Below are 144,179 nucleotides of genomic sequence, written 5' to 3' on the forward strand. Positions count from 1 at the left end.
TAAAATACTGTGAATTTCAGTATGTTTAATTTTAGTGCCTATGCTGTATTCTGAATGACATTTTCTCACCATTGTAATAAAATACAATAGAAATACATTTTCCCCATGACAGTTGCCCACTGGAAGTATATCCATGAAATTACTTGACTGACATGTAAATCAAGTTTTTAAAAATAGGCTAAAGTGAATCACAGCATTCAATAATGTTCAGATGGTGTGTATTCAAGTACACTATTTATTAAATGAAATGACAACGCAATCACAACCTCAAAGCACTCAGAGTTATCTGTACAATCTGGCAATCAATCTTCTTACATTCTCATTCTCAAAAGTGTTTAGTTTTTTCTATTTATCAGTGACACTTTCTAAAGGTAGCAAAACAAAACTTATTTTTTAAGGTACCCTCTTAATGGTAAATCATAGGAGTCAAGTGCTGACAAGGAGCTTTCAGTGATTAAGTTGACATTATATCTGTTCGCGTTACAAAACGATCAGCATTAGCAAACCACCGAGCTCTCACATTCAGATCTTGCTAAAACTAATTTAATCATGCATTACCAGCTTTCTTAGCTAGACATCTTATCCATGAACCAATCCAAACACATAGCAAAAGAACAATTGATTTTAAGGACGCAGTATACCTTGTTAATGATGGACCATGAGAAAGTAATCCTGACGAGGCTTTTGATGACAGGGACGTCAGACCAGGGGTGGGGCTGAGGACGGCTTTGAGAAAATACTGTTCAGCACCCTAATGTTCAGCACCCTAAAATGCTTTACCTATGCCCTACATCACCAACATCCCCTCTTTAAACTCTTGTTACTCACAGTATTACTGTATTTAACAAAAAACAGTATCTTACTGTTGGAATTTGACTGTATTTTTACAGTATTTTTTTTACAGTGTAGATAGATAGATAGATAGGTAGATAGATAAATAGATAGATAGATAGATAGATAGATAGATAGATAGATCTATAGACAGACAGACAGACAGACAGATAGATAGATACAAAGTTAGATAGTTAGATAGATAGATATGCACACACATATTTTGTCCTTGTCTGATCCTCCTCTGGAAAAGATCCAAGGGGAAGAAAAAGGCCTATCAGGCCAGACCTTTGGCCACACGCATCTGACTGAAAGGTATCGTGCTGTGCTTCTAATCCCGGTTGATGGATGGACTGAGGTTTGCCTCTGTGCTGGGCTCTGCGGGCGCAGGTGCAGGAGCAGGGGCAGGAAGAGGAGCAGGGGCCAGAGCAGCTGTTGGAAGGCTAGTTACCACACACACCACAGAGCCCAACACTTCCCATGCAAGCCGGAGGGGACCCTGTCTGTACTGTGTGTCTAGACTATATTTAAAACCTCCTTGGTTAATTAATAGGCTGCTATTAATAACAGTGAAAGCCATTCTGAGAGCTCCTCCGTGTCTCTTAATACCCCCCCTCACACCTCCATTCTCCAGATCAGTCCATGCAATAGCCGCCCCCCCCCCCCCATCCCTCCCAGCCACCACCTGTCATTATTACAGTCATTATTAATGAGGCCACTGGATCCTTCTTAAAGAAAACTTCTTTAAAAAGTACTTCTCTTTCAGAGCTACAATATAGACAATGGAACCTAAGGGTGTTGCTAATGAAACATCTGAAAAAGCAGAAGGTGATGTCCACCTGTCACATATCATGAGAAACTGTTTTCTGTAAAGAAAATATGATGGAGGTAACTTAACTTTGGAGAGCGGTGATTCCACAAACCGTAGTTAGATGTTAAACGAAAGTCAAATTCAGATCAAATCATCTTTCTATGTAACTCATACTCTCAGGACGCCTCTTAAAGCCATCAGCTATGTCATTGGAAGAAACCTTAAAAATCATCACCTCTCTCACTGCCAATTTGACAGGAAAAGGGCTAAGAATTAGGTCTTAAATTGATTTCTGACCTCGCAGGGAGAAGCTGGATATTACTTCAAAAGAACTAAAGTACCCTATGCCATTTTTGAGCCATTAACCATCTAGGACAACTGATAAAATTATGAACATCACTGGACAGGAGGCCGCTTCAGCGGCAGCATTTACATAACGCAGAGGGATGCTTTCCTCCTTTTTCCCCCAAACCAATCCATTCTTTCACCTCAACAGCACAGCCTGCACTGCAGCCACAGAGCATACATTCTTGGTATGGTGCCTGTGCCCCACACTGTGAAAATGAATAGCTCTTTAAGTTGCTCTTACATTTGCCTTAAAGTGCTTGACAAATTGTACAAGCAGGCTGTGAACCCCATAGACAAGACAACACCTGCCTCAGTAGCAGAGGAAAAATTTCCTTAAGTGTTCAAGCCCAAGGATTTGAATTCTCCCCCTCTTCTCTGTCAGTATTTGTTTTAGCTCCCAAGGTGATAACTGCCTTCTCGCCTCTTCAAAACACTACGCACCATCAATAAAGGGACTGGTGTTCCTTTAAACCACTGTTTCTCCTAATGCACATGAACACCACCTGTTGTCAAAGACAGGCCTTCAGTCTTTTACTAGGTAAATCCATCATGGGATTACTTTCTTTTTTTTTCTCTTTTTTTTACCTTCTCAGAAGAAGTGAAAATAATAAAAAATCTTGTTTTAACGGTGAAATTGCACAGCAACTTTATGCTAAGCCTCTTCCTTGTTCTGGCCCTGAGATTTTTTTTTTTTTGATGTAAATTTATTTTTGCAGTTATATCGTTCATTGAGACATAAGCCAAGAGGTTAAGGCAAAGGTTAGCAGGAAACGTCAATATGTACAACAGAGTGTTGAATTGTTTGTATTCTGACCCATTTCTCCCAACTGAATTGTCCCAATTAGCTAATTACCCTGTTGCTAACACAGATTCAGCTCCCTGCAGATATGTATAAATTGGGAGGTAGACAAAAAAGAAAAAAAAAACAGCATTGAGGATCATTATGTTGCCTTTGACAGCAAGTTTTTTTACTTGGGTATTTTAAAAACAACAAATGAACCAGTGTGATGTAAATCAGTGCTATCTAGCATAAAATTTCACCAGGAATCTGGAGGCCTGTTTGGATACGTGTATTATTTGAAACCATCGAGTGCCTTTTCCATATTTCCTATTTAAATGCCGTGAAGCATTTTTATTATACAGTTGATTTAGCCATGACTGCTACATTCAATGACAACACGTCTGGTGGGAACGAGGTTCTGGAGAGCTGGTAAATTGTTTTTATTTCGCCCACAATCAACTCGGGAACACCAGGGGGGAAAACTCCCCTGGCAGAAAGTCTCTCTGCCCTTTAATTGAACTATAAAGTGATGTGAACAAAACACCCAAACCCTTTGGGATCTGCAGAGATTGCTAAAAACAAAACAAAACAAAATTCTACAAGCTTCTCCACCTCATTTTGTTTGGCAAGGTCTGTGGCGTGGAAAACAAACAGAAGGATAAGTGTCTTGAGACTGTGTGTTACGTATGGGAAAACCCGTGCAGTTTCGCCATTAATGGCCAGTTTTAATGACACTGTATTACGTGTAGATCGGGAGGTTTCATGTTATCCACCACAGTTCATTAGACAAAGAATACTCTCCTGTGTGATTTAGTTGAAAGTGACAAAGCTTGCCTTGTGTAAATGATGACAAGAAAAAAAAAGCTCTCATTGCAGTAATAATGTGTTAGAACAATAGTAACAACGTAAGTAAATAGATGTTCTTTGGAGCATGATTATTTCTTCATTTTGCATCTGTGTATGCTTCAAAAATATCTCAAGAGATTAGAGTCTTATATGTGGAAATGCAGTTGTGACAGAGAGAGGCCAGAGCACAGAACGAAGTCATAAGATAATTAAATATGGCATTTTAGGGTGCATTTGGACACGTGTGACATATCGATGTAATTATGGTACAATCAACTATATTTGGCGGGTTACTCTTTGATCAACAACCGAGGTGTCAATTGGCAGCGAGTGTGAGAAATGTTAATTGATTTTAACGTAGATCTTGATTCAGGAGGCTGAATATTAAACAGGACTGGAAACTTCATCATAATCACCACCATCATCTCTCTGAGCCATTTCTCTGCACTCATTAGTGATGCCTGATAAAATTTCCAATCAATATGTAGATGAGCAGGGTGGCAAACTGTTTGATTCCTCTGCCATCCTTTTCTTAGCCTGGATGAGATGGGTTTGTTGAGGCAGGGCAAAGGGAGATACGACTATCTGAGACCTCAGCCTTTGGCTTCAGTTCCATTTTTAGGCTTATGTGCAAATTCTGTATTAATCTATATCGACTTGAATAGGGATTTGAGGGCCTAATGGGAGGAAAGAAATAGGTATTTGTTTTTATTATTATAATAGAGTACATGTTATTTTGTGTAAAATGAAATTCAGGTCAGCGGTGCTCATTTTTTGTTTGGTTACTCGTTTGTTTGTTTTCATTATGTATGTCCAGGGTGACATATCAACAAGTTTTTGACTTTGACAGGAGATCCATATTCATTTAAATATTCATTTCATACAGGTGCAAGAAAATGCTCTGGAATGTTCTTCTCAACTCTATCTGTGAACAGTGCTTTTATTTACTCATTTATTCTTTATTATCATTACTATCAAAACCTTGTTTTTAGTAGTAGTAGTGGTAGTAGCAGTAATAGTAGCGGTAGTGTCAAAAATCTAATTTTGTCCAAGGTAGACAGGATAGGAAAGGAACAAAAATATGAGTTTGAGTGAGGGTAAAATCGAAGCTCAACTTTAACTCTCTGTTAAACAGTAAAATGCACATTCTTTTCACCACCACCTTTCTTTACCCTCACAGCACCCCTGGTCTTTTGAGAAGTAACTTTTCTGATGTCTTTCTTTCAGCACTCTTAACTGTAATTCTGGGACTTAGAGCCCTAAAAGCACGCCGTGGGCAGCGGCATGACATAACCAAAACCTAGGGGCAGAATAAGCATCTCCTACAATCTTCAAGTCTACACATTAAACTCTGTGCACTTTGTGGACATTCATAATGCCATCACAGCCTTGGGGGTGAAAATATGCTTTCAAAAGAATTCTGCAATGTGTTTTCATAAGAACTCATGCATGAGTCTCAAATAATCAAAGATTTCTACGTGTGACTGCAGTGATTTTGGGGGTTTGAGTCTTTACAGCAGCTGTCCAGGTGACATCACATCTCGCAACACAATTTACACAGTGCCCGCGGGTTCAGTGAGGAGACAGCGATGCTAATGGAACCCTCAAACGTTTGACGACAAGTGTCCCCCATCAACCCCCATTTGTCCTTTTCTTTATTTTATTACATTGTTTCAAAACTAAACCAAATATGTATAACAGGCCAGACGGCTTCCAGTCACACTGGTTCTGCCTGGGCTAGGCTGTTTCGGATCCGTCCTCCGACGAAGGGTGGGTGGCGGGAAGAATCGTAGCACTGGGCCGTTTTCCAAATCCCAGAACACAGGAGCATTGTGGGAAGTCAGGGATAATATCACATCACGGTTACACATTACGGAGGAGCCACACAGTGGTTGACATAAACAGAGCGTCATTCCCCCTCCATGTCACAGTGTTTTTGGCAGTTTGTCAACTTACGTTTCCCTGTGTCCTTGCCACGTCTTACAAATAAAATGTAACGTTGCAGATTAGAAAAAGTCACCGAGAGACTATAATTAGACCGGAAAATGCCTTTTGGAGTTGCATTTTGGTAACCAAATCATGAGAAAACACAAAGTGCCTGTAGATTTTTAATCACTTGAATCATGCAGGGTTTCTATTTCGCTTGTGACAACCAGATGGTCCTTTTCCAAGATTGCTGGTTCTGTACAAGGTGAGTTATTCACAACAGAAAGAACCGAATCAGCAGAGTCAGAGGCACTTAACAGACTCTTAAATCAGAGAAAATGATTTCCTCTGCGCATAGAGACAAATGTCTCCCCTAAAAATGACACCAGAGCAGTACATCAGAAAGGATGCTGAGGAGCTAACAAGTGCGCCACATGCATAGCAGCCTACGAAAACAAACTTATATCTTGGATTTGTACAGAATAAGAAAACTCTTTTCTTTTTTTTTTTTTTTTTTTTTTTTTTTTTTGCTGAGGCACAAAAAAGAGGTTCCCAATAAGTTATTCAAATAATTTTGGCTGTAACGTCAGAAATACAGAGGGTAGCACAATTTACATTTCCAAAGATTAATAAAACTTTAATAAATAAATAAACAGACTGATGTGGAGGAGGAAGGGATTCATCTGTAGTGTTTTACAAGCTGAGAAACTACATTATTAATCGTAACGCTGATGAAGGAGCAGAAACCGCACCCCCGCAGGTACCCCTCCTAATACCTTTGGCGCAGTCAGAGCAAAAAGGCTGACTCATTGAAACGCAAGTAAGCGGGTGACGTATATGATACACACATACCTCATCCTAGCATTTGCACTTCTGAAAGACCCAAATCCTCAGATGATGCGAGTCTCTGGTGATGGTGTTTGGGAGGGGGGGAGGGGTTGGGCGAGGTAGGGAAGAAGGGGGGGGGGTAACACGAGGTTGTGGAATATATCAAAGGAATTACTTAAGCTTGGTCGGCAAAAAAAGTAAAAGAAAAAATGCAGTCAACTCAACAGGCAGTGGTGTCACGACACGATTCTTGGGAACACAGTGTGTTAGGCACTGGGCGTTCAAGAACACTGTCAGCAAAATAGTGGTGGAGAGCAGAGAAGGACGGGATTACATTGTATGACTCACAAATTTGCACTCTTCATCTAAAACCATATATATATATTTATATTTATATATATATAGCTAACCCATAGAGCAGAGGTGTGTTTTGAATGCATAGAAGCTCAAGGAGAGATTGGAGGTCAGTTCACTGAGTGACAAGTTGTCCTTGATGCTACTTCACACCCTCAGAGTGTTTTTTTGCACTTCGGTCTTTGCGTAGCTCTATAGTGTCTCAGGAGCAGCACATTGTCTCCTTGGAGCACTGAAATCAAGGGCAACTATTAGCCCCTGCCCATGGTTTTCTGGAAGGTTCTGAGGAGGGAAGGGTCTCAGACAGTCATGCTGCCAAAGCATTTTCTACACAGACAAAGAGGCCAGGGAAAGTGCTATTAAGTGGACCTGCAAAATGGACAGACAGTTGTTAGCTTTTCAGCCACATCAGTTTTGTTTTTTGTTTTTTTTTGGGGGGGGGGGGGGTTATTGTGGAAAATGTTGTTTTGCCATTTCATAGGAATGCATAGCACTTATCATTGAAGTGAAAGAATTCTAACAGTGTAAGAGATCTGTTTCCCATAAGCACAATGACAGTCTCTCTGAGTGTAAACCATCGAAAATTGGTTTCTTCTATCTCATGTAACCTGTACATTGATCGCACAGATATTTACCTGCTTCACACTACTCTCAGAGACAGAAGGACAGAAATCAACTCAAACATACATTCGCTGTCTGTCGGAAGAATATTATTGTGAAGATTCCATCGGTGGCAAAAAACACTTTTCAAAAAAGGGTTGACATTCACCTGTCTGAGAGAGTTCAGCCGTGTGTGTGTGTGTGTGTGTGTGGCTTAAATTTTAGTTCTCAGTGAAATCAGGTTTTACGTTTTGAGGCTTTATTTCATTTACTCCACATTGGTGATGCTATAAACTCTATTCATGGCTGTCGGAGCTATTTTCGCTTTGACAGAGGAGCACTGTAATCCCTTCTACCATTAATTTTTGTTGCCCAAAAAAAAAAAAAAAAGTTCCAAGGTTGAGATTCATTAGCATAGCAGATGGTTGTGTGCACTTTTTAACATTCCCAGATTAATTCTTATTGAAATGGGACTTTTGAATAATTAAGCTGCTGGGACAAAGGAAATTTCTTGAAAAATGTTTGATGTATGTGTGTGTGTGTCTGTGTGTGTGTGTTTTGTCAGCAAGTATTAGGTGGTGAGAATCTCACTGTTCCTCAACTCATCAAAACCTGTCTCCCTGTGGATTCCAGCCCCTTGTCACTTCAAGTTTCACCGAGACTCCATTTTCAACATCAGCATGAGATGTGCTGAACAACATGGCTGCTTCATTAGCATAACGAGATTTGAGTTCTTGTTCTTTAACAGTGTTCATTTTGTTTCAGAAAACAACTAGTGCATTGAAACAGAAACAAATAATTAGTGCACATTAACATTTGCTTAAAATACTGTGTTGTAAAAGAGTAATATACCTTTGTTAAGAAGTGGTAATCACCTCAGTATATTTTCGTTAAAAAGTGTACACTAACGATTTCAGCATTATGTAAAAAAAAAAAAAAAAAAAAGCATCTCCTATTCTTTTAAATCACTTTAATAGCCCAGCGTACATTAGCTAGAGTGTAACATAAGCAAATTCAAATTCCTTACACTACATCTTCCTGTCCACATTGCACGGAAAGGCAATTCATTTTTGTCCTAAATTGTCATTTAGTTGTTATCAGAGAGGCTAGCCTGGCAGCCATCAAAGGTTAGAATGCCTGCTTTGAAGAAGCACCAAGACAGTTTTATTGGCTCATCCTTGAGCAGCATACATTTGCATTTTAAATATCTCAGCATTTAAACATCAAAATCTAAAACTGGACTTTGTTCCCCCTGCTTAAGAACTGTATCCCCCCCACCACCACCCCACTCATTACTGAGGCGCTGCATATGGTTGAGAGGAAAGTTTATATTCAGCGGCTTTCCGATCTTCCATACTGAGAGTGACATATTGTTGCCATAGCAGCTCACGAGAGTCCCTATAATCATTAATCACGTCAGGGAATTAAATAAATGTGCTTTACAATCGATGTCAGTCAATCCCATATTCTCCTTGTCACTTTTAGCTCTTATTTCTCTGTTTTCATAAACTGGGAAATAGCGGAACATGGTAATTTCATTACCACCATATTTAACTGTTTTTCATGAGCAATATTGAATTCACAGTGTCTGATATTGGGTTAGTGTATGTGACTCAGGCTTGTTTTGTGTCTGTGTGTTTGATGGGTGACATTACCATTTGAAGTGATGTTTGTAATAATATTCACTTATATTTGTATAACTATGCTATAATTGATTATCGAACTGACTGGGAATTGTGTCACTGACTCATTCAAAGAACCACAGTTAGCTGACACAACAAATCAAACAATGAATAGATCAGTGCTTACATTCTGAACCCCCCCTCCAAAACTGTAATTGACGGGCTTGACTATTATTCTGTTGAATTGAGGGTTAGGATTGCATAGCATGTCATGTGTTAGCATGTGTGTGGGTGTGTGTGTGAGGGGGGAGAGAGAGAGAGAGAGAGACGGGAGGAGGAAGGTGGTATGTCTAGCAAATTTGGAAATGTGCAAAATATTCCTTGTTACAAATCACACCCCCTCGGCTCCAGTAGGTGTAACAGAGTGAGAAGAAAGCCTGAGAAAAATATGGTGGGTCAGAATTAGCTGTTGCCAATCATAGCTAACTTACCAATGCAGTAATATGTTCCAATCATAGCTAACTTACCAACGCAGTAATATGTTCCAGCTACAAGATGTGTCATTAACAAATAGCATTTCTCCTGAAAGGAATGTACTGGCAACATTTACCCAAAACATCCGATGTGGCAAAAAACAGAAACACATGACAGATTCAGACTGAAACAATGACCCTGCATCAAAAACATCTGTTACATGGCTAATTCTGTTGTCTGTGACACCCATTTTGTCAGTAAATATTTCACCATCATTCATACTCATTGCATAGCTTTTGCTCTGTGATGGAAAAAAAATGGAGGGTAAAAAGTAAGACTTCACATCCGTTTACCACTTTATGCAGTCAACTGGAGAAAGAACTGATCTTCATCCTCCACCCCCAACCCCCCGGCCCCGCCCAACATGGACTCAAAGTTTTATCCACCATAATCCCTCTGTTGGAAATGGCAGCTACACACTTGACATTGTACAGGTTTTTTTTCTGTTTTGTACTTCTTCTTCTTCTTCTTCTTTTATCCCCTCAAACTGATATCCAAAAAGAGATTTCAGTTTAATGTCTGGGGTGTATAGTTTCAACCCTACGAATTCTTTTTCTCAGTGAAATATACATTGACATGGTAGTCCCCATTTATTGTTTTTATGTTGTTAATTATGTTATAAGCATCCAGTAATTTATCTGGTCGTATTCCCACTGAGTAGTAATTGCTGAATAAACAACTAACACTGATGTCATTGTGCAACTTGTACACGTGAATTTTCTGCTTGAGGCTGAACTGTAAATCAATCAGCCACACCGAAGGCGATGTCATCTCATTTAATGAGCATTAAGCCATCACAATAAGCTCAGAGAAGAAATCCCAGAAGACGAGAAGGAAACAGAAGGTGCTCCAAGATATTGCAGACAGAAAGAAATGGAGCCCACAGTCTTGCAGACAGAGAGAGCCTGGGATATGCCGTTGAAAGAACGTGTCTAGGAATCTCAATAGCAGAGTCTAATGTGATAAGTGGGGAAAAAAACCCAAATGCCATGAGTGTGAGGATACGAAGTATGCCCCTCAAATAAGATTTCAGCTGCATCCCCCATTTAAGCAATGGTACAAAAGAGAGTTGTAAAAGCGACATATGCCAAAAATGGGGGAAAAAATACGGTACATATATTTACCGATAGAGGCATTTCCCGTCTCTAGGCTGCAGTTACCACTTTCCATCAGCCGAGCAGAATTCAAGCAGTGATTCAAATGTCAGGGAAATATGCAGACGCAAGGCCCTGCGAGAGGGTGACCCTGGATGATGACTGAGTAATAAGAGAGGGTGAATGAAATAATCTAGCTTGAGCTCATAATGGAGATAAACTTTTTTAGAGCAGATCTCTTTAAGCAACCCTTAGACCCCCTCCTCATATTCGTTTGTCTAAAATGATACCCCACTCAAGTACAGTCATACAGATGTCTTGATGCTTTTCTTTTTTCTTTCTTTCTTTCTTTTTTTTTAAATGCCATCTGTGGTATGTCTTTTTCGCCCTTTTTTTTTCTTCTCAAAGTGAACAACATTTTGAGGGTGAAATGAGCTTTCCTCAGCGTAAGCACATTATGGAGACTGGTTCAACACCAACCCATGAAACAACAACAAATATTTTAAATCCTTCTTGGCTACCTGTTGTAGAGAACAACTGTCTTAAAATGACTTTGACTTCGTACTCTACAAAAGATTTCACTTCAGATGAACAATGAAAAAATATGAAAATGAAAGACTGGTTTTTTTTGGTGGACTGAAACATCAGAAAATGCCCTGCACGTTTCTTTTCCTGTACATGCTGGACAAACTGGTAATATCACAGTGAGATATAATGACAGTTGTTCAAACAATTTTCCTCCAGATAGCTGAAGAGTATAATTCTAGTGTTCTGAAGTACACTTCCCTAGAAACAGAATTTTCTGTTTGTCCTACTTCATTTTCATTTTTGAAGAGGTCTGCTCTCCAGTTGGATCAGATACCCACACTTTTACGAATCATGTCCAATCCTGCAGGGAAAGGCAGACTCAAGGTTGTCACAATGAACCTTTTAGAGACAGATAGTGTAGACTGTTACCGAGTTATTCTGATATGCAGTTTACACCCTGTGTTAAAACGAAGGTTGTACTTTAATTGTCTACGAGCTATAAAGAAACAATCCTTTTTGTCCATAATTGTTACTGGCAGTCGCATCTTCAGTGAGTCAGTTTTTAGGGTGCAACATGCCAAAATCATACTACACCACTCACACACACACACACATGCACCACCCAACACACACACCCACACACACACACATACCATATTAATCACTCAAAGCGCATAGCAAGTTAACAGAAAGCAGTTGTGACCCAGCTGTGTCTACCTCGGGCGACATAACAACAAAGTTTACAACAATAGCTAGTGAATAACTTGTCACCAATTACTCAGGCACACTTTTTCACTGACATGCTATTAAGCAGACCATGAGTAGAGACTCATGTGCTGCGGTGCTTTAATAAGGGAATGGAGTCTTTGGCAGCGTTCATGCTTTTTGGAGATTTGCAGAGATAGACTGATGAAAGGAAGGCCCCACTCACCCAGATGGGTAAAGCTAGAGCTAATGTAAAAATCAAAGGGTGAGTGTGTCTTTGTTTACACTAATTTGGTTTCGAGTTAAACTTCACAAGTTCAGGCTACATTCATTCAGTCAGGCAGTGGCTTTGTTATACCTTTGAGAGATTGATTCAAAACATTCAGGTTGAAAGCTTTATTGAAATGTTTTAATGAAAAAAAAAAACCATGCTGGTGAAAGTGCTTACTGCGCAAAAATGTCAATTAGCAATTGATAGAGTAGCCAAGGGCGTTTCTTTGTTGATGCAAAATTGGGTCCCCTCCTTGGAACCGTTTCCACAGAAAATTAAAAGGGTCAAACCATCAACCATGAATCTACAGAAATGATGTTGGTGACTTTGCTTTTGAAACCTAGGTCAAAAGCAATGGCTGCGCAGATGGGTTCACCAACTTATGCTACTCACAGGTTTTTCTTTTAGTTTTTCTTTTTATGCCACATCAATGCAATGAGCTCGACTAATCCTCCCAATAATTGAACCAAAATGCAGTGCATATTGAGGGTTGATCGAAACTGAAGTTGTATTGATTTTTGATTTATATATAACATATATTTACCAAAAAAATTCTTTAACTTCTGCAAACTTTGGAAATAAAGGCTCTTACACACTATACTTATTAAGGAAAATGTAAGATATGCAGTTGCATAGGGCAAACACACACACACACAAAATGACTATTTTTTCTTTTTTTTTACTGCCAGATGGTTAAAACTAAATAAGCTGGCCAAGTTAGCTCTGGTTACCTGTCCACAATACTGACAACTGACATGTAATAAATTACACTTACTAGTCATTTTATAAAGTAGTACTGAATTGATGATGATGAAATGATGATACTTGTCTATCAGATGACATTTAACAAATGACACTTATGACAATTAATACTAGAGCCTGACCGATATAGGATTTTCAAGGCCGATACCGATTTCGATATTTGAGGGTTTAAAAACCCGATAATGATAGATTTCAGAAGCACGTAACATAAATAAAGATTTTCCCTAACATTTGTTATGTGTAGTTATTCAAGAGTTCTCTCCAAGGTAACATGACATAATGCAGTTTAAAAATAAACTTGTTTTATTGTCATAAATAATACTTTGAACAAAAGTACAACAAAATACAGTAAAGTCTTGATAAATTATGCAGTAAAGTGATACAGTGACAAAAAGTAAATGCTGTTGAATGCATCTAATACTACATGACTGTCTGCAATGAGGACTTGCGACTTTGGGATTTCACACTACACATTCAAAAGAAAAGCTAAATAACTTTGTTTGGCTACCCAGCTGTGTTAGATACTTGTTCAGCTCACATCTTTTTATGTGTCCCCTGTGTTTAATAATTTCCAATGCACCAACTGTAACTGCAGACATGCAAGTCACAGATATAGGCTATTTACCACCGAGCAGAATAAGTTAGGCAGAATAAGTTAAACGTTGTTTTTTAACCACTCATTAACGTTAACAGTCCTCAACTGATAAAAATGGCATTAGCTAGCTTTCTGGGCAACCTAATTTAGCAATGTACAGCGTTGTAAACTGCTGTAAGCGGTGTTGCCAGAGAATTTTTAGAAGTGACGAGGGAGAAATGATAGGACCGTTGTTTATTTACTTGCTAGAGCTGCCACACTGTTTCATAAATAAACCTACAATCAAGTTTGTCAACAGCTTAGCCTCAACTACCGTAACGTTAAGTACTTTTGATGTTTTACTGACAGTACCGGCTTTCACGTTATGTCAGCAAAACCAGGCATGGCCAACATGAATGTCGTAACATGGCTGAAGGATCCATCTTCTGTCTCTACGTTTCTTTTTTATTTGTCAGTTATCAGCCGTTATATACACTGATACCGATTTATCTACAATTAGCTCATATCAGCTGATAAAATCAGCACGCCGGTCAGGCTCTAATTAACACAATAGAATACACAGTAGAGAGATAGTGGAATGTTTCAGTGCAGGAAGTCAGCCAAAATACAGGCTCCTGAAATCCACCAAGTCGCAACAAATGGTCGAACCACATCTAGATCCGATTCCACCAACCTTCCCATCGAGAAGGATAAACTGGGCAACTGGTCATGGCTTTGATTCAATGGTTTCTTTTTATAGGGCAGTTCAGATGGTCAGAAAAAAAGAAAGGAAAGACAGCTTGAAGCGATGTTATCCAAAACCATGGTGAGTTCGTCTGTCTGTTAAGGCCATGACCAACTCCAAGTGGACCAAAGCCATGACAGGTGATGGGGGTGTGGGGTGGGGTGTTGGAAGGTCTGTCATGCAGTGTAATGCAAGACTTATCACACCCTCTTGATGAAATGGGCATGGTGTCAAGCCATTAAAATCTGTACAGGTATATTAAAGGCTTGATGATTTGCTGTCTCTGTCTTGTGTTTAGATCACTCCAGGGTGTCATTTCCTGCACTGGGACCCCCCCCCCAAAAGAAGAAAATAAAACCCTGCCTCTCTGTACCTTACTGTTCAGTGCCCTCTGTTGCCTGTCACTCAGGGTGGTGGATGCAGTTGGAGGTTGGGTGGACAGACAGGGCTGGTCATTTGATATGCTGCATTGCAGAGCAGGAAATTGAAAAGAAGTGCGGAAAGAGACTTCCTGCAGGTTTACTCGTGTATTGCTGCAGGTTTGCTGGTGTGTGTGTGTGCGCATATATAAAACAAAACTAAACAAAACAAAAACAACTTCGATTTGTGGACCATACAGTGTGACAGTTGAAGTACACTCATAAAACACACACACACACACACACACACACATACACACAAATGTATATGAATATATATATATATATACAAGGGTATAAACATTTATTGAGTATACTTCAACTGTCACACTGTATACAGTTGAAGTACACTCATAACACACACACACAAACACACTCACACACACACAAATGTATATATATATATATATACATTTGTGTGTGTGTGTGTGTGTTATGAGTGTACTTCAACTGTATACAGTGTGACAGTTGAAGTATACTCAATAAATGTTTATACCCTTGTATATATATATATATATATATTCATATACATTTGTGTGTGTGTGTGTGTGTGTGTGTGTGTGTGTGTGTTTTATGAGTGTACTTCAACTGTCACACTGTATGGTCCACAAATCGAAGTTGTTTTTGTTTTGTTTAGTTTTGTTTTGGGGGGGGGGGTTTGTATTGTTTAAATTTATTTGTTTACATTTTGATTCAGAATGCAGATTGAAATTACAGTCAGTGGAATCACATGGCTCTCACTGAATAGTGACGTTCACATTTTGATACACAGCTTGTGCATATTATGAATATGAAATATGATTACATGTCCATGGCTTGAAAGCATATGAAATCAGAAACAGAGGCCTGGCATGATTCTAGATTTTGAATAATGCAAATTTTACAAGTAACACTTTCATGCTATTCATATATATATATATATATATATATATATATATATAAAACAATTTTGTATATGTTATTTAATCTTTTAAGCTTAAAATCTTACGTTTAATTACAAAAGGAGCAAATAATTTAAATAGAGTCCATTAGGCTAATAATACACTTCATAATTGATACAACACTGGTGATAAAGACATCAGATTCTCTGTGAGTTCATATTACAGCATCATTAGGAGTCATCTCTGCCTGTGAAAAAGCGTATGATAATATAAGATTGCTCCATAAAAGGACATAGTTACAAGCTTATACAGGATGTGTCATCAAAAAAACAGAAAAAAAAAATCAAAGAGGAGTTGGTGGCCTCTCTGGGCAAGGCCTGAATAACACTGCTATAGATCATAACAGTAATGGCTGGGGTGTCTGCTGATGGGTTGAACAGGGAGCCATTCAAAGGCCCATAAAGCACTCATTCAGACACCAGGCAGCGCGTGGCCAGCGCACAGCACTGCACCTGCGTCCGTTCATCGTGCCTGACCGGGAGCGGTGGGATGCTGTAACTAGATGAGACCAGCAGAAAGAAAGTTCAAGGCAGAACTCCCCCCAAACCAATCCCCCACCCAAATGACTCGTTTTCCTTCTGCTGAAGATTTGCAGATGTGAGGGTTTTTTTCCCCTCCTATCAACCTGTCCTATGACCAACTGAAATGGACACGACAAGGGTATAAACAGCCACTTGGGGTATATCTTGAATTAAAGCTGAGCTGCTCAGCTCTGTGATGGGGATAGTTTTAAATGAGGCAGTAAAAGATGTGGTATAAACAGCATCTTCAAGACATTGTGAGAGAATGTGTCTATGGGAACAGATAGCAGCTGATGTGCTTTTAGCCTTTAGCACGTGCCAACTGTTTACCTCCCAGAAAGCTAATAATATGATCAGTCATCACTATTCAATGTGTTTGCACAGATCCATGCTCATTTATTGATTGAATGTTGAAGGGGAACTTAAGGCCTTTTGACATTTGGTCTCATTATAACCCTTACCTCGGCATTTGATGGTACCTTTGACAGTTTTTCGATGGTTTCTTCTTTCTTTCTTTTTTTTTAAACAAAAACCCCTCATTATCTGTAATGACCTAAATCATACTCTAAGCTAAGTTCATTTATTGTGGTTGCTGAGTTGTCAGAGAATTTCAACAAAGGGCTTCAAAAACACCCTCAGACAAACTTTCTGAGGGCATTAAACCAAATAATGAGTTCTTAAAAATTATAATGAAAAGAAAAAAAGACGCCTGTGCCTCAGTGAAGATATTCGGTGCTGAGATAATCTTCTTTTTATATTCTTAGCATCACAGTTGAGTCAAATTGGCACAGACATTTCAGCCAGTGCCTTCATTAGTTTGCAACCATACAATGATGAAGGCTTAGACCAAAACATCTCTGCCCATTTCATCTAAACTGTGAATATCATAACTGAAGTACAGACTGTCTTTTATAGTCTTTTTTTCCCCCAGAATATGCCCAATACAAGATTTTTTAAATGTCACAAAGTTAAAATAAATAAATTAATCAATAAATATATACTTAAAAATACTTAAAAACCCAAAGAACAGTGTCTTGCAATTACAGAGCTTTCTGAGTGGGGTGTAATCTTGTTGAAACTGTATTTATGAATTCCCACCAGAGGCAGGACAAAAAAGATGCTTTTACCATGCTTTTATCTTTAAAGAACTGTTTTCATTCAGTCAGTTCATGATTGTCGCCTGACTCACTAGATCTAAAAATGTAAACAACACAAAACACTTCTGAATATTTGCTCACTTAAATAATGTATCAGAGAGACTGTCAGTATGGGCCCATTATTTCAACAAGAGGACCGCTGAGGATTTACAAGTAATCTTGGTAAATCTGGCCTTAAATCAACCTATAGTTAACAGTAGGCTATAACTGAGTAAAAAACAGAGTGAGGGCCTTAACTGGAGGTGGTAATGATGTATGGTAAAAGGTAGCGTCAAATTGAACTTGTAACCTCACTCACTTTTAAAGCCGCTTATCCTAATTAGGGTCGCGGGGGTCACTGGAGTCTAACACAGCATTCATTGGACGAAAGGCAGGGAGACACCCTGGACAGGTCGCCAGCCCATCACAGGGAAGACACACAGACAAACACTCTCACACACACATTCATACCTAGGGGCAATTTAGTGTCTCCAATTTGCCTAACCTGCTTGTCTTTAGACTGTGGGAGGAAACCCAAGCAGACACAGGAAAAACATACAAACTGCACTCAGAAAGGAGCCTGGCCACCCAGCCGGGAATCGAGCCAGGGACCCTCTTGCTGCGAGGCGACAGCGCTAGCCACTGTGCCGCCCCAGCTTGTAATCGATTATCTGAAAAGGATACTGTGGTACAGTGATGGATTTCAGTAGATGTCATATTTAACCCACAGTTTAGTAATTTTGCCAAACTGAAAAATCTGGGGAGACCACACAAGTTTAATCTAGATATTTACATATCTGTTTAATTTTACATGATATTATAGTATGAAACAAGTTTTTTTTTTTTACCTAAATGATTAGTTCAGCAATAAATATTTACTGTCAAAGTAAATGTTTAATAAAAATTATTTTTGTTTTGTGAAATAAACCATTTGTGAGTTGTTCAATCTAAATGTTAAATCTTAAATGTGGATTACAGATTTACAGTAAGCACAAAACAAACAAGTTTAATTTAACAAAGCAGTATATATTTTGCCACTTTCAAAATGTTTCAGTTAAGTTTAAATTCATATTAAATAAATCTGTTTGCCTCCAAAATGTTTGAAATTACATATAAAATAAATACTTTCAAATCAAAACAAGGTACATGTATTTCATTTTTCATGTAAAAATTCATGTAGAGTTCATAAATGATTTCATAATTAATATTTTGAATGCATATATTTCATAAATATTAAATATATAACTTTTTGCACTCAGAATGAAATATTTTATTTAAATATGACACGCGGGGCTCAGGCTATAAGACAGCTACATTTGATAAGATTTAACTGTCATCTAGTCTCAGCCCTACGTTTTGTGTGTATATTTGGCATTGAATGATGCTGAATCAACTACTGCTTGCAACACTGATGCAACTCTCTCCTAGAAAGGCTGTTACAAACATGTTATTTGCCTTTGATAGCTGACTGGTTTACTTTTCTCTCATCCTGCTATATATAGCATACCCATAACCCATTCATCACAGCTCCCCAATCTGAGGGATTAGATCTGTAAGAGCTGTGGTAATGAAACATCTGGGTTCGGCTGTGTGTGTGTGTGTGTCTGTGTGTGTGTGTCTGTGTGTGTGTGTGTCAGTGTCCACCTTAAGCATTCACATTGCACAAGCACACACACACGTGCACACAAACACACACACACACACACACACACACACACACTCAAACACACTTTAAACAGGCACTATTCTGGGGAGCGAGGTAACAGTCAACATTGCAAAGATCATTAGCCCCCTCCCCTTCCCATTTTCCCTGTGGGGCAGACACAGAAAATAACTTTTTCTTTTTTTCCCTGGCATCTGCAGATACTCGGTTAAATGAAGACATACAGCCCCCAGGTCCACAGGCTTGCTCAAGGTTACCTCTACTGTCACACTGCATTTACTAATGTTAGCTCTGAGGATTTTGAGAAATAATACACTCATTGAGGTAATGGCCATGGATGAACCGAGAAAAAAAAATTAGAATAAATAGGGAAACTTGACAGTAAAATTTACCCAGCAATTTTTGTCTAACATGTTTTGATGTTCCCCCTGTTGAGTGTCTTGAGAACAGAACTCTGATTAGAAGAGGGGTAAGATGGGGTATGTTATATTGTAGACAAATTCAGCAGTACCACTGAGAGATACATTAGTGTATATCATCTATTATATTTTGGCTGCAGTAGAAGAGACTCATAACTAATTGAGCGGAGGAAAATTTAAGAAGCAATCCTCAAGAGCCACTCCAGCCATCCGACCTACAACAGCCTGTCTGAAGTACTACTAACTCTGTCAACAGAACTTACAGCCTGAGAAAAAATGAACACGTTCTGGTGTGTGGTGTGTGTGTGTGTGTGTGTGTGTGTGTGTGTGTGTGAGAGAGAGAGAGAGAGAGAAAGAGCATACTCTGAAGTCCAACATGCTTGGTTAAACATTTTAATGAGAGCCAAAAGACTTTCCAAAACAGTGCACACACAAATAGTGAATGGTGTGCATGCCTTTCCCTCTTTTTCTCTGTCTCTGTCTCCGTCTCTTTCTCGGTCTCTCTCTCTCTCGCTCTCTCTCTCTCTCTCTCTCTCTCTCTCTCGCTCTTTCTCTCTCTCTCTCTCACACACACACACACACACACAGAGTCCTACCCAGCAGTCTGATGAAGGACTGGGATTGCCAGAGAGCTAAACCAGCACAAAAAAACAAAACAAAAACATGCCAACCAATGTCCCTGTTAAAACAGCTCCACTGCCATGTTAAATGTTCAGCGGAAGTTAGATGGAAGAGCATGCCTCTCTCTCTCTCTCTCTCTCTCACTCTCACTCTCTCTCTCTCTCTCTCATCCCTCATTATGAGCTGTAGTGTTGTTTTCATAATGAGTAGTCTCACTAATATGAGAGCAGTAGCTGGAAGCATCGGCTGTGCAGGTAAGTTATCCAAAAAGAGCACGTGCAAGTTTATTCCCATCAGCTTTATAATATTGAACAAATGCATCACAGTTTTGCCTCTAGTACACAGCTTCATTTACTATGCCATATAATAACATCTAACAGCATCAAAACTTGATTAGTTATCGAACCAAATATTAGGTTACATGGCAACAAAGCAAATTAAATATACTCCATAACCTTTGAAACTCATTGAAAGTCAGGCAAATGCAGTTGTGTTGCTCTTCAACTTGCAACAGCTTAGTCATCAGCACCTACAATGCAAGTAATATTTTTTATATCAGTCATGTTAAGGTGCTCTGCAGCTGTTTTAGCACTTTAATGCAGATTAGTACTGCACCCTTGCCCCATCACATAAATAATTTGATTTTAGATGAAAGGCAAAAGACAGTTTGGCTGAAACCAGTGTGCATTTTGACTCCCAATGCAGTGTTTCTATTAGAATCTTAAAAATGTTCTTCTTTTTTTTGTATGTTAATTTATACTTTACTTATTCAACTTTCCAGATAAAGAGAGGCCCTGGTACATAATTAATTACTATATTGGCAAAAAATCGAGGTTAAAAGTGCACGTGGGAGGAAGCTGACATAAAAACATGATTTTGCTTCAAGTTTTTGAGGTTTAAAATCAATATTCATTTGTCTCTCCTCTAAATTTTCCATTACGTGAGTGAAGATGTGCTAATTCTGAAATTCTCCTCTGTTTTAGCTGGGGGTTATGGTCTTATTGAGACACTGAAAGCGGGTTGACCGTCTAACGCTGGAGAGGTAATCAGTGATAAATGAAAAGGAGCCTGCTGATGTGCTGTGATTTGAAAGTGTGGTTTTGTCTATTGATTACATCAATGCTATTGTTCTCTCCTCAAGCTGGAGATACGTGACACATTTCTCATACAAAATACACAACACTTTTGTTCCCAGAACGAATGCTTAAGCCTAGCATTTTCCACTGAATGTCAGATCGACAAATCCTGCGTGACTTGTACGCCAATTCTCTCTCTCTTTTTTTTTTTAACTGCAAGAAACGATTTAAAACGTTTAAATAGAATGCATTCGACCACCTGACTTGACGCAGGCCTTGCTAGAAAAGCCACTCTGGAGTCATCATGCCCTTTTGCATCATAGCGCGGCTGGAAGAACGACCCAGTTAACCTTTCTGACGGACAGTGATTGCTTGAATCCTGCAGATATAAAAATGAAGACAGGAATAAGACAAAGGCAATTAGGGGTGCTGTTGTTCCAACACTGCATCTGAGATGTAGAACAGCAGGTCTGTGCTGTGATGAAAGGCCGACTTTATGCCTGTGCTATGGCGGATTAGCTCGTCTGCCTTCGCTAGTGCAGCGGCCCCCATGCATTTTTAAAGAGCACATTGTGGAAATGTTTGTCTCAGCGAGGGCAGGTTAGCTGTTGTGACAAGCAACATGCAGCACCAAGAATGGAGTAACATGCCTGTCTCTCTCTCTCTCTCTCTGTCTCTCTCTCCCTCTCTCTCTCTCTCTCTGTCCCTTTCTTTCTGTCTCCCTCCCTTTCTTTCTGTCTCCCTCTCTCTCTCTCTCGCTCTCTCTCTCTGCCCCCCCCCCCCCCCCCCCCGCTCTCTTTTTCTCTCTCTCTCTCCCTGACAGCACGCACATTCCTTTGGGAGGTAATTAGGAGAAAGCTCAACAGAGATGCAGCAGAGGCTCAACACAGCTGCTGAAAACAAGCTCCTCAACATGTTTCAGTGTCCACGTTACAATGGAGCGAGGCCGACGCACAAATAAAAACACAAGGCCCGGCTTTACTGAAGTGAAGAGAAACTATCATTTTTAATTCAAACTGTAAACAAACGAAGGTTGTCCCGAGACCCAATCACTGGGTATTCACAGAATAATTAAAATAACTAAATATATAATCACAATCTAACCTCTACACAGGTACACAGTGCCCTGCATGCGCTCCACTATGACATGTAATAACAAAATTATGAGGTATACTAAACTATGAATTAAATACCAAAACACAACATAACCCATTCAATGTAATGTATCTGAACTGTAGTCATGGCCCACTGATAGAGTTAATATGTGAGGATACAGGTAATATTATCTATTGCTTGGCTAGCGTCTCATCAGTATTTAATTACTGTAACTGTATTTAATGTGGTGTTAGCCCTTGCCATGTGGCGGCCACGTCTGAGGTGTAATGACTTCAGGAGAAAAGAATCTGATAAGTATGACATCATAAGTCATGCAACCAGGCGGCTGTGGAATAGTTTTATCCCTTTAGTCAAAGATGTCAGTCACTCATCACTCATGGCCCTATTTCACTCCCATTACATGCTGGATGTCCTTCTGTCCTGTAGTCACAGCTGTACTAATGGAACAGCCAATGGGGAGTGCCATTTGCCTCTGACTGTCACAGGGAACAATTCTGCATGTTGTCATCTGCAACTCTCAGTCAGCATTTTTCTTCCTCTCTGAAAAAAAAAAAAAAAAAAAAAGCCCCGACTGGATTCCCACGGGTCATATGTCAAATCTAAATGTATACGGTCCAGATCCCTGTGAACTCACCCATATGCTTAGGCTGACCTCCCCCTGAGGAAAAAAAACAACAACAAAAAAACAGGGATTACCAGAAAATATTTTTTTTTTTAGTCTTTTACTCCAGGACTCGTATATACTGAAAAACTTGAGACCTGCATTCGCTTATTCGAGCGGTCAAGAAGACTAAGCCATCAAACAGTAGCTGTGCCGTTCCACTGAACGACAACCATTTAAACACAATAATGAGTGAAAAATTAGACTGGTAAACTTAAAAATGAATAATGTAAAATTGAAACTGAGAGGTGAGTCACACCAAAATAACTGACAGGAATAAAATTCCAGGTTAAAATATTTAATTTTACAAAAAAAAACCCACAAAAAACCTGAAGGCTGAAAAAACTAAGCCTGGCAGGCTAAATGCATACCAACACTGTTAAAAGTATGTAGAGGCTGAGCTGCAAGTGTAAATTTGAATTCACATTTTTTTTTATCTATCTTTGATGTCTCATTACATTCTATTACACAGTACCCCCCCCCCCCCAAAAAAAATCCAACAACAACAACAACAATAAAAAACATCTTCATTATGGATTTATTTATTTACTCATTCATGATATTTTTTGTCATTGTCTGCAACACTATATGTGTGTAGCTCAGCTGCTACCACATTTGTGGCTTCCAGGTATTTTTCTTTTCTTTTTAACAAATGTAGTAACATTCCTGCCGTTCCAGTGCATCGCGGCCAGCTCTGTTAAACTATGGACAATCACAGTGGGTTAAGTGGGCGCTAACTATTGTCAAGGAAGTGAAAGTTGTTTGATGACGATATATATGTGTGCGTATGATGTATGCGTGCGTGTGCGTGTGTGTGCGTGGGGGGGGCGGGGGGGTAAGAGCATTTTTGAATGATTTGTGGGGTGACGTTTGCCCTCTGGGTGTCTCTGCGTGCGACTCAGAGAGTGGCAGCTCTGATGGACGACCCTCTCAGCTTATTACACCGTCCATGAGTGGGCTAAAAGACGAGTGAAACGAAGCAAGAGCAAAGGATGAGAGGAATCTTCAGTCACTCCAGGCTGATTTCCTCAGTAAGGATTAAGACTGGTTGTGGACCTAATTGCATATTAATGTGAAAATCTCCATTCAGAACCCAATTTGTTCTTGGACTGGTTTTAATCCCCGTCTGGGAAAATGGCACTGGATGTATGAGCGCTAAAGACTGCCGACAAAACTGGGTTTGTTCAAAAAGAGTTCCAGTAATATACAAATCTAAATGATGGAAGTTACTAGAAGTCAGTATGTGGGATCACTTTATGATTATAGCCCACTGTATGCTCTCAAGTGATCATTATATAAATGTGAAGTTATTTTTCACATCTTCTGTACATTTTGCCTGAGGAAAAATGACAACTGTTCTTTCAGATAAGGTAAGTCACGTTGTATGTAACAGTTTCTGCTTTCTTAAAAGATCCCCTCCCAAAAAAAAAGAAAAGAAAAAAAAAACAGAATGGGGAGTAGTTCTCATGGCAGATAAGAACTGAATTGCTATTCAGAAGAAACAACAAAGAAAAGTGAATGTAGAGCCTCCCTCTACATGTTCAACGTGATGGGAATTTCACTACATCCCTGACATGAAGTAGAAAGCCTTTGTGAGGATATTTGGAAGAAAAGTGTTTCTGTACGTGCAGAGTACAGAATACAAGACTACAGTCATCCTGCAGGCAACTGCAGATCCAAGTTAATTTGACCATCATTACTATTCCGTGTTTCAAGAAATAATATGTGATGTTGACTGTATGAATATTAATGAAAGACTCAAGGAAGTTCAGATTAATGCAACTCCTGAAGTCCATTTAACTTGTCGGACTGAATAATTAGTCTCCATATCATTGACTTTTTGAACCTTTGTGGTCTGAACAGAAAGCCTGTGATGTCATAGAAGGAAAGGAAACTGAATGATGATGCGAGAGCCTATCTGCTTTGATGATGTATGGGGCTAGATATCCAGCAATGGGGTCAGGATGTCCTTGTGCTCCTGTCATACCCAGCAGATTGATGGATTCATCTATGCATCACTGTATAGAATTAAGGCAAAAACACCCCTCTAGCAAATCTAATTGTATAAAATAAGCATTTTGGCTCAAACACTATTGATGATTTAAAGTAAGAGATGCAGTGTGGAACTAACTGACTTCCTTGACTGATTGTGTTAAACCCAGTTTACGCTTCATGATTTGGAAACACACAAAAAATGTCTTATTATGAGACCCGAGATTTGGAGGCAACATATACACTCGCACACTCATACACACGCGCACACACGCACATGCAGCGTTGAATAATTGTGATGGATTAGAACATATATCAAACAAATATCACATGTATCTTTGTAATTCTGCTTGAATTCTGCTTGAGTTTTTAACAGATGTGAGTGAGCAGACAGTGGAGCGGTGGAACCACTAGCAAACGTGGCCTGGCCCAATTTCCACTCTAAATCCATTCATCAAAGGGAAACCAAGAAGTACAGAGTCCAAGAAAGAAAAAAGAATCCTCATATCATCCTCGGTGGGAGCTTCAAGGAACAAAACGGATTCAGTAAAAAACACAAAAAAGAGAGAGGGAAAGAGAGAAAGAAAACCTTTTGAAGAAAAGACAGAAACTAACTCACCAGAAGAACATAAGCTACCTAAATGTTTGGATGTATGTCATATTTTCTCCTCTGCGCATAATCCTAATCCAGGTCTGAGTTGGTGCAGACGGAAAACGGCTGAGAAATATAAAGGGCAAACAATTTCACCAACTTGGCCTTAGGACAAGTCAGTAACACATATTACTTCAATATATATATACTTCATCTTTTCCTTTAAGATCACAAGAATGTTATGTGAACCTTTCATGAGTTTTGAGAGGGGCAAAAAGAGAGAGAGAGAGAGAGAGAGAGAGAGAGAGAGAGAGAAAGAAAGAGAGAGAGAGAGAGAGAGAGAGGGAGGTAGGGGGGGTGGAGAGTTAGAGAGAGAGAGAGAGAGGGAGAGAGAGAGAGAGAGAAAGCAGAGAACATTCTTCCCCTAACAGTTTAAACAGTTTATATCTTCACAGTATTGCTCTTTATTAAGCTGGTTGTTTGATTTCATCTCATGCTGAGGAAAGCTTGTCTCCAGAACACCAGCTCCTGATTGAAACGTGGTCGAAGTGAATCTTCTGTAGCCAAGGTAAACGTTGCTTCATGTCGTAGTTAAAGAACTGTAAAAGAGGAATGTTGTCATGTTCAGCCTCATCTTCCAAACAAATTAATGAGGACTTCTTTTTTTCTCTCACAGCTCCCTTTTTCAGATGAATCATCACAGCGCTCCTCAAATTCATGTCAGGTTTAACCCCAGGTTGAGCACTGCTCAGAACTGCCAGGAGAAACAGAATCAGAATCAGAAACACAGTCAGAAAAGAGCTGTGTTGAAAACCTCGGCAGATTCTAGAAAACATCTTTATGTGTTCAAATCAGCAAAACGTCCCCTAATTATCTCCACTGTTATCTATTCTGTCCCTAAATTGGCCATACCAGCCAAAGTACATAAATGAATGAATGAATGAATGAATGAATGAGTCCATCAATCAATTGTTCAATCAACTGACACATTACTGAATTAATTCATTCACAGTCATTCTGGAACAATATTATCTATTCTGATTAATACAATTAATAAAGAAATGTCATCGAAAGGCTTAAAACTTTAATATTTTACTTGTCCAGCTATGTGATAGTAAAAAAACAAAGTGACGTAACTAACAATTTATCATATAGTAAAGTGATTCTTAACAAATTTCATTAGTAACTTCCTTTTATCTGATACAGAAATATGTAAGAGTTTATTATTTCCCCCCCAAAAAAAGAGTCTGCTCAATTTGTAATGAACAGGAACAGAAAAGGTTTTAGCTCATAAGCCTTTGACCTTGAGGATGGACAAGCAAAATAAATTGTTATACATTTTGTGTTTTGTGAAACCTTATTCATAATATTACAGTCATGATCAGAAATAAGACATTCATCCTGGGATATTTCATACACCCTGACATAAGTTTATGTGACTTCGGCCTAGATGTATGTACCCAAATTTTCATTTCATTCATATAGACACCATTTACATTGGTGTGCACTAGGCATTACCAGAGGCATACCTCAAAATCCTTTTCCTCCTGTCTCCATATTGTATTTTCATGTGTCAGTTGAATCTCTGGGACTGGCAGATGGCAGAAAGGTCAGGGCTGGTCTCAGTTGTCTATTGGATGCCCAACGGGAAAACATGCTGCAAACAGTAGGATTATGGGCTCAGTCCCCCTGGCAGGCAACTGCTGCTGTTTCCTAAAGGAAGACATTTAACCCAAAGCTTCTCAAGGGCCACTAAAGCATGACGAACCAGACATCCATGTACACATCCTTTCTCTCTTCAATAAGGAGGAGTAATTAGAAAAAAAAAGCCATTTGGTTCAAAAGATGTTTTTAGAAAGAGGGGGAAAAAAGACTGCCTTAAATAAGCAGAACGTTAAAAAAAAAATATTGACATCACTACTCACCTTGCAAAAGTGTCTCGACATGAATTCCAAAACATCTTGAGGAAACATTCTTGGCCTGGCTGTGATTTCAAGAGTGGCATTTATGAATGATTATACCCATCTAATCAGCCAATGAAAGAAAGAAGTGTTTTTGATTTGTATGTGTGTTTTGTATTAAGAAAGGGGCAATGGAGGTTTGAGGGCGTCATCTTTTCTCAATAGATGATTCAATTAATCTCCGAGAACAGAGGTGCCTTTTATTTATTTATTTGCAGGGATAATATATGCGTAGAGCGAGTCTGGGTCCCTGAGGATCTTCCAGAGAGCTACCCATGAAACAGTCTCTGGAAAACAGTCAAAAGGTCAACACGACGGAGCTTTGTCTGCGAAATATGAAAATCTCTCCCATTTGTAATTGCAATCACACAGCATTCTTCTGCAGCATCCAGAAAATGGGTAGGGAAAGCTCAGTCAGAGACTGAATTACGATCCAAGAAGGCAATCAAAACAAGCTTGATTACGCATAAAACCAAAAAATCACTCCCTGTTGGGGAAAATACCACACGCAGGCTTTGTTGTAATCATTTTGAATAAAAGGTTTTGAGTTATTATTGATATTGATGTCAATATTCTTTAAAGGTCCTTCTGTATTGTTGTCTGATTAAAAATCAAAACTACGCAATAAAGGTCATTGGTTCTCTGAAGTATCTATCAACTCTCTTACACATTTTACTAAACACAACCTACATACTCCCGAGTTGTTTGACCATTCTGAACTCCTTTTAAGCAGTCACCTGTGGAGGAGACATTTGTTTAGCTTGAGTTTTCAGATGACCAGCATGGATTAAAAAGAGATCTTTGTAGGAATGTGTGTGCCTCTATAAATATTCTACCCACATTATTATGCTAAGGCCTCATGTCTCATGTTTATTCAGTAATAGCTCTAAATAGAGCTATTACACTCTTAATAGTAATAGACAGGTCCAGAACACCGATTATAGTAAATGATCAGCTCAATACATGTAAACCACACCTGCAAGATTCCACCAATGTAAATAATGTTTAAATAAATCAATAAGAGGAAAACATATCAACATGGCTCAAACATTCTTGACATCTTCATTAGACAATATTCTGTGATTGGGAGAAGTGATTGACACCGCCTTTAAATATTTATGTTTTATGATAGCAGTCTCTGTGTTGCTTTGTTTAGTTAGGCTCTTTATTCACACACAGCGTTTAAAAAAAAAAAAAATTCTTTGTGAAGCGCTAGATGTGTAACTTTCCCAGTGTCAGAGCCTATCAAACCCAAACTCTCTTTCAGCGCTCGTCTCCATGCTAATCAGCAGTGACTGCAGCGTGGGGGTTGGTGCTGTCGTTCACTCTGATGGGCAGAGTGGTCATGGACAGTACTTAATTTCTCTGCTCTGAACTGCCACACTGCCAGCTGTTGGCATTTTCTGTCCACCTTCCTGACGGCAGGCGCGTGCACAGCCCTGCATAATGATATCTAATGCATGCGGATGGGAAGGTAGAACGCGACTAGGGGTGGGGGGGGGGGGGGGTACTCTGAGCCTGTCAGGCAGAGTGGAGAGCATTTGGGCCTTGTTCATTTTAATAGTGCCTGGCAAGTCTCCCCAGAGCAAAAGGACGGACCCAGCCTGCCAAAGCACCTGAGCCACAGTAGCCTTAGCCCGAAGACTGCTACTCCAGTCAGGAGATCTCAGAGGGACCTCCTTTTCCAAACAGAACAAGATTCAACAGGGCATTTGTCCCTGACCAAGAATTTGGTGGAAAGACCTATTTTCCAGGTAAGACTGATTTTTCTCTGAGAAAAAATACTTATAGATTCATGGAGCTGTTTTAAAGGACAGTGGGTGTATGTATGTGTGCATGGGCAAGCAAGTGTATCTGTTGTGTATCAGTGTATCAGATCTGGAAGCTTTATTTACTTATTTATTTATCCCCCCCCCCCCCCTCTGATGTGCAATCTGCTTGATTATTTTGGAGGGATTAAAACGCCTCTTTCATCTCTGAAACTCAGAGAACAAAGACATAACGATGCATGACAGCTCTGCTTTCTGCACCTGATCTCTCCGAGGACTACTCAGGTGAGGTTTATGGCACGACAATGCTCCACTCTGTCAAAGCCATTTTAGAGATAAGAGCATCTGATTGAGATGCATGGGCAGCACTTAGATTGACACATGCCATCTGATAACTATTTATTAGAAATTGTGAAAAATGACTTAAGAGGAAGAGTTATCAGAAAAGGAAGTGTTTCAGTAAGTGATAAAGGAAAGTCGTTAGCACAGAATTAAATAAATCAACAACAAAAGGACAGAAACCTGAAGGTACAAAGATTGTAGTTACCTTAAACATTTCTCTCTGTAAAAAGAGAATATCAACAACATAATCTATGCATTCTGTTCAAGCATCCTGCTCAAGAGGATTTCCTGAAAATAGAAAATAATTTGACATTTTAGCGGAAGGTTAATCTCATAACACAAGGGGCATGGCTCAGAGCTACAGCAACAACTAATTATTTCAGATCTTTTTTTTTTTTTTTTTTTTTTTAGCTTTGCCTCACCAAATCCCATGCCCTAACCTTGAGTTGCGTGTTTTATAAGCTGTGATACTGCTTTAAATTCTTAATGCAAAACATGATCATTTTTCACGTGCTTAACATCCCGAACAGCGGAACTGATTCCTGCATTAATGACTCTTAAATTTCATCCTGATCCGAATGAGTAACGATGGGAACAGACAAGAGTGTTTCTTGCTTATGTGGCACGCAACAAATAGGTCGCAATAGGCATGTAGCTGCCTGGAACACTCATTAAAACTTGGTGCTCATGACACACACTCAAGCTTGGCCCCCGTTGCTAGGTAACAACAAGGTAAACAAATCATCTGAGGGGCCAATAGCAAATCAAATATGTCGGGTCTGCTTACACTGTGACCAAAAGACCATCCAGCTGAATTAGTGCTTCAATTCAGTTTTTATGGCAACAGTTGACTTAATTTATGTACATAAAGAAGTTAAGCCAAATACATTAATACATCAGCGTATCATTATCACAACACAGCTTCTGGAAAGCCTAAAACACATATACACAACACTTGGCAAATTTACTGTGGCGCATTGCTCTGGTTTATATCTGTAAGATGCCTACATAACTCTGTCTTCCTGTCATAATGTCTGCCCATGTATTTCAGTTATCAGCTTCAATTGATAAATGCGCAGTTTCATTTCGCTTTAACATATTCATCTCAAACAGAAAGCAGATGAGCTACACTAGGAAGCACAGGGATATGTCAGTCAGTCTGACCAGCTAGACTACGGCAGATACTAACAAAAAAAAGGCCCCGCTTTTTCCTTCTTAACTTTACATTTTCACCTTGGTCCAGAAAAACAAATAATGAATTTCTTATGAATAAAGAACAGCTTTAAGGTTAGACAGTTTGAATAGAAAACAAATACTCAATTTCTCATATTTACATCTATTTTTAAATTCCTTTATTTTTTTTTTTATATCACCTCCCTTCCTTCGAAATGATTTCTCATAAACATTTTTTACAAACATTTGATCTTCTTCTTTTTTTTTTCTTTTTTTTTCTGTTTTTTAGAAAGACAGCTCGATTGTTTAACATTTTATTAATAGCAACATCAGAGTACTAAATGTACAGAGTTTTCTGATGGGGGTGGCATTTACAGTGCTGCAAACACAGAAGGTAGAACAAGAATAATCAAATCAAATGTCACCTGGAAAAATTTTTACTTTACGAATACCTACAAAAAAAGGAGTAGAGAAAAAGAGATGAGTCAGAGAGACAAAATAAAAGTATACAACACTGAGATCAACACAGGACCTGTATATTTCTACAGTATCACTGTGTGTGTCTGTGTGTGTCTGTGTGTGTATGTGTGTGTGTCTGTGTGTATTTTTAAATGTACTTGTTTTGTATATTTTTACTGTGTACTATAGTTATAGATCTTATACAAAAAACAAGAGGTACTCATTGATATATTAAACACAAATATAAAAAGGTTAAGAGTCACAAAGTACAAACTTTTTTTTTTCGTCTTTATGGCAACGACAAGATTAGAGTAAGGTTTTCTTGTGTAGCAACATGGATTGTGATCATAAAATTCTATTGGCACATACCCCCGCAAGGAAATATCAAAAGAATAGCTAACATCCCAGGAATTTGTACATTAAGCCTCGAGAAAACAATTTCATTACCTGATAAACTTCACGTCATTCAAGGATCTCTATCATATTATGTATAATTTGGTATAATCAGGACAGGTAAGGGTGAAAAAGTGTAAGTGTCAAATGTTGCCTTGGTTAAATTTCTATTATGCATCCTTTCAACAGTCATGTTTTCAGTGACCATGTTTTTTGTTTTGTTTTTTTTTTGTGTGTGTGTGAAAATCAGTCTGAATCAATTAAAACACTCCTTTAAAGGCATTGTATGCTTTTTAGTGACCCATTTTGTGTAGTAACACACACAACATGGTGCAATTTTTTTTTTTTGTCATGCAATTCAAATGCAAATGGTCTCAGCCCAGAGAAATGGAACATGTTACAAAACAACAACATTTCTTTTGTAAGCCACGACGCCCTGTGAGTATGAGAAAGCCTGAGTACAACAGCACGTGAACACAAAGTGGTGAACAAACGATCAGAACGCATCTTTTACTAAAGCAGTCTCTCAGAAGATGAGGAAAGCTATTCTAGTGAAACCTCTAGATCTCAGCGTCTTCCACATTCATCAAACCTCCATCTATATGCAGTCTACGGCGTTCACTTGTGATTTCCTTCAAGTGTTTTATTCTTTAGCTGGTGAATGAAACTAATGCACGGACTTGAAATTGCGACTCGCACCTTTTTGATGGCTGTCCTTTTTTGTGTTGCGGATGAATTAAATTGTTTGTTCAGTCGGTTGCGCTAGCATGTATCGAAGAAACACGCTCAATCAAAAAATTCTGACAATTTAATCAAAGCCCAAAGGATAAAAAGAAAAAAGAAAGAAAAGCTAGCACAAGAAAAACACCCGTGTAGTAACATGTTAACATAGAGTGAACCATTTGTCTTTCCCAGGATATTGTTTTATAATTGACGGATTGTTTATTGAGTTGTCGGAGGGGGTAGACATTTTGAGAGCGTTCATTTCAGGCATCGTGAAGAAGCCAGAACAAACGCTGTACATCGAAGGGGGGGGGGGGGGGGTGATATGGGGTTCATTTACTTTTTAATGTTTGTCATATTGCCCAAATTGCAAAGGCGTTTGACTACCGTGCAAAAACAAGACTTAGCGTCAGTGTTAAACGCCTTGGGTAAAAATATCTAATGTGCTCTCTTGTTTTGAATGTTCTTTTTATGATCCTGCAAATGGATCTGTGTGGGTGTCTTAAATCCAAGTCTGTGTTGATGTAACCAAAAAAATAAATAAATAACGGCGAAAATGATATGATGTTCACAACAACTACGTGTTGAACAATTTTGCAGTCCCTGATTCACTGATCAACCTAAAATGAAAATGATGGTCATTGTAACTGAGTTATGAACAGGACTACTGAGATCTGGTCTATAATAACCGAGGTTAAAAGAGTGGTGGGTGTGTATGGGTGTGTGTGTATTTTGTAAATGTATAAATGTATGCACATTTTGCCTCCACATTTTGTGTTGCCTTCATTTAGACCTACTTTCCCATTTGAGAAATCTGAGACAGGTGTATGATATTTCTACAGACATGACTGAAGGCCAAATGTTACCTCAAGCTACAGAGTTTCCACTATGTATTTCGAATAAAAAAGTAAAAAACCGACAAACAAAAAAGGCATAATAAACATACGGAGAAAAAAAAAGAAAACCAAGAAAAAAAGTATTGCTGATAAGAAATGTTTTCATTGTCCACACTCATTTAAAGTTTCTGCTGTCACTGATAATCTCTCTACTGCTTCTCGTGATTTTGAAAGTGCCGATGTAGAAAAAAAACACCAAGCAAAAAGACCTTCCTACTTTTCATTTGGCTAATGTAAACTCGTGGTGTTATTTCACTGTATTTATTCAAGCGTTATTTAAATGTCCCAGGCTGTCCTTGTTGTGGGGATCACTACCATCCCAAGATGTTAGCCTTATGAAGCTTAATCTGTCAATGCAACATCTTAAATGTATTTGTGAAGTAGATGACGTGAAAGCTTCTGTAAAAAAACAGCAGGTAGGAAGCTTAGCATGAAGTGTTTTGCAAGTGTGTGTGTGTGTGTGTGTGTGTGTGTGTGCGTGTGCATGTGCATTCGTGTGCAAAGAAATCATTGTACATACACATGTAAACAAAGTCACAATTCCTTAACCAGAGCCTGCCTTCCCGCCGAAACAAAAAAAAGAAAAAAAAAAACATCACGCCTGTGCACAAAGTGAGGTAAATATATAGAAATTACATTTATACATGTATAATACAGCAATTTAGAAACTTTTCTTTCTTTTCTTTTTTTTTTTTTTTTTTTAGATTGAATTAGTTACCAGTGGGTTCGTTTACGATTAGCTACCACTTAAGTCAATTTGAACCTCAGTTAATGGTAGCCCGAACCACGCTTACAGAGTTGAGATGTTCCATTCATAGAATTGTTCAATGTGAAAAAGAAGAGTTGAGGATGCCTCTATACCTCATACATTCTGTGGAATGGTAAACTAAAAATGTTTGACTCTCTGATCCAATCCATTTTTCCTTATTATACTGCATATTGCTTTCATTTGGCTGTATAACATGGTATTGTGGTTAAAGATGTTTGTGCTTCTGGTAGATATGTAATTTGGTCAAGCATTTCCTACTTAAATGTTTATGGCAAACTTAAGTCAGGGTGGAATTCATGTTCTGGGACACACATGTCATCAGAACCGGTTTGACCAAGAGGATGAAATGTATTCCTAATGAGCAATCTGAACTTTTCTTCGACATATTTATGGTAACCATATGGTTATGGTTAACTAAATGTCGTCTCATCATTTCCATGGCAACACACAACACAGCCTAGTCTATATGGCCAAATTCACACTGCAAACTTTTGAAAAGCACTATGGAAGGAATCTGAGATTTTATGATGATTATCCTAAGCAAAAACTGGTGCACACAAAAATGCATTCTTTTTGAACACATTTTATCTTTTTGAATGAATCTTTTTCTTTTCATTCAATGGATCTTGATAACTGATTAGTTTTGTTTTCAAGCGCTGAATTGATGTTATTGCGTATGTTGGATTATTTATAATCAGTTTCTGTTGATTTTTGTAGAGGATATTCCTTTTTTATGCTAACAAAGACCCCATAAGAAATAAGTTTGAGTACCTCTATTGCATGTTCAGTTTCTAACTTCTGTGCACAAAAAAAAAAAAAAAAAAAAAATCTGATTCTTTGGCACTAGGTTTTCTTGCTCCTGTGATTTTCCCTCAAACTGCAAACACATAATTCAACCATGTATATAGCGTCATTTTTGTATCAGGTCTGTCACTTGACTTAAGACATCTTACTTGATAAGTCCGAGTATGTCTGTGTTGGCTAGCTAGTTCTGTACACATAGCTTAGCATTACTTCTATCTGAACATTCTTTTTTTTTCTCTCTGCTGGTGGGAAGTTTTCCTTTTAATTTTACTGTTAAAAATGATTCAAACAAATAATGATGGAAAACAGAAAATAAAGCTTAAAATGTGTAATATAAAGTATAATTTGGTCTGATGATTATCAATAAATAAAAGATTTTTTGTTTGGTCTCACAGCAACAACTGATGTTCTTTCCTCTGATCATATTCAACTCTGTTCAACCAATATTTTAATAATGGGAAACATTTTTAATGTAAACAAATGAACTGAATCAAATAAATTTGCACAAAAGTAAAGCATGCATGTTGTATTCGATGCTTGAACCTACGGATGACATTGATAGCTAACTGAGAGTGCTGCACTTTGACTTGTTTAGTGAACGTTTGGATAAAAATAAGTGTTGAATTCCACCCTTTCACTGTTATACATTTATCACACTATGAATATCCTGGTTATGTCCAAAAAGTATCTTTTTTTTTTGTACTGTTTTTGAAAACTGTGAATACTGAACCCATAAAACTCTCCGAAATGTTCCTAATGTTTTCTACGACACACTTCCCCGGAGTTTTAAATGGACAGTTTTGTTCTTCAGTGTCTTACACAGCAGTATATTTTCTTCATGAAGAATGCACAGCAGCAGCTGAGATCCGCTGAAAGTCAGCTGAGACATGGCTAGAATAAATCACCAAAATCAGCTTTCCATGGCTGAATGTTGAAACTGAATGTGATTACATGAAGGGGGGGGGGGTATACAATATCTTTTTTCTCTCTTATTCTCCTCATAGAAGTCTCAGATTGGAAATTAACAGTCCAAGAGTTCAGTTAACAGTGGAACTGTGTGAATTGTGATTGACCTCTTGTGTACAAAAATAGACAACTATTTCCATTGAAAACAGGGCTCTAGTAACAGTATGCTGAAATTAACTGTATGGATATTCATCGGTAATTTCACTTCCTTTTACCTAGCGCTCCATATAAACATTTTCTTTTTCTTTGACTTTTGCAACACAACTTCAACTGGTTCAAAACATAGTCAAATACATATTTTGCACTGTCTATACAAAAAAAAAAAAAAAGAATGTTTGTTCGATCTAGGGAAACTGTTACTGAAATGACTGGACATTGCGTCCGCAATATTCCATGGAAAATCGTGGACGAGTTCCTTTTGTACATATTGTGGCACATTGCGGCGATATTGGCACATTACTCATAGTCTGTTCGGCTCCGGCCGAAAGCAGCCCATCAGATTCTGGTCTCCAAAATGTTTTGCGACGTAGTTTCTCTTCAGCACACCCACACACACAAGTAATATATATAGAATATATTAACTAAGTATTTCTCTAAATTACCATTAGGTCTATGGAAAATAATTTTGGAGTTGGCATCTGTAGCACTGCTCTCTTTGCATTCAGTTTAGAAAAATAAATATCTTCATTCCATGTCTAGAGAGATCCCGTTTTTTCTTCTTTTCTATTTTTTTTTTTTTTTTTTACAAAATCAATTGTTTTTTTCTGTTTATGTAATTGCTTGGTTCACTTGATTTAAGGGTTTTCCAATGGGATCCTAGAACAGAAAAATAAAAAATAATTAGGACATAGCAGGAGTTACAAGCATTTACAGTTACACTTCCTCATTAACACTAGTTCGAAGCTTCCTGCAATACGCTTTCCAAGGACATTCAATCTAAAAATGTTTCATTTAAAATTATCTGGGTCTAAAGCAACCAGAAGGTCTAGTAGAACTGTGTAGTAAAAACATTTTTAAGAAAACATACTACAAACCAGCATGGACTCGCAGACTTATATAGGATAGACTTAAGATGCTTTGAAGGGGACATACCAGGGCACAAATTCAAAAAGTCGGCTCAACCCACAGGTGGTGAAAGGAGCTCAGCAGGAGATCTCAAACCATTTATCGGACACAAAGGCCACTGGGATTAGCTGCCTTTCTGTGGGCGATGGTCTGGATTAAACAAAGGACAGTGAGTGGAATTTAACACAGGGGTTCTTGTTGCCAACTTACTGAATTAAGCCAATATGTTATGGGAGCAAAAAGACTGATTCTGCCAAAAACTGATAAAGCAACTGATCTGGCTTAGCTAAGCTACTTTCTGTAATCATTCGTTCATGCAACATTAGTTTTGCAGGTGTTATTGACGGGCACACACACACACACACACTCACTAATAAAATGTTTACTAATAAAATTCAATGTTATGATCCAAATAACAGCTTTTCACAAGAGATTAGAGAACGCTGACTGAAGAGTAAATAATGTTTGTAAATAAAAGACATGTGTTTATTGAAATGATATCATGAAAACTGACATCTGAAAATCGTACCTATTTCCATTGTAAGCGGTCTTATACATTGGAGTGTGCTGGATCATCTCGTCTGTGTAGACAGAGACAGCGGGCCGGACACACTCGTGCGAGCACTGTAAACTGTCGTTGTAGGCGCTGAAGATGTCCATCTTGCTTGGCACGCGTGCCGGTGTGAAATCCGTCAGGTTTTGGCAGCTCTCCTCCTGCTGGTTGATCTTCCGCTGATGGCTACTGTGGCGGCCATTGCCAGACTGCGCACAGCTACAAAAACACGCACCAAAAACAAAAAACCACCATAAAATCATACCTTGCACCCTTTCAACAGGTACTATAGATCATTAGAGAAATGCACAGTATGCATAGATATATAGACAGAGGCAGACAGACACAGACAAGTATTAGATACAGCACTACTTCAATACATCTTACATCTTATTGGATAAATGCACAATACAAACAGACAGATAGATAGATAGATAGATAGATAGATAGATAGATAGATACAGATAGACAAACAGACAAAGACCAGCATTAGTGTGACGCTACACACATGGAGGAACGGAATCTTTCCTACCAGTTTTTAAGGACTAGTGTAGTTATCAAGGCGGCTATGACCATTATCAGGGACACAGTGATGGTGATAATCTGGTGAACAGCTAGCCCTGCAAAGAGATCAGACAGAAGAGCAGCACATCATTAGTCTAGCACTTAAAATGGTCATACTTCTCATCTGTTATGCTCCCCAGCCGGTTTCCTACAGTCAGAAATGCAGCAGGTAAACAAAGGAAGCAGAGCAGTGCAGGGATAGATGGAGACACAGAGACAAGAACACAAGGGAAGGAACACAACCACATGGTCGCCACACATGTAGGTGTAAAACTAATGGAAAGTCATGGAAAGTTCATGTTAGAGATGTATGTCTCTTGGGTATTCACCTTAAAACAAACATAATGGTCAATAACACTTAAATATAGAGAATTATAAGTCAGGGGCACACTCAGGAAAAAAAAAAAAAACAACAACAGCTGTGAGGGGTGGATTCCTGGAATTTAAATATGCACACCAAGTAAAGTCCACAACTTCCTGTGAGGTAGATAAGACTGAGAGAGGTAAAGGAGATAGCAAAAAGCATCCAATGAATATTAAGGGGGCTCTCGGCTATAAACACAACAGTTTGGTGAGAGATGTTGTGTTATCGGGCTCTGCATTAATGTGGACTAATCTTTGTACAGGTGGTTTGGAGGTGATAGGCTGCAACACGGATTATGGAAGTCAGTCTGGGTGGAGAAGAATTTTTTAAAAAATATTTAACCACAGACATCGATGACCAAAAAAAAAATCACCATGTGTTCACTCAAGGCCCTAATATCTATGCAATTCTATGGTAACTTACTCATTACTTATGCAGGTATGCTAAGCTTAAAATACCTACTTGAATTGTGTGTAATTGCATTGTGTTGAGTAGGTAAGCAGTGTACAGAGTAAGTAGTATGAAGGCTTTATTTTATCTGAAGCTGAAATTGAAACTCCCCCATCCCCTCTCTCTATCTCTCTCTCTATCTCTTTTTCCTTTTTTTGTCTACCTGGGTAGACAGGCCTTGAACTGTGTGTTTACTGTGTGATAGAGGTTACTGTCAAAAGGATAAGAAAACAACACAGATTTATAGTGACTTGCGGTGACCGCTGACTGAGTTATCTGTGTTGTATCTTTTCCGCAAAATGAACGAAGGAAAAGGTTACGAGAGTTTCATGTCATCTGATTTTGAATTTCCTTCTCACAGAGATAAAAATAAATAGCTGTGACTGAATGGAACAAGTTTGTGTTTCATATTAGTTACTGATTTATGTTTTAATAAGTTTTGGAGTTTTGGAGTTATTGTTCCAACCCAGCTGTTTAAATTATTCAGTGAAAGAAGCTATCCATCATTTCACAGGCAGGTATAATAAAACTTCATCAGAAAAGCATTTTCGGTGTACATCCAAGATGTTTACATCTGAGATGGTGCCAACTCTAATAAGCACAGCTGTGAGTTTTTGTCAGTTAAAAAAAAATGGCTTATTTTGCAATAAATGTCGAACACCGCTTTATGGTTGCTGGTCTGGTTTGGTGTGGTGCTACAGCATGCAACAGAGACACCAAACTCTATTGTTAACTTCTAAGACCTACTGAGGAAATGAGTTCTCACATTCTGACCAGCAAAGTAATCTCTAAGCACACTCTTTCACACACGTACACACACAGACACACAGTAAAAGGCAAAGTATGTGTCAGCAGTGAGGATTAGTCATATGAAGTGGGGGAGAGATGTTGTAGTTGTGTGTGTGTGTGTGTGTGCCACTGACACACACAGCATCTGGGACCAGTCTGGATGATTAAAAAAAACACGCCTTCCAGGGATAACGCAGTAAAGCTCAGTGACTCTCAGCTCTGCGATCAGGGACCCTGCGAATGTGTGAGTGTATTCATCTCCAGCAATCCCTCAGATTAACATGGCTTAACAGAACAATCTCGGCAAGCATTTCTCCTAACTGTTTGCGCGAGGGTTGCGTCGAGGGGGAAGTGCTCTTTGGATGACATGTAAAGTTGGATGTATCAGACATTTCACAGTTTCTTTCAGTGAATTCTACAATTAATTCATTCTTTCAAAGCATAAACAACCAGCCTTGACTATACAGCACGACAAATTCTCTTAGAAATTCATGAAATTCACTTAGGTTTATATAATCCACAAGACTAAGCCTGTAGTCACCAGAGTAAATCCACCTGTGAAAGGGCGTGAGAGTAGCATGTAGCCATCAGGGACACATACTACAAGGACACGGTCCTGAAAGAGCCTTGTTAATGTTGTTTTCCCAGTGTACCAAGAGGCCAATTTCTCTTTAAGGCGGTCAAAACCATACAAGCATCCATTTGCTTCATACTAATGTAGTTAAGAGCTATCCTGACTGCTTAGCCGGCACATTGATTTCCTTCTATGCATATCTATTCGACCAACTTCACTTCCTTGTCAGAATTCCTAGAGTTGGCCTTGCTTTAAAATAATGGTGACCAAGCCTCCAGTGCTTGCTTTCTCATATCAGTGGTTTATTTGTGTTTCTGAAAAGCTATTTGCATATCTACCCGGGCACTGGCACAATATATATAATGCATCTGTTTATGATTCATCTGTGGGATTTCATGATTTCAGCCATTTCGCCCACAACCATGATCGATATTCAAACTCTCCATGGTTACTGTAACTGTACGTGCTCTTGGCTATTTTTTTTAAAAAAAGGTTCTTTATAAGCAGTTACATCTCTGAAATGAAGAGATGAAAAAACTCTTGGGGATTTATCATAAAAGATATGATTTTTGCAGTCTTTTCTGATATGTGGCACAACATTCTAGAGAAGGATTTTTCACAAGGTTTCTGTCCCAGGGACCCATAAGACAGCATGTCTTTCGGTCTAGCAAAACCCAACTGATTTCAGGTGTCTATCTGTCTTGCCTTGGCTCTTCAATACTTGAATAAGGAATGATTTTACAGAGCTAGATACAAACTGTTTGGGAGGATTGGATTTAAGCACCCACTGTAAAATAGATGTAAAGACTGTTTAGAACATTTTTGACAGAGCGCTGAAACTGCATCACAGTTGCCAGAACCTTGAAGGGTTTCAGGAATCAACTAGCTTGTGACAGGACCTGACGAATCTGTTTGTACTATTGAAGCCTCATTTCTAACCCTGACACATTTGGTCAAATGGGAAACATACTGGCCCATCATTTTTGAACTTGAGAAGAAAGAGTCAAACCAATTTCCATCAAGAAGTGTCGCAAAATGAGGGAAAAAAAAAAAAACGTACACAACCTGGCACAGTAATTCTAAACCAATCCGTCCAGTCACCTTGCTTTGGAAGAACTAGGCTGTGGATTGTTTGGATGGCATTTTTCTAATTTTAGGAGGACAAAAGACCACATATCTCTGTGAAAGAGATAAGAGATGCAAAGAGAAAGAGAGACAGAGATGGCATCCAAGTCTCCCCAAATGCAAAGCACATTGTTCTCACCTTTAAAAACATTTGGCAAGCTCATCACACTAAGAATGAGCTTGTCATCCATGTAATTAACGCTCGACTCCGAAGCATGTTCTGCATGCCAAGGAAAAAAAAAAAAAACCCCGACAACATTCTGTTACTAGCAAACATCAGTATTCAAGGTTAAAATGTTCAAGTGTGCCACAAATCCGTCCCAGTTCTGCTGAAACATTACAGACTGGACCCTTGGCTACGGAGCTTAAGGACATTAGAGTTTGAGCAGGGAATTGGTCACCCAAATGTACCATTAGTGGAAGCTGGGTCAACCACTCTTCTCTATTACATACGTCTCTGCAGGTCTGCAGGGTGACAAAAATAACAGTCACTGTAGCTCTTAAAACAGACTGTGGTGAGACGTAACTATTATTATTGCTGTTATTATTATTATTATTATTATTATTATTATTATTTATTAATTTATTTTTATGATCATTATTGTAGTTGTTGAACATTTTCATTTCTACCCCATTCAACACTGCAGATTATTAAAAGTATGCTACAAAGAATACTCTGGTCACCGGCCATAATGAATCTTCTGAACCTATACGACAGTGTTTGATCAGTCTCACTTATTTCTCGTCTTAGGTTGTAGACGTCTTCGTGTCTACTACATGCAACATTTTGACATCTCACAACTATTTCGGAAAAGAAAAAAAGAGGAGAAAAAAACATAAATCTTCCTGCTTGGTAGGAGGGTTTATACTTCCGCTTGTCTGTCACAGTATCCATGAAAAGTCCTTGATTCCTCTGTGGTGTTTTAAGCTCTGTAATAACACAGCTTGTGACACGCCGGAGCTCTAGAGACTTGTCTGGGATTATGAATCATCCCAAAATATTTCAAATTTTATGATTATTTTGCTTACAGCTCAAGTTTTTTGTTTTTTTTTCCAGCTCAAGGTGACTGTCACTTACTAAACATCGATTAGAGATTACACAACTGTATGCTGTATGGTGAGTCTGCTTAACATGACACAGGAAAAGTTAAGTTGCGCAAACTTGTGGGTGTTCACAGATATCCTTCATTGTTCAACTGTGCAAAGGCTAGGATCAAATTAAATTTAAACAGAATGTCAATCAACATTTATTTTATGCAGTGGCAAGTCAAACACAGTATCTGAGGTATTTTTTTCTCATTTACCCTGCCAGCAAGACCTATCACTCACAAAATGGTCAACTCAAAAGATCCTTCATTTACATGTTGGTCATTTGCTGGACAGACATCCTAACTGACCATTCACAAACTGCTTTTGAGGGTATGCCCCACCCACAAATCAAACAAAAGCTTCACTGACAAAACAGTTAAATTTAAATGTAACTAATATTGTAGTCTTCAAACCTAATGCTATTTCAAGGTTAGCAATGTTGGTGAATGTAAATTAGCGTATTCCATTCAATATGTATATGCATTCAGACATCATATTCACAAGAATGAAGAAAAGTTGTTTGCATTTGTACTAAACAGATACCCGTTTTCATGGACATATTCTTTGTTTTGCATTTAGTATTATATATCCAGAACTTTCACAATATCTCACTGTGCTAAAGGAACAGTGTGATGCATTCAGTCTCTGATGAACGTTCTTCTTTTCACTGCAGTGTTTTCAACTCCGCTTTTCATCACAACGCAGACCGACATGAGACACGAGTCTCAGTTGTGAGAAATTTGGTGGATGAAACATTTAGTTTTCCGAATGTGATTCCTGCATTTCGTGCTGGAGTTATTCCATGCACTAAATCACGTGTCACGAAACCAGATCAGATCAGATTCAGATTTTTCTCTTTTAAATGAATAAATCACTTACTAAATTCATGCTCTTGAGTGCACTGCACCAATTTTATTTCACAGTTAAGGAGACACAGAGGATTTTCTATCATTTGCTTCATTCTTGTGGAGAACAATTGATATTTGTTTGTTTTCTCATGCCTCAAGGAATCAGACTGTGCGATGGATTTTTCTTTCTATCATGATTCCCACAGCGACATAACTCACAGTGACCACTCCATTTGTTTTTGGGAAAAAAGTCTAACCAACAACTCACCCACATACTTTAAGTGACTTGGATCTACTCCTTATTTATAGTCCATTAAACTTGGCAGGGAGAGACAGACAGAAAGGTTTTGGCCTTTGCCAAGATGTTAACCTCCAACTTCAGCACCTCCATCTTCATGTCCTTCCATGTCCTCCCATGCTTTCAACTGGCCTTCTACTTGGAGTCCTTTTATTAGGCCCCGTACAGCGATTGCCAGTTAACATGGATGTCAAAATGTCTTACTTGATTTCCACTGAGCCATGGCAATACAAAAAGCTAACTCTGGAATAAGGTGGCTTTGAATAGATGGACATAGTATGAGTGCAGAGAGTAGGGAGAGAAAGAGAGAGAGAGAGAGAGAGAGAGAGAGAGAGAGTGCTATACTCAACTTAATAAGATTGTATTACTTAACTGATAATTTAAGTTGCCCTGGCTACTGCTTCTTGATTTTTTCACATTCAGCATAGCTTATCACAGAATATTCACTTTTGTGCAAGAACGAATGGACCTATCTGTTCAGCACTATCACAGGAAACTGCATACAGCACTTTTGACATGGCAGTTAGACACTTTGACTTTAACTGTGGGTAATGCAGAGGAGGCTTTCTCCCGAAGCAAGGGTTTGGCTCACTACCATACTAAGCTTTTGACCAGGACATTTTGTTAAATTTTAAGAAATGGACTTGTAGCACACAAACTAAAAACAAAACCTTATCATTGTCTAACACCTGAGTTCCTCATATTTTATCCACTAAAAATGTACCAACCACTTGTCTGTTTGGATCTGATCACAATTATGATTAAGACTATTGACTATTCACAGCTGAAGTCATAATTTACAGGCATAATAGTTTACAGAGAATTAAATGCCATAGAGTAGCATGTCATGACAATGACAAAATTCATAGATGGCTACAAGCCTAATAAAAAAATTTAAAGAAGTATATTCCTGTTTTGATTATGCTGAATATTATGGGAAGTTTCTGATAACTAGTTCAGAGGCCTTGACTGAGTTATGTCTTGGGGGCAGACTGTGATCATGAATCCATTGGAACTAGACGATTGTGGAAACACGTTTAGCAGCATTTAGTGATATTTAATGGCATTTTTCTGCTATTGAAGCCCCTTGATGAAGCATAATATACTCCTTGCCTTAAGCCATTAAGATGTCACAAAATAATTCCACTACATTAACTACAAAATTTAATGAGATTCCTTTAAATTATTGTAGAACTTTCTTGAACATTAATTTTAACACAGTCCAGTTTAGATGGGCATAATTCCTGCATCTACTTATTAAGTGAAATGTTCAATTAACCTCTTGGCTTTGGAATGCGATAACAAGCCCTGAATGTCGACGAGCAGCAGGTTTTGCTGCAGTTTTAATCATCTCGTAGTCACGATGAGGTTGACAGCTCCATCTGTGAGGATCTGCAATGCTAACGTGTTCGCTAGCAACAATCCGCTTGCATCTGGAGGCCTAGGGGGCTAACACACACACACACACACACACACACATACACACTGTAGTCAGAGGATCGCTGAGTCATGCGCTGTGGACATCATTTCCTCACATTTGCATCAGGCATGAAGGGTTAGGAAAAGGGAGGGAAGGAATGTGTAGGCATTTGCCTGCTCAGTTTTTTTTCCTTTTTTTTCCTTTGAGGTACTTTGGGATATGGAACAGAAAGTTCATGGTAAAATTACATTTCTCTGAGATTTGTGTTACCTTAAGTCTTGTTGAAAGAGGAACAAAACGTGCCTGCAATCAGGATTTGGTGCCATGAAGTTATTCAGGGAAAAGAAGAACATTATGTTTATGATAGCTTCATGACGTGTAAAAAGCATGATGAAAACCACTGAATGACCATTTTCAGTTCCAAAGGGGTTGCACTTATGTACCTTATATTCCACAAAACTGCATCAGTAGTGATAGATGGTCAGGTAATTCATACTTTGCGATTTTAATTGACAGTATGTCCCTCTCAAAACCAAGCTGGAAACAGGCAGAGACATTCAGTGGATCCAGAAAATAGCAAGGCATGAATATTTACATACAGATGTCAGTCAGTAAACAGAACCAGGCAGGTTCTTGCCTTCAAATAAATATTTCAGTCACGCCGAGTCAGATACCATAAGTATACATGCATGATGATAAATGCATGCGTTTCTGCTGTAATGTAGTTTTTGTGTTCAGCGTCATTGTGACAGTGTTTTGAGTCACACTAGTGGCCACTACACTTTTGACCTCTGGAAGTCACTGAAAACTGAGGACAAACTCTGTGGTAGTCAATTCCACTTAAAACCACATAGTCTTAAAAGCTTTATCAAAACAAGGGGAAAAATGGCAAAGATGTCATAGAAAATTTTGTCACAGAAGCAACGTAGGAAAATGGGAACAGCTTCAAAGAGTTGCAGGTGGGTAATGCTACATGAAAAATACATTCAGTTTCAGTGTAGCTCTTCTCAGCCAAACTGTATTTGTTCTCAGACTTGTCATTCTGTATGCAGGACACTGTTACCTTGTCCTGCTTATTAATATCTCATTAACACAGAGGATCAGTTGATCTATTTGGCATCGTTGCTTACACCTTTAACAAATTATAGCGCCACGGATGGCCTTTTTACACTACATAGCATTATTTCCCGATGCTAGTTAGCATGCATCCTTTGTGCTCATGCCTCACAGTAGTTATTTTATCGTCAACTTGCACGTGAAATCCATTTTGATATAGATGCCACGGCTAACAGAGGTCCAGATCAACAAGGGATGCCAGCTGAATTTTAAAACAGGTAAAAATTCACCTTGATTCAGCTTTTGTTTAACAGGGAAGCTCCGTAATGCTCTCTGAGCTCTGATTATAGCTTGCCTGGAGGCAGCCGTGTAGGACACTGTTTTTATAACGTATATGAATTAATCATTCCAGCACATTGGCACCGCTTAATACTTTGAGATTTGAGATAATTCTGGTCTTGACATGAGATGCAAGACAGTACAGAAACGCTTGCAACCAAGCTTTGCATGCTTTTTTGAGACTTGGCTTGGATCTGAATTGACAAACAAGGTAACTTAAGACTTTGCTTGTCTCTGCTTCATTCTTTGTAGCTTATCATGACAGATCTTTAGATCTGGCATACAGATGGTTTACACATTAGACTTCAGCTAAATAGCTGTGTGTCTTATGTGTGTTCCTGAAGCATTTCAGTAACCTTACAGTGCAAGACACAGAATGAATCACAGCAAAAAAGGCCAGAAACTCAAGGTGATCTATATGTTTTTAATTATGAAGCTTTTGCTTCTCATCTCATCTGAGATTAAATAAGAAACAACAGAAGGGGAATGACTGAAGAGATCCTCGGAAAGAACTGCTCTTTCAAAGAACCCAAGACGTATTTGACTTAGGTTTATTTGATTCTTGTACCAAAAAAAACAAGAAACAAGAAGCAGTATTGCCGGCATTGAAAAATGGACTGGTATTAAAGACTAAGCCCTCTGCAGCTTTTTATTTTTTCTAACCTTCTTACTTAATCAGGAAAACATGTCCTCCATATGCATTAAGCCAATTTTTGAATTAACAGCCATTTAGTTCTTTCAAACAACAATTAAAATAGTACTAGGCTAATACTGAGTGATGTCTACGCATGTCTGTATTTTTTAATGATCCAATTAACTACCTTTTCACACAAAGGAGCCATTAAAAAACAAACTGAGCAGATTAACTCAGGAATTATGCTGTTTGCACATAAAGTGATCTTAAGTAATCAGCCTGATGCAGAATAAGTATTAATGTAAACCTCAGCTCAACTGCTGACTGACTCTATACCACTGCCTATTTGGAAATCCCTCTAACGTGCCTCTTACCATGGCTCTGCAGCTCATAAGAAACAGACACGAAAGCATGTAACACTCATTACTTAGTCGCTAGCACAAATTGACATCCACATAGGAGCGTAATTCCAAGACGCAGAGGATAAATGCGAATTTTCCCATTTGGCAAAGTCGATTAAAAACGGGCCGGATCATGGCTCGTATGCTGTTTATCATGAATCTGCTTTTATGGGAACCTTTTATAGTCAATTTGCCTCCTAGCTGATTTAATCAATGGTAGTCTAATTGCCTAAGCTGGTAAAATTAATGACCTAACAGCACTGCAATATAGAGGAAAAAAATTAACATGAGTAGCGTAGAAGTCATCTAGCTCACTAAAATTCAGGTAGATCATTTCACTACATGGTTTTGACACCCCCCCTCCCTCCCCCCGATAATAAAAAAGAAACGTTTCCAAGACAGAACTGGAGAATTATTGTATTGTGACAAAAATCAAGCAATAAAACATATTGTTCTGTGTAAGTGACTGGACAAGCACACTAATTGATCTACCGTGAGAAGGTGCAGAACATGCAGTTCCACAGACTGGCTACTCTTCGGTCTGAGCCAAAAGGCTAATAGCAGGTAGAATGGATGTAGGGGGGGACAAGCCCAGCTGCTGTCTAACACACCCCATGAGCACAACAGATTGCTGCCTTGTAGCAGATAAAAACCTCATGATTAGAAGTCTCCCTCTTGCTCAGGTACTCCCCTGTCCTCATAATCTCCTCCATGCTACATGCTGACTGCTGCTGGCTTGAGTGGTCACCAGGGTTTTAAGCTCTCAAGATCCTGTGGTGTAAACATTGTGTTTGCCAATTTTAGCCAGATGGCAGTATTTGTGTACATCAATTTTGTAATATCAAAAAAAAAAAAAAAAAAAAAAGTCAGTCTCGACAAAAACAAATAATTGTGGGTGATGTGTGTTTCTGTTTTCTGAAGCTTACCTCTCCTTCCATGAATTTTGGAGTTTGCATTTGTTGTTTTCCTCTTGCTTTTTCACATATTAATAACAAGCACAATATTGCGGTGAAAACTCGTGTAGTCAACAACTGACATCTTTTAAGATGTCAAAAACTCATCAACCCATGCAGTAACTTTGAAATAATTAATTCTTTGGAATTTATAAATTACCAGATTTGTGGACCAGGGTTGCTGATGCAACTTTCCGGAGCATTCTGGCTGTCTGACACTGACATAACACTTCTATTCTACGCTCTTTGCCAGCTCTGCTCAGAACAGTAGCAGAATCAGATAAGAATGATAAGAATTACTCTACCGGGTGTGTCCCCCATTGGCTTTGGTGGTTTGACGGTCACCCCAAAGCTCACACTCGGCTGGGTTGTGCTCAGCCTCCGGGGGTGCATGGTGGTTACCACAGCGTACGTCCTTTGGGGGTTCCCAGGGCTCCGTGTGGCGGTGGTAGTAGTAATGCTAGCTACAGTTGTAGTCAAGGCCTTCGTGGACATAGTGGTGTTGGGGACTATCTTAACCTCATCCTCGCCCTCGTCCTCGTCCCCTGTTGGTCCCCAGTCGATATATCCCTCCACGGTAGTGGTCCTGCTGTCCTGTGAGCTGTCATATCCGTCCCATTTCAACTGTCTCCTGGGGCGCGACAAAGACCTTACGGCGTCCACTTTGCTCTCCTCCAGGAAAGCTATCAGGTCCCCGTCACTGGAAGAGTACTTGGCCTGGCATTCCGGGCAAAGGTGCCGTTTCTGCAATGGCCGTCTGAGCCTCTGCCCTCTGAGTTTCAGACCCTTAACCACCTTGCCTGGCAACGGGACAGGATGTGTGACGCTACGGTGTAAGGTACCCAGAGTCCTCCAATGCTGTGAGCTGGGCGCATCTCTGTTAGGCACAGAGCCAGACCGGAGGCGTGGCACCGGTCTGGGCACCAGCTTGAGTGCCAACCCCTGACCCACAGGTGCGCACAAGGAGTAATTCGTGGTGAGGTGGATAACGGTGAGCAGAATCCATACACGACACCCCAAAAAGCTCCTGGGTCGCAGAGCGGGCATGGAACTGAAGGAAAAACAAAGCAAAGAGAAATATCTTTAATTATTACACCATACAGTACACAATTTACAATTCTCTCCTGGAATACCTCAAGGAATTTATCTCAAAGAGGAGGTAACTCCCACATTACTGAGTTTGAATGTAGAACAAGTCTTTTACTAATTAAGAGGAGTTTTTTTGGTTCTTATTTTCAGCAAGAGACGCAATATTGAATCCTTGCTTAGAACTGAGTTTCACAGTCTAGTGAGTTTTGCTTGAAGCACTGTTCTGCACTGTAAGTCACTAAACTCTGGTAAATTGAACTCCAATAGTAATTAGATTTGCACTTCCACCACACATCTGAGAGGTCAGGTATTAAATGAATGATTTAAAAAAAAAAAGGTTCTGTTGCTAATATTGTGGTTTTAATTATTTCCATCCCAGTAGCTCTTTGAATTTACTGCTGTTTTAATGTTCTCCATTAAATTTCACCATATACTTTTGATTTTACGATATATGCTTGTATATTCCAATGTCATGCCTTTTGTCATTTGTATACAGAATACACACCCATATACAACAATCCTTTTTTAAAGCCTTCGACTTCATAATGGATCATCTAAGAGTCTGGAATACAGTGTCATAAAATGACTGTTCTCATTAATGGAGTGATCCACAAACTGTTATCCAGCACACAGTACCTGAGGTAAATTCTGTCATTGAATTAAGTCATTCAGATTATGATGTGGCTTTTTGTACTCCAACCTGGAAAAATCTGACAGATCCACAATTTTGGTACTTAGCTTCTCTATTCCAGAGATAACTGAGGTAGTACTGCTTCATCTCGGCATCCTTTCATAAAGATTTCTCTCACAACTAATTTTTTAAGTATTAACTTTTAATTAAGCTTGATCCATGTGACTGTTTTACTTACAGGGATGTATTTGACTAGACACTGAAGGAAAGCACCATAAGATGTTAATGAACATGAGAATTTGACGCTGAGGAATAATTTAAGCAAATGAGAAAATGACAAAGAGGGCCCTTTCAAATCTATGAGATATAGAGATGGACCCTAAATTACATACACAACATTAAAAACTGTTAAGCCACTGACGTATTTGTGTCTGAATTATTCAGAGGCCATTGTTCAACAAATTACAGTCCTTGGTTTGATGAAATAGATATGCAGAACCACGCTGAGGGGAGAACCATATTATAATCTTGTCTTCTCGTTCTCTATCATTTATCCTGTGGCGCTTAACATCTCAATAGAATCCTGATGTTGGTCTAAGGTCTGATTTCAGACCATGACATTTGTAGAGAAATGTCCAGACTTCCTGCGTTTCCCACTGACTTCTTAATTACTTAAAGGAATCTGCCAGAGAGGGTTGCTGGCTATTCTCATCAGTCTCTTTCAACATGCTTTTTCAAGTCACTTCAAGACTGAATCTGACTGAATCTGATATCCTCTATGCCTAGCTGGTTGTCTCCATGCTTGTTATTACACAGAAACGAGTCAAGTCTCTGTGCTGTCAGATGCAGGGTTAAGGCCCTGTTTAAATTGTTCTGTATGAGAAAAGAAGTGTTATTGATTTAGAAAAGAAGCAACTTCATCAAGGGATATCTCTAATCTTTAACGTCCTTGGGCAATTCCAGTTCAAGCCACAAGCTAATTTAGAGGGATTACAGAGCAGAGCTAGTTGTGGGAGGTGTGGAGGTGTGGAGATCATACACAACTCTCCCTCTGTCTCTCTCTCTCTCTCTCTCTCTCTCTCTCTCTCACACACACACACACGAATAAACCCGAAGCAGTAAAGCGATCAGCATAACCATTGAAAGTACCAGGAATAATCAAGGCTGAGCATTAATGATGAATCGTTCGACTGTAGTGATCTTTCATGGAATGGTTACTGTTTGAAAAGATGGTAGATTGTTTTAGGGTTGGTCGAAAAAAATGTTTTTTATGAGTAATATAACAGTGCCTTCGGCTCTGTGGTGATTTTGAGGAATGGGTATCCCAAAACTACATCTCTAGTAAATAAGCTCATGAAATCTTCTGCTGTTTCCAGTCTCAACAACCTTTCACACACTTTTCTTTCATTTTCACAACTACAAATCTCAAATGAGACTTTTCAAAGACATGACTTTACACAAATCTCATGAGATTATTGAAGAACTGAATGCAACTCAAGCACAACTGGAGTTCCGTGTTTTCTCCAACGGCTGAATTTTTCATGACCTCAACACCAGTATGACTTCAAATAAACAAAACATCTCCTCTCACTAAAAAACATTCATGACAAAAGTCCCTTTGCAGAGACCACGTTGAACAGACATGACACAGCAGAAAGACCATGAGCCACCAGAATAAATCAAGGACGTTTCCAGTGAAATCTTGCAAGATGTTCGTGAGTGCTGGAAGAAAAAGTGTTTGAAAAATGCAATATAATATAAATCATTATATTTTACTCACTTCATTCTTAGCAGCTGTTCATATTATTGATCGGTATGAAACATCTTGTTAAAAAAAAAAATTAAATGGTATGTATTTTCTTACAGACACTATTCGCCACCGAGCTTTAACAGTATTAAAAGTGAAGCCCAAAAAATAAACTCCAACACCAAATGTCCTGCTTCAGTTGTCTGCCAGACATATCAGTACATTACAAGTGCTAAGTAAGATGGATTTTCCTGTTTTTTCCACCGAGAGCACTCTGCATTTTTCAAAGTCGTAGTGAGAATAGTTGATAAACTTTTGCAAAACAAGCTCAGCAAGGACAAGCTAGTTTTCAGAGAGCATTTTTTTGAAGTGAGACAGACATCACCACTATGCATATTTTATCATCCGGCCTTGAGTAATATGGATTTTCCTCAGCACAAAAAAAAACACAGCGCTTAAGGGATGAGATGACTGAAGTGGGTCAGGACCTTGGGTCAGAATCTCTTTTGAGAGACTGAACCTCATTACCAGGCCTCTGAATCTCGTTCACTTTGACCCGCAGGGACCCGTTCCCACGCCTCCCTGGCCATCTAGAAACCACTTTGAGCTGCAAGTTGGCTTTGCCTCTCGTTTAATTCATTCTATTAAGGCGTAATATCCGTCAGGACACATACGCCATGTTTACCTCAGATGAGATATTGGATGCGATATTTTTCATTTAATGACGACGTGTTCTCTGTCGCCGAGGTTATGAAATGAGTTTCTGGTTTTAAATGCACTCAAACAAAGGTAATGAAGTTTCAGGGATGTCTGAAATTGTTTGTCTCATAAACAAATAAGATTAAAAAAAAAAAAAAAAAACACGCTTCTGAAACTAGTGAGCACACACACAAACACTCAGTGAGGAGTTGTAGAAAGTCGTGAGTAAATTAGAAGCCTTGATCAAATCAAAACAACATGGAGTTGCTCATAATTCCAGATGATGTCCTCTCCATAGAGGGAATCTTTCTTTCCTGGCCTGCTAGTTTAGCAGACAGTGCACTGTCTCATTTTTTTATGACGTAATTAGGACGAACACTATAATGCTGAGAATGTAAAACATCTGTCCGTATCAAATTAAATTGCCTCTGCATATTCAGATAACTCAGAATACAGACTGAAGTAGAAAGTGCACCAATGTGCTTTAAACCACGTCACCTGCTCACCTGCCCAAAACATGTAAAAAGGTAAAACCACAAAGACCGTGTGACCCCAGATATGGTTCTTATAGCTACAAACTTCAGCTCCACAGGAATCTGGGCTGTCTGTGTATGGCCGTCTTTAAAAAAAAATGAGGGAGAACATTCAGAGAAAAAAAATCTGAGAAGCTGGCAGCATCTCAGAAGAGGAGGCTGAAACCACCATTTCAGTGGAGATCAAGCTGGTACTTACTGACGGGTGAGACAAGCTTAAACAATGATCTCTACTACAGTTAGAGCCACAACTCCTGACTCCTGCCTCAGATAAACAATCTTAAATTCGAACTAAAGAATACAAGTGAATCCAGAAGAGGTAAAGAAACTGAGCAACAGGGCAAATGTGTGGATTAGGTTTAAGCCTATGACAACACAGGAGCTGGTGTGTGTTGGAAAAGGAACAGATCAGAAAAAATTGTGCTGTTTCCTCTGTAGATATAAAAACAGCATTTGCTTGAATTCAATTACACCACTTAAGGCCAATGACTGACCAGTTTGGATTTAGCAATCACTTCGTACTCATTTTATAAAGGGCTGTGATGCTTTTGCTCCAAAACTGAAGAGAGTGGTTCCGTTTTCCTTAGTTTGGTTCACGGTACCTGTGTGGCGACCTGTGGATTTATTTATTTATTTATTTTACTATTTATTTATTTATTTAAAAAAAAATTACCTCAGCTCTTGTTGTATGTTAAGATTTTTTTTTCTTTTTTTTTTGCTTGTTTGTTTTTGTCTTTGTTTCGTCCTTTTTCAGTGTGATGTCAAACCACAGGGAATACATATACTTGATGTAGGAGAACATTCCACACTGTCTGTGCTGTTAATCGTAAAATTAACCATAATTTGAAGCCGGTACACCTTTCTTTTTGTTTTCTCACTTCTCGCTGCGAGAAAATATACACACCTTGCTTATCATGCATTGCATGTATGCTTTAACCGAGTGGATGATTACAACAGCTTTAATGACAGTGTTGACAGAGTAACCATTTTATATAACAACAAAACACAAAGTGTCATTACTCAAACCATACACAATATAAGATATATTGGACTATATGTACACATATAAACAAGCAGATATAATCTCTAGGCTTCTTTAAGCAGGAATTTGTTTTTCTTACATTAAAGTGGTTCTCATTGAAAAAGGTCAGAGTAATCAGTCACCATTTTGCAGTCGTCATGTGTTTGCAGTCATTTTCTTAAGGAGGAACCTTAAAAGATACTGCTGTTTACATTCATTCCACTCACTGTCATGAGGAAGAGGCTTAAAATAACTGTTGCTCAAGTTTAGTTTTCTTCCTCATCTTTTAAACCCTTACAACAAAAGGTACTGAGGACTGATTTTCTTTCATTATCTTTTTGGATGGGCTTTGTTGCTGTTTTGTATTGAGTTTGTTCTTTTTGTGTTAAATGTGTGTATGTTTAAACTGAAAAGAAAGAAAAAAATTGGTTCTGATCGTCCGAGTTGGTTCTGAGAACAGTGGCCCATAAATTGAGTTCCAATCTGAAACAAGAATGGGGTGAACTGTTACACCTTTACATTTATCTGTACAGGTCATATGTATTAAAGGGGGGAGTTCCAGTGTGTCACATTCAGCCTGCAGAAGGGGCTTAAATATTTGCTCTATCTCAGGCAGTCTGTCAAGATAAAGAAACATCTCCGAACCCTGGTCTGGTTCCAAACATCCCATCTCTCTGGCCCCAGACAATGCTCTACTATATTTGTCAGATCCGTCATCCTTTACCCCTAATTTTCTTCAAATATCCACTGATTTCAGTGAGATAAGAGGCCACAAAATGAACCTTTATGAATCAGCCTTAATGTCATTATCTTCCATCCCCTCCATAATTACACAAGTATCGAAATTCAGCTATTTCAATGAAAAAAAAATCAACACTTAGTGAAACAGAAGTAGGCTACAATGCTTTGATTTGATTTTTTTTTTTTAAATAATATTAAAGATGAACTGTGCAGGTAAGATCCATTGTGTTTGACTCTACTAGGGATTCAAACTATTCAAATGAATTCAGTTCCCAAGGTGATTTTTCTTCCTTTTCATGGTGCTATTATCCCTCCATCATTCTTTTTTTTGTGATCAAGTGACCCCAGTAATGCCTGCATTTCTCATAGACAAAAGACAAAGGCACAATAATAATGCTATAAAACCTTGAGGGAGAGAAGGCATTGCTAAATTAAGTCTTTGAGGACCTGGTCGGGTTCTGATCACAAAGTGGGTTGGAGAAGTTTGGAGGCTTTAGCTGTGTGCATTCACTGGTTCTACAAGATGCTCTGCTTAGTGGGATTCCTAAGGGGGCAGTCTAAAATAAGATATAGGTAACCTTATTATGGTGAAGTCTGAATCTCTGGCCCCCTGGCATGAGGTGGAGAAATATATGGGCAGATCCCCTAAGACTGTAACTGAAAAATCTACTCTTCTACATGTAAAAAAAAAAGAAAAAAAAAAAGTTAATTATATGGTAAGAAGCATCCATTTATTGCAAGATATATATAAAGATATGTAAGACATGTATAAAGATCGAAGTCTTAGAACATTTCAGGATTTAAAAGATATGTGATAAAAAGTAGGATAATCATAATCTATCAGGGATCTGTACTCTGAGACTATAGGGTACTGTGCGATATTGTGTAAAATTCACTCAGCATCCGCACTTGCTAAGTGGCTAGACATTGTACACTCCTCTGGGTTTGTCTCCAAATTCCTTAGAAGTTTATTATCACATTGGTTTAAATCTCTGACCACGAAGCAGCCTTCCAGAACATGACTCAGCAAGATCTGATTGTACCCCAAAGCGGGGAATGGCTTTCCTGAGGGCACTGAGGCAGAATCTAAAAATTAAAAAAAAAAAAAAAAAAAATCCAGCTCACCAGCTTCTACCCTTAAAGTTAATTTATAAAGTATGTCCAAAGCTGGATGTATCACATGAAAAGAGAAAGGTTCACGGTCAAATTCAAACTCTGACATTTCAGTCTTGCAGGAACAGCTTCAATTTGTCCTGATAATGTAAAGCAGTTTCTTTACTTATGTGCCTATGTGACAGATATAGAGAGTGAAATCAGGTGTAGGGACATTGCCAAAAACTCAAGTGTCTGATCGTTAAATAAGAACTACTCTTTTGGTCTTAGTCAAAACCACGGGCAGATTTCATACACTGTTGCTAAGGCTCCAAAAAAAAGAAAAAGGAAAAAAAGACTTTCCTGAGACATTGGTTTGAACTGCAGGAGCCTACACAAACAAGCAGGAATCTCATTTTCAGAGATTTCGTCTTATTGGAAAGCACAAGGCAGTGCAATCAAAGCCTGGAACACAGTGTCTCTCTGTAGAGTGTCTGACGGCTGCTGAAGTGAGAGGACGATCAGTTGATCGACTGGGAAAAAAGCCTGTTTACTCAAATAACATCCTAAGTATATCAGTCTGCTATCAATATTTATATATTTCTACATTTGCAAATATCTATAATTTTACTGTTTTGTTACTGTTCTTTTTTCTGTTGTTTGTATTTCAGAACCTGTTTAATGTATGTACAATATCTGGTAATAAAATAATATACTGATAATTTATGCTGATAAAATTAACTTAACTTACATTTGCAGCATTTGAATCAACAGCCACATCTCACTTTCTTCCCATTGCTTTCTCTCCTTAATCTGTTCACTAGGGTCTAACATAAATCATAGAATCAGCATCATTCCAAACTTTATTTATGAAAGCCATAAGTAGTCTTATATTTAATATGCCAGAGCATAAACGTCTTGTTGCTTGGAGATGTTTGCTTGGAGATGTTTGCTTGGATCCATTCAGGTTAACATTCAAAAAAGAGCAAGGGATCATGAAAATTTAGCATTGTAAACTATTGGACGGGGAGCAATCATTCACTCATTTCTAAACATGAAACTGTTTCAGGTTCTGTTTGATGGGAAAGCCCATCACAAAGTACAGATGTACAGAGCACTCAAATACAAGGAACCAGACCACAGAACTTGCCTCTGTGAGAACCTGCGAAACGCGAAACAACAACATATGAAAACGGGACACCACCTTTTCCATCCATCTTATCCCCGGAAAGTGAAGCAGGTGAGCGGATTGTAAATCATTTGCATTATTCAGCACCCCTTAGACACTGCTGGCAGCAATCGCTGACCGAATCTCAATACGCCAGCAGAACCCATGGAGGGAATGAAATTACTTTCTCAGAAAAACACAGTGACCCTTTAATTACTAAGAGGGCTTACGCTGGGAGGGACTTTGGCCTCATGATGCAGCTTTGACTTTGGCCAAAGGTCAACAGAGGACTCCCTTAGATGGCGTTGTGAAGGGACTTCGGAATGAACTGGAATTTTCATTTATCATTTCATATGCACGATGACACACGCTCATTCTTCTACGTCTGGGTTCTATTAAGATGTCATAGCCTTATTGATCCAAGCTGTATTATTAAATATGAGGCATAGGAGTACAGAGTGTCCCATGGTATAAGTAGCACCTCCTGTCATATTTCGCACAATGGTTTCACCATCATACGCTCATGTGGCAGTTGATGTTGAGCATCATATTGGCTCTTTGAAAGGACATGCAGTATCAGGTTTTACTGTAATGGTGTATGACTCAGCCAAACATTCTCACTTAACTGTGATAGCACCTCTACAATCTGTGAAAATAGGAAACAGGAGCAACACACAACCATATCAGATCAACCACAAATGCAATGCAGTGCTCAAAAGTACAAATGTACTGGTAGATAAGGTGATGAGGCCAGGGAACCCCCTATCCCGATTTCCAGACGGGCTGCTAAGACACCCAACAGTTTGGCACCTGTGACCCAGAAATAAAGAGGGAAATAGTGACTGCTACTTACCTTTGTCTAAATGAAATGAATGCCTTTGTGAAGTTATGGAGAAGCACAAACAGAATTCGTATTATGGTTGGAGTTGGAACTGTACACATCAACTTCTTCTTCTTCTTTTTTTTTTTTTACCAATGGACATCAAAGTGCTTCAAACATCCGTACATGTTTAGAGATTGAAAGGAGAAAGACATGAATATAACACAGGCAAAACTTTTGAGGAAACCTTCACTCTGCCCCCAACTGCACTAAGAAGAGCTAGATTATTCCTTACATTCCAAAAAAAAAAAAAAAAAGACCGAACCTGTGGTTCATAGGTGACTGGAACATCACAAAGAAATCAATTACCCCACGTGAGAAAAACAGATTTTTATCATAAACCAGACACTGTCCTCAATTGACTGTCAAAAATACGCCATTTGTCATGTGTTTTGCCTTAGACATACATTAAACGGGGGATTTACTTTCTCCCCAAATGAGAGAGAAAGAAAATATGAATTAAAAAAATAAGTATTTTTAAGAATCGTAACATTTTATTAAAAAGTTAGAAAATCCACTGCATACTGAGAACAAAACTGTGTGGAAAAAACTTCTGTCATGGTTTTATCTGGGACTAGTTTAAAAAAAATGTATTAAGCTGTTCTGATAAATTTAAGGCACTAACATGAGACCAGAATTGGACTCAATTAGAGGCTGTTTAGAGCACGCTAGCCTGACACTCAGCTCTGAGCAAATGGTTTAGCATGCTCACTGACCTGTCCATTACACCAACAGGCTGGCTCTCACTCGTAATTGAATGATTTCATCTGTGAGCCGATCTGTAAAGATCTACTTAAAATGCTTAAACAATTCAGTCCCACTTTTTTTTTCTCAATCTACATAACCTGGCAAATAAACCCCAAACAAACAGGAAGTTCAGCAACCAAGGCCACTCCCCCTATGCATTTTTTACATAAACAGTTCCATTACAAACGCAATGTATCACGCTAAGTGGACACACGCTCCATGTCAAATCAGAGGTTACGAAAGCGACTATTCTATGCGCAGTGATCTGTAAGGCTATGCGCTCGCCGTGAAAACCACAGGGGAGTTCAATGGCATTCGTGTTGTCTGTCGGGCTGACTCAGATACCTTTGACAGCAAAGCGGTGACATTTCATTTCCCCCGCTATGCTGATGACAGGCCGTGGACCCCCCCACCCCCCCCCTCCGCACACACCCTGCTTTTCAAGGCCAAACTAATGAATTAACAAGAGAAGAGGGAGCGAGAGAGAGAGAGAGAGAAAAGGAGAGAGAGAGAGAGAGACAACAAGCGATGGAGAGAGCGCACGGAATGAGTAAAGAGGGAGGAACAGAGTGAGACAGAGAAAAGTGGGGAGGGAGTGACATAGGCAGACAGACAGTTCAAAAGAGAATGAAAGAGAGAACGAAAGAAAGAGATGTACAGAAGAAAAAAAGGAGTTAGAGGTCAGAATTGAGAGAGAAAGAAGAGAAATTCAAGAGCATACATGTTAAAGAAAGAGAACAGCAGAGATGGAGAGATGCCTTGAGCAATTTTCTTTTTTTTAATTTTTTTCTCTGAAATCACACCGCTGAGGAAGTTGGGGAATAGTGTGGGCAGCACTACAGACGGCTAGTTGATGATCAGACTGCAATTACATGGGTCAACAAGTAATTCCCATTAGGAGTGAATTGGAGAGGACTGATGATGACATTCTGAGTGTTTGAATGTAATGAGTCATAGCCTACTGGCTAATGAAAACTGATAGAGTCCAAGAACAGGAAATGAGGGAGACGACAGCGTGATCTTTAAGGAAGCTTAGGGAACTTACAAGTGAACTAATCGAGTGTTCAGCTTCATTGGAATCAGCTCAGCTTTCATACAATCTCTTCTTCGTTGATGACAGCGCTGCTCAGTGGAGTCTAAGAGGCAGTCTGGCAAATTTTTGTGACTACTGTGAGGCAGAAAGCTGTCACAACTAGCACATTGTCTGGGCTAGGTCATCCCCATAGACACTTAACAAGTTCATCTAGTGTGGTTTAATGTTACGGCCCATGAATAAGGTTGCCTTCTTCATAAGTTTCCTTAAGTGACATGTCAAAGGCTAGTTTGACTTAACAGGAGCTTGAGAGAGAACTTCAGATCTTTGATTTGTCACTTTCAGGATCAAGGTTCATCGGCAGCATGGTCCAATACACAAAGAGTCAGAACTTTGTTCTGGTCCACGTTCTGATCAGAGCTATGAACACACATACATGCCTACAGGAGAGTCAACCTCAAAAACTAGTCCATATTAGACTGCTGAAAATCCATTTTATGAGAGTTGTGAATTATGCATTTAAGATCGGGTTAGACTCCATTTAACGAAATATAGTCATAAAAAAAATTCACTCAAAGTCATAATATTCCCTGACGTCAAATTATAAAACATAAATAGATACTCCATTTCATATTTAGAGACCTCTGGGCTTTATATGCCATACTCCTCTGATGTCTGATAACTTTAATGGTCTTAAATAAATAACGATAAAAAAAAGTCACTTTGGTCAAAATCCATCAAACCCTAAGGTACTTTTTAATATACCTCTAGCAACTCCAAAAGTACTCAGGTGACTTAGAGCAGGTGACAAAATAGAAGAGATAAGGAGAGCTGAATGGATGAATACTGACAGGTCATGACCACTCTGCCAAGATCCTGGGAGCACAAAATGAAGGGGAAGACAGGGATGTGAATGGGGAAAGTTATTTAAAATCTCATATGTGAGCCAACGGGACATAAGACGGATAGAAAGGTAAGAGGAAAGGTGCAAAACGAATCGGCCGATATCTGCGGGTCCTTTTTCTTCTGCCAAGACTCTGGGTGACTTAGCGAAGGGACCAGCAAGTTGTGCCAAAAGTCTCGGTAATTCAACAATATTACCGCAGAAAGTTTCAATATCCAATAATATCACCATAGCCGTGGAAAGCGGTCTCGTGTCTGCCAAAAGAAGCTCGAAAACACGCTCGAAACAAGCCTGAAAACATCAGTGTCTTGGGGACAACTTGACATTGCTCTTTAAAGTAGGTAATTTATCTAAAAAAGAAGTATGGTCACAAAGGGGGTTTTCATACAGCCCCTGCAATCAAGTGTCTTCATGAAGCCCTGACAACGCTGCAGATGGTGACACTGTGAAAAGAGATGTACGATCATCGAGTGGCAATTTTCGGAGAACACACAAAAGCAAATGTCTTTCCATTCAATGTACCTCTCCTCTCCACCACCTCCTCCCTCTCCTCTTCTTCTTCATCATCGTCCTATCACAGCCAGCCTTGAAACATGTCACTTCTGTGTCACAGTTTTGACTTAAATAGACAACAAGAGAGGAGAGAAAGAAGGAGGAGGCCATTCAGTGTATTTGCATTACCCTCGAAGAGGCTCGCATGAATAGCCATGCGGGGGGGGGGGGGGGGGGCCTCGTTCCGTGATCAAACACAGGCCTCTAGCTTTCATCTAAACAAAGGAGGGGCAGGGGGGAACAGCAGCATAAATGCAAAGGAGAGGTAACGGCGGTTCCTTTTGTTTTTGTTTTTTCTCTCTTTTCCCAGCTGACAGTCATGTCTGTTTCATCACACAGAGACAAAGGCAGATTTCAAATGCAGTTTTTGATGACAAGAACAACCCTCCCCTTTAAGACTTAGTTATAGGTATCGTGTTTTTTTTTATGCACTCCCTAACAGACACGTCGCAGAGACAAGAAAGTTTGTTTGCATTACACACTTCCTACAGTGCCACTGTTTCACAGCAGCTTTCTATTCTTTTCTTTTCTTTTCTTTTTTTTTTGCCAGAAGTATTTTTGTACTCATTTTTGAAAAGAAAGAGAAAGCTGTGTCCAAAAGTCCAAAAACTCACAAAAGTAGCACCCAATTTAGCGTAACGGCTTTCTGTAACACCATAAACACAGTAGCTTGTAAGTAGTAAACTACCAAATTCCAATCATGAATGTGGAAGTTTATGAGGTATGCAGTTTTGCGTACTGGTATAAGCTATGTCATTTTCATCTGACTTACTCATTACAGAATTAATTTTAAAAGGCTTATTAGATATGCAACCCATTAACAGAAAACATAATGGTACTGGACATGGATTAATCTACATCTCACACCTACAATGAGCAAGAAATAAAACATGAAATTCAAATACAGGTCATCAGCGCTTCATTCAATGGGGGTTCCATAATACAGTCCCATTTCCACCTCACTGCTTTGCCTTTATCTCAAACGACGTGCGTATCCGTGTAGCCGTATCCCATTACCGAAACCATTCCACTCTCCCCCGTATTAATATTCCAAAGTTTACGCTCCACCGCACTGCCGGCGCATTCCGTGCATTCTGGGTACATTATGAGAGAGAGCTGGGAGCATGTTGTCAAATGGGTTCTCCACTGTGCAGGTCTCACCTATAATCTGTTGAAAATGAATATCATACCTGCAGGTGTTTTAAGTGGGTGTCAGAACAGCAGAGAGAGAGAGAGAGAAAGAAAGAAAGACAGAAAAGAGATATCTATGCCAGCTTATCCAGCCCACAGAGAGAAAAAAAGAGAGAGAACGACAGAGAGAGAAAAAAAGAGAGAAAAAGAGACAAGGACCTACTTTACAAACAAGGGTAATCGCCATGGCAACAGTACATTTACTGCTCTGGTTTTCCATTCTCCCTCCTCTGCTCTCTTTTTTCTCTCACACTGTCTGCATTTTTTTTTCTTTTTTAACTCAGCGTTGAGCTGAGCTCTCAATATTAAAAATTAAAGCTAATCTGAAGTTTGGACCAAAATCTTCTCCAAAGCTTTTCTCTGAAGTTTTAAGTGTAGGTAGAAATCCAGAGCAGATGCTCTAATTCCTCCCTTGGTTTTAGGTAATAAGAGCTTGGTTTTTTTTATGTTATGCATGACCCAGAATTATCAGTGTGTTTTGAGGTTGTGAGCAGCTGTGTTCTAAAAAACCAGGGCCAGCTTGAGACTCAATGAAGCTAAAACATAATATTTGAACTAAGCCATTGCTTTAAAAAAAAAAAAAAAGATGAGAGCTTCTCCAAAACCCTGTTTATCTCCTGCTGCCTCTCCACATTTAAAGATACGAGCCAAGATAAAATGTGCCAACTGTGATGCAGGTTTTTTTTTTCTTCTTCATCATCTTTTTTTTTTTCTCTTTCTTTCTACATTCCACATTTGAAACTGCAGCCAATCAGCTAATGAATCGGGGCTACAGGGCCGACACGCTTGGCGTCCTTCATTCTGCTCAAATGAATGTGACGGCCTGTTTGGTGGGTGTGTAGGTAGGAGGAAGCTCTTTGTTTTGATCTCTCCTCGCAGTAGAGTCAAGAGTAGAAGTGCAAGCTGGTTAAACTTGTCATGAGCATCTGAGATTTTCTTTTTTTTTTTTTTTTTGGATAAAACACAACATTTATCACACTTATACATCAAAGTCAACTAATGGTATTGGAAACGTGCAGCTTTTTTGTGTGTAGCATGTAACACTTCATCATGTGTAAATATGCGTGGCAGTTAATGCTATGAGCAACATTTTTCACGTAAAAATATGCACGTTTATGCTTCGCCTGACAAGCAACATATTCCCGTGAATTCCGGATAAGATATAAGAGAGGGTTGGGAACATGTTGTCAAATACATTCTCTCGCTGCACATGTCGACACTAATAAGCTGTTGAAAATAAAACACTCAGCTACTGCTGGGGTTATTAACAATGTTTGAGAGGTTCTTCACTGATATGCAACCTTTTATTAGCGTACCTACATGAGGCAAAGTACTATCTCAGGATAAACAGATTCGGTCCTTAACAGAGGAAAAAACAGATAAATGAGTACTATTTTCATTGTATCGAGAAGCTCGACTTCATCAACGTCAATGAATGCAAATGTGAGATTTTTGCTGAGAAAAATGGCTGCTTTTCACATTTCATCGAACTACAACATCCTAGAAAATAAAAAAAAAGACCCTAAGGACAAAGACGTTTGTGAGGATATCTGTTCTCATATAACTAGTGGAAAGTAAACTATGTAACAAAATTCCTCCCGAAAAGACACACAGCACTGCTGCCTGCTTGCTTTAATAAACACAGATGTGTGACACCATATAGACAACAGACAGCTATATAAAACAAAGCAGACTGTATAAAAAATGCAATGAAAAATTCTATGAGACAAAACATTTTTTTAAATAAAATAAAAAACAGGAGAAACTGAAATAATTTGGTGTTGGACAAAACTAAAATCTAGCATTAAAGCCAAACATATCAAGACATGCAAAAATCCAAAATCTAAGATGCTTGTCTTTCTTTTTTCCCCTCTATTTTTTTTGTTTGTTTGTTTTGTTTGTTTGGGTTATCTCTGTTCTGAAGCATCCAAAACCTGTCCTACTGAAGATGGTCGACACCTTCATTCATTCATTCATCAATTCATTCATTCATCCATTCATTTTACTGTTTAAAAAGGCAATTTTGAAGAATTCTCAGTAGCAGCAGTTTGAACAAAGGTACAGATGGGTACTCAGTACTGTGATACCCTGCAGAGACTTTTTTACTTTTGGGTGAGGATCAGATCAAATTACAGGCAATGATGTCAGGAGCAATTACAATTCTAGGAAACAACCCCCCTGCCGACCCAAAAAAAAGAAAGAAAAAAATTAGTCGTGTAGTAAAGAAAACAAGGCCACACGCTACATGGTGGGGTCAATGTAATGTACCAAGAGAGCCATGGCGCAAGTGGAAAACTTTACAAACGATTGTCAGCTAAACAGATAAGAGAGATAGGAATCAACTAACCTGACCATTCCAGAATCTATTCCTTGTCTGTCACTTTCCAACATCGGTACAAGTGTCTGCTTTAGGTGATGTTTGTCATTGGATTTTCTCCTGTTATCTCATCTTGCAACTGTGTGCTTGTCTTTTCAAACATCTTAATTCCACACAAAGCCCATTAGGGATAATTCTTCTTGTCCAATCCAATTGAGTCCATTGAAATTGCAGCCATATCTTTACACAGACATCTCAAGCTATATAAAGCTGGTTGATCACAATTAATTGAGTTCCATTAATTAGAATCAAAGTCTGGGTCATTAGTTCTGCAGATTGTTCTAATTTCTCAAGCTGATAATGTAGGTTGTCTATTTGATCGTCATAGACGCCAAGATAATCTTCTTGGCATGTCTACTCACCCCCTGATGTAAACAGCCATCCTTATACCTTCATGTTTATCTCATGCCCAATTAAAGTTTGAGAGAATTCCCTTTTTCTCAGTGACAGTATCCCTCTTGCAATAACAGAGACAAAAAGTGGAAAGCTAAAGGTGAGTCTACATTTTATCAGTCTTGCAAAGCATTAACATAAAATGTCTCTGCCTCCACCTTTCAATAATAAAACTCACTTTTAGAAATAGACACTGCTAAAAGTCCTCACTTGCGTTATCTTTTTGTCTAAGCATTTTGCTTCAATGTGTTTGAGTTATAAGTTGTATAATGAAAAATACGTTCACCCATATCAAAAGGACCATAAGTCAGAGTTCTGTCTGCAAGTAACCATGGTGACAACATAAACACCTTTTACCACTGTTAATCCTGTCTGCATAATGTATACATTTTGCCACCGTTTACAAAACTTACAGTTCTTGTCATACTACTGGTATGTATTTTTTCCTGATTTCTTTAAAGATTGTCTTCTCTCTGTATTTAGCACTTTCTTTGATATAGTGAGGGTTTGTAAAATAAAACTGCGAGCACCCACTGATATCCCTAATAAAGTACTGATACCCCCATACATTTTCCTCAGATTTTTGTTGAATATGCAGTTATGGCTTTATTGAATTTACTAAAGACTTTGTGTGTTCAAACTCATAGTGGAACAGACAAGGCAAACATAATTCTTCATGGAGCCGTGTTTGCCTTGTCAGGTGTAGAAAATGGCTTGGAAAGAATTTAAACACCTAAAATACAAAGTCAAATCTTCCCACTGCTCATTCATGACATATGCACTCAAGAGATATAAAGATGTATTTGTGAGCTGATAGATAATTAATGTCAATTAATGGCAAAAATATGACATTTTTTGTCAATGGACAAAAAAAAAAGAAAGCTGAGACTTCCATTCTAAAGTCTCTCTGATTCTTAAGCTTTTAAAGCAATGCAGGCATCCGGTCCATAATACTGTACCGCCCGGGAACGACGCAATTCACTTATACTGGTATATAATCAAATTTATAGTCTATTCATAAGATAGACTTCAGTATTGGATATTGGATATTGTTTCATTAAGAAAATTGACAGACAATCAATTACACTGAGCCAGACCGGGAACAAAACGTCAAATTACTGTTGATGGTCTCCACAGTTTGGCATCTGAGTCTTATGATGGCTGGTTTACCGTTAAAAGCTCAGCAGAAGCCCATCCATGGAGCACCAAAGCGGCAGAAGTGTTCTGAAACAAATCGCCCCCTTCACACTCTACAGCTTTTCAAGAGCCAAATTGCCTTAGACTGACCAGGCCTCTTAGGCGGTAAATTTTTGAAAGAATTATTTAATGTTTGAGCAGAGGCAACCCCCTTCGCTGGCGCACACACGAGACAAGCCCAACAAACTCTGGCACAGTACAAGAGTGCTTCATGCCTGTAAGGACTAGGAGCAGCTGTTATTATGGATGAATGAAGCAATACTGCATCAAGGCTGGGGGATAGGGGAGGAGGTGGAGAGTGAAGGGTAGGGTGGTGTAGGGGGAGGGGGAGGGTCCTCAGCTGGGCCCACAAACAAAAAGTTTAGCGTGGAGCCAAGCTGAAAGGAGCCAAGGGCGTTCTAACGACCTATTAATGAGTCCCTAAGCACACACTGGCTTCCACAACTGTGTGCATGACCCAAATACTAAAAAAAAAAAAAAAAAAAAAGGGACTAGGGTTCAAAAGCGCAGTCAATGAGAGGGTTTCTAAAATAAATCACTGCCCTCCTACCACTTCCCCATTCAAATTCCGAAGATACTTGTTACTGTTGTTTCGGGTAAAGGAAAAGAGGATGAACCGGAATAATATTTTTTAAAAAAGACTGAGCTTTTCCCCTTAAAGGCTGGACACAACGCAACAAATGCTGCTCTTTAATATCCGTAGAAATCCCCCCCCCCCCCCCCCCCCCACCTTAAGAGTGTACTTTAGTACAAAGCTGCTCCTTCAGGGAATCGTTGGCTCAGACGAAGAACCACTGTGACGGATAAATTTGATTCTTTGTAGAGGTTGTATCGATCGAAAGAAAATCTCACTACATGAATCAGGAATGTGTTGCCATCTCTCGGCCCTATTAGACCATCCTCTTGAGGACACGCAGGGCACAGAGCAGCCACGATGAATCAGTCTAACCGCTATGTGTTGATTTTGTCGAGGAGTCTCTGGTGTGCTTGTGTGCGCATTTAATGTCAGTTTGGCATGGGAGGTAATGGCTCAGAGGTTCTGGTAGGTTCTATAGGTCCTGTAATGAAATTAAAGGCAATGCATATGGCTTTATGCCAGCAAACGATTTTAAGTACATATAAAGTTCTCAGAACTTCAGAGATGGTGCATAATATTCTGGAAGGAAACAAAGTTGCATCAAGGGCCATTTAAGTTGTCATAAGAGACCCTGATTTAAAAAAAACAAACAAAAAACTTCCTGTTCATTGTTTTTGACTTTCAGAGGAACACCCTTAGAATACCTCTCAGAGTCTTCAGCACTAGCCTTACAAGAACGTCATCCTGGCTTAGATGCTACAAGACACTATACATAAACAGTGAAAGCATTCTGAACAGTTTAAGTCTTTATTATAATTAGATCTCATTGTGAGGACATCACCATTTGTTCAATTTCAGTTCATTTCTGTTTATGAAGGTTTGCCACCCAATGATTAGAAACCCTTAAGACTCAATTAGAGGTATCTATATTCTTATAAGTGCTTCAGTAAATATCTTTTTAAAAGATTCATTAACTCACACTGAAAGTGGTTCAAAACAAATTCTGTGAAGCATTATTAAATGGCCAATTCAACATCTCTGATGAAGAACTGAAGCTTTGGTGTCATCTGCTTCATTAAATCCTTTGGAGAGTGTCATCTCTGCCTTGTTGTGAATCAGAGAACACGCTTACGTAACATTCCTCAGGAAAACAAAGGTAGTCCAAAAGAGTTCGCTAATCACATCAGTAGTTTTCAACATAAGGGAAATGTTTTGGTCGTGTTTTGTGGCACACAAAGCCACAAAACAAGACCAAGTAACATGACGATGGAGAGAAAGTACAGCATGATTGACTCCCCAAAACACATTATATGAATTACAAGCCTGTCACATAATTACACCCAAAAGAGTAGGGATTAAAGGCACTGCCATTTTAGGATCCCTGTGTCACCAATGCATTCTGTCTCAAGCATTAGCTCGATTTCTTGCAAATGATTTCATTGCTGGAACATAGTGCTACAGAATAAAACCGTTCAATATTTTGGTATATCCTAAAGACCATTCTACTTACTGCGGTAATATGGGATAAAATATCCCCCGTGTTATCGATTCTCTGTTTACTTTGTGCCTTAGTAATGGCAAGTAATAATGGGCAAGTAATGAGTCCCAGACTAGTGAACTTCACTTGCCATCCCACGCCCACTGTAGATGTCAGAGACGCATACCCCCTTTGAGGGCTTTATCAGAAAGCTGAGCACGCTGAACGTTCTGAGAGGAGCGTTCTCCTGAGGACCGGGGCCGGGAGACACAACACAGGCCTGTTTCTCAACAAATTAGGCTAATGACGCTCGGGAGAGACCTGACTAATAACCCTCATGAAGGCCATTAAGCTTTCGCAAAATAACTGGAATAACCCGACGTCTTGGGAGGTCTTTTTTTTTTTTTTTTGCCCTCTTAACCTGAAACGAAACGCCCATTTATACTGCATAAACGCACTGTCAGTTGACTGTGTTTTAGTCTGCATAATCTTCTTTTTAATACGCATTATTAGAGTGACTGCAGTTTATCCATGTTGGAATACATGTCCATATTCCATGACTAGTTATCAGAGTGTGATCGTTCATTCATGGGTATGGCACATGATCTGCAGCAACTGTCATGTATTTTTTGTTTGGTTGCTTTTTTTTCTTTTTACAGGCACATGTATGTGTTGTTTACCATCTGTCAAGGCCATTTTCCTTCAGAATAATGTACCGTTCTGCAATGGATTGGTTTTAGTTCTGTTGTAAATCAAAACTGACTCTTTAGTGAGACCGCCGACTTTTTTCATTCAAATCCATACAGGCTGACTCTCTCAGAGTTAACGCAAGCAAGCGTTTTGATCATGTACTAAAAAATAACACAGTGTCTGTTTTATGTTCAAAATTCTACATGAAAAAAAAAAACAAACTCCTCTTCCATCGATACGAAAAACACCAGACAAAACAGTAAATGTAAATCAAGCTGCAAAATCATCAAACGATCCCTCCCAAGTTCACAGACAGCAAACCCCCCCTCAGGTTATGACTCATACGTATCTGGGCTGCTGGTTGTTAATTAAATATGCATCAGTCCATATGCATATTGTCTGGTAAGGAAACGCCCCACTTACTAACATCTGAGGTGATGCTCGCTTTTGTGCACACAAAGCTAGCACACTGTGCATATCAAAATGCTGCACGAATTTTCTCCCCATTTTCCTCAGCTTTTCAGCCTGGGTCTAACTGAGCTGATTACTTCCCCACGTAACCCTGTGTGTACAGGAAACATCTAGGAGGCTTTCACACCTGGACACTGCAAGGGGAAAAATTCCAGAGCATTAGGTCCATTACCACTTTTTACCATCCCACCTCGATCCTAACCTTTGCTATCATAACACAGGGAGCAAAAACTAATCTCAGATCAACGCTTTAGGGGAAAGGTTTGTAAATGACTCAATAGTATCTTGCTTAAAGGGAGAACGGAATGAGGTGAACTGTGGGAAGAACATCGCTAACCACCTGATGGTCCCTTCTCATTTTTCCTCCAGCCTCAGTGATGTAAACTGGATTTTAACCAGAACCCCGACAGCCCTCCACTAACAGCTGGTATGCAGCAGTGGCCAGCTAGTGATGAGCCAACTTTTCAGGGTAGCATCTCCAAGTATTTTTCACACTGCCAAACAATGTTTTTAAGATGCATTTCCAGAACAGTTTAAGGAACAGAATGTTTACATACCACAAGCAATGAGAAAACACAACTTGACATTTGACAAGATGAATGCATTATGATCCAGTGATGGAACTAAAGCACTAACATACATACATGTCAGGTTCTCCCCGGGTCTGGTCATGATGAGAGAAAGAGCCTTTAGAAGGTGGATTAATTTGTGGATTTATTGGATCTGACCCACAGATTGGCAGTCATGACTTTCCACCCGGTAATTTGCATAATATTTAAACCCTGTGATCAAAGCACAAGTCCTGGCACAGAATGATTTAATGAACTAAGGTGAGTGAGATCATTTTCTTAAAATGTCTTCAAATTAATTAATCGCGTTGTGTGCGTGTGCGCGCGCGCGTGTGTGTGTGTGTGTGTGTAGCAGGTAGTCGACCTAATTGCGAGGGCTGATGTGGCTTGTTCGTACTGCATCACGGACGTTTGGCGACCCCCAGCGAGGAATGTGAAACAAACTTAGTTCTTATTCCTGATAAGGTTAAATATGAATATTCCCGATTTCTTATAATTAACGTAATTCGAGATGGGGGTGAACAGTGCCGAATATGTAGTCTACCATAAATCTTACACTGCAACGTCCGTGTTGACACAGATGCTAATATTAAGAAATTAGGGTTGACTCATTTTACCTCTCATATAGTGCAACTCTTTCCATTGCGCAGATTTTGAAATAGACGACATTTGGCAATGGGCGTATGCAAATGTACACTATTCAAATACTACGTAAAATCGTGCAAGCTGTATCGCATTAATATAAGAAAAAATCATATTGTAAAATGTTTTTTTAAAAAATGCTCCTTACCTACGTGGAATACACCGTTTTATCCACATTTTCTCGATAACAATTCCGAGTCAGTCTTTCAGGTATCCTCCCATTTATGTTTGTTTCCACGAATGTCGATATTAGCCCGTATTACATTTTAAGTTTGACACCTTACTCCAAGTGTCATCAACGCGAACATTCTGAGGCTATAATTCCTGTGAAGACAGCACGCATAAAAATTCCTTCGGATCTCCAATACAGCACAGGTACAAGAAAAATGTAAAATATCACCTTAATTAAAAAAAATAATAAGATAAAAGAACGAATCTTGTCCTCCCTAACTTGCCCGCTATTTTCTTCTGTACTTGGGCAAGAGTGATGAGGGCAAGGCAGCACCAAAGACAGGTGGGTCTTTGAGTGGTTCTCAAACGCTGTCTTCCTCTGATCAAAGTTTATGAAATCATTGATATATCTGCTCCACTCAGAAAGTCAAAAGGCTAAGAGAAACAGCGTCGGGGCAGCAAGGTGAACCGTCCACATCTCCTATAGATTGCGCTTCAGAAATGACCGCGCACTTTTCTACATCATTATAAGGTAAAGCGACAGCAAACGAGGGAAACAGAGAAACACTTCGACTGAAACGGCGGAGGCGCGAATGCCTTTCAAAATGAGCCCTCATATCAGTCCTGGCACATATTCAATAGTTCTTCGATCTTTGCAGAGTCAATATAAATACATTATGAAACACAAAAAGAAAAAATCGTCCTTGCGAAACACCACTTCAGACCAACGGAGTTTGCGGACGCAACGTGTTTGTGGGTGAGAGGAACGGGTGAAAGACAGAAAAACATTTATCATTTGGATAGAGTACGCAATGTTATCACCCCTGTGTGGTATCTTCTGCCTCTCTCCGTGCCTCCTCCGTCTGACTAAACAACCTGCCAGTCCTGCATAGACTGACACCCTTGTGACGTCATTTTAAAGTAAAATAAATTGTCGACACTACACATCCTTAACCGTTTACAGCGACACATTTACCGCTCTAAAGTCATTCCCGTAAGACCAGTCGAACTAGGAAAGTGCGCCGCGAAATCCAACAACTCTTAACCATGAAATCAGTCTGTTTGCAGTATGTCAGACACTCAACCAATGGACCGTGCAGACCGAGTCTGAGATAGTTTGCGTTTTCCAAGGTTAATGTAGTGTCATAGCGGCTAACTGAGCCAGTGAAGATATACCTGTCACATGACGTAAGCACATTACTGTTTTATATAAATATATATATATATATATATATTATTTTATATATATATATATATATATATATATATATATATATATATATATATATATATATATATATATATACACACACATATATTTAACATGTCACTTTTCTCGGATAACAAAGCATTGGTGATTTTCATAGGTAAAACCTCTAAGTGTCAAAAGATCATTTAGCAGCTAGACCTACTCATCTGGAAGGTAATATCACGATTTCCTACTTAGCTGGTCATAAAGCAAATTACTTTAAGGGGGGGGGGGGGGGGGTATCATCATTAGAGAGTGAGACATTAGGATAACTGCACTAAAGATGAGGAAAAATATTCAGAGCACTTAGGATAACTGTTCAGATGAGGGGGAGAGAATTCTACTGGAAAAAAAAAACAGCTTTTTGCAGGAGCAGAGATCAAGCAAGCCAGTACCTCTGACTGCGGAGATCCAGCTGATGATGACGGTGTGTGTGTGTGTGTGTGTGTGTGTTGTGTGCACGAGTGCGTGCATGTGTGGAAAGTGTGCAGAGCCTTAATAAGGAGAGGGGGAGCATGGTGTCAGACTGGGGACTAGTCACAGGTGGTTTGCTTTGTGCTGTCACGATTTCACTCCGAAAGAGAACAACACAAAATCACACTATGGAACATTTGCTGGGGGAATGGTTACGGTCTGTCTCTGATAGCACATGTTAAAGAGGAGTGTTATAGCAAACAGTCACACTTATGAAACGCCATGTATTTAAGATATGAGCACAAAATTAACATCAGGGATCTGTGTTCAGATAAGCTATCAGCGTCAGCATACCCAACACAGTTATTTGCGTGTATAGTTGTTAGAACCGCATTTCTTAGATAAAGGTAATAGTTCACTATTAGAGAAATAATTTTGAAAATTGCTCACGTAGATGTGAATGATTTTAGATTAAAATATGATCAACTGTGAACTTAATCAAAACTTAACCACAAGCCCCACTTGGCAACAATGGATGGGGTTATTTAATTATGAACAAATACAACATGCTTTTATCACATGCATCACTTTGCATGGCCTGTCCGGTCATCTACAGAGGCACAAATCCTGACTGTGTAGTAAAAGCAATAAAACCCAGTGCGCTTAAGGGACACACCTCATTAAATTTGACAGGTTCCTACAGAAGACACTAACTCAGGGACAATAAAGGATTTATAGTAACCTGTCACTGCTGGCCCAGGAATGACCCCATAAGTTTACTCTTGGCTAGAGTTTATTGTCATAAAAATGCGAATATCAAATGAATGTCTAATGTACTCGTGTTTACCATGGATAATTCTCTCATACTGACTGAATTAATGATGGATTCATTCATAACATCGCCAAACCATGCATTGCCATCCCACTGGGAGGACGTCAGGGCAGGTATAATCGTGTGGTTAAAGAAAGGTAGCAGTTAGCTGTGAAAGCCACATTTTAGTTGAGCTGTTATGTTTGTCAAGCATCAGGAATCTTGCCAAAGCCACATTTCACATTGACTGGGGTTCCTACCCAGTGAGGGGGAGGCTTAGGAGAGTTAATGGGTAATTGAGCATTCAGAATTCAAGAAAGTGTTGAATTTTCATACCAACATAACATTGAAAAAAGAAATAAATACATAAAAGAATAAAACGTATTGATCTGTTTTTCCCTTTCTAGACTCCATGTCACACCTCTGTCCTCACTGTCCCCCTCTGCTGGTCAATCAGTGCTCTGTTTTACCAGTCTACTAATCACCTGTTAATTAGTCGATTGTATAATCATGTGTTGGACTTGTGAAGTGTCTTGTGCCCTATTGCTCCCTGTATGTATATATATCCTTGTGTTTCATTGTCTCTTTGTGAAGTCTCATGAGCCTCGACTCCCCCTGTGAGATATGTGTTGCTGTGATTTACTGTTCCTGGTAGCTGATTTTGTTTTCCGTATCCTGAACACGATCTTTGTCCCGCCTGCATTGATCTTTTGCTGTTCCCAAACCCTGCTTCGTCTGACCAAGATTTCGGAGCATGTTTTAAGGAATCAGCCCAGGCTCGGTGCATGCGTCTGGGTCCCTTGATTTTTTCATGCATCCTCGAGGATCCTTAGTGAACTTAAAATTCGCTGACTAGAACCTGACTTAATGAAGAGGTCAGGGTTCAAGGTCATTTCTTTTAGGGTTTTAATCCAGTTCACCAAGGGCTACAAGGAGAGATCATTTGGGGATATCTTCCAGTGACATTTTCAAAACTTCTCACTTGAATCTCGCTAATGTGGAGGGACAGTGGATTTGTTGTTTAATGAATCATAGAGGGTGTGAAAAAGAAAATAATAGGATTAGCGAACTGCCTGTTATAAAGTGTTAGCTGGTTTTAGGCAAAAATGTCTGTAATGGCCCCTAACACAACTGCAGCAAAAACATAACAAGACCGCCATATTCTCCCAGACCTTCACTTTTGTCTTCAGCTTGATGACTATCAAAAAAGAAAGGCAAGAAAGTTTCAATGTACAACATTTCAAAAACAGCCTTAATGGATTTTACCTTTGACCAAATACTCCCAAGAGAAATGAAGGAAAAACAGGGCCTGTTCCAATCAAAGCAGCAGATAGAGGACAGGATGTTTTGTGATATGGCAAGTCAAAATTTATCAAGCACAGTTTAAACATGGCTGTGGATTAACTCATCCACAGTCATTTGTATTCTATTAGGGTTTTTCCTTTCCCAGTTACTCTCTCTCTGTCCTACTCATTACATTGATGGTCACTCACTGATTCCATATTTATTTGCGAGCTGCAAATATTCCCTTGTAGTTGTGAGTTTGTTCTATTTAGGGCTTTGTTTTCAAAGTTTCAGATTGATTTAATAGCACAAATCGGTACAGAGTGAGCTGCGTGTGGTGACGTATTGGACTTGAGGACCCAAGCAAATAAAATGTCTAATTAATTCGACTGCCTGATCTCATTTCTTGGCCTGTTTTTTTTTTTTACTGATGCACTTCCTTACTAACAAGCGTTTGCTCTCCCAGAAAGAAATATGACACCAGGAGCGGTTACTTTGACTGGCTGTTGAGTAGATGGAACTGAATGTTTGTTAATTAGCTGTCTCATTTGTCAGTGTACCCTACATTTGTTCCTCTGTGTTTCCAGTTGCTAATGAATTAGCAGAGGGGGCATAAATAACAGGACTAGGTCACATGAATATCAACAAACAGGACTGATTACCTCACTAAGGGTCAAAGTAGGTAAACAGTCAGAGTAATAACAGCATTTTGCGGCCGTGTTTTTGTTAAACAATTGCTACAGCTGGTGGTTTGGGTGCCGAGAAGGGCTACAGTTTCGTGGCAAGTCCTCTGCCTAACGGTCTGTTTTGGACTTTTATAAGTGTCCAATCAGTTTCGAGAGCCACTCTACCGTAGGAACCGCTTCTGTTGCTTTGAATTCACGACAAGAAAAGAAAAAAAAGAAAAAAAAGAAATGGTACTATATGCTCCCAAGGCATAGCGGTGCAAGACTGTTTTGCAATACTTAAAAAACATGCAAACCTCTCGTCCCCGGGTGTGCGAAGACTGCCTGCGAGTGAAAGATGTTCAAAGGGCGGGAGTTGAAGCCTCCTGCATCGATTCTCTGTCGCACTTCATCGAGCCTCACCACACCGCCAGACGCTCCCCTACTGAGGACTTGGCATGGGCGCCAACACTCTATCCACAGTGGTAAAGGAGATGACAGCTTCGCTCCAAACAATATTTGGAAATAAGTTTGTCAGTGTCATGATTTTTTTTTTTTTTTTAAATTGCGTCTTTTCTGATGTTTGATTGTAGTATTATATTCTGTTAAGTGTTACATGTTATTTTGAAATCTGTATGGTACTAACCCAGTCTCCACAATACTTCTGAGAATGTCTGTTTACTCTTTGTGCTTTCTCTCTCTTTCTCTCTCTCTCTCTCACTCACACACAGACACACACGCACACACATACACAACCTTAACCGGCTAAACCTTTACATTTTAGGATCATGGTTGATGGGTGATGGACAGACCTCACTCAAACATTTGACAAAGTGTGGATAAATATTCTCCAGTAGAAGAGCATGATCAGTTACATCAGTAATTACAAAGTATCTATTGAGCCTCGGGCCCAAATATGTACCAGCCTTAAGGCTTTATCAACGTGTTACTGTCGATATGGAAGAATTTGACTGAGCTGAGGTAATGGATGACAGCCAGCCTGGTGGCCTATCGGTACTGTGTAGGATTACAGTGAAAACCTTGAGCTCAGCGGGAAAGCTGCGCAGAGCATGCGCTGATTGATACAAAGCTCCAAAATCTTTATGTGCTAGTATAATGTGGCATAAAAAGGTACTTTATCTGAAGAACCAGGAGAACTGTATACTGAGTCCTGGTTGGCTGAGTGTGAAAGGCTTACATTAAACAGTAAAATCTTGTTATTCTAGTAACCATGATGTTGAAAGAAAATGTCCTCAAACCAAAGTTACAATTACATTGCTGATGGGCCCATCATGGGCCCATTACTGGTGAACCACAGCAAATTCTAAGTCTTTCAGTACCTACTCGAAAAGCACAGAATAAGCAAACAATTTCAAATATTACTGAAATCCTTCAAAACGTTTTAAAATGTCATGTTTAAACAAACCGGCACTTTGCATCAATGTTTTACAATACACCTGAACATAATGGTCTTCCAGTCTTCTCTAACAGTCTCTATATAGTGCACCATTACAGTTGCCTGAGAAGAGATAGCCCTATTCCAACGATGTACAATCTCTGGTTAAAGTTTTTCACGTTGTCTTTCAGACAGGTGCTTGTGAATCTTGTCCAAACATTGTCTGTGGCATTGATTAAAGCCACCCCCCCCCCACCCACCTCCCCCGCCCTTCAGTGAAGATGAAACATCCTTGAGCTCTTCCTCTGATGACACATTTGGTTACCTGGGAGGAGAAAAGAGTCCTGAGAGCCCAGAACAAGTCATCGCTATGGAAACAAGGAGAATGCTCTAAGAAAAGAAGAAGAAAAGGAAAGAGAGAAAAAAAAAATTAAGAATTCACTGGAAACAGCTTAAAGAGGGAGTTATTGTACTTGCCGGAGGAGTCGGAGGAGTCGAGCGAGATGAGACGGAGGAAGAGAGTGATGAACTTTTTTTTCCCCTGTCCTTCAGTCCAGGAAGAAAGACTAGTCTTTAATCGCTATCTTTGACTTAACCGTCCATTTGCCGACTTTCTTTTCCATACCAAGGGGAGGGTCTTTGTGATGAAAGAAAAATTGTCCTCACAGCAAAGCAGATGATCACAGATCACCATCATCCTTGTCCCACCCACACACTTTCCACAGGTTTTGTCCTCTGCTTTCGATATGTGTTTTAGATGCCAATCATGTACGTTTGTTCTTCTGTGAAGAACACAGTGATTAACACAATCATTCCTAATCCTTCTGTACAGGTGTGTGTTTTTTGTCTTGTCTTCTCATTGAACGTTTTATAAATGAAAATTAGCTGTTTGATAAGAGTGTGTTGGGTGTTGGGGAAACAGCTGAGGATTCTGACGGTGTATTAGCAGTGACAGTGAGCCCTGAACCTATTTTTGGACACCCGTAGGGTATGTCTATTATCCTGCTCTCTCAGACACGCTTTCATTCTCTCTGACACTTCGTTTGTCTTTTATCACCACGTATTAAATAAATAATTAAATAAATAAATAAAGATAAAAAAAATTAAGGTCTCTTGCCTGTGGAAAATTTTAAATATATACAACGTGAGCTGCGTTGTTCACACATACACACGTCATCACGCCACATACATTCTCACTCCCTTACCCTCTGTGTGTGTGTGTGTGTGTTTAATAGGTTGTGAGGCTTTCTCTCCCCTGCTGGTTTTTTAGCAGACCTAGTAGATTTGCTCTCTCAGGTTTTGTGGGGGCACCAGGCTGTCACTCTGGGGGGAGTTTTATATCACCCAGGGCTCTTCTCTGGGGATGTGTGTGAGTAAACTTTGGGGGGAGTTTTATATCACCCAGGGCTCTTCTCTGGGGATGTGTGTGAGTAAACTTTGGACTCATCCCAGAGGCCTTAATTTACCTCTTCTTCTCACTCTTTTCGCAAAGCAACACTGTACACAGCACTGTGTGATTTTCCCAAGCGCAACTAATGATAATCATTCCTATAATCATTAAAAAAAAATCGAAACAGTTACAGGTTACACTCCAAGACCATCAGTTTAGACTAGATCATTTTAGGTAAAGAGTTGCACGTGATATTTACTAAATACCAGTATATTTTCAGTTTGTGTGAGTGTGTGTATGTTTGCATGTGTGTGTGTGTGTGTGTGTGTGTGTGTGTGTGTGTGTGTGAGTGTGTGTATGTTTGCATGTGTGTGAGTGTGTGTGTGTGTGTGTGTGTGTGCATGTGTGTGTTCATAAGCATCATCATTCTTCATAATCATGTACGGCGTTTTACTAGAAGCACGTCAGAAGCTCTATGCGTCCATAAGTCTGTATTACAGCTCAGTGTGAACAAGACAAATGACATGCTGCTAAATTTGATTTGACTAGCAGGGCAAATTACATTCATTAATAATAATGTGAAGAGATAATAAGAGACAGGAATTCCTTACAGAAAGAGTCATAATGTCTTATAGCGTCGTCATAAAAAGAGCCTTCTTTTAGAGCAAAAGAGACACATCATGTTTCATTAGGTTTTATATTCCCACTATAGCAGATCTCAGATCAGTTCTTTCTCATTCTCAACTTTACCTATTACAGATGAATAGTTCATTACTGACCTCAGATCAGCACTCTGGGGAATAATGCATTAACTCTGCAGCCTAACCAGTCTGACAGTGGCGAGTATGAACAGGGGGTCACGCCACTATAGATACAAAACAAAAGATGATTGTGGGCCATCTTTTGGAGGGAGCCTCATTCGTTTTAAATGTCAACCTTTAAGCATGTCGCAAAGGCAGGAAAAATTCGAGCTGAAAGCGCCTTAAATCTGTCGCTTGACATTTTGTATTGCTGCGCCGAGGGGATGATTTAAGTCGTCCGAGCGGTGAAGCCCGCGGACCATCGCTGTAAATTTGTGCTAATACAGGGTCCATAACAAAAGCACCAGTACAAGTGACCACCTCAAACTGACCCTAGATCAGTTCATGGAAGCGTGAGAAGACTCAGACTCCCAGTGTGCCAGTGACGCTGGCGTTTGATGAAAACAGGGCTGAGATCAAGAGTCAGAGTCTGTCCTGTCAGGGAATCATTTTGACTCTGTTGGTAAATATTAAGACATATTTACTGACTCTGTGTAATTTCATGTGACAACACAAACTAATTGCAATTGTGTTGTATTCTGAGTCATCCTTTGCTGACATACAGTTCACAGAGATCAGCTCAGCTGAATGGGCTTTGAACCAGTGCTGTCAGTTTTACTGTGAATACGGAAAGTTTCTGTTTTATTTGAATGTGTGTGTGTGTGTGTGTGTGTGTGTGTGTGTGTGTGTGAGTGAGTGTTGGAACATTGCATGGTTACTCATTAGTAACTACCTGTATCAGTTATGACTTCAAACAGAAACATACTGGACTGTCTTTCTGGGGATGGTTCTCTATAGCTGTTCTCTCTCTCTCTCTCTCTCTCTCTCTCTCTCTCACTCACACACACCCACTTTCTCTCTCTCTCCCTCTCTCCTTCTCTCTCTCTTTCCGTCCCTCCCCAGCCTAAATTTGAGAGATTAAAAAAATGAAGTCACTGACCCAATTCAGCACATATGGCTTTACCACCCCCCAGCAACCCCCCCCCCCCCAACCTTATATCTCTTAATGCTTCTCTCTCTGCGCTCAGCAACACACAAAGACACGGTCCTAATCACTTCACTGAGAGAGAGAGAAAAAGAGCAAAAGAGATCCCTTCAGGTCACATCTCAAAGAAATGTCACTTCTTCTGTTTGCATGTGAGCGCATGGTAAAATTACCAGCAGCCCTTTGACACAGCCAGACTGTGAAATAAATCGTTTATGTCCAGCGGCAACACTGTGTTAATAAACCACACAAGACACATCTTTTGTTATTTTAAAGACGAATATATATTTGAAAATGGTTCAGGGCCATGCAACGTCTCGCAAAAGGTGGTAAACACACATCAGTGCAGGTGACTACTGTGATAAGCACTGTTCTTTGATATATGGGTTCAGTTCTTGTTAAAACAGAAGACAGATTTAGCATCTAGCACTCTGCTGATTGAGAAAACACTCTCACTAAATAGCTTTCCCCTTACCGTCTCATGGGAGACATGTTCAAGAAAACTACGGGAAAAAATCTCAACCCAAATCTTTACAGTTTATTCGTTTACTAACCAACAAACAGTAAACACACTCTTAACACAATGATTCAGGAGAATTTTGCTCATTTGTTATTTGCTTGCAGCCCAGATTGTCTTGACTATTCTATGAGTCAGTTGTGACTTTGAGGCATAGTTAAGATAGCCATAAACCTTTTATTAGAATGAGGCATTCATCCTACCAGTAAAATTTGACTTGTTCACGGCAAGTGCCAGGCTGTACCCCGTCACATGACTCTGTTCTCCATCCAAGCATAAAAATCTGACTCATTTCAATCCACATTCAGATTATATAAGAGTCATAACAGACATATTTTGGCTATTACTTTGAGAAGGTGAGGCGTTTAGTCATAAACTTAAGAGCTGTCTGTCACCTGTGACGGACAGTTTCAATGCACAGGCGACAGGTGGACAAATACTCAGGCTCATTCATCGTTCCTTCCTACGTGTTTCCGCCAGGTGTTTCTCCCCTCCCTGCAAGTGGTATGAAAAATGAGGGTGAATGATTTATTTGGTTTATTTACTCGGTTGCATCTGGAGACAGCGTCTTGCGGAGTGCTTAACCGGGTTTCCATGTCTAATCTGTCCGTGCAATTAACGTGGCACCGATGAAATCGTATGAATCAAGCAGTTTGCGATTATGCTGTTTATTCACAAGGAATATAAGGGTTTTCATCATATGCTCATATATTTGATGAAAAATTCTTAACCAAAATTTTAATAAAGAAATACGTTGAATGCTTGGCAAAAGAATGCTGATTACTGAGTGATATCCTATTTTAACTTGTGTGTGCGTGTGTGTGTGTGTGTGTGTGTGTGTGTGTGTGGTGGCAAACTGTGAAATGTGAAATCAGTGTTTTCTGCATCCATTTATGTCTGAAGAATTGATAATCATCCTTCAGTCTGTAATGCTGGGATGAAAACAATGCTGAGAAAACAATTGTACATCCAGGCAGTCACCCTCCCACACATCAGCCCTGCCACCTCCATTAATAATATTTGCACGTTAGAATGTGAGTTGTTGGACCCAATCAAGCATTTGTCAGACAGTATTTGCAGACCAAAAAGAAAAAAGAAAAAAAAACAGACTACAATTGCCTTTCGACAAAGACAAAGCTTTAAAACAAACCATTTCCAATTGCAACCATGTTATAAGCATTACTTTGTATAATTGTGTTTGTTTATTTGTCTGGTTTTTGTTTGTTTGTTTGCTTGTTTGTTTCTTTGTTTCTTTTAACACTGATGAACGGTGAATAAGGACATACAAAGCTAGCGCAATATGATCAAAGTCTTGCTTGAAATATTGATGGATTATTCCCATATTGTCAGTGCTGTATCTTTTTGCTGTGAAGATATCGGAGAAAAAACCTTTCAAGCATCTTTGTGAATCTGATCCAGATTTCAGCCATTTTCACTTTTTCATGTTGACTGACCCGAACAATCCTTGAAGAAACAAATTCTTTCCTATTAGGTTGCATTCTGGCAGAGAATATGTAGATTTAATTTCATGTAATAATGTGTTTGTTTACATTTGTTCTTTGTTTGTTTGTTTGTTTGTTTGATGGGCTCTTGTGAGGAATTCAAACATATGCGTACTGTGTGAACATGACAAATTCACAGGTTTCAGTTGCAAAAAAAAAGCAAGCTGTGAAACCGGAGCCAGAGAAACCCCTTAATCGAATTAGTTTTCAGTGTTGGGCAAAAGAAAATAAATGTGAGTCACTCCATCTTTTTAAGGGCTTTTTGTATTTCTGAAGAATCAGGGCCAACATGTATGTAGGCTTCCCAAGAAAAGAAAGAGAGGCAAAAAGCAAATACAGATGGTAATTTATGTCTAACAATAAGACAGAGGCCAGGGAGAGGATGGGAATCGAGAAAAAATAGACATCTTAAGTGCTCTCTCTCTCTTGCTCTCTCTCTCTCTCTCTCTCTCTCTCTCTCTCCTTCCCCAGTTTAATTTGGAGAGCGCTACTGGCAATAGCAATAACTGTAGATTAGCACCCGGGGAATTTCTCTAGGGAGGGTGTTATACACTGAACAACACTTCCGATGCGTACTTCTACAAATGTTTTTTTTTTTTTTTTTTTTATGTGGTCTCCCTTTCCAAGGGCCAAATCTCTCTGCTTCATTGTCCTGTGCTACTATCCCCCCCCCCCCCCCTCCAAACACACACACACACACACACGAACTCCTCGCACTTTAGTGCTCTTCTGAGAGACAGTTTGCACACTGGCTAAGTTTTTATTTGTTGTTGCTTGGTGGAGGCGAGAGGAGGACTTCAAATGAAAGACATTAATCACACGGTGGAGCTGTGGGGAGATTGCTCTGAACAGAGAGAGAGAGAAAGAGAGAGAGAAAGAGAGAGAGAGAGACATAAGGGAGAAGAGCAGAGCAGAAGGAAAACAAAATAAATCAGCAAAGGCGCATCACAGGAACGTCACATCACAGCAATCACCTCCCATATCCTCCCCATTCAACACAAATGTCTTTCTTTCCAATGGAGAATCATGAATAAAGACTCCCCTTTGGTGAAATATTCACAGGGAGCAAGTCGATCTTTTGGGGGGCGGAGGTGGGGGGGTTACTTTATGTTCGATTTTGTCTCTAGATGTGACATCGGAGACTGATTACTTGTTGAGACATGAATCTTATGCAGTTACAGAGGAAGTGGCGACGCGACACAAAACACCAGATTATGCTTGAAAATGTGACTTACAGACTCACATTTCACTTTCACTCTCAAATCGTCTCCTTAAAGCAGTCGCCAACACCTCCGTATCTCAGGATTCATGCCCTTTGAGTAATAAGATGTGGGAATTTGTCACTGCAAAGAGGGCATTGATCATTAGCTGTATATTTAAAGGGGGCCTGAGAGTTCCTTACATGTTTCTGCCTCGGTTCATATTATATGACTGGGGATCGATCAAAGATGAGTCACACATCAGACTCACAGTTTTTTCACCCCATTACATACCCAGAGAGAGAGAGAGAGAGAGAGAGACACGGTAAGAGGGAGACACGGAAAGATAGACAGGGGTAGACAGAGAGACAGACAGAGAGCAAGTGAAAAAGAAAGAGAAACAGGCAGATAAATATATATATATATATATAGAGAGAGAGAGAGTGAGAAATACAGACGGGGGAGATAGAGACACACACAGAGAGCAAGAAAGAAAGAAAGGGAAATATGCAGATAGATAGAGAGAGCGAGAGACAGAAAAAGAAAGAGAGAGAGAGAGAGAGAGAGACAGAGAAAGAGAGAGAGAGAGAGAGAGAGAGAGAGAGAGAGAGACAGAGACAGAGACAGAGAAAGAGAGAGAGAGAGAGAGAGAGAGAGACAGAGACAGAGACAGAGAGAGAGAGAGAGAAAGAGAGAGAGAGAGAGAGAGAGAGACAGAGACAGAGAAAGACGGAGAGACAGAGAGAGAGAGAGAGAGACAGAGAGAGAGAGAGAGACAGAGACAGAGACAGAGAGAGAGAGAGAGAGAGACAGAGACAGAGACAGAGACAGAGAAAGAGAAAGAGAGAGAGAGAGAGAGAGAGAGAGAGACAGAGACAGAGAAAGAGAGAGAGAGAGAGACAGAGACAGAGACAGAGAAAGAGAGAGAAAGAGAGAGAGAGAGAGACAGAGACAGAGAAAGAGAGAGAGAGAGAGAGAGAGAGAGAGAGACAGAGACAGAGACAGAGAGAGAGAGAGAGAGAGACACAGACAGAGACAGAGAAAGAGAGAGAAAGAGAGAGAGAGAGAGAGAGACAGAGAAAGAGAGAGAGAAAGAGAGAGAGAGAGAAAGAGAGAGAGAGAAAGAGAGACAGAGACAGAGAAAGAGAGAGAGAGAGAGAGAGGCGACAGCGTGTGAGGGAGGAAGAATTATCGTCTCAGGCTTTCAGTGGAAATCTGTGTGGGGGGAAATGTGTGAGATCAAAGCAGAAGTTCTGACTAAGATGTGTGGTTGCACCATAGAATATGAGAGACATGTTAATGCACAGATGCATATTCTCTTTTCCCTATGTTGTGTATTTTCATACTTTTTTTCTTTTTCTCCCTGCTGATTAAAATCTACTGAATTGTTAAGGCAAAGAAAAACTGGGTTAAGTTCACAACACATTTTGAGTTTTATTCTAACATCCCCCCTCCCCCATCTCTCTCTTACTCAGATATATAAGGAACTCACTCAAAGTTTTGGTGGGGGTGTGGGGGGGTGGGGGTGGAGGTTGTGGGCACAGGGGGATGGGGAGTGGGGGGTGGATGGTGAGAGCGCACATGGGAGCGTGAGCATCTGGGTGTTCACTCTTGCACGAAATTGATAGCAGTTCTTTCTCAAATAGTGTTGCCCATTTGAATACTATCTGCATGTGCTGTTTGTGAAAATTGTTTATAACTGCTATTAAGCGTGTCATTGCTAACCGAACATGCTGATATGTGTTTTTTTTTGTTTTTTCCTTCTTTTTAAATGAGACCGAAGAGCTCTCCAGAGTTTTGAGGAGGTGGATAATTAGATTAAAATTTAACCAGCATTAGGACAACTTAATGATCATTAATTTACTGACTATATGATGGAAAAAAATGAGCGTGGCCTAAATGATTAGCAGGCAACCTGTGTGAATCTAGGACATAATGGCAGACCCCTTAGGCCATTAGTTCTCAAGTACTGATCCTGTCGATGCAAAGCTCTGGTCCTCAACAGGAAATCAGTAATGTCCCTCTTCACTTCATCAACTGTGATCCTCAGCATTAACGCTACAAACGCTCCACCCAACCGGAACCCATTGACCAACCGATTCTCGTTCTGCGTTCGAAACGGTACAGAGGGCGTGCGACCAGGTCCGCTCGCAGGCTAACGATAACGGTCTTAAGGTCCTCCATCGCGAGGCCGCTACGTAAGGGTGACGCGATTCACTCGTGCCGAGCTCGGCAAACAAAGGGAGCGAAGAGAGAAGAGTTTGATAGAAGAAAATGAAGAAGAGAGCACCACAGAGGTCATCATCACAATAAACAGACAACAAAAGGTTCTGATGACACTAGCAGCTGATTCCCACAGGAGAGCTTTTTGTTTTTGTTTTTTTAAATTCAAAATCGTCCTTCTGTAGATAGAAAGAAAGAAAGAATAATTTGGTGTCTCTTTCAATTTAGGAACTGCTACCTAACGGACCTGTAAGGAACATATTGTGTGTATGCCTGTCATAAAGTGTTTATGTTTCTCTTAATATCTGTTTATTGAAGAGGGGAATTCCATGGTATTATAAAATCTCAAATAGTCTCATTGGGCCCTGTTTCCCCAAAGCAATAGATCTTATATTACAGTCATATTTATAAGATAACTGTGGGTTTAAAATAGCAGGAAAAGCAGATGGTTCTGACTGCCATGGGGGAAAAAAAGATGACAATGTTTTCTGAATGCTCTTACAATGCCCTTAATGCTATAATGCTTTTAGGAAACTCATCTGTGATTGATGAAACGCCTGTTTCTCAAGCCAGTCTTCCCTTCGGTGCTTCACTACTGTAGCCCCCCAGTATAAAAGTCACTGTGTGTGTGTGTGTGTGCGCGTATTTTCGTCATAACTGCAATTAATCATGATTATTGTGCTGCATTTTTTCATTTAACACCTTTTTTTTAAATCACTTAACTAATACTCCTTGTGTGTGAAATCACAACAATTTCTAGATCGGTCTGTAAAATCTTTCTTTTTTTCTTTTTTTTTCAGGAGCAGGACGATTATGCGTCATACCTGCTTTAAAACCAAACAAAAGTAAACCGATCGTGCTGTTGTTTCAATCCATATGATTCCAGAGTCAGTAAAAACCTGTTGTGACAGACGGCATCACAATTACATAAGCAATGTCTCACAGTTCCACTGAGATGCTCTGCTGTCATTTCACATTACACGGCCCTCCTTTGATATCACATGCTTACATTCATATCTATGCCTGACACAAGGGCCAACCACATCCACATAGCAAAAATTAGCAGGGAAATGTAAATTTCAATACCTCTCCTAAACTGAATCCCAGAACACGCTGTATATGTTTGATGGGCAAAGCTACGCTCTCCTGCACACCGCGCATGTGGTTTTATAAGAAAGTCATTTTTTGATGAATTTCTTGATGATGTTTGGTAATTCGCTTGTTTGAAGCAGGGCCTGTGTTGTCCATTCATTTGTACAGAACATCACCAAAACGAGACTCAAACCAAGCTCTGAGGGTTAATTTATCGACGCACGACAGATGAACAACCCAAAAACAATTTTAAAGATACAGGTTTCTAATCTAAAAAAAAGATGATGAATCACCATCATGTTCTTTTGATGATATGCGTTCTTGAACTGAACTCTTGATTCACACCGTGCATGCTTTTTGTATGGATTTCTTTGTTGTTCTTTTTTTTGTCCCCCAAGGCCTTTGAATTTTTCAGCTGTGGTTGTGCTGCAAAGCCAACGGTTCACTCGTTCCTGGTCCCTGGCTTTTGATTTAAAGTTCAATTAGCCGAAAAAGCGTATGACCCAAGAGCGCATAATTCTCTCCGTCAATGATGAGGGTGAGAAATTGACTGAGGGGCAGACTACATGCTTTCTGCTAATTGGCAACTGTAAAACCACACCATCCCGTAATATGCAGCATAAATAAAGGACCGTGATTGGTGGGTTGAATATAAAGAGACTTTCTGTCAGGGACCATTTCCTTGGTAACAGCACTGACGAGAATGCTGCCCTCTAGCCAGTTAGCTTTAATTTTAGTTTTACTGTAGAATTCAAAATGGAAAGTCATAGCACTTTTTAACAACCGTGAAAAAAAAAAAAAAAAAAAAAGAAACAACCAAATATTTCAGTTAAGATATACTGGTTTTCACCCAGTTTGCACCTACAATATATTAAATGGTTTTATCTGACACACAGACGTAGTAGTACTTCAAAAGAAAACTTCACTGCAGTTCTGAAAGAAGACAGTACACAGTGTACAATTACCCCAGGAACCAGAAACGTATTGCTACGGACACACGCTGTGCTCCAGTTTACTAATGTGGTGTCTGAGAATCACTGAAGCACAGAAGACCAACAGTTTAGTTGACAAATATATTTCCACAGTAACCTTGTGGAAGCCAGACTTAAAAGGTTGGACGAGTGGGAGGTTTTACTGAGATATTTCATCGTGTCAGAGGTCCCGAAATTTATTACCACTTTTCCCCATTACCCCAGGGACAGGCACCCATGGAAGCACCCCATTTGCCACCACTTTTCCATCCTGAGAGTGTCATAAATGGGAATAAACTTTCATGCGGGAAAGAGAGAGGGGCAAATGAGGGCCAGAGAGGTGGGTTGTGACATCAGCTTTGGTGTAGATCTATTGGCCATTCTGCCATTACAATCTGTACAATATCAACCAACAGCTAGAAAATACTGGGAAAAAAAAACATATTGAGCACAACCGTGGATCAAGAATTTACATAATGTTGAGAAATCTGTCTGTTTTCACATTTGGCCCTGAAAGAGCTTTTGTACCAAATTATATTTAGCCTACTAGTTCTTGTTGTCACATATGAGTGTTAAGACAGAGGCTTCAATTTATGTGTGCATGTTGGAAAGCCTCCAGTGTACCTGTGGAAGACATCGCCTTAAACCTTAAACAGTTTGGCACAGCAGTAATGAGTTGGGTTATTTTCGGTAAAATTAAATGCGGAGCAATGTCTCATTTCAGAGGTTGGCAGACTGTTCCACGGGGCTATTTAGGTTTGCCAACCATAACAAAAAAAAAAAAAAAAAAAATATATATATATATATATATATATATATATATATATATATTATAACAGCGTAATCTGAAGAATGTTAAGTCGCTGTGTAATTGTCAGGAAATGAATTAAACTTCTCAATTTGTTGTGGCATTGAAAAGTAGGTTTTGGCTGGAATAGAATTTTCTATTTCAAACAAATAAAGAAAGAAACAAAACAAAGCGAAGGAAAAAAAAAAGATTTGGCGGTTGACATATCCTTCCCACTTCTGAGGTGTGATACAGTACCACAATAATTTAATCAATAAATATGCTCACAGCACTTCTTTTGCTCATTAACTGCATTGTCAGATGAACTAAAAAAAAAATCAGGCAACAGCCTTACATATACATGCAGAGAGAGAAAGAGAGAGAGAGAGAGAGAGAGAGAGAGAGATACAAACAGGCAACACACCTCCCTGTTTTGATATTGCAGGCAGAGAAACATTTTTAGAAAATGATTACACATGTCAAGAGATCTGTTGCCTGTCATTGGTTGAAAATAGTGAAGGTCATAGTCACATGTCAGATCTCTTTCTCTGTTCTTTAACATTTCCTCTCTACGTTTCACCTCTCCTGTGTGTAAGCAATGCTCTGTATGTCCTAAAAAATCCATTTCTCTGAAAACATCGACGTCTTTACCTTTACCTTTCATTACTGTCTGCCAATGGTAAGGCCTGTCAAAATACGTTTTATGATCATATTTCTAAAGACTGGTCTTCATTCGTACAGAAAATTGTTGTCATTTTTAAAAATGAAAATAATTTACCATGTGAAAAAAATACTCACTTTGGCATAACCACTCGCCAAAAATTATACTTTTTTTGTCTGTGAAAATACATTTTTTTCTTTTTAACTGACAAGGTCAGAATTGGTCTCCATACAAATACCCTGTCATCTGTATATTTAAAGTATCATCAAAACAACTACAAACAATATAAGCAGTAATATAGCTAGTTAAATGTTGCAGAAGTCATCAGAATACAAGCACACTGATATACCTACATATACCTGATTGTGTGTGTGTTTTTTACAGATGATTTTTGAATATAAAGAATAGATAGCTAAATAATGTCGAGCTCAATAATAACCTGTTAGGGTAAGGGTTAGGTTTAGGGTTAGAATTAAGGTTAGGTGATAGGAGCAGCAGGTTGTGAATTCATCACCTCTCTATACCATCAGACATGTGAAGGCCCAGTAAAGCTTTGTAATCGGTTGGAGGACATAAAGGCTGGCATCGGCTTGAACCAAAAATCTCTGTTATTATGACATACCTACAGTTCTGCCCAGTGTTCTAAAGGTTCCCCCTTTCTGAAACCTGTTTGATGTTCGTGGTCCCAGCTGATTCAGCCAAAAGAATTTATCACAAAAGCGGTGGAGCCAAAGTCACAGTTTTCAGAGCAAGTCATAGGGACACATGTCTGGCAGCCATACATCCATGTCTGTCTCCCTCAAGAGTCGAGATTAATCTTCAAATAACCATCAGGTCTCATTTAGATTCCCCTCCTGTTACGCATCATATGAGCACACGGTAGTGCAATTTTCCCAGCCTATTGACGTCTTCCGTTCTGTCTGCATCGATTTTGTCTGTTTTCCTTTTTTTTTCCCCCCTCTTGTCCATCCCAACACACGGTGAAGATAAATTATTTGATAGCGATCACAATGGGACAGCCTGTGCCGCAGGTTGTTTTAATAGACACCTTCTTCATCCTCCAATACCCCTAAGGCTTTGTCAGCAGACTACAGGAAAACACCTCAATAGCTTCCCAACATCACGACACACTAACACGTTTATCAAAAACCTGAGTCTGGAGATGGTTGTTTAAAAAGATCAGGACCCAGAGGGCTAAAGCTCAACGCATTGTATTTCATTTGGGGGCAACAAAACTATTTCAGTTCGCTATCAAAACTCTCTCAAACTAATGATTTGTGTGCCAAAACATGCAGTTTATTCCAACTGAACTGAAGTCCATAAAGCTCAATTTGTAGAAGATGAAATTCCTCTGCGCTTTATTTCTCTATCTATCTATCTATCTATCTATCTATCTATCTATCTATCTATCTATCTATCTATCTATCTATCTATCTATCTATCTATCTATCTATCTGCCAGTCTGTCTGTCTGTCTACTTGTCTGTTTGTGTGTTTCTTTGTGTAAACCTGCAAACTTGTGTCTAAAAATGCTTAGTGTTTGGAAATTAGTATTGTACAGGTAGTTTTTTGAAGCAGATCTCTTGAGATGAAACAATTGAGAAAGAACCACTGTGCTGTCTCTTTACAGCTTGAGCATGACTGAAGCATCACATGTGAAGTTCTCCCGTATCTGATTTCCATAGCTTTTAACCGATGGATAATCTCCTTATATGGGAGTTTATGAAGTCTTCACCAATGAGGAACCAGTTCAGAAATAGCTTACCTCAGCAGCCTCAGTTTCTCCCTTTGACCCACAGGTCTATGAATGACTCACCTACAGTCTTACTCAAGGAATCCCATAAAGCTGGACTATAAATTTGACCCTTATTCATATTCAAGATTACATAAAATGCCTGCACTCAGGTTCATGACACTATATTATGAGTAGAATTTTACGGCAGTTTGCAAACATCTGAGCATTGTGTATCTCTGCAAAGATCTCATGTATTGCTCATGGACATGTGGAACAATGCTAGATATTTCTCCAAAAATCATCCATCATTGCTCTCTCATCTCAGTGGTAGTATCACTGTCATCGTCGTCGTCGTCGTCATCATCATCATCATCATCATCATCATCATCATCATTGTTATATTTGGTCTCAGTACATTTTTGTTGCAAATAATATGTTCATCATAAGCAGAGAATGTAATTTGAAAGTAGGGGAAGGAGTAAAGTTGGATCAGGAGTCAGGGAGAATGAGAAAGACAGAGAGAGAAAAAGAGAGAGAGTGTAGAAAGAGAGAGAGAGAGAGAGAGAGAGAGAGACAGAATGTTTTATTTGCTGTGAAGAAGTGGGGCAAGGTCAGGCTTGTGGTGCAAAGCCTGCTGGGAAGAAAAGAATGCAGTTGGTTTGACAGAGCCATACAGAACCACGGGCTAACCAGACCTGACTGTAGGAGGTGATGTAGCTGTTGGTTTTTGGATTTGTTCCTGAGAAGAGATGCTCTCTGTAACCTCCATACACACACACACACACACACACACATGCATACACACACTGAATCTCCTTCATTACATAGCTCAATAAATCTCTGTCAGATTTTGCTATTCTTTTTTGTTTATTGATTCAGCATAATCCATTTCAAACCACCAGTTTTTCCTTTAAGGAAGTCAGACAACAACAGCCTGCCATGCATAAAACTCAAACTGTTTATTGTCTGAGACAGAAATACTGACAGTAGACCGAAAGCGAATTTTTATTTGGACGATTTGTAGTCGCTCCTGAGGTCTTCGAAGCACGGCGGAGAGCGACGTTAGCCCATCGCCGCGGAGACGTGGGTTCGATTCCCGGTGGCGGTGCTTCAGGCTTGACCAGGTGTCTGCACAAACACAACCAGGGGTGCTCGCAGGTGGGAAACCAGCCGCTGCACTACAGACGCCCGCCGGTTGGCTGGCGCACCGGATTAGCGGCAGGCAGATCTGGGGTGCATGGAGTGAGAAGTACTCCACGGTCTGGTGAAAAGAGGCAGTCGGTGACTCCACACGTTTCGGAAGAGGCGTGTGGTAGTCCGGGGTTTTGTAAGCAGCGCGGAACCAAGGGAATTGGCCGTTATCAAACTGGGCTGAAACAGGGACCAAATTTCAAAAAAAAAAAAAAAAGAGATCTTTGAAACCTTCCCAGTATGTATGAAATAGTTAGATGCCGACAGACTCAAGATGTGATATAGAAACAGTGCTTTGGAGTTTTTTGTAAAAAGAATAATTTGGTCTTTGGAGTTAGTTGGCTGCATTATGTGAATACTTGATTAGCAATCTGTGAATTGTTCCAGTTATGGCCAATGTTTGTTCTCTCAAGCTCCTTTAGTACAGCTGTCAAATATTATTGAACGATGAGTTATACTGCCTAGATGTATAATTTGTTGGGTTTTCTTTACGAGGGGTTTATCTTGGTTTGCTTGAACTTTTCCAGATACTGCCCATTCACACTGCAGTTTTCTTGAGTCCAAAAGTTCTTGACCTGTCACCTACTACAGCTGGATCTTTCTGATTGAACCACAGCTCACAAGCAAAATTAGCCCTGGCAGCTTCGAGGTGCTTTGACGTGATATTGTCATTTATGACCCAATTAATCACAGTTGTCTTTGAGATCATACCTTTGGCAGAATTCCATATGAAACAATAAATTATGGGAATTACTTACAAACATATGACCATTTTATCATCTGGATAATAATTAATCCCTCCTGCCACCATGTTCACATATTAAGATGTAAATGTCTTCATTAACAAGGGTCTAAGAGCTCTAATCAACATCTATGAGTGGATTCTTATTGTGTGCGGTGAGGAGAGAGTGAAGGCATCAGTCAACAGGGCTTTATTAAAATAATGTGCATGGTGTGTACTCAAATGTCTGTGCATGTGTGTGTGTGTGTGTGTGAGCATGTATTTCTGTGTGCGCACGTGTGTGTGTGTGTGTATGTTTGTGTGTGTGTGTGTGAGAGAGAGAGAGAGAGAGAGAGAGAGTGCGTGCATATGTATGTTTGTGTGTGTGTGTGTGTGTGTGTGTGCATGTGTGTGTGTGTGTGTGTGTGTGTGTGCATGTATGAAGGGGTGGGCTCGCCCATGTTCTTTCACTGACAAAGTGATGGATGTTTGGCTACTGTCTAACCACAATTTGTTCTTACGTTTCCCTCTAAGGAAAGTGTGTAATGATATAATAACAGGCAACATGCATCTATGAGTCATGCTAATTTTCTTTCGACCCCTATCACTCATGCCAGCGTGACAGGACCAAATTCCTCTTAAATATAATCTGGCAGTTAAACGCAGTCTATAAAAGCCAATGGGGCGGGAAGAAACATTGTGATGAGTTTAATGATCTGGGCTCTTAAAACAGCTGCTATGTGTTTACTTTCCTCCAGTCCCCCCTAATAGCAGTTTCAACACTCCCTGACTTAGCTCATTAGAAGCAGGAAATTAACAATCATCTCTCCCACCTATTTATCTGAACATGTACAACTGTGCTAATGCGAAGTAACACAATAAGGACACCAGCAGAGATGAGGGCTGAAAAAAAAACAGAGTGAAACGCACAAAAAAAGCAACTTTCTGAAATGTTTAGACACGTGGCTTGACGTGAAACCCAGCATGAACGCACACGGAGCACTTTTTTCTTACATGCGACAAGAGTGTGTATATGTGTGTGTGTGTGTGTGTGTGTGAGGTGGGGTGTATTAATTAAAGAATTTCATTGCTGTAAGTTTTAATTGGTTTGGAAATTGCTTTCAGGGATGTTTCGGAATTTGAAGCCCTGGAAATGCACGCTAAAGAGCAGAACAGGGCATGACACGCTTGGATGGCATTTGCACAAGACGATGCGGAGTCGTTTCCAAGCGTACAAAGAAAATGTCAACTGCACGCTCCACACGAGAGCCGGGTATTAGGACAGTATTACATGGACGGATGCGCAGCAGTCCACGGCGAAGCATTACGTGATTGGCTAATGAAGCGAGTCCCAGATTGCCTGCATTGAATAGAGCCAGCGCCCCGATGGTCGTAAACAGTGTTGTAATGCGTCCTCATTATCTTCAGTGGCGAACTTAATTGCAGGAAAAATAAATAAGAACAAAGTCTCAGGACAGAAAATGTCGAAATTGTGACTCTAAAACAGTCTGGCTGACAACCAAATCAAACAAAATGTCTTTAGAGCTCCACAACAAGAGGTCTCCTCACTTCAGTGGGGGACCATGTGTGTAAGCTAGCTGTCCTGTTCGTTCAAATATTGGTAAAAAAAAAAAGAAACTGATTAAACTGATGAAAAAAACGGAAATCAACAGGTGTATGAACTCAGCTTTTGTGCATAAAGGACACTGTATTTACGTTGGTGACAATACAAAATGAGAGAGTTTGCCCTATTTTGGGTTGGTCAAGGTGTGTATGTGTTGTATATTATATGAGATAGAGTACTCAAGTCAAAATTATATGATTTAAAATTATACATCTGTAACCACAGTAACGTCACGTGAAAGTGAAACTGTGATTTGAATTAATAATGAATGAGGTTGATGAGTCATGTCTATTGAGTTCAGGCCACAACATAAACTGACAAAATGCTGACTATTTAGTAAACTAAATCAATCAAAATGCTTTTCAGCTGCATTAGTAGGAGGAACTGAATCTTATTATTTAACAGAAATGTCCATTTCAGGAAAAAAAAATAGCTGTCTTTTAAGGCCTTTTTCTTTCGGCACTGGACTTTGTTGAGCTGCTTTGGGGGTTTTTCTGTTTGTTTGTTCGTTTTGTTTTCTTTTTTTCATATCTGGACAAATCGTTCAAAAGCTCGTGTGTTTAAATTTATTTCAGAAACAAGAAATCCGTTATCGTGAAGAGCAAGGGATCTGCCTCGCCGCACAGTTCTGGGCTGGAATCATGACATACAACTCAGTCAATGTTAACTGTTGCCTTGAGACATTCTCAAGTTTTTCTAATTAATTTCTTTATAGAAACTGTCACAACTTAATTGAATGATGTTGTCATTTTGCGGGTAAAATGCAGAACAAATGGCCTTATTGAAACTTCTTTGTCCTCTTTTGTTCCTACTTTTTTTTTTGAAGGCTTTTGTTGAACTTCTGTCTGCGTATCATTTTCTTTCCCACAATGCGCAGTGCAGTCCCTTATTAGCATAAAACTATCACACATTTTTGAATGGGGCAGCTGATTCTGTTCCTTTGGTTTTAGACACCGTTTTACAGCAAGTGTACAAAATAAACAAAATTTGTACTCACAAGCACACACCCACACACACGCACACACACGCACAAACACAAACAGAAGTCTAAGGATTCCCTTTTCATTTTTTTTTTCCTGAAATGTTTGTCATTATTTCGTGAGTTAATCACCAAAAAATGTTTGCACGGCCCACAATTAAATGTGGTAGATTCTGGAAGCCAGAGACATTGTTCTGTTGGCAGATTTTCTCTGTATAATTGATTCTCATCAAACGCAGGCCATCCAATTGCCCACTACCAGGTGTTTGTTCCAAATGCCTTTGTCACCAGTCACCAGCCGCAGATGTTGCATCACCCCCTGCCTCTCAGCCAGAAAGCTGGCTTTATCATCTCAACATGAGAGCACAAATAACAAAAAACCACAACAAAAAAGGTCCATATTCCTGCATTTTAATATATGTATGTAAAATAGCTGGCAGTAGCCAAAGTCAAACCAGCAGAGAAAAAACTCCCACATCCACCCACGCATGTGCTGCAGTGTGAATTGTAAGACCCAGCAGTTAGCAAGGTCTTCTGGGCATGCTTTTGTGATAACACGCCAACCCTAGCCTTGTTTAGCCCTGTGCAGTTACAAACCTAAGGAGGAGGAAGGAGACTGTGTGTGTGTGTGTGTGTGTGTGTGTGTGTGTGTGTGTGTGTGTGTGTGTGTGTGTGTGTGTGCGCGTGGGGGTGGGTGTGTGTGTGTGTGTGTGTGTGTGTGTGTCTCCAAATGACTTTAGTGCCATTGAAGCTCTACCTTTATACTTCCTGAGCATTTATTACATTATGGTTGCCGAGGATGACAGCTCTCATTAACTGGGCCTGGTTATTACATTAAAGACATTAACGTTTGGTTTATCAGCCATGCATTATCCTCTCTAAACCAACAGAGCCTCTGTGGGATCAGACTGATCCACTTAAGACCATTCTCACTTCTTCAGTTTATCAGACCTTTAGATGTCTTCATAAACAGGAATTCTTTTTCACTAGGTCTTTCTCTTTTGATTTTTTTTTTTTTTTTACACATGGACATAGAAATTCACGTGTTTGCTTGGTCTCTAATTGTCTCTGGGGATATTTTGTCTCACTGTGGAGAGCATGGCTGCAGACAGGTTCCCATAGTTCACTCTGAAAATCAATAGCCGATCAATTTTTTTCTTTTTCTTTCTTTTTTTTTTTAATTTATTTATCCCATAGTTCAGTTGTGCTGTTCATATCTATGGCCGCCATGCATTAAGGAGGGATGAACATTGTCAATTGTTTTTTGTTTTTTTTACCTTGTCTTTCTGACTTAGGCTTCCAAATCAAGAAAAAAAACCCTTCTTGCTTCACCTTTTTCTTGGTTTAGTCTTTTTTTTTCACTTCATTTTTTCACTCTTTTCTGCACTCCAGTGATGTGTTCCATGTGGCCCCTGTTTAATGTTATATATTTGGTTTAGTTCTGGTGCTGCACATCACTCTGTCTTCAGAGTGCATTTCCCTCCAAACAACTTCATTTAAACAAGAATGTGCTCTGATGTTAATTATTTAAAGACCATTTACAAGAGCTCTTTCTATGCTGTTTTAAATGGATTTGTTGGGTAATTCATAAACAGAGGAAAGATTAAAAAAAAAATTAAAAAGACAAAAATCCCCAAACTGGTACAATAAGCATTTGCATAATATTGTTGAGCATTTGTTTGTTCATTGGTTTTGTTTGCTTGTTTGTCTGTTTGTTTGGAGTAAAACACAGAACAGAGCACTTTAATTTTGTGTCTTTAATTCTGATCAGTCGTATTTTTTTTCAACTGTGACATTTTAAGCAATCAGCATTTTCTTTTTTTCTAAAATCTTTCGGTAAATAAATAAGTCAGCAAGTCAAGGCGTGAAACATCCATGCTACATTAACTACTGCACGTAATCAAGGTTAAGTAAAATCCCATAGGTTGAAGTTTGACTGTAAGTTACAGTTTTACCAGTACTGTACATGTACTGGAAAATACAAAATAACAGATCTGTGATCTTCAAAACATAGACCAAAAACCAAAAACAAAACAATAACAACAACAACAAAAAAAGACAAGCCTTTGCATATGAGATACAAGAAATTGCATCACTCTTCCGATTTCCTTGAGGTTACAGCTGTCTTAGTATCACAAGCTATCACTATTAAAGAAATCCACTTAGAGGAGGCTCTGTCAGAAGGGTCAGTTTGAGCTCCTTACATGTAATAAAAGAAAAAAAAGATGATTTTCTGCTGTCTGCCTGTTTCCCTCTGACCTCAGATGGGGAGTGTGAAAGAAAAGGTACGTTCATTGGTTCTCGCTAGACTCTAAACAAACAAACAAAAGAAACCTGGAGAAAATGTGAATGATTTAGTCAAGAAGACTGAGGAAGAGAGTTCATAATATCACCTCACAGGCCCCCCGAAAGGAAAAGACGAAGAACGGAGAGAGCATCTGAGGTGAAAATAAATGAAAAGCAAACTGCCCAAGGGCTTGATTTCCAGCACTTTAACAACTGAACATTGCACTTTTCATTTAGACACATTAAAGAGCTCTCTCACACACACACACACACACACACACACATGCACACATGCGCACACACACACACGCACACGCACACGCACACACAAAATCTTTTGTTTTGCCACAAAGTCTCCTAGATATTTGTGTTGAATAAACCCATGATGTTTTGAGACGTACACACAATCACATAAATGCACATGCTTCTGAGCAGCTCAGCTTCCATCCTTTCTCTGACGACTCTCCCCCATGAAGTCTGTGGTCGGCCCTTGTGACAGTCACTCTCTGCACAGTCCAAATGCAATGCACCTGCAAAGAGTCTGTCTGGCCCTCCTCTCCCCTGGCAACCAAACTCAGAGGCTGCTCGTCCTTCTCTGGCACGGAAAGAGTCTTCATCTTCCTCACATAGTATACACAGCCAAGCCTGCAAATAGACGAGAGAGAGAGAGAGAGAGAGAGAGAATCAATGACAGTCTAAATAACAGTCATTGCCAAGAGATCTAACAGACAAATTCAATCTGCCTTGCGCCCGCTGGCGGAAGGGGAAAAAAAATGAAAAAGGAAAGAGTAAACTTTCTAACATTTTGCAGCAGCTAAAGCTTTCAAATGAGGAGTTCTACCCATGTCTCTCATCTGCTCTCTCTCTCTCTAATATTCCCTTCTCCCTCTCTCTCTCTCTCTCTCTCTCTCTCTTACCCTCCCTATTTCTCTCTCTTACCCTCCCTATCTCTCTATCTCTCGCCCTCTCTCTTTTTCTCTCGCTTGCTGTCTCTCTCTCTCTCTCTCTCTCTCTCTCTCTCTCCCCTCCCCTCCCTATTTCTCTCTCTTACCCTCCCTATCTCTCTCTGTTTTACCCTTCCTATCTTTTTTCTCACTCTCTCTCTTACCCTCCCTATCTCTTTTGCTTTCTTACCCCCCGGTGACAAGTTATGTTCCTCCCATTTAGAATGGCTTTACATATTAATTAAGTGGTTTTGAGAGGAGATTAGCTTTCATACTTCAGATATATACATCCATGCCACACTCATGAGGGCAGATATCTCTGTTTAGCTCTGTGTTTGTGTTTTAGTCACAAGTGCAGGAGGCTGAATTCAGAGATTTCAAATTTGTCTGTAAACATTCACCCTCCCACACAACACCTGACAAAATCAGGTGTCTGACGAAGCATCGGACCAAATATTGTGAAATAAATTGCGGTTCATTATCTCTCTCAGTGGGATGTCAAACTGTTCCTTCTGTTTTTAGCTCCACAGCAAACCCAAATACCTAACCCCAGTGTTTTACAGAGCAGTTACATAAAGTAGATGGTAGATAGATTTACATCAGGTCAGGTTTTTTTTAAGCTTTGTATATTGTTATTAAAATGATATAGGTGTTTAATAATTATGTAATAACTATTATGTGTTCCCAAACAGCACCTGAGTGTGTACCGGTAGTTACTAAAGCACACTAAACACAGATTGACTTTTGAAGCCTACGACCTCAGAGTTTCCCAATTTGGTGCACAGAGGAGTAGGAATAGGGACAGCACTCAAGCAAAAAGCCATTTATCTGTTTTATGCATTCCCCTTCAATAATTTATGACCAGTGCCTATGAAACCTGTGTACTGAAAGTTGACTGTCTCTTGAGGTGCTGGCACTGCACAAGGTAAATCAAAGTGACTCCTTTTTAGAGTGGAAATGTGCAAAGCCAGTTTTAGGGAAAATTACGGCTGATCTGCACCTGCATGATTTTCTGCTTCAAAGGAATATGAAGTAACTTAAGGTCTCATAAAGGAGGACAGTGAGTTTGGACTCTTTGGAAACTTGTAAAATCTCAGCCAAGCATAGATAGATAGATAGATAGATAGATAGATAGATAGATAGACAGACAGGTATATTTTCACCAGTGATGTGTAAAATGCCTTGTAAATGTTTCCCAGCCTGTCATTACATAGACGTGTGGTTATCATACCATACACCTCTTGCTTTAGTATTAGAACTGAGGCTGAAAACAGAGCTGTGGAGCCCATGGGATAAATCCCTGTTTTTAAATGATATGCGGAGTCAGACATGACATATGACTGTGAGCAGTAATGTAACATGCTTATTACCGGGTCAGCACCTTTATGCCCTCTTCGCGTCTTCATCTCATATATCAGCATGATCGTCTGTGCAAAACACACGGCATGTGTGCCGCACAGGGGCCGTACCGCATCTCTTATTAGTCTCTTCCTTTGTGCTGTAGTATTCACTAGCACGTCATCACGTTACATCGATAGTTTAGCTTTCGCGTGTGGACGGGGGTGGCAAGGTGTGTTTGTGGTTCCACGCACACTTGTAGTGTGAAGGTCAGAATTTATGAGAACAGTGCGGAAAAATCGATCTTTGGCCTTCTCTCTCTCTTTCTCTCTCTCTCTCTCTCTCCCCCCCCCTCTCTCTCTCGCTCTGTCTCCCTCTCTCTCATTGCAGCTAAGCACATCTGCCTCACAATTCCCATGTGGAATGAAAGGTGTGATCTCAGTATCTGCGTTTCTCCCCCCCCCTCTCTCCCTCTCTCTCTCTCTCTCTCTCTATCTTTCGCTCTGTCTGTGTCTGCAATTCAGTGATGTAGTTCTTTATTGTGTGTTTTCATAGGTACCTGTCACTTCCATTCAGACACAGGCAGGACAGAGGAAGGAGGAGAAGCTCTTGCAAGCTGGAGAGCTGTCCGCTCTGCCGCTGTCCACCATGAAAAAGAAGATAAAAGTAAAAGAACGGAAAAAAAGTTGTTGGTGGTAGGGGAGTTTCCTCCAAACTCCATGAAACAGGCCTTATCTCTGACAGAGGACATAGTGTTCATGGCTTATATATCAAATTCCATACATAACAAATAGTGAAAAAAATGCACAATGAAGGAAGTCTGGAGGTGTACAAAGCAAAGCAGTTTATTTGTAACAAAGACAAAATATGTTCACATATTTTGTATTTCATATGGACATATTTCAGTCCATAATATATAGTCAAAAGTCCTCACAGCATCCTTGTGTAACTGCTTTTAATTAATGTATCAAGTGGTGACTTTGGCAAAAATTACAGAAAATTGTTGGCTATTCTGTTCCCATTTTAAAGTAAGTGCTCCATATATAATTATGTTCTTACACATTAACCCCAGTGGTGCTCTGTAACCACTGTGTTGATACTAGCTTGACCATTACGCTTCCATACTTCCCATAGACATAATTAACAGCTTACCAGTGACTTAATACAGATACAAACTGTAGCAAAGATACATACACCAAACTTATATTGTTCTTCTACAGTTATTTATATAGAAATATACTGTTTTTAGAGACATCTAATGTGGATCTGGTCAGCTATTTTAATAAATAATATCTATTAAAGCTATTCCATCCATTTTAAAAATCAGTCATTTTCCTTTGAGCCTTAAGAGTAAGCAACCTTGTCATTAGAAACTTGATCATGTATTTTTATATTTCATGTATTTCTATATATACTTCTTCTTAACTGTACTGTTCCCTTTATCTAATTGAGTAATTATGAATGGTCAAGAGTGGGAAAGCAATCATTACAAATACAAATCAAATACATGTTTTAACCTGAACTTGAACTTTAAGAAAATGAGATGTTGTAGCTTTAGAACCCCCCCCCCCCCCCCCCCCCAATCCCCCAACCATTTTTGTTTAGAAAGAAAACAGTGTTGGGGTAGTTACTCAAAAGTGATTCGTTATAAGTTACCAGTTACTTCTTTAAACTGTAATGGGATTACTTTACTCGTTTCTCCCTTTGAAAAGTAATTACACTGCTCATTACTTTACTTTTGAGTTACTCTCTAATTTAATTAGAAAACAGTGTTGCCAATACTGGCTGGAATAGCCTACACAGTAAAAATAATACATCAGATACAGCAGTTAACTACCAGTAGTTTCTGAGGTAGCTAGTAATATGTTTTGGTGTCATCATCAGCCAACAGCTGCATTATCTGTATTTCGTGATTAAAAGTAACATTAAATCTCTCCATATTATTGTCCTGGTTGGCTATTTTTTCAAATGTAGCAGACCTTGCTGGCTAGCTAACCAACTAACCAGCATTTAATGGGAGCTACTGTCAAGCACCCAGTCTCTCCTTAGTGACAATAGGTAGTCATATTATAGATACAGGTGACCTGGTGTGTGTCGCAGCATAGCTGCCTTTATAATCATGTATTTTAACATCACTGGGACACTGTATTAACCAATTAGCACCCAGGACCGGAATTATCCGTTTTACAAGTTAAATTTAAATATTCAGCACGAAAAACATTCTTTGAGAAGGCATGTGTAATGCACGAAAGGACATTTTAATAATCCAGCAACTGTAATGTGAAATGTGAAATTTGAACTGTAATGCTTTACTTTACTTTGTTATGGAATAAAGTAATATAATTACAGCAACACGTTACTTTGTAACTTGTGTACCCCCAACACTGAAAGAGAAACATGGAATTGTACTCTGTCATCAGCCTTTCACAAGAGCATCTCACCACAGTGACACACACACAGACACACACAGACACACACACACACACACAAACACACACGTGTGCGCGCACACAAACGCGCGCACACCTATGCCCTCAGGCCATGCCCAGCTTGCGCCGCAGTGTCATCAACCATTACCACAGAAGGGATGATTATCACAGAAAATTGCCTATGCTAAGTGGACAGGCCTATAGATTCCCCTACTCTCTGTCTCCCTCTCTTTATCAGAGACACACACACAGACACACACACACACACACACACACTGCAGTCTTGCCCCTGAGTTAATGAGCTCTTATTAATGCAGATCAGGGTGAATGATTACCTCACCATTTCTCTCCTCTGGAGATTTTCTCTCTCTCTCTCTCTTTCTCTCTCTCTCACACACACGCATACACACACACACACACACACACACAGACAGTAAGCCTATTACCCATTAACTCCAGTGCAGACTAACTGGTGTCTCACTGGGCCACAGTCTGATGTAATATAATGTAGAATATTCCAGACGAGATGAAGCTGATTTTATTCTCCTTCTCCTTTATTTTATTTGTTTATTTTGTGGTGAAATTTATTGAAATATTTAGATAACAAAGTTAATGGCTTTATTTAAGCATGAATAATTTATGTGTTTGGACAATTAAGTCTTGTTAAACTAGGTTCTCATGGTAAAAAGCTTTGACTACTTTTTTTCACATCGACCAGCTAGCTACGTGTAATTAGTCCAATATTTCAGAGGCAGGCTATGGTCTAACTGGGTTGTTGTGGTTAAAAAAAAAAAAAAGCTTGGAGTTCCATTTCCCTTATCATTCAGCCATGCGTTGTTGTTTTTTTTCTCTCTCTCTTTCTACTGTCTGAAAAGTTTCTATAGTTTAGTCAGTGTATGAATTATTAATAGTGTGTGGGAGGCTAATTGACTGAGAAAGTACTCTTAATTTCACATTGAGACGTATTGAAATTTATTTTTAGCATCTTAACTGTTTTCTTTCTTTGCTCAGACACTGTTTTTGTTTTTTCGTTTTTTCTTTAATCTGAGATGTTTTTCCACTAAGAAAACTTCAGCTTATGGTTTTTGCAGCAGTTATACAACATGTGAACTGGAGAAAGATTTTGAATGCTCTCTGATACAACTAATGGCAAATTGGACACATCATTTCCACTTGACCAAAAATGCATATTCAGATCCCTCTCTCTCTCTCTCGCTGTGGTGGTTCTCCCTGTGAAAGGGCTAAAAGATGAGTCGCTGATTATTTGAAGTACTCTCTATACCTCCCTCCCACATTTCTTCTGACAAACATAGCAGTGTGTGTGTGTGTGTGTGTGTGTGCGTGCGTGTGTGTGTGTGCGTGTGTGTGTGTGTGTGTGTGTGAGAGAGAGAGAGAGAGAGAGAGAGAGAGAGAGAGAGAGAGAGAGAATGTGTGTGTGTGTGTGTGTGTGGATGTCTCTTTGTATGTGTGTGTTTTCACTCTCCTTCTCTCCCTCCTGCTTTTTGCAAATGCTCGTTGCCTAGCAATGAAATCTGTGATTTTATGGTCTATGAGCTTTAGCTTGCAGGAGCTGGGGAAAGTGGGAAAGAGGAAGGAGAAGAAAACACTGAACAGATACATCAGCAAAAGATTTATAGAAGTGCTGTTCTGTGGCCCCTGTTCAGATTTCATTCAGATAAACCACACCTTTGAAATGTGAATACAGACAAAACACCACATATTACTTTTAATCATTTATCTGCTCAGTTAGGTTTTTTATCTTGTTTGACAACAGCATGAGCCAAATACTCTTAGATGTAACAGAAAAAAAAAAAAAAAAAAAAGGGAAATGAACAGAGCTGTTGGTCAAGCTGGGCCACGGACAGGGTAGATGGATTATGAAAATTATGATAACAGCATGGCATATAAGAAAAATCAAAGAAAAAACAGACCCAGTGTATATTCAGTCAAATCAAGATCAAGTGAACGAAACATTAATACCTGCTACTCTTTCCTTTATCTGTTCTACAGTTCATGACTTCATTTGCTCTCGGAGATAAACGCTTTGACAGATTCCAGCTTCTTTAAGGAGGATGGAATCCACGGTGAAATTCAATTCAGGCTCTTTCTCTCTTCACACTTCACGGAATTTTTGTCTCACAGTCTCTTTTGGTTTATACCACGGTCCCGGTCGAGAAAAACCAACGCTCAAAGAGACGTCGAACAGCCGCCATTGTACGAGAATTGCAAAAAAAAAAAAAAAAAAAAAAGTAGAGGTGAACCAAGGGCAGGAAATCTAATTAATTTGTGAGACAAAGAAATTCTAATAACCTGAGTTATCTCCTCCATACTGAGGTGACTTTATCACCGGGCCTCAGCACAGAATATTAACTGTTGCATATATATTATGTCTCATAAAAGCAGATAACATGGAGGTAAGGACTAGAATGGGCCTCACAACCTGTACAGCCTGGTCGAGCAACAGCAGGTGGTGTGAAAATACATTAGCATATATCTGTTCTGAAAAGAGCTGAAATACACAGACAGGGATCACGATTCGCTGGGATCTGAGTTTAAAACATCTCCCATGGTGCTTTCTGCTACATCGAAATCTTTGCCTGAAACTGTTAAATGAAAGGAGACTGTGACCATCAAAAACTTCTAAATTGTGCTTGTTTTGAGAGGTGTTTTTCTGTGAGGCTTTTGTTTCATGGTTATTACACTGTTTTTCACTGGAAGGACAAAGTGTGGAATATTTTATTGTCAAAGTGACAATTCTGTGGCAGTTTGATTGAATTAAAGCCTCCAGGGAGAGTTGAAATCAAAAGCGTGTAGTTAGATTTTCCTTTTAGACACTGTAAACAGCATATGCACTCAAAGAAAAACATTTTGCTTTCATTCCCTTTTTTCATACAGACCATCCTGAAAATAAATGAAAAATTAAGGTGAGATTTACTTTTTGTATGGCATATAACAGACACTAGCTTTGTGAGAGGCTTTTTGCAAGCCCTAACAGGGCCACTGCTGGCTATTTGGGTGCACTAAGTGTAATTGCCAAAGAAAAAAAAAACAAATATTTGCAACTGCAGTCTTCTTTAGACCGAAGCAATATATTTTCATTATCAATGTTAAAACACCATAAGATATATGGGGCCACGTCGCGCTGCGTCTCACCGTAAGAGAGGCTACAGGGCTGTGCTGACAATAACGATGTAAAAAAAAAAAATATATATATATATATATATATGTGTGTGTGTGTGTGTGTGTGTGTGTATGTATATAGATATATATGTGTGTGTGTATATATATATACACACACACACAAACACATATATATACATATACATATACATATACATATACATATACATATACATATACAGTCAACCGGCCCACAGGTGCAGCCACCCACCGGTGACCGGGATTTGGCTGGGTTTGCCTGATGGCCAGTACATGCGTGAAAGTCTATAATATCTATAACATCTTTAGCTTGCTAAAATTAATATTGGCCAGCTCACTCAAGATGTTTCCTACCATTAATGTCATGCATGCATAGGCTACATGGTTTAAGCAAATTTTCCACTATTTTAAGAATTAACATCTTTAAACATACCTGCAAGGAATGTACGAGCGTCATCCTGCCATTTCTCCTCTCTGTTCTCTTCTCTGCCCCGACGACTCCTGTTGCCTTTTTGGAGCCATTCTTTCCGAAACTGTTGCGTTACCGTCAGGCTTGAGTTTGTCAGGCGTAATCAAACAAACCACAGGGAGATGGGGCAGGGGGCGCCATAATTCATTTGATTATTTCGAGCAATTATGTATATCTTGCATTGCCTACAATGGCGTAATGGTGCCTATTGTAGTTGCGCTTCATCTTAACTTTAAATAATTCGTCATTATGAGTATTATGATTATTATGATGATCATTAGGCTGTTTTGGTGGCCCCTCTGGCACTTGGTGCCCTAAGCACAGCGCATGATGCACACATACGTAGTGGCGGCCCTGGCTGGGGAAGGCTTGTGTTATATTTTGTAAGTACCATAATCTTGTCTGGTACGATACATGATGTCTTAGATGCCCCAGAGACATCTTGCTCTTCAAAATCAAAATAATCTCCAACTCCACTTCTCAGCGGCTAAAGGCAATTTCCTCTGCCCGTGACACAAAAGGTGCTATACATAAGTATTTGTAAAACCCGCTTGCTGCTGTCACAAATCTGTTTAAGATTCATTCAGAAGCGGGGTACGGGGGCTGGGGAGGATGCCAGAAGTCATTTAGGTGTCCTATGACATGTGAGGTAGGGCTGTTGGAAAATGTGCTGTGAGATCACACTTTTAAGATACATTCTCTAGAGACTTTCCCAAAGGTCCTGATTTAAAGAGCCTGGAACAAACTGAGAATTGCCCTCACTTCACTCAGTTTCCTACATGCTCGAGAGAGCGGTAGGGAGTTTGCAAGTCCAAAAGCATGAGGAGAGGCAGACTAGACGAAGAGAGAGGACTAAAAGGATAGCACATCATGATCTGGGGAATGAATGGCAGATAGATAACGATGGAACATCTGGATATAGAGAGTGAGTAACTCCAATGAAAGAGACATAGTGGGAAAGAGAGAGAGAGAGACAGAGAGAGAGAGAGAAAGTAAATGCTTCAACAGAGAAAATAAAGAGGGTACAGAGAATGGTAGACACAGAATATTCAAAGTAAAGAGTGGTAATATTAAGGGAGAGCACCCAAAAAGAGAGAAAGAATGAAAGAGTATTCAGTCCAGGGCTGAAGATACATACCGAAGTCCGGAGCCGATCCTATTTCCTCCCAGAGCCAAAAGGCAGTGGAGAATTGATACGCTGAGCTTGCAGCTCAGGCAAAATTGACCATGAAAGTCACTCAATTCAGATCAAAGTCAATACAGCCCTCCTCGGCCAGTCAATAGTCTCAGTGCATTAGACTCAACAAATGAGGTAATGCAACCTCAGCCCAAGCACAATGACTTATCAGAGCCCCACCATGGACCTGATTACTCCCAGTACTGCTGGAATGACAAACAATGTGTGGTGGCCACAGCTTAGGCAATCCCTTGTCAGCGTACACACAGAAATTTAAATGGTTTTTCCATACACCAATTTCCATTAGGGAAGATTTATTATATATGTTAGACGGTAATGTCTCGCATAAACTTTTTTTTTTCTTTTCTTTTTTTCAGAGTTGTGTTGTTTACTCAGGCCACATTGAAAATAAAGTGTAGATGCTTTCATGTTGAAAATGAAATGGCTTTCCTCTTCTTCTTTTTTTTTCATAAGCGCCTACGTTCGCTGGAGACCGTCGACAAATTCTCTTCAGACTGGAAGACACTTAGATGAAAGGAGAGATCCAGAAAATCGGTTTACTGATCGCAAAAAAAGAAGATGAAAAAAAGGAAATCAAACATGCAAAAATTTCATACAGGATGTTGTTTTATTTTTGTTGTTGATCATAATACTGATAATGAGAAAGAAGGAGACACCAATTCTTATTAGTAATGGTAGTAGGAAAGGAAATAGAAAGTACTTACTGTTAGCAGCAGTGATAGGGTAGCTGTGATTTAATAGTCTTAGAATATGAAACAGCTGCAGAATATTACGGTGAAGATCACAAAGACACATGCGCTCCTCAAATGAGAGTTTTAAAACAGAACCTTTTTTGGGGGGTTCCTGAGAGTGAACCCGTGCAGAACCCCTTTAAGTTTCATCTTCAGATCTTTCTTTTTTTTTTTTGCAAGAGAGAGAGAGAGTGAGAGAGTTGTCAAAAAGCATGCCCATTTCAGAGATCAGTAAAGAAATAGAATTTTTCCTCCAATGTATTTCAAGTTATCCTTTCACTGTGACTGATTCATCCTTGAATCATTTACCTCAAAACATGAGTCAGATTCCCTCCCTCCCTCCCTCAGGAAGCCACCGACGGACTCTTTCCTGATCGTACGGCCGCCGCTACATATCTTTGATCAGGGAGGTTTCCCAGCACTGCCCAGTCACACTAAAACGCCGTAAACCTCATGACTCCCAACCTGAGTCAGGGCACTACTGTTTCAATATGGTGTCATTCCTCTAATGCTGCCGTGACTATGGGCCGAGTTTTTTTTAAAATATAGAAAATGTACATCTTAACTGTGTTTATTACTACAATATGTATTCTGTTTCTTTTAAGAACCTTAATAAAGATGAGTCAAAAGCTTCTTTAAAGAACTTTTTCATTTACAAAAAGGTACTTAAAACACACAGTTCCAAAGTGAACATTAAGCTCAAATGAGAACTTCTAAAAGTTCATCTTAGAATCTTTGTTTTTTTTTTGTTTTTTTTTTCATTTAACAGGCCTATTTCAAACTTTGCTGCCTTACTGTAAATCTTAAAAGAATCTGAACAAATTTTAGCCACAAAGATTTTAAGCCATTTACAAAACCACTTTTCCTTCAGTAAATTTTTAGCATGTCACGGCTGTAACCTCATTTAAGAGGATGAGGTGCATGAATGTTTTATTATGGTGGTTTGAAATCACAACTCATCCCAACGGTTCACAAGATCACTTAGGAAAATTACATAAAAGCTGTAAAAATGTCTCGCAGCTTGCCGAGAGAACGCGGGGGCAGGAGAGAAGATTTCATTAAAATGGAGGTTCCTCTGTGACCTGAACCGGCATGTTTAGCGCGGCACAACACACTGAATGCCTCTCTCCTGAGAATCTTATTATAAATTCAAAAGCCTTGAGTAACCGCATTTCAACAACTAAGAACTTCACTATGAAACATCGCACCTTATTGTCTAAGGTAATAAAGTCCGGCTTGTCTCTGTAATGTCCTCATGCAGCGAAAAAAGGTTGAATTTTATCTGATTAAAATGACTGTCACCGTTATCTGCCACTCTAGAAGTCAAGGATAGGATCATTCAAACGTGACTGATGACTAGAGAGATAAACTGCGAATATTTCTAAATACAACCAGATGCAGCTCCGGTAAGTAAAAGCAGAGCTTCTTACTTACTACGTGATCAATGATTGTCAACGTGCTTTTGCCTCTATTTTAGATTAATCAAATATGACTGAAAAGCAGTCTATCTTTAATTTGTCTCACTTTTTAACATTTCTTTGATTGCAAAGCAATAACAGAAAGCACATTCAATTTTTACTTCACACTGTTTGAAATTTATTTATAACTTCTTAAGTCTTTTTTTAGTTCACTGTTTTTTGAATATGTTTATTTTCTCACTTGGGGAGAAAAAATATTTTAAAAAAAAGAAAAAGAAAAAGCATGTTCTCGGCATTTTGAACAGACTTTGATATGGTGGCCCAATCCCTTCCTTTTACCAGCAGTGCTAATGGAGTTAGCCATTTCAGGGGCTAAATTTACTGCACATTTAGTTACCAATGCTTTTCTGAGCCATTCAGAATTTTTAGAATCTGCAGGCAGACAGGTGTGTTTTATATATGTGTGTGTGAGTGAGTGTGTGTGTGTGTGTGTGTGTGTGTATATCACGCCTCTGCATATGGCATTACCAGGACACTCCATAGTCATGTGCAATCCATAATTATGAATACTGAATGGCACTGTGTAAACTTAAATACAGAAATTTTAGGATGAAACCCATAGAGGAAACATGGTTCCAATTTCAGTCTTCTTAACCTCAAGTTCTTAATCACAACATTTTGGCAACAAATTGAATGACAGCTAAGACTTAATCAAGGGTTCAAACTTTTTGTCCTTCTTTCTTTTTCTTTCCTTCTTTCTTTTTTTCTTTCTTTCTTTATTTCTTTCTCAAGCTGACCAGAAAATTAAAAGACAAATAGAACTGAACCCTGAAGTGTCTGAGTTTATGTCCTCTAATTAGAGTTTGCCATATAACGAGTCTGGTTTCAGTGCAGGAGAGAAAAGAAAAAACAAGAAACAAAACCAAAACAAATAAACTGAATCTAATTGAGTGCTGATGCAACATTTTAATTAGATAAGTTTAACAGCGGTATTCTCGGCCAGCCCCGCGCCTCAGCGCTAAAACAACTAAAAACATCATTAAGAGTCTTCATTATCCAAACGCCTCCACTTTCAATTGATCATGATTGATCTATGCTGGACCCTTAAACTCAGGGGTGAAATGCAATGAGTCTGTGCTCTCACATCAGTAGGGCAAAGTAACTGGCTGTCAAGCTCCAGGGAGTTTGTAGGTTGATTACCAAACATGTGCAAATGCAGCCAGTGACCTGGATGTACCCCGTCCTCAGATACAATGCCGCTGGACTTCAGATGAGCAATAACATTGTTCCCATGAATTTCGATAATACTGACATCTGTGTGTAAAGCGTAACTATTCCATGCACATACACTTTTGTGAGGTGCTTTCTCTAAACTGATATGGCGCGTGTATGGTGCTTGTATGGCGCTTTCTTAAAACTTATTCTGAATTCATTAATGAGAAAATGCGGGCAAAATGAGCCATATTCAAAAATACATATTGTCACAGTTGTTTGTTTATTTGTTTGTTCCACATATTATTGAAGACAATGAATGAAACATATCTTCTATTTCAGCCGGAGGTTTTTCAGGAGGTCATAGAAAGGTTGTTTGAAATGTGTTCATTATTTTACCATTCTACACTGACATAAACAGAATGCGATTATTCATGTGCTCAGCGTGTTTAATTTTACAATCGATTTTTTTTTTTTCCCAAGATTTATCAGTAGATGGAAACCAATGAACTACTGTGGCCTAAGGTTCATGGCTAAGGAAGCAAGTCAATAAGCAATTAATCAACAAAGATTGAATTTAAGCAAGGTTAACTTCATTGTCAATTGTCTCTCAAAGCCAATATTAGCTGTCTGACACAACATGGCATACGTCATTCCTCATGTGACAATGACTGTCATCAGGCAAACTGACACATCCTCACACCCATGGCACGTGTTCTCAAGTGAGAACAATATGTCATCATACAACAGTTTGACTCCACTCTCATACCTGTTGGATGCTGTTATAGTCGCAGCATGTTTGAAATAAACATTTTTATCACTGTGAAAAAAAAAAAAAAAACGTCTTGAGTTGCGTAAGCTGTCATTAGGGTAGTTAGCACTATTTATTTATTTATTTATTTATTTATTTATAGCTAGCCAATAAGGTGTGGCAATATCGAGTGGTCCTGGCACAGCCAGATGTATTCAGCTCTTTGGGATTTAAAACTCACAGAGGCATGCTTGAAAATTTTCTTATCATGTGTTAGATTAGAGAGTGATTTCTCGGGTGTAAGCCAAAAGGTACATTTCACAGTGAGGTGCTTCTAGTTCCGTCCTTTCCTGGAAAAAGGTTTGTTCAAGTGGAAATGACAGAGCTAGTAGGGCCCTAAGACTCCAGCAGCACCAAGAGCCACAAACAATTGTTTGTGTGTCACACCCCACCCCACCCCCCCCCCCCCCCCCACCCGGCACCCCCCCCCCCCCCCCCCCCCCCAAAAAAATCTAGTCAATCTTCAACCATCAATAATCACTTACTCAAAACTCATTGGCCTCCCGGAGATTTATACACTCCCCTACGGACCATATCAATGAGGCCTCCTCAAGTAAATGAAATGAGCTTTTAGCCCTAGAAAATCAGCGTATCTACCAGAACTCAATATCTGACAGTGTTCCTACTGGGAACTGACAAAGCAAAGCGACACAGATAGCACAAGAGCCTGGGCTGAGTTTAGAGTAAAAAAAGAAAAGAAAAAAAAAAAAGAGATCCAGTTTTTTTGAAAAGGCATAATTAAGAGGATGGATGTGTCAGTTTAGTTCTGTTTTTTTTTTTTTTTTTGAGAACATTAGATTCAAATTCGGCACGTCCTCTAAAATAGGCCTCGGCAGACAGGGGTAAAGATTGTTTCGAGTCAGCAACGATTACTCTGCCACATGGTATGAACCTCCTAAGAATTCAGCACACATTGATTGTTTGTAGGGATCAAGTGGTAAGCTGAGTAAATCCAGGTCTGCTAAACAGTTTGTTTTTATAATGGTTGTTGTTGGTGTGTTTGAGTGTTTCCTCTCGAGACACCACTTCCACCATCTCAGAGCGAAACTGCAACAAAAAAAAAAAAACCTTTTTAAACCTCTACAGCATATAGAAACAGCACTCACGGTTTTAAAGAATCAGCATTATGTATTTTTCCTCCAGACATAAGAGCTCGTTCACCTTCGCCTTCTGCTGGTGTAGCTTATCTTCCAGCACTCAACTGGATCTGCTTGTTCTAAGGTAAATGGAGGGAAGAACACAGGTATGTTTTTTAGGGGTTTTTTTTTTTAACTTTACTGCCAACAAATGTGAGCATTTATGTGTGAATACAAACACACAGGCGCACACACGCACACACACACACACACACAGAATTAGATTGAGAGTTCTGGATTCACAAGTATCTACATTCATTTAAAAACACTAAATCTCTACAATGCTGAATCAGTTACCTCTTTCAGATTTCCAAAAGTCAAAAGACTTCTGCTGCTCAGAAATTGTTTTTTTTTTGTTTGTTTGTTTGTTTGTTTGATTGTTTTTGATACAGGATATCTTCTCTCCTACTCAGCTAATGGCTTGCAGTCAGATGCACTGCCCAATGAGGTGTCATCGAGACCTGTTTATTTCTGCCACATGGCTCATGCTGGGTCTAACAGACGTTTCCTGGTCTTTTCCCTGCTGACCGCTCAGATCACCACATTCAATAGATGCTTATTGACGACACACTTCAAGCACAGCTTGAGGAACTCCTTAAGACGGAAACTCCCACGAGCCCAGCGATAGCACATTTTCACGAAACGAGCCAGACTTATCACGATATTTAAACGCTGAAACAGCATGCCTTGCTATATTTCAGATAGCTAGCCCACACTACAGGATGGGTCAGAACAGACGTTTCTCCTTATCACATGACATTGTCATTCCAAGAGCACAGGGGACTTCCTAAAGATCCAGGTTTGTATTATTTGTGTGTTCTAGATCACTGATGGTTAAAGAACTGAGTAACCCTCCTCCTGTGGAGTTAAAAGTGCTTCTGATGGCCTAGCTAACAGAGGTTTGATTAAGTAAAACTAAGTATAACTAAATAAAACTTAAAAGCCTTATTTGCAGCTCTGAGGAGTGACTGATATGTATAGTGATAGTAGCTGCTTTAGTCATTAAATCATAAGAAGTAACCTTTGTCAAACTCGCTGACAACTCAATGGACAATTCTCAGTGTCTTTCATTTTATTTCAGTTTTTCTGTTCTGTACACCACCATAAAAAAGCTGCAGTTCAGTTGCAAAATGGACCGGAAACAGCAGATTTTTTTTTCTTTTTTTCAGGAACAGACATTTAGTGTGTTCTTATTTTGATGTGTTTTACTTTTTTTTTTCTTTTTGCTCATAATCTGTGCCCCACCACAATATACCGAAAACAAATTTGGAAACATATTTGTTCTATTTCTGCTCACCACACAATAAACGTACCCACAGTTCAGTTTGCACTACCTCTGATGTTTCCAGAACGTTCTTTTAGCAAAATATTACATTGTTCTGGCCGATGCAATGAAATGTATTACTCTTTGTGACGTATTCACCAGCTGCTGGGGGGCTTGAACGTGGCCCTCGGTACTAATAGTCAGTTGTCAATTGTGTCATACAGTAGATTATTTGGTAGAGCCTTTTTTTTCATCTTTCGCTCCTTCTCGTGGTTTACATAATTATGTTATGTAGGACATTGGCTGCCGGAAGCAATTTTTCTCCTTGGAACACTTGAGAGTATGAATGGGGAGGATCTATTTAAGGAAATGGGTTAGTGGTAAGGGGGGTAATGGCTTGATTTGGAGTATAAACAATGTTCGGCTTGTCAATGTGTTTATGTTGCTTGCCGTCCCCTGCAGAGCCCAACGAATAAGCTCAGATGTGACAATGAAGAAAGGTGTGCCGATCGCGGCCATAAATGCAAATGATATTTAAATGAGGTCCGCAGCTTGAGTTGGATCATTGCTATTGAAATGGCAGGATGTGAAAGCTATTGGCTCCACTCTAGTCTTTCATGAGTCGTAAAGGGGTCTCAACTCTCACTATACACAGCTGTCAACTTTTCTTTCTTTCTTACTTTTTTTAAATTTTTCTCTTTTTACTGAAAGTTTTATCGTAAGAAACCCTCAGGTCAAGGTAAAATCAGCGCGCATTTAACTGCATCCTCCTTTTTTCCGTCGCCAAAAACATGGTCTGTCACAGCTGAAAATCCAATTATCAAGCTAAATACGCTGCGATACAAGGTTCGTTCAGACTATACACAGCATTTCTGCAGTAACTATCTCAAAATATGATTTCTTAACCTTGTGGCCAATAATTGAATTTGATCTTTTTTGTCATCCTAGAATAAGCATGTCATTTGCTAGAAAAGAATTAGAAAAGGCAAACAATAAATTAATCCTTTTGCAACAAAATCTAAATCTATCTTGAAATAACTATTAAGTAATTATATAGGCCTTTTTGTCTAAGTGCAAAAAAATTGTACAGAAAAAGATCAATAAACACTGTCAAGTTTACTGTGTTTCTGTCATTAATTCTCCTGACAAATTAAAGCCGCCAATACGCCTTGGACAGCGGCTCGAAACTCTAGGTTTCACCATCTTACCGGTCTTCAGGTTTTGACTGGGAATATCATCACCAAAACCACGCAACAAAGACGGCCATCCCTTGTTGACTGACAGAAATATAACCAATGTAACAGTCAAGAGGTCTTGAATTAAACGAGAGGTGAACACAAAAGACCATGCCACCCAGAACGGTGAGATCTCACAGGGCTGAGAAAATGAGCGGGGGGTGGGGTGTTAAAAGCAGTTGCCGTGGAAAAAAAAACTGTGCTGGTTGGGCCTTATTATGCTCTTTGCTGCACCATATCCGTGTATTATTCATGTTACACCTTTAAAACGAAAACGCAATTTAGAACCATGCTGTCAAAGTCAATCGGGAGACAGAACATGATGGGGCAGACAGAAGCCACTCCTCAGAACCATTTCCCATTAAAAGATACCGTCAAGTCCGGTTGTGCTCCATGGCCAGCTTTCGAGCAAGAGAGGCACATCAATTTTTAATATGAGATTTGATTGAGAGGCGCAACTAATCCAGCCATATATATATATATATATACACACACACACTGTATATGTGTGTGTGTATGTGTGTGTGTGTGTGTGTGTGTATATATATATTTATATATGGGGGTTTGGGGGGGGGGGTCCAATATAATGGGTTCCTTTTAACATAGATGTTGAAAATTGCAAAGAAGTTAAAAGAAGAGTTTTAGTTGTCCTGTGCAAGCTAACTCATTATTATCTTTTACCAGTGGAGCAGAATCTTTCAAAAAAAGGATTGTTAGTGTGGAGCGATGTTTCTCGCCTCCTGTCTTCCAGTCTTACTTGATAGCACCTCTCTGAGAACTAATACATTTCCAACAGCAACACAAGCCATTCGCCTTGTCTACAAATCACACTCTTGAGGGCTTCAGTCAGAGGTGAGGAAAGATGGCTTGCCTAGCGGCTCCCGTGACTGTTGTAACAGCAGCTGCTCTACCACACAAAGACCCACTCTCTTAAAATGCAACATTCATTTAAAACAGCCCATAACCAATCTTACACAGACATGGATTAAAACTGCTGTGTTCCAGACATTTAGAATGTGTTCTATGTTATAGCAACACTTTTGGATGGAATATGATCTTATGTAGTATTACATTTTACAGGTACAGCCATAATCAAGGCATGTCTCTCTTGCTGACCGATTTCATCAGTTTTCCAAGGAAGTGTGTAACATCCTATATTTTACAGAAGTTTAGTGAGTAAAAATTCCAATAAACATGGAAGGGTGCAGTAAGAGGCTTTTTGTAGTGGTAATTGCTGTAGTGGTTAAAGCTGGTGCTTTTCACACAGTGTTAGGCCTGAGTAAACAGATGTCCAGGGAACAGCACCATGATCTCACTTCTCAGATACATACAGTATATTTCTGTCATAATATATATGCCTGTTTCCCTCTAAAATCGACATTCCCACATCTGGAGGCAGGGTCTGAAAGTACGTGTAGCTAGCCACACGCAATGTGTTGGTGTAATTTTGCCTTTCAGAAAAACACCTGACGATCATAAGGAGGGTGTTTACAATCTACATGTCTGGAATCTAATGAGAATCCATGGTCAATATTAGCCTGTTTATATTTTATTGTGACTTCTATTTTTATCAGAATATAACTGAGAGAGAACCCACTCTGGGCACCTGAACACAGTTCATCTTTGTGCCAGATAACTCATATCTCAAGAGCACAGTTTCTACCTTGCAGCAAATTTGCCCAGATGTTTGATTCAGTAATGTGATCTTATGACTGATTTAGATGGAAAATACAGATTCTGAGCTTTAAAGTGTTCATAACCTATAGTATTAGAGAAAAGGGGAAGCTTTTGGCTGCTGTGTGTAGATTAAATAAGTGTAAATTTATGTACTTCCCACACATACACACACACACTCACTCACAGTCAGATACGCACAAAAACACAAGAGGACTGTCTTAGTTTTTTGTTTTGAATCAGAGTAACTCAAGTGCAAATTAAAACCAGTTTTTAAACACTGACAGGTGTCAGTGTTATTGGATCAAAACTGCCTAATAATGAGTAAACTGCATTAAAAAAATATTACATTACCTCCAAGACATACTCAAAAATTCTTTCAGAGAAGTGAAACGCCGCAAAACCTGTACTTTTATTAATCGTAGGTCTGAGAAAACTCTTTTACACAGGAGATTTTTTTTAAATCAACATAATCAATGCTTGGGTTTCCCGAGACAGACATATCGATCAGTCCAATTTCATTACTGTAGAAGACGTCAAGCAGTCAATAACAACTGCATAAGTACCTTTTAATAACACACAGATGTATTGCCAAAAATATTGAACTTTGACCTCAAGAATTCCCATCAATCTCTGAAAGATAAAAACTTGTCAAAAGGCGTCCTTCATCATTCTCTTTGTTTTATGCAGATGTAATATCAACTTTACCCTCATTTTACACTCTGAATGGATGTCTCATACAAGCTTTATTCATATACTGTTAATATTCAGCTCATGCAGGTTTTATGAAGCCACACTTGCAATTTGAGAGTGACAGAGGAAGCTGGCAAGAATTCTTTAAGAAGTGTAGATTCTGTCACTACAAAATTACAAAGTTTCCGGTTTAAATGTTAAGATGTTCAGGTCTACGGCGTGCAAAACCCTTCGCGGGGCGAGAGAGTGAGTCCCTGTCTCCATCTGGACACCCCTGACGGAGCGTCGGTGGAGCCAGGTGGAGGGTGTCCGGTAGCAGCTCTGAAGGGATTGAGAGTGCCGGACGCTGATAACATCCCCCCCCCCCCCCCCTTACCCACCCACCCACACCTCAACTCCAACGGTACACATCCTGAGCTCTGACCAGGAGAAACTGAGTTTTCTTTTTTTTTCTCTCTCCCTTCGTCTTTTTACGTCGTGACAGAGTGAATAACAATGAGAGACAAGATGTTTTTCTCATTCTACTTTTAAGACAATCAGACGGTGCTTATCTGAATAGTATCGTTTGCTTGGTGGAAAAAGAGAGGGGATATATTCCGAAGTAATGTTACTGATGAGGTAAGAATCAGCTCTCTGGGTGTCAGAAAAAAAAGTGTCTCTGGCAATGCTAGAGTGTACACCGGTATAATTATGTCAAAAACATACAGCAAATTGGCATGACAACCACTGATATCTGGAGTTTATAGTAGAGAAACCAGTCAAGTAGAAATTACTTGAAATTACAATACAGCAATTTGAAAGCTCTTTGATAAGCACAATTATTTGGCTGTTATCATATAATGTTGAGCATTATTAAATAATGAGCATAATTTTATTTAGAGAGTGTTGTATACAGCATGTAAAAATGCTCACATACACACACACACACACACATACACACACACACACAGACACACACATGCATGCGCACACACTCACACACTCGCGCACACACTCACACACGCACACATGCACACACATACACACATACACACAGTACTGTTGTTTAAAACTGATGATTCCTCAGCACCCTGTCCCTTCTCCACCTCTACCCATTTCCCACTTCACAGCCTTCCTGACGTCTATATGACGACGACATGTTAAACCTCACCCAGTTACACCAGATGACACAAATTAGAATCACATGCTCTACCAATTCCAGACGTGATCTCAGCCTGTCAGAGAATAGGAGTAATTATAGAACATGAATCATCAGGCATGTTACATTCACCATGGTACCCTGACTTAAATTAGAGCTTCCTCTGTCCTCTTTTGCCTTCCTCAGTATTACTGTAAGTGAGTTGAATAAAATGGGTCTTAGGTTTTTGAACTGAGTTAAACTGACACAGACCTCAGCGTCAATGACACGAGAGGAATCTACAACCCAGGCGGTCACACTCGCTGGAGGGTTATCCAGATTTCATACATCCGCACGATGACACATCCGAGTGTACACCTAACCGTGAATCTCATGTGTTTCTATGTCGACACCTGTTACTGGAAAACGAAGAGTGACGTGACACACATCTCCCTCATGAAACATTCCAAGACATTCATCAATGACTCATATAGCACTCTCAGGAGTGCACAGGCCAAATGAAGAGAACAGTAATGGCCTTCATTCCCTCCATGTCTAGACTTTTGCAAATATGCCTGAGTAATGGGATGTCAGATGTCGGTTATTTTAATCATCCCTCCATGAAAAAGACATACATGTTCATTAGTAGCACTGTATCTGTTGATTTGCCCTCAAATTACTTAGTTTTAAAAAAAGTAGAAAAGACTGAGGAAAAAAAAACATTTCGGGCCATCTTTAACGTATTATTTCGACATGACAAACATCAACTTGCGCTCTTTGTTTTGACCGAGGGGTTGTGTGTGATTTGGAATCGTGTAAGGGTCATGGATATTAAGATATAAATAAATTTCACATGCAGAATGTGGGAGATGTATGGAGAAAAGACAGCAATAAGCCTTCGTATTCAAGTGGGTGGAATCGATAGACACCAGAGCTTCGGAGCAGACCCACAATTTGTGGAGGTGGTGCAGTTAGATGTGTGTGTGTGTGTGTGTGTTTGTGTGTGTGTGTGTGTGTGTGTGTGTGTGTGAGAGAGGGGGGGGCAGAGAGAGATGTGTGTGATTTAATGCTGAGAAGCATTTTGACAGCTTGTGGTTTATGTTTAAATTGCTTCCTACTTTCATCACTATGCGCGTTTTCTATCTGGTGGGCTTCCTGAGACGCACATGGAGCAAAAACACATGTGATTTATGTATTTATTCAATTCCAGCCCAGTCTGTTCAAAGCATTTTAAGTATCACTCTCTCTGACAAGTGGGGTTTTGCTTGTAAATTATTCATTTAGAAAAATCCAAAGGATTTTTTTTATCACTTTTATGTAACGATCTGAAACGGAGGCAAGTTTTAAGTTTAGATACTGAGAAGGAGGTTCCTGCAGAGGTGCATGGATCATTGAGAGAGAAATGTAACAATATAACTCCAGTGTGACAGTATCTGGTCTATGACAACTATTCATTCAGAGCATTGCAAGGAAAAGTGGGGGGGGACTTCAATCAAGGAACAGGTGTCTCTGAGGTCACTGACAATTTGAGTTTGCAAAGAAATGAATCTGAAACAGCCATGAAGTGCCACTCAATAAAAAAAAAGCAACAGTCCAAAATATTCATAAGGGTTGAAGATGTCACATGGCTTTTGCAAAAGTCATTCCAACAATTTTCCATTAAATTTGTTATGTACCTCTGACATTTTATGATACCATATTTTCTTTAAGTGAACATTGAGTGCTGTGTGTATTAATTGTTCTGGCCACTTGTCAAATTGAGCCTTCTCCGTGTTTGTTTAATGGAGTTGGTTTGGTTTCAACGACACATACAATTCAAATTTACTAAAAAATGAAGATACTATCTCTTCTCTGCAAATACCACCTCACTAGGCATGGGCAGAGCCCAGACTCACCAATGGCCGCTGAAATGCAGATCATCTTCGGGTAGGTGGGGCTTATGCAAGTATCTAACTTGCATAAGCCATTCAAGAACCGCATTGCTGCAACGGCGCTTTTCCTGTTCTATTACCAACAATCTGGAAGAAAACTGTCTTTCTTGCTATCCAAAGCACAGAACCTGTTCTTGCTGAGGAAAGAAATGACCTTCGTTTATGTGCTGATGCTGGTGGTATGGATGTTTTTGTTCTTTAGGGTTTTGCACCTCCTCAGACAGTTCCTTAACATGGCGGGATAACGTAAGGTGTTCCGCAGGGGTCAGTAAGTGACCCCTGTACTTTCTCTCACCACACATGTTGTCCTCTAGCACTTACATATCATTGGAGAACTGAATGCTGGAGATTTGGCTTTAGATGTCACATGACTTCCTTCAGTTCAACAAATCTTAATTACAGATAGAGTTTTAAGTACTCAAACCTCAAAAAGGAAATTTACTTCAAAAAATTCCTTGGGTTTTTTAGACTTGCATTCCCAAATCCATATTAGTAAGTTCTTAGGAACAGCATTCTTTAGTCTAAGCAATGCTGCCAAATGTAAGTTCACCTTTTAGAAAAGTTGATACAGAGAGATTAAATGCATGCTTGTGAAACAAGCTGGCTGGATTACCACAACCCGCTACTGGCAGATTTGCCTTAGCGATGAGCGAACAGACAGCATTTGGCTCAGTGTGCTGCACCCAGAATAGTAATGTGAAATGAAAAGAAAAATCCTATGGTTCCAGTTCTCAACTGCATAGAACATCTATGAATTCTGGAACCAGTCAAGCAATTTCAAAGTTCTTCATTGTTTTTAAAGCTGAGTCTGATTTGGCACTTAAATATTTCATGAAACATTTTACCAAAGACCTGTCCAAGTATATCCTTAGATCATCAAAAGGCAAGATGCAGCTGTATAAATAAAATGATCCTTTCAGTAAGAAAACACTCACTATTTTCCTCTTTTTTTGCTAGAAAATAACAAGTTATTGCATGTTAATTGCATGATCATTAAACCATTATAGACATAAAACTGCTTTTTAACTTAAAATGTGTGTGTGTGTGTGTGTGTGTGTGTGTGTGTGTTTGTGTGTGTGTGTGTGTTTGTGTGTGTGTGCGTGCGTGTGTGTGCGTGCGTGTGTGTGTGTGTTTTAAACAGTTTGCCATTCTCAGCTTTTCTCAGCTCGTGTAATGGTTGCATAAATCTTTATATATATATAAAAACTGGGGGTTCTAAGGGATTGAAGTCCCAATTAAAATCACCACTGATAGCTGAATGAATGCAAACACCACTTGGGGAAAAAGAGACACACACAAATCATTAACCCCTCAAAAGTGCACAGGCAGCTCTCTGAGCAGATGCATGGAACTCATATACTCACTGCCTGCTGCCATAACTAATTTGTCTCAGAGTTAATTCAGAGACGGAGTTAATCATTACAGTGGTTTTGTGTTGACAGACAAGCACCTGTTCAGCAGAGAGAACAAATTCATTCCACTGCTACTCAGACTGTGTGAAGCAAACACCTCCATCAAAGAAGTGTTATCAAGTGGTTTACATTTCTCTCTCTCTGTCTCTCTCTCTCTCTCTCTCTCTCTCTCTCTCTGCCTTTGTTTCTTCACGTATATCTGTGTCTCCCTCACTTTCTCATCTTTATGTGCATGCCTCTTTCTCTCTCTCTCCCTCTCTGCCTCTCTCCCTCCACCCCCCACTGTCACCCTCCACCCCCTTGTGGGTCTATCTAGGCCAGGCAGCGTTTTTAACGAGTAGCGATCAGCTGACCGAGCTCCATCCTCCCACGTGCGCTCTTCGCAATCTCGTTAAAGCGTGCAGTTAATCTGCGGAGGAAACGGCCTCTCAGCCAGAGTGTGTTTTTCCTCCATGCTTTTATTTGTCATCTCCCACTTTTCACATGCACGCAGGTGCCCCCCCCCCCCCCCCCCCCCTTAGTAAATGCAACGCTTTATTTCATGCCAGTGTTTGCCATCTCCTTGTAATGTGTAAACAAAATTCCACAAATCTGCCTATAAATCGGCTTACTGAATAAAGGATACTGACTGAAAGATGACATTCTGAGAGGTTTTGAGTCCCGGAGTGAATTGAAACCTCCCCTGTGCGCGGCTAATAGGAGAGTCTCACGGAGGGGCAAATTAAATTGGAGCCATTAAAATTGTTCTCTCGTGAGATCTCATATGTCTTCGTCAATCGTTAAACTGAATTAAATTTTCCCCTTGCCACGTTTTTCTTTCTTTCTTTCTTTCTTTCTTTCTCTCTTTCTTTCTTTCCCAAACTTCACACATGTGATCTAAAGAGAAATCCCTCCCGCCCTAGCGTCTCAGATAAACTCAGTGTTAAATCAAGTGTTAAATCATTAAATAATCATATTACAACAGAGGTTTTGCGTTTAAAAAAAACAAATCATGTCCATTAATTTTTTTAGAACCGGATACATAACAAAAAAAATCAGCCAAGTTAGCTCATTCGCCTGGTCTGAAGTTTTCCGAGAAATCCCTAGCAACCGACAGCTACAGAAGACGGAAGATTTCACTGGATTAGATGTTCAGATTTGAACCACAGAGACTCTCCAACGGGTAAGTGGTGATTTAATGCATATTACATTTTATAATTGTACACGTTTGCCTCTTCACTCTTCTCATGGGTTTGTAATGTTTTATTCAAGACAGAGCTTAAATATATGTCAAGTGTTGCTTCATTTTTTTCACTTTCCTGCTTAAAATGTCAGAGAGTATCCACTGCCCCGTTTATCTGCCTATAAACCAAATGACTCATAGTGCGCTTGAGTACAACAGCGACGTTAAGGACTTCGAAAATGAGAATACTTGATCTGTATCTCACAAACTGACTGGGACGCCAGCAGAGACGCTGAGAGAGAGAGAGAGAGAGAGAGAGAGAGAGAGAGAGAGAGAGAGAGAGAGAGAGAGAGAGAGAGAGAGAGAGAGAGACTACACTGTTTCCTGAGATTTTCGTGAGATTTTGATGGCTGCTGTGTTTTTGTTTTAATGCGGAACCGACGAAAGAAACTGCTGTCAAACTGTGTCTGTTCCCTCGCAGGGTTTCTTTGCTGTCTCTGACACTGCTGGAATTAAAAAATGTTGTTTTGACAATAGAACACGGCAACGGCTGACGGTGGGTGTGCAAATTTATTTATTTATTTATTTACTTACTGTTTGATTTATTTTAACATTTTTTTCTTTTCAGTGTGTGTTTTTATACACTTTTTTGCAATACATAATATGCAGAATGTGAACATTCAGTCTATACTCAAGTACTGAATTCATTCCGACTCTATTTTGACTGCTCATTAGGAGCTGAACGATTTCCTAGCAACACTCATTAAAAAAAAAACTGATGCTTTATCTTTGATGAAGCCAGCAGTACTTGTTATGGTGATGTAAGAAGTGATTTACATTCACGGTTACCGGTGAATCTTACAGTTAAAGTGCGGTGGCAGGCGTATTAGGTAGCTCATCAGGCCTGAAATAAAATGTTTTGTCCCATCGATAGGGCATTGGAACCCGAAAAAACATTTGTCACAGCTGTTAAAATGAGTTCATTTGATGAGACTGTGGCCAACTGTAGGTTACATACATTATGAATCCGTTTTTTTTATGTTTACTTAACATGTGAACACTGCCATCTTATGGCAGCAAAACCTACAGCAACCAAACCTGATTTACCTTCGTTTTAAGTTACTCTAACGACTTAATGGATCTTTCAGCTAAAACAATCCTCAAGACGAGGGTTTTTAAATAGTTTATGAAGAATGTTCTGTTGTACTTAATTTTGACTCAAAGGACAAATACTTTAAGGCAGTATTTATACAGTTGTATCAGTCAAGAACACAGGCTAAAGATGAAAGTAGATTAACAGATTCATAATGTTACAAAGAGTTTTACTAAGAGTTTTACAGACTCCCATTATATTTAAGTGTGGTGGATTGACATTCTTTTCTACCCTCTGGGTGTCAGTGGAGGATCAGGGTCTTTTATAATGAAGTTGTACCTGATCTTTTATGTGCTCTTCTCATTCACTGTACTGTCCAAAGTTTTTTTAGATTCAGCTATATCTTGGAACAACAGTGCATATGAAGACAAAAAAGAATGTTAGACTGGCTAATAATTAATTAATTTAGCCTTTCCTGGCATGTCATTATGTTAAGCAAAAACAATTACAGCTTTAAAAAAAATAGCCTTTTTAACTCCAGAGCACATTTTAATAGCCTCCAAGGGTTTTATAAATGTCACATAACTTGGCAGTGTATCTAAATCTCACAACTTTGATTTGGAGCCTCTCCATCCTGCTTCTCTGATTGGCTATGAAGCATATCACATGATTCAGGCTCACCATGCTGTCCAGGCTCAAAGTGCACCACACAGATTCGATAGATTTCAAGCAGAACAACCAGGATGTTCTTGCAGGTGAAGAATATCATGAGTTGGTTCAAGACCTTCTCACGGATCATCAGGTAGAGCCTGTACACCAGGAAAGGCCCATCCTGGAGACCCACTGTCAGGAGTAGGCTCCAAACCTCACTGGAGCAACAGGAGCTGCAGGAGCTGCACAGACTTTTGGAGATTGCCACACTCTCCTGTTGGTCCTCCTGGAGCCTAGGCTGGGTCTTTGCGCGGCTGGTTTGGGTAAGAACTAAGGGGAACTGCATAAGAGCCCAGGTGAAGAGGCTCAAGCCAACGATGATCACTGCCTGGTTGGTTTTGACCTCGGGTTCTTTGAAGGTATCGAAAATATCGAGGATGTCGGCACCGAGGCCCACGTAAACCATGAGAAGCTGGGAGAGCTGGTCACGAGACATGTCCCCTTTGGGCATGAGCCAACGCCCCAAGACCAACACAATTAGCATGGTCTGCTCTAGGCCAGCTACCCAGTTCTCTGGCTCCAGCTCCACCAGGCCCTGTCTCAGACACAAAAATCATCCCCCCGTCACCATGACAACAGACTGCGACACTGCACTTTAACACGTACTTGGCTATTCTTGTCAGGTGGGACAAGCACTGGGTATGTAGAGTAGCTCAGAAGTCTGCCACATTTACCTTAAATCTGTTCCCTGCAGGCAAAAATGTCCTAGTTCATAAAACTCTATCAAATATCAGACCAATAAAGTGCTATAATAGGGCCACCTCCATTTACAAAAGAAACTATCCTCTTTAAACAAGGGGCCCCCAAAGCAATTCTAAAAGGAACACTTATTCTCATTTTACTTTGTCTTGCTAACCATAGCCAGTTGTCCCAAAAATGTTCCCTAAGGACATCATCAAATCTGGTATGGGTTACACCATATGACGGACATGAAAATGACAAATGAGGGTCCATGAAAATGACAGATGATTACCCTCTCACACTGTATAATTTTTCATTTTTCATTGTCTCATCATCTGACACATCCATATTTCCAATAACTAAGTTGGAGTCTATGATTTATGATACTCCTTTATCTTCACTCTAGCTTTGGCTTTGTAAACTTGCTATTTAGGACAGAATTTAGGAGATATTCTTTAGGAGAGAAAATACATACTGGCCATAATTTTGGTTTTATCCCCACTTAATTTCAATCACTTAATCATCTTAAATCCTCAATAAAATGTTTCCAAGAATCAAATCTTTTGTTTGTGAAAATATATTCAAAGTTTTGGGCTCTTTCACTGTGGACAACCAAAGCGAATCTAAGAGGAGGATTCAACAGCAACTCATGACTGCCATGATCTTCTAGAATCATCTTTTAGTTATGGCGCTTTGTTTGTTTGTTTGCTTTGTTTTGTTTTTGTATAGTCCAGAGAATCAGTCTCAGTTACTGTGAAAGTGCTGTCGTTCACTGATACCCACCGCTGCTATGGGGATCTGGGAGAGGAGATGGAGATCAGTGCCTAAGGAAGAGTTGACTGGCAGCTTAGACTGGAGAAGGCTGAGCTCCAGGAACCAGATGGAAGGGATGACGGTGCTGAGGTAGAGGAAGATCATTGGTGAGAACCTGGGGCAGGGCAGATAAGATATTAGCAGTTATCCATCCCTCCAACCGTCCATACGTCCCTCCCCCCAGTGACTCCTGTGATCACTTCCAGAGGTGCCCCTAGTTCAGACTGCAAATTACTCTCATCATCTATGCAAATCCCTCCTGACAGCGCAAAGTCTTTTCCCAGTGAATAAAGAACTTCAAAGTGTATTAGTGAGCATGAGTGTGTGTGTATGTGTGTGTTTGTGTATGTGTGTGTGAGTGTGTGTGTGTGCGTGTGTGTGTGAGTGTGTGTGTGTGTGTGTGTGTCTGTGTGTGTGTGTGTGTGTGAGAGAGAGAGAGAGACAGAGAGTCAATGGGAGAGAGAGCATGCGTATGAGAAAAAGAAGAAAAAGAATGAGCCATGAGAGAGACATTAAGGATATAAATGGGAGGGGCTGTGCTAAAAGCAGAACGAACATGGAAAGTGCGAGAGTGAAGTATAAAGACTGTGGAAGATGGGGAAGGGGAGGGGGGAGTTCGCAGCAGGTTCCCTTCTCGTACCCTCTCAACGGGAAGCAAGTTTTGATTGAGAAATATTTAACATGGAAATCTCTACTGACATCATCTGCCTATGAGCACTTCCAAAGCATTACTGAATGAGATCACGCTTCACTTATATGCAAATTTACAGATTATGTACATTCTGTTTACGGCATTATTAATATTGTCGTCCCTACGGGACACCCATAACAGTGTCGATTTGTATCTTGCTCCTGCAGTCATTTAGAACTCTGGTTTCTGACTGAGAATTTGCTCGATTTGTAATAATGAAGAGCCAGTGTCTCCCGCATTGCCGCTGTGTTAAGTTATTTTTCCACTGCCACATAAAACCACTTTGATCTGGGTTCAGGATTAAGAAAATTTCAGTGCTGGTTCTGTGGAAGGTCTAGTGTCAAGGGAGACAAAGCAAACCAAGAACTGGGCCTGGCCCAATTGTGACCACTTCAAACATGTTTGTGGAAAAGCCACAGTGTTCACTTTAGATTCACTTTTTTAAGATGCTCAGTAAATTTGAGTACTATAAATCTGAAGCAGACTTATTGTAGATTTTAACAATATTCATTACAGTACAAAGCCAAGCATGAATTCTGGTAGTGAATTTCCATACATTTACTTGTAAATGTGATTAAAGAGCTTTGTTACCATTTGAATACTTGGTAAACTTTTGATTCCGGGTTCTTTAAAACTCTGTCCTCACATGCAAGGCCAACACTTTAGATCACAAGTACTTATGTCAATGTTTAATTATCATTAGTGTATAATTACCATCTCCATTCCACATTGCGAGTGCACTTCACTGTGACAGCCATCTCAACTCCCAGCAGGGCCACACCCATCAGCAGTAGCCAATAAGTGGGCTCATCCTTAACAGTTACCACACGCCACACGGTTAGAACACCGTGCACGGCAAACAGGAAGCGGCTCAGCAGAGCCAACAGGATGTTCAGAACACGGCACATCGTCCAATCAGCTCCTGAGGCTGAGTCTGGCAGAGAAAGCTGAAAGAGCAGTAAACATCTATTCAGGATTTCACTGTTTTTCACTTTCAGTTGACAACTGATGGGTTGTTTATCCCTTCTTTTTTTTTTAAATTGAAAATCCAGTCCAAATGACAGTGTTGCTTGGATACATATATTGGCTGCCTGTCCAACTGACAGTGTTGCCTGGATATATGTATATGTATGGAAAAACCAGATAGACAGATTGATACATACATACATACATACATACATACATACATACATACATACATATACAGATTGATGGAAGATCTCTTACAAGTCTCCCCCTCACATATCTGTCTGCTTAATCTTGGTGAGGGAGACTGGCACACGTGTCTCCTAACTCATGTGAAGTATATACTGCCGTGTGTTGTCTCATTGTGGACCCTATGGGGCATTATGTCATTCGAGGACACCTCCCCAGTTGTTCCACCATCTCATGACAGCACTCACAAAGTTATACAATTGTTTAAACAAAATCTTCTTTAAACAATGTATGTTAGAGTCCATACAATTAGTCTTTTCCAACACCATTAATTTGAATTCTTTTAAGAATTAATGTAATAAACCACATTTCTGCTATTACTGCCCACCTTACTGTTCCGCAGACAAGTTTTGGTTACTATTAGACCAATTTGTTATGTACCAGAACAAGTATAAATCAAAGTCATTTGAAGTGTCAATGACTGAAAAACTGAAACTGACCAAAAATAAACAACAAATCTAATTGAATCTTTGTTCAACTGACAGATCAATCAACAATCCATCATAACTGTTTCAGGATAACTTAGTTCAGTTAGACAGTGACATTCGGACCCAGGCTATGTTTACCTCATTCAGTTCGAGTATGTGTTAAAGAAGCTTATCAAATCAAACTCACATGCTGAATTCACATCAAGCCTCCAAGGTCTGTATTCTGTTTCTTTGTGTGGCTTTCCCTCTGGAATATAATAGCTTTCTTTGGCACTCAGATTCCTTATAGGATTATACCCTGTGAGATTCTCACTGTGAACCATATGATGTGTCTGTGTACTCTTTATTGTCCCTGCCTTTTAAACGGTTACCGTATCCCACAACCTCCCACCCCTGGAAGAGTTCTGGAACATGTTTCAGTGTGTGAACAGCTGTGGAGTCAGAGAAAAAGGAGATAAAACCAACTAGGCTTTAGGTCCTCAGGAAGGAAGGCCATATGTATGTGGTGTGGTCTTTGGGTGTATGTTTGTGTGTGTGTGTGTGTGTGTGTGTGTGTGTGTGTATGTGTGAGCGTGTGCATGAGTGTGTGTATGTGTGTGTGTGTGTGTGTGTGTGTGTGTGTATGTGTGAGCGTGTGCATGAGTGTGTGTATGTGTGTGTGTGTTTGTGCATGTGTGTATGCAAGTGTGTGAGAGAAAGAGAGAGAAAGAGAGAGAGAGAAAGGGAGACAGAGAGAGAGTCTGAGCATATGCGTTTGTGTATGTGTGTACGCAAGTGTGTCAAAGAGACAGAGGGAGAGGGAGAGAGTGTGTGTGCTTGTGTGCATGTGGCTGGCTGTGAGAGTGTGCATGTCTGTTTGTGTGTGTCTGTATGTCTGTGAGTTAGTGTGTGTGTGTGTGTGGCTGGATGTGAGTTCATGTATGTGTGTATCTGTGTGTGTGTGTGTGTGTGTGTGTGTGTGTGTGTGTGTGTGTGTGTGTGTGTGCGTGCATGTGTGAGTCTGTGTGAATGTGCGTATGTATCCATGTGTGTATCACTACCATGTATTATGACTGAATGGTCATAGATAAGAGTTGCCACTGACGTGCATAGATTGGCTGAATAATCATCCCCTGTGAAGTCATCTCTCAATGTCCAGAGAACAAAGTTATCTGTCATCTTGGAGCCAGTCGGTAAGGAGGCCAGAGAGGAGGGCAATTTCAAAGCCTGGCTGCTCCCCCACCCTGTTTCCACGCTAGCAAAGATCCCTGCCCAACTCTGTCGGCAACGATAAGGCTACCTCAACACACGATCCCCCAGCTACAGCCTCCAAACAACGTGGAAAAAAAAAAATACTGGGTCAATAATTCCTTACTACTGATCTGGGATCAGCCAAGGTGTTTTTGTCATAATGATATGTTTGAGGACATAGATAAAGACGGTAAGTCATAAATCAGTAAACCAGGTCTGAGAATATCTGGGGGAAAAAATGAAGGCTTTATGAGGGAAATCACGACAAGTGGGAATAAAAACAGTACTTTCCCCACTGTGATGTCATGTGTAAGCACAGCCATGTACATATTTACAAACATACATATTTACAAATATGTACATAGTTACTTGGATATTTACCAATGCTAGAATTAAAACATAATGCTAGTCTTAAAACATATTATATGAGATATTTAACCATGTAGTGCTACACACATTAACATGTTTAGTCTCATGCCCAAACTATAAATATGTAAGTATTTACCGATATAAGTGGAAAACAAATAAGTAATTATGCCACAAGCCGTTAAACTGGAAGCTTGTGAACTCATGATTTTTTGCATGACTTTTTTCATCTAAATTTTCATACCTATTTGGAGGCATTGAGACTTCATGACCCAAAACTGCTATTAATTAGTCATGATAACACAGGTTAGATAATGGTTCCACATTTCTTTACTTGAAATACTGCAACTTACATATCATAAAACACTCTTGAGTTCATGAAATTAATATTATTAAAGAAATATCGACAAATGAAGTCATGATATAGAAACAGTGTGTATTATTTGTACATGACTCAGGTAACTGCACATATAAGACAAGGGAAACGCACAGTTTTTGTCAATTTTCTTGTTGTTTTTTTTTTTTTTAAATAATCGGGACGGGCAGAACTGGCAGGAACTGATAAGAAAGCGGCTGTATACAAAATCCAAATGTAGTGGAAAAAGTGGGAGGAGTACTTAAAAGAGGAGGAAAACAGGAGGGGTGGAGAATGGGCAGGAGTGAATGGAGAACAATTAACAGCCATGCAACGCTTTTTTTTTCTCCCTCTCTCTTTGTCATGTTTAATCATTCAACATTATGAAGTTTTTATGTTCTTTTTTTTTTCTTTTGTATTTGCCTCAGGTATCATTTTAGTGCATCACCCAGTATAATGTAGTCATAATGAATTGCTGGCATAGCGAAAATAAAATAAAAATTTAGAGTTTAAACAAAGCCGCTATTGAGTAAAATGCAGATGCAGCGAAGTCCTTGGACTAACTTATACTGATCAACATTGTCTCATTTACGTACTGCCCCCGCCCCAACCCAAAAAAAAAAAAAAAAAATGGTTGCGTTTATTGCCGGTACGAAGATTTCCTCTTTCGCAACACCTTCTTCACAGTTTCATTTTAATCTGGAGCAATTCCTTCCAAGCCTATCTAAATATATCTTTATAGGTGTATGTAAGCATGTATATAGACAGTCTTCAAGCTGTCAGATATAAGTGTCACAGATCAGGTGGCACATCTATTCTTTTAATATCTATGTTACAGGCAGCTGTGCCCATGGTGTCCCTCGCGGTCCTGGTTTTGAGGAGTCACATTGTGTAGGCCACCCAGTAGATTACATTGACCACGGCGAAGGTGGCGGGGAAGACGGCACGGGCGTAAATGTCAATGGTGTCTGCATCGATGGGCTTGCATTTGCAGCATTTCTTCTCTTCGCTGCTTTCTGTCCTCTTGGTCCTGGAACGCGGCGTCTCCACCTCCTCCGCTACCCCGGCAGCCTCGCCGGCCGAGCGCTGAGACCGGTTCTGTCGGTTGGAGATGAGCAGGCCCTGGTTCATGCCAGCCACAGACAGAGAGAAGAGAACCATGGCCTGCTTGCCATTCTTTACCATGGACTATAAAGAGGAGGATATACAGGCTTAGAGGAGAATGGATATGACCAGCATGCCAAGTTTAACCTAGTCCTTATTTTTTTTTGTTTTGTTTTGTTTTACTTAGTCCTTTATGCCACCGTGAGCAATTTAAGACCATCAGAATTGATCTGAGTGAGTTGGCTGACTAATCATCAAGTATTTTATTGGTCTCTAACGGTAGAAAAGGACAAATATATGGGATAATTGATGGAAGACGAGAAGAGTAGCTGCATAAAGCAGCGAGTCGTCTATGACAACCGATGATGTTTACTTAATGTCATCTATTCTAGCTTTCATTAAAACAAAACACTAATAACATTCTAAGACAATGGACATAAAGTACTGTGGACCATAAAGTGTTAACAGAATTTCGTGTGCTAAGCACCTCGGTTTGAAACGGGGGTGGGGGGAGCGGGGGGGGGGGGTTATTAACTGGCACTTTTCCTTTACCTCTGCATTCTTGTTGGCTTTGACCTTGGCCTTCTCCTTTTTGCTGTAGTCGGCGTTGTAGTGAGCAAAAGCGTACTCGATGAGCGCGGCAAACACAAAGACATAGCAAATCCAGAAATAGACATCCAGGGCTTTGATGGCCGAAGCCCGTGGAAGCGAGGACCGAGCGCTGACCATTAGCGTCGTCATGGTGAGGACAGTGGTGATCCCTAAGGTCAAAATGTCACAGGTCACTCTTTCAAACATCCCAGTAATAATTCTGACATGCAAACGAACATAACAGACATAAACAGCTCTACTGAATACCGCACTTTGATACATGCTATTAATATGGCTGGATAATTAAGCATTCACAGTAAATCATAGTAAATGTGATGGCTGAACTTATACCGTTAATTCCTCTCTTCAATATAGGTATTACCTACTAGCGTAAGAGGATAAGATCAGCCACTGAATGGATATATACAAAAATAAATGGGAAAGTCGAGATGTCGTGGCATGATTTGTTGTCATCTGTTGACGAGTCAGAGACACGCTGAGAGAATATTGAGAACCGGACCTAGAGACACCCTGGCAGGAACAGCTGACTGGCTGATCCAGAAGGAAACCCAGGACATGGCGACCAGCAGAATGGAAGGCATGTAAGACTGGATGATATAAACCCCTCGATTCCGTCTGAGCTGGAAGCGTAGGCTTAGGCGTGGAAAACGACCCGCTGATTTGAAAACGAAAACAAATAAACATAAGAGTGACTCATGTTAAAGACTACTAAAATTATCATGGACTAGAAAAATGTACTAAATGCTATGGTTTTTGTAAATATGAGTTCAACAAGGTAGAATTGCAACTTCAGCTGAAAAATTCTACCATATTCGGAGGAAGTTACGGGGCAAAACACACTTTTGTGCACAGTCTAAGCAAATATCTCCTACGTTTGTCCGATAGAAAAACGTGAGCTACGAAATTGTGTAAAATGATGGTCTCACCAGATTTAAAATTCATCACCTCGGTGACGAATCTGTAGTTTGTTATGGTAAACTGCGACAGCTCCAGTTTGTCCAGTCCATGAATATCCCTTTGACTCTCTGACCAATGGTACACAATGTCCTCAGAGGAGTAGCCATCTGCCATGTCAAAAAAAAAGACAAAGCTACAAAGTTGAAAATTTGGTCACATTTCACATGTGTCCTCCAGTTGGACTGCACTTATGAATTTGCATTTACTATAACACACCTTTATTTTTACCAAGTGGTTAAAACTTCATGATAAAGCCTTAGCAGAGACTGCCACAGTCCAACACAGAGACATTCAAAAACACTCTAATTTCCAGTAAGATTTATGATGCATTACCATAATTGATAATAAACATAAATTGATGAAAGCATACACTTTTAAGTAATGTTAAAAAAAAAATTCCAACACCAGTGCTTGTGGAACAAATGCTTTAAAGCAATCTCTCTTATGGTAATGAGAAATGCTTAGTCTTACATTTTAGAGCTATGAGAAGCACAATTAAATAAAGCATGCACATATCTCTGCTCATAACTCTGTGTGTGTGTGTGTGTGTGTGTGTGTGTGTGTGTGTGTGTGGTCAAGTCTTTGCGGTTATTTTTTTTAAAAAAAGGACATTATCTTAAATGCATCCATTTTTATGAGACACTTAAGCTTAAGATTTCTCTCCTTAATGCAAACAGAGAGAATATCCACTTACAGCTCTCTAAGTCCAGCATACACTCCTGTTCGTCCATTGGGTATTTAGTGAGATCCATGTCACATGCCACAGTAGATGTAATTCTGTTGGGGGGAGGGCAGGAGGGAGGGGGGCTGAATTAGCATACATATTTAGCACTGTATGGGAACACTGCGGCGACAAAAAAAAAAAAAACTTTTCACATCTTCACTGTGTTATTTGGATCAGGACCTTGGCATAAAATTACCCTGACTTCTCTTTTCAAGAGTACTTTGGTCAGACAACAAAAACTCCCTCTTCCACAATCCCCACCCAAATCGATTCTCAAATACACTCACACACACACACACACGCGCACGCACACACGCACAGGCACACACACCGACTGCTGTAGAGGATGACACCATCTGGCTGCAGGCGGATGAGTTTGTTCTCCACGGTGACGTCGTGGAACCAGGCAGACTTGGCGTTGACAATGAACGTGTCTGGGAGCCAAAGTTTATCTACAAAGCGGCTGTCCAGCCCCAGCGTTTTGTTTGTGTGGTTGTAGGACAGACGGTCATCCCTCCAGCTCTGTCGCAGAAACACGGTCATGGTGTACTCCTGTCAAACAAACACACACACACGCACACATACACACACACGCAGTGTGAGCTTATCAGCCATGGCAAGAGGTCACATTATGTGTGTATGACAGGTCATTTATGGATTATGGTCAGAAGAAAAGAGCAGCACATATGAAAACAGTGCCTGGCATTTGGCGTTTCATTTTATATTTTAATTCATTTTATAGCTTAATATGTTCTTTTGTACATTAGAGCACATCATGCTAATGAATTGTATTAGATATATAACAAAACATAGATATAATATTATATCAATATTCTGTTTTAGTTATTCATTAAAATATCAACACCACTTTTTCTTTAAACAGAAAGGATTACAATTTGAGACACTGACATTGTTAGACCTTGTCCACCTCGTTGGAATTGAGCGATTCTACTGTTGTGAGATATTCTATTCTTAAATACTGCGTAACTGTTGGTGAATTTAGAGCAACATTCCAACATATTAAAACACAGCAATAATGAGCTGGATTAGCTGATAAAGGCCAGACCTAAAGGACAGAACACCGCTTCTTACTGCTGACCTCTACATTTCTATTCATCCTGATCTTTTGAGATTAGAATTTCTTTTCAGTGATGGAACACAAAGAAAGTGGCAGCCACCACAAAAACAGTTTGTGAGGATCAGTACATAAATAGTTGGAAGGTTAATTGAGGCCGCATGACTAAGAGATACATTTAGATAACACAAGTACGTAGAACCGTCTTCCAGCTGTCAAGTTTGAAAAAGACTGCTTCACAGACTCATTTCTGAACTGCACAATGTCACTGAAAGTTACGTGCAAATGTGCCGTACCTGAAAAAAAAAACAACTGGCAGTTAACAGTCTGCTAGGCAACTGTACGGAAAAATAAGATAAATCAATACATTACCATGTTAGCTTCAGATATGTGATCAATACTGGCCACCTCAATAGCCATGGCAACATTCACAGGTGGACCTGTGAAGAGAAAAGTGAGAAAAAAAGAAAAGCAATACCCGCCCCCCACCCCCCGTAAAAAAAAACATGGAAAAACACTTGGGATGCCTTTTGCCATTAGTATTTAATACATAAAAATATGTATGTATATATATATATATATAAAGAAAACATCAAGTGAAAAATCCTCTTAAGTGTTTTAAAAGTCACTTGAATGAATTAAAAGACATAGACATCTTAGACTCTCTTTATTGTTCTAAATAAACAAAAAGCAGATACTGAATGTGCATTCTTTAGTCTACAGGTCTCCCAAGAGGGAGGATTTGTGGATGCCGGGAAATTTCAAGACAAAGTGGTCTTTCTGAGGCTTTGGTAAGTTGTCCCTAAGTGCTGATCTGAAATCAGTTTGTTGTGTTTGTAATTGGGGTTCCAGTGGTTGTTGATTCTTGACCAGCACTGAGGGACACCTTGGACGGCCAACCATCCATTTATTTCTGACCATCAGGGAGCTCTTTCCAATCCCCCGTCAATCCACGTTCAAACCACTGCCATTTTGAAAGTGTGTGGAGAGAGCTAGCGTCCTTTTAAACAACATGGGGGAAAATAGTAATGGTTTTCAGGAGAGAGAAGACAGATAAATATCATTATCAAAACCTCTCAAGCAAAAATGACAGTTTGAGTTTGACTAAAATATCATCGCACAAAAAACGCCTGGCAGGTCGTTGTGGCATTTCCCGCCTATGACTTATTCTCTCTTTTCTTTCCGCGTCCGGCTTTGCCCGACGCAGTCCTTCTGTCTTCTTGCTCCCCCCCCACCCCCACCCCCCATTCAATTCCCCTCAAGCATGCGTTTAGCCAAACTCTCAAAGAAAGACATATTTCTTCAAATGGCAGCAGGATAGAGTTGACTCAATGCAAAAAAAAGGGAATCTAGCAAAAATAGTGAGCAGAGCTCCTTAATGGTCATGAAACATGCATTCACTCATGCTTGCCTCAGCGTTTGGCTTTTCAGAGTGGAGGGATACTGAGCCCAAATGCATAATTATCATAATGTTGAGCCGGAAGTCAAATCCAAAGCTGACACTAGTTGACTCCTCAGAACCCTCTTGATTCAGACGTGCTCAAAGCCGTGCGGATGCATTTTTTTTCCTTCTTTTTTTTTTTTTTTTTTTTTTTTGCTTTGCAATAAGCTGAGTTAAGCTGTGAGATAGAGAAATCTATGCTGTAGTCATTGGACAAAACACATTTAGCAAACATTCTTAGCAATATTGTCTATTGAGACTAGACAAACATAATGTGATTCATTTCGGAATATATTTGTAAGTCATCCGATATAATCTTTTATTTTCTCTTTTTGTTTTGTTCTTTTTAGGTCTACTGCTTTTTTTTTTTTTTTTTTGTAAGCAAAGAGTTGAGAATTTATTTACTCTAAATCCCAAAGTACACTGATCTCATTAAAATGTGTGGCCTAATTGTGAGGCCTGAAATTAGCTTCTCAAAATGGAACATATTTTTTGGCAGGCAAACCTGCTCAAGTCTGAGTCATTGCAGAGACAAGGTGGATATGAGAGGGCGAAGAATAGAGATATAACTTGTTCTAGTTATATAACTAATTTCTCGCTCTCTCTCTCTCTCTCTCTCTCTCTCTCACACACACACACACACACGCACGCACGCACACACACGCACGCACACACACACGCACACACACACATACACATGCACACACATGCATACATGCACACATTCTCTTTTTTCTTTCTCTCTCTCTTGTTTTTAAGGCTGTATGCTAAGAATGGTTGGAAATGTGTGGGGAGGAAGAGTAATCCAATGCTACGAGCGGTAGATCTCAGACTCACCTCCTATCCCCGGCCGAAAATTGCGAGCATAGCCCTTCATTAAGTCATCCAGATTAGGCAACCAGGATATCTCAATGTCAGTGCCTACATAGTCCCCAATGTCACTCATCATTGCCCTGAAGGAACAAAGACACAAGGCCTTCAAACTAAACTGGCTATGTCAGCATGAAACTCATCCACAAGGGAGCTGAACCAGTGTTCCCTTGTGTTAAAGGGTGTGTGTGTGTGTGTGTGTGTGTGTGTTAAGAGTGACATAATCCAAAGTGAAATTACTCACTTAAACTGGATGGAACAAGTGATTACTGCTATTTTTAAGCATTACTGAAAAATATGTTTCATTTGACATATTGAATTAAACGTATGACATCAGCATGTCATTTTACAGTATTGCAAAAAAACACACACAAACAAACAGACAAACAAGCGGTCTTAGAGACACCCGCAGCAACATCTTCGTAGACAGTATTTTCACAAGTAGTCCTTTTCTGGTTAAAAAAAAAAAGATTGAAAAAAGAGACAAAACTGTCATTTCATGTTAGCATGAACTCAATATATTATCATCACACATGTGTAACTTGTATTATGATTGTTTACTGACATAAAAATTAAAATAGTAAATGTACAAATACATGGCATTAGTTTGAGCTATTGTCTGTAAATTGAACGGACTGTATTCCAGTTATTCGGGATAAGGAGTGAGACAATGGCATACTCATTAACAAGTCAACAGCAAACATTGCCTCATTACGCTCTCATACACAGCACCACAAATTTTTATGCATAATGTCACAAGCAAACATGAGCCATTTTGACTCCAATTACAGGACTCCATTAGATCAGCTTTACAAAAGACATTTCTGCTAATGCCTTAACATCTACTAAATAATGCAGAGCCTCCTATTTTCCATTTGTGCTCAGGGTTGGGGTTTTTTTTAACATAAAATAGAACAAAAATTGACCACAAGGAGGCAGTGTCCTCTGCCCAAAGGGCCAACAACCAGCAGGGTTAGGCAACAACAAGGAGGAGAGCATGTATGTATGTGTGCTATGTTCTGAGTGCGTATATGTATGTGTGTGTGTGTGTGTGTGTGTGTGTGTGTGTGTGTGTGTGTGTGTGTGTGTGTGAAACTGCAAATACAGTACAGTACATACAGTGAGATCTATAGCAGACAAACAGTGGTGAAAAACAGAAAATGTATATTCACTATATTCATTAGGCACTAATTGGATTCTACCAAGTTCATTTTGTGGGAAGCATTTTATTGCTGCATTGCTGTTTGGCTTGTACCCTTAAAATCACCCCAGCAGTGTACAGCCCTAAATGTTAACACATCTATGGTTTTCCTACAGTGATACTGCCTCAAGCTCTTTTGTTAAAAGCATCTCCATGAAACATACATTCTAACATACCAGCTGAGAAGCTCATTTAAAGTACACAGTATGTGTGTGTGTGTGTGTGTGTGTGTGTGTCTGTGTGTGTGGGCATGTGTGCATGTACGCATATGAAATTGACAGGCTTCTTCTAATGACAGCGCTAAATAATAAACTGTTATGGTCAGACACACAATTCAGTACTGATTTTCACACAGCTGTACATTTTAACTTATTTGTTTGTTTACAATAAATGCATGTTTTTTCCAACTCTCTCCCCAAACCACTGGACCTGTAAGCACTGAGCTTTATAGAAGTAGTTTAGTAATGTTATTTTAATCAGTACAGTTCATTTTATAAATGTCAATTACAGGAATTCTGCAAGAAACTTTTTTTAAAACAGCAGCATTTAAAGAAGGTTGTTTAGATTTCTCATTATCCAGATTTAGTCATTTGACCCCACACAAAGGTATCATTTAAGCTGTTAATTGCTAAAATAAACTGTGTTCTCAGGACTGCACCTCAACACCATTTAACAAAATAAACCGTGTTATAGGGTTTGAAGTCATATTTTGATAACCTAATAGAGACATTGATGTCATATCTGTACATGATACTTGACAATTCAGTGATTAGATTTCTCCAAAAAACAAACAAACAAACATATAAACATAGATTGGCAAAAAAACATAGATTGGCAAAAACTGCACATGTTTAAAGAGGAATTGCATGTCTTTTATTATTATTATTATCATTATTATTATTATTATTATTATTATTATTATTATTATTATTATTATTATTATTCAAAGAGCCTTGAATTAGGATGCAGCGGCAGAAGAAATCATTTCAGTTGGTTAAATCTGACTGTTTTATAATGGCCCATATTTTCAGAGCCCACATGGTTCTCTTTGCACATGGTAAAAATGAGTCTACTTGATAATCCCTCTGAGTGGTAATTTGTGCTAATAAATTCTTCCGTCAACTGCAAACAGGAAACACAAGATTGTAGGGAAGGAGAAAGAGTGCCATAAAAAAAAAAGAACGTGTAGAATCCTCTTTGATTGGTCTTGAGGGAATCTCTAAACGCCTAGATTCTACGTTCACCCTTAGTCTCTTTAAAACAGTTCAAAGTCAATTTCCTCTCCATCCTGTTTTTTCCACCTCTCTTTCTCTGTTATTTCTCTTCATTAACTTCACTTGTTCCCCCGAGGCCCGTTTTGCTAACAGTCTCTTTATGAGCTTTCAAAACGAGGTGAAAGCGACCAGGAGACACGAGCCTCGTGCAAAATTCGTGACTGAAGCCACTGAGAATGCTACACCTGACAGGCTTAATTATCTTTTTTTTCTTTTTTTTTATAACAATACATTTAATTTGTACCGAGACACAAAGAGGTAGCAAGTCAACCTTGCCTCTTTTATTTCTTTTTTTGCACTGCAAAAATCAGCTAAAAGTACATTGTAGAATTAACCAGCAGGTAATGACCAAGCAACCCCAATAGTAATGTCGGAGCCACATAAAGAGAGAAAATTATATCAAAATTAACACAGCATCCACAGAGACATATGGCAGATAAAAGAATTGTCATAGCTGAGAGACGACTGACTGTGTTCAACCTCACACTTAGCAACCAGCTATGAATTTTACAGCTGTAGTCATTCAAAAAATGTTCTCATAATATAAACACACTGTCATTTTTTTAATTCACTCTTTATGGCTGATTATTAAGGGCAACTCCACATAAAAAAAAACATTAGGCAAGAGGTTTTCATTTCAGCTGTTTGGCTGAATGATCATTTGAAGCTTTAGTGTATTCAAATCAGTCAAAGGTTTTTTAGTTTGTTGAATTTGGACTGTAAATTGGAGGCCTACACACAAATGTGACAAAGTTATGGCAACCAAAGGAAATCAAAGTTAAATTTTCAAATATTTATCAGATTTCATCTCTGAAGTCATAACATGTTAACAAAACTTTTTCAACAAACCATATTCCAACAAAAAGAGAGTGACTGATAAAGAAATTGTGAAAAGTAAATGTCTGGTCAACAGAATAGTCCTTTACCAGTTACCAAAAGCACCCTGCCCAAAGCAATGCAGCAGGCCTACGGCTGAATTTCATGTCTGGAGCTGTTTTATGATTGGTCCAGTTCTACAACAGTAACTATTCAACCATATTGTTATATCCAGAAAATGACACGTCGAGGAAAAATGACATACATCAGGCCCTGGGTGATGAGGCATACAGTAATCTCTAACAGTTCAATGATCGTCTGACAGCCACACCAGCACTAATGACAATACATCCGAGCAGCAGATGCAATGTGTCATTTTTATTTTCCTATAGACGGATGTTGAATGGTATGTCTTGACTTGCTTCAGTGAATATAGAATATAGCGCACACAACTGAATGTTTGTGTTTAGACATATTTAAGATTCTGGCTGTACTCATCATGTTCCTACTGGGTGTTGCTAAAACCTTTTAGAGGGGCTTGAGGTTTATGTATGTTGAGCAGAAGTCTATAGTTTTATTGCTACTGGTCTATAATCTGGAGGTGTATGGTTTTACTGTTATTGATCTTACTGGTTTTACAGCCTTTCAGTGCACTACATATAGAGAGAAATTCTAGTCACACAACAGCCTGATGTGAGAAAATAAAAAGCACAGCCAGGATCTCAGAAAAAGAGTGAAACATCTAAAACAAAAATGTAATTCATTTCAGATGGATTTTTAAAAAGCATCAGTATCTCTGATATTGATCCATTCTAAATAAATAATAATAATAAAAATAAAAATAAAAGGATCACTGTCATTTGTCACAGCCAGCTCCCATACTAAGAATAACCTTGAACCTATCCTGAAGATTCTATCATAGATTCTAGCATCTGTATATGCCCGGTACCTAGAGGGCATTTTACACACACACACACACACACACACACACACACACACACACACACACACACATATATATGTGAGTGTGTGTGTGTGTGTAAATTGCCCTCTAGGTGAGATCAGGTTGCTGTGTGGACATATTCAGGTAGCCCTAATTCAATTCCTGCTACATTTGGCAGTCATCTCAAAAGTTATTTAAGTTCTGCACAAACCTCATGGCAAAACTGATCACATTATTAGAAGCGGAGCTCTCAGAATAAAGCATTACCACCGAAGCAATCATAAATATGAGAGGGCAGACGGCTTGAAAGAGAAGTCATAATTTCAAGTGGTGATCACATGATGCATACTGTGCATTGCAAAGATGACTCATGAGTGACCCCTGTGTATTCCATAATCCAAATAGCATTACAGTAGCTGGTCTTCATACATGTAGATTTTAAACAGAGCTTATGGGATGCTTATATGTATCTGTGTGTATGTGTACGTGCATGCGCACTTGCGTATGTGTGTGTGTGTGTGTGTGTCTGTGAGTGAGTGAGTGCATCAATATGAGTGTGAGAGAGATGACTGCACTCTGGGATCCTCACAAACACAGACCTGCAGGAATGACTGACCTTTTGACACTGTCACGGTGGAGCTCAGACTGAGTGAGAAGCTGTGAGAGACAGTCTACACTGTGTGACAGGCCAAGCATAGCCTCTCTCACACTATCAAGCAAGTACTGATAATCCTCAAAATGCAACAAGAGCAAAAAAACAAAAAAAAAACAAAAAAAGACAAACACAGAAAATGAGAAAATGTTAAAATCTGCACATCAGGCCAAAATCAGGAACCAACACTGTCCCACTTGAGCAGAAAGACAAGATCAAAATCAGTAGTAGTAGTAGTAGTAGTAGTAGTAGTAGCAGTAATAATAATAGTGAAAATAATAAGAAGAAGAATAGTAAGAATAATAATAATGAATTGTGATTAAGGTATATATGGAAGAAAAGAACTTCCTTTATAACGTGTGAGTGACCGAGCAGTAGCAGCTGAAATAACAGTATAACAATGACAGTGACAAAAAAAAAGAATTTCTCAACATTTCTCAGTAATACAGAATCAGACATGCTCATCTCACTCATTTAAGACCTCTCACTGACAGACTGATCGCCGTGGCTTCTACTGGGTTTGCAGAAGTGTCTATGGCTAAAGTGAGATTAATTTGCTGAAAGCAAGAAATTCTCACCTAATTAAGATAACAGTGATATAAAATTTTGCCTGGAGAACTACTTGAAGAGGGGAAAAAGTGGATTACCCTGGTTTTCTTAGAAACAATGTGTGAGTGTATATATATATATATATATATGGAATAAGACATTACCCCTCAGTTCTTCAGTTCTTTCCAATTTTCTACCTGAGTACCAATCCAATTTTCTTTCTTCACAAGTTTATGGCAACCATATATACACAATATTTTAACAACAAAGTGATGAAGCATTCCTCAGCTGAAACTCCACGTAGGCATAGCAAAATGGCGTAGCTTTATTTTTAATCCTTCTGTGACTAGGCATCACCTCTCTTCAGTGATTCAGTATTGTATTTTTCCTTTCATATTCTCCCACATGCAGAAACGCAAACACAATCCTTAACCGCAAAAACTATATTTCACTTTTCAGAGCTGTCTCTTAATCTTTTTCTAAGTTTTGGTCCCTTGGCTGCGCACAGAGCTTTGCTTGAGACACTCTGAATGCGTGTTAAATCTCTGAAAGACATTTACCTTGGCAGAACCTATGACCTTCATGGTGAACTACCAGAGTGCCTCAGTTATAGAACTGCTTTATTAATCATAAAAATTAGAAAAATGAATGATGTCCTCGGGATAATGAAATGGGGAGCAAAGCTTTATGGCATTACTGTAATGCTGGGAATACTGTATTTCACTGTGAAATATAAACCCTCGTGTGTGGCAGGAATAACAGTATTATAGCTACTTTGTTCTCTTTCCACCCCACATCCCCCACATTTAGAGAGATTAAAATGATCCAGTGGAGAAAAAAAACTAGGTTAACCTACAGTAGGTTTTTGCCCCTGTCATTTTTTTTTCAGTGCCAGATGCCTCTACGTGCCAGAATTTCACACTCAACCCAGCACCTCATTAACAGTAGGAGCTTCAAGATTTCCGGGAAAAGTACAATGTGTGCACAGTTACAAAGTCAAGGGTTTGATTCTCCAAGAAACGATCTTTAAAAGACCTGACCCAGAAAATGATGCAAGACAAGTCACATTCCACTCTGAGACGTGCGACACAGATCTACAAATCATGTGAAGTTGAGTTCAGCATCACTCGCAATTAAGTAGATGTCAAACAAGACAGTATCGGAAGTAGGCTATACAAAACAGTGTCTAAAGGCAAAAAACTCGTCGAAGCTGGTTAGCGTCCTCGACCTAAAAAGGTAAACAGAAAAGGATAGAGCGCACAACCTTACCTGGCAAATCTGTCCCCTCGGATGAACAGGAGCGATAAGGTCGTCAAAAGAAAAGTGATAACTTCCATTCTGAGAGACAAAAAAGTTTCCTCGGGATCAGCTGAGAAAGGAGGTTAAAGCGACATCGCTGGGTAAGGTCCTAATGCTGATGGATAGAATGTCGAAAAACAGCGTGTACAGCCTATACAGTTAGTCTACTGTCACCCATATTCCAGAAGGGTAACAGTGCCCGTTCCCCGTCCCAAGTCGGTGCTGACGATGTTTCGCAGGAAAAAAAAACTCTGGTCTGGAGGATGTTGCGCTCTTTCTTTCTCTCTCTCTCTCTCTCTCCCTGAAACCCATCTAAACGCAGTGACTCGCAGTAATCCCCCTCCGCACGCTGCCTGCTCTCAGAACAACGTCAGATTAAATCGGCCACGCATGGAAAACGCGTGGATGTTGAGGAGGCTCTGACACGACTTTCAAAAAGACAGCCGTATTATGTAATCTCAGCCCAGCCTTGTTAACTTTATTTCGTGTGTTTAAACTTCAGCGAACTATTGAGTTAAATTATTAGCGATTCAGATCATATTTTCTTATTTTCACGGACTATTCGGAGTTTGGAATATT

General features: G+C 39.5%; 3 protein-coding genes across 3 annotated transcripts; all 3 read right to left on the bottom strand.

Annotated features, from left to right (window-relative positions):
• Nucleotides 1-36,714: 36,714 nt before the first annotated feature.
• ajap1 (adherens junctions associated protein 1) lies at nucleotides 36,715-97,784 on the bottom strand. The gene is made up of 6 exons (XM_030785243.1): nucleotides 97,589-97,784; nucleotides 91,359-91,737; nucleotides 48,400-49,145; nucleotides 37,723-37,810; nucleotides 37,167-37,409; nucleotides 36,715-36,787 (listed from the first exon to the last, which is right to left on the bottom strand). Exons 1-6 carry the CDS (start codon nucleotides 97,782-97,784, stop codon nucleotides 36,715-36,717), a joined length of 1,725 nt encoding a protein of 574 aa, XP_030641103.1.
• Nucleotides 97,785-124,191: 26,407 nt separating this feature from the next.
• On the bottom strand, nucleotides 124,192-127,397 carry LOC115821415 (transmembrane protein 26). Its single transcript, XM_030785244.1, has 3 exons — nucleotides 127,204-127,397; nucleotides 125,769-125,913; nucleotides 124,192-124,839 (listed from the first exon to the last, which is right to left on the bottom strand). The coding sequence occupies exons 1-3, from the start codon at nucleotides 127,395-127,397 to the stop codon at nucleotides 124,192-124,194; spliced, it is 987 nt and encodes a 328-aa protein (XP_030641104.1).
• Nucleotides 127,398-130,965: 3,568 nt separating this feature from the next.
• On the bottom strand, nucleotides 130,966-143,638 carry gabrd (gamma-aminobutyric acid type A receptor subunit delta). Its single transcript, XM_030784042.1, has 9 exons — nucleotides 143,571-143,638; nucleotides 136,834-136,949; nucleotides 134,928-134,995; nucleotides 133,812-134,032; nucleotides 133,451-133,533; nucleotides 132,726-132,863; nucleotides 132,299-132,454; nucleotides 131,740-131,948; nucleotides 130,966-131,271 (listed from the first exon to the last, which is right to left on the bottom strand). The coding sequence occupies exons 1-9, from the start codon at nucleotides 143,636-143,638 to the stop codon at nucleotides 130,966-130,968; spliced, it is 1,365 nt and encodes a 454-aa protein (XP_030639902.1).
• Nucleotides 143,639-144,179: the final 541 nt, after the last annotated feature.

Source organism: Chanos chanos, chromosome 9 (assembly GCF_902362185.1).
Source record: "Chanos chanos chromosome 9, fChaCha1.1, whole genome shotgun sequence".
In the NCBI taxonomy this organism is placed as follows: Eukaryota; Metazoa; Chordata; class Actinopteri; order Gonorynchiformes; family Chanidae; genus Chanos; species Chanos chanos.

What these genes read in the sequence shown, in the direction of transcription:
- ajap1 (XM_030785243.1), bottom strand. Translation starts at nt 97,784, where the DNA reads ATGAAGACTCTTTCCGTGCCAGAGAAGGACGAGCAGCCTCTGAGTTTG. An exon ending in GCTGAGCTGCTCAGAAGCAT is followed by an intron (nt 91,738 to 97,588) that starts GTGCATTTATGT and finishes TCCCTGTTTCAG; the next exon opens with CCCAGTTTGATAACGGCCAA. An exon ending in GCCAATGGGGGACACACCCG is followed by an intron (nt 37,811 to 48,399) that starts GTAGAGTAATTC and finishes ATCTCTTTGCAG; the next exon opens with GGCTAGCTGTTCACCAGATT.
- LOC115821415 (XM_030785244.1), bottom strand. Translation starts at nt 127,397, where the DNA reads ATGTGCCGTGTTCTGAACATCCTGTTGGCTCTGCTGAGCCGCTTCCTG. An exon ending in CGCAATGTGGAATGGAGATG is followed by an intron (nt 125,914 to 127,203) that starts GTAATTATACAC and finishes GCCCTGCCCCAG; the next exon opens with GTTCTCACCAATGATCTTCC. An exon ending in CCCAGATCCCCATAGCAGCG is followed by an intron (nt 124,840 to 125,768) that starts GTGGGTATCAGT and finishes TGTCTGAGACAG; the next exon opens with GGCCTGGTGGAGCTGGAGCC.
- gabrd (XM_030784042.1), bottom strand. Translation starts at nt 143,638, where the DNA reads ATGGAAGTTATCACTTTTCTTTTGACGACCTTATCGCTCCTGTTCATC. An exon ending in TTTTCGGCCGGGGATAGGAG is followed by an intron (nt 134,996 to 136,833) that starts GTGAGTCTGAGA and finishes TTCTCTTCACAG; the next exon opens with GTCCACCTGTGAATGTTGCC. An exon ending in GTCATCCTCTACAGCAGTCG is followed by an intron (nt 133,534 to 133,811) that starts GTGTGTGTGCCT and finishes TCCCCCCAACAG; the next exon opens with AATTACATCTACTGTGGCAT.